We start from the raw sequence: 144,179 nt of genomic DNA, 5'->3' as shown, positions 1-144,179 counted from the left end.
TCCAGCCCCTGCGTGTTTTGTCCTACATCGCCTCCTTTGCACAAGCGAGGGAGAAAATGAATTGGTATCAAGTGGATAATCTACAAAAAAAAAAAAAAAAAGTACAGCGGGAGCTGTAACCCCGTCACCACGCGCACAATTCATTTGCCGATACCACGCAATCTCCGCCGATATGAGTTTTTGAAACAAGACGGCAATTGGAAGCAGGTTGGGGGAATAAATTAGAAGGATGACAAAATACGGTGATAAATCCAGCTTAAGAGACAAGGGAGATGCACGCCGGCTGTTTATTTGATTTCGGCTTTCCTCCCCGCCGGTCGCCCGCCCGCCCTCCGTTTCCTGCTCTTTTTTGAGCGGGGTGGAAAAATGGATTTTTGTTAGTATATTTGGCCCTGAAATAGCTTATTGTCTCAGGCAGCCGCTGTGCGGCAAACAACGTCGACGTCACATGTGTGCGGCAACGCTGTTTCCATGGGGAGTAATGGCCGTGGAAGTGTGTTTTGGCTCGGCTGGCACAATATGACACTGTGCTCATTGGTCCGACTGTTGTTTGGAGGGACTCGCGTCGTCTCTCATGCCGGTATTTATAGACGGAAGAATCGGGGGAAGGGCAGAGTGATGCGTAGGAAGAAAGCACGGGTGGGGGGGGGTTTGACCTCAGTTTTCTCCCCCGCCATCCCCACCCTCACTTTAATTTGGATACTCTCGCATCCCAATCAAATGCTTACATCACACGTCCAGCCTGTGCACAGAAGCGGTATAAAAAAAAACGGCAGCCAAGTCGAACTTTTTGGGACCGGCGAGGACAGCCAAATGACGGCAGTCGAAAAATCGAGGAAGTGACGCCGCCGTCTGAAGTGTGTCGTCGATTTCACAAGTATCAAACTGGACCGGAGCTATTCTCGTTTTTGAACCACTACGACATGAACCCTTTCATGCTCCCTGTAACCTAATAACATGATAAACTGTCCACTGTTGTGACCACTGTCCCTGAAAGGGTATTAAAAATAAATTCAAGACCAGACTCAGCCATCTCTCTCCTCTGAGGGCCTTGCTTGGTGCAAACGTAACAGAAAAGGGCACTTGGGTAAAGGAGAACAAATCCCATGAAATGACCCATAAATGGAACGCTTCATAACTCCGCAGCATTCAAGAGTCCAGTTTGATGAATGAATTGATCAACGATGCGCGTGTAAGGCATGACGACAATGCAAAAGCTTTTTTTTTGTGTGCTTTTTTTCGGTAGGGTTGAGGTCAGGGGTCAAAAATGTGAATAAACAAATAAATAAAGCAAACAGAACACATAAGTGGTGAAGATGATGTGTATAATGTCAAAGAGATTTCTCCGAAGTTCCGCTTCACTTCACGGAAAATAGGACATGAAAAGATCTGTGAAAAAAAAAATCACCCCCCCAAAAAAAGCCCAGTCTGGCCCCATATTGTACTTTCTAATTTGGGTTTTACAAAACCACCAGGCCCGAGGAAAAACAACCAATCGGAGTCAAGACGGTGTCTGTGACAACGTGTCAATCATTCTCGTGCACGCACGCGGAGGACACAGTCAAATTTCAAACACCCGGGCACTGTGTGGAAAGTCCCTGTCAAATTAAAGGGGGCGCACCCGATGGAGCGGCGTTTGGGTGCGCCTGTTTCATCGTGCGGGAGTTCCCCGCTTTGATCGTGGCTCGCCGGTGTGTCAGGTTTCCTCGAGCGCCGCTGCCGTTCAAAGCCCACTGAGACAACCGTGATGTCACATGACTTCATTCGATGACAGCGAGCTCGTTATCGTCTGGCACGCAACACAGCATGGGTCAAAACATTAGGTACCCCTGCGTCAAGTACAGCAGCTTTTGGGCGCTTATGTCGTTGACCCGTCTAGCTTTGCCGGTCGAAACACTCAGCTCTCCGCATTTCGAGACGGAAACGAGCGCGTTGTTAAAACGGGGAGTGTATATTTGACGGATGGCTGACAGGAGGCGATGAAAATGAGATTGCACAAAGGTTTTTTTTTTTTTTTTTTTTACACCAGGGAGCTGACAAATAAAGCAGTAAAAAATCAATTTACAAAGTGATGGCAACGCTCGGAATCTTAATTGTCGGCCGCCGGGACGGCGCGCGCGTTGGCGCTTATCAATCGCAGCCCATCAAAACGTTACGACGGCCATTACCTAAAGCCGGGGCCGCCATAAGGAACATACGCTCCTCTCCACCCCCCCCCCCACTCCCCCTCCCTCCCCTTCCCTGACAGACAGCCGGCTAAACTCTTATTTATCTATCGCAAAGGGAAATTTCCCGAAAATGAAATTTGCTTTTCGCCAGCGCCTCCAGAGAGCGACGGCGTTCCTAATGACATGGTGATTTTTTACACGTCTTTATGAGGAATGAGACAATTAATTCTTTCTGACAAGCAGTAATTATTGGTCTTGGTTGCGGCCCAACTGTTTGGGCTATGCTAGCCTGGCGCTGAGCTAAAAGAGGAAAGAATGGGATCGCGAGAGGCACTCAGCTGTAATAGGAGGGGAGAGGCAAATGCAATGAATGCAACTGAACCGTCTACACTCGGAAAAGGGGGATGGGGTGCGGGGGGGTTCGAACAACAGAATTAATGGGAAGTCAGTGGCGGGATGATAAAAATAGAGTTTAAGCGCTCTATTGATTTTACGTTGGCTTTAATACGTTTTTCCCCCCGTAGGTATTGCACGGATGTCCAGATATTTGGAATATTGTCGGACGAATTAGGTCACTGACTCGACACTTCACCGAAAGAATTAGCGCATGCTATTTTCGGCTCGAAATTCTTTTTCACCCAAATCCAGGTTGGACCAAAAACAGATCCAGTACTTGTCAAACTGGCGCTGAACTACAACCTGTATTATTCCTCGAGTGTGACTTGACAACGATAACGTGCCGATTCGTTGAACAACTCACTTCTTGTGTGGCCAGCGAGCGGCCATTTTGTTTTCCACCAAGTGGCCGAGCTCGATAAGGTTCTTCTTTTTATCATTATTTTGTTTGTGTGTGTGTGTGTGTGTGTGTGTGTCTTATTGACCTGAGAGTTAGTACATATCATATGCAAGCCTTTATTGGCATGTGCATCTTGCATCTTAAAGCGACAGCGCACGCTCGTGTGCCTCTGCAAATTTGTTCCCGCCGTGAAAGCCCTTTTTTTTTGTTTGTTTATTTGTTGAGCGTGTTCTTTTTTGTCTTGTGCTGTTAAATGTTTCATCGTTGCAGTGGCATGATGGGACCCCCCGGGGATGAGGCATCTGCCCACCCCGGCCACACGCTGAATTATACATGACAGCATAGGACAGTGTGTGTGTTTTTGTGTGTGTGTGTGTGTGCAAGCGCGCGTGCGTGTGTGTGAGGGTATTTGTAGGTGTCACTGAGCGAAGCGTCCACTTTGTTGCGTGACTCCATCGCAGAACGGCGTTCAGCTGTCTTTTGTGTCCTCGTTGTGTTTGCTTAGCTTCCGCGACACGCTTCCACCAAATATGTTTATTGGAATCGTTTGGCGTGTTTGGAGTCTTGATGAACAACAGACTGTTGCTTTTGGTAGAGGTTGGGGTCACCGTTAGTTTCAAGCAGCAAGCCGGTACGGAGAAAAATTTTTTTTTTGACATACATATACAATGTCTCGGTTATTCCTGCATGTTTGGGTGCGTTTGGCCACATTGCCACGGATGTCATTAAATTTTTTTTGCTGGTCACCTGTCGCATGCTTTTCGTTATGGTTTTAAGTTGTCGACTTCAGGCATGTGGAAATGCATGACTGAGTGGCATTGGACCCCCGAGTTTTATAACTTGACTAGGGTTGTTTTTGACGGCCATTTTGGATTTAGACTTCGTCTTTTGGGCAAAAATGCTGATTAGATTTAGCCACATTTTAGTCATTCCTATTTGTGATCGTTTTAGTCGACAAAAACTCAAAAAGGATTTGGTTTAGCTTTTGTCGACAAATACTTAAAAGGTTTTGGTCTAGTTTTTGTTAAAAAATAGACATACCATATTTTCCGCACTATAAGGCGCACCTAAAAGCATTACATTTTCTCAGTGCGCTTTATAATCCGATGCACCTTCTATATGGATCAATATTCCGATTTCTTGGACGTCGTATTTTAAATGTTCTGTGTGTTCAATGCTTTGTTAGTGCTGCAGCGGTTGTGAAAACTCAATACAAATAAAGCTGTATTGTATTGTATTCCCTTTAGCATAGCTCCATCTAGTGGATGCATAACACAACTACAGCCACTATTGTAGCTTCTCTTTGATGCACCTTATAATGCGCTGCGCCCTAACGATGAAAACAGCGTTAAAATAGGCCATTCGTTGAAGGTGCGCCTTATACTCCGAAGCGCCTTTTCGTGCGGGAAAATACGGTACTCGATATTGATTTGTAAATGGTTCCCATTCATAATTTTTTTTCGAGCGATCAATTAGATTGAACTTGCCGCACCCAAGCTCCACAAATCGAAATGTGTGAGAGAATGTGATGCTCGTTCCTACCATAACAGGATTGTTTAAAAAAACAAACAAAAAAACCCTCAAAAATAAATAACAAAAAATAGAAAAATAAAACACGAGCTCATTCTGTTTATATGTTTTCATAAAGGTTAAAGAATTTGCCCTCGGAGTGTGTGCGTGTACGCGTGTGTGTGAGTGTGTGCACCTGAGATCTTGCGACTCTAGCTAATGAAAGCCCCCCCCCCCCCATCTCCTCATGCAAATGAGGCCGCCGTTAACCCCAATCAGAAAGGTCGCCTCCGTGCACATCTATTCCACATTCCCGTGAGTGCTGCACACAATGGTCCAAAACCCACCGTAGGCCCACATGTAATTACTGGCAGTCAGAAAAGAATACTAGTCTAAGGTGGGGGGGGGGGGGGTCAGAGTCTCAGGTAGTTGTGCAGGTTCACCCCCCTCCATGTAATTGGTGTGAACCACAGGGTTTGTCGCATGCGAGGTCAAGCGCAAGCGTTGTCTTGGACCGCGGCGCGGGTGACGGTAATTACAAAACGGGAGCGCCATTGCTGTTACTACGAGCAGACGATGTGTTGTCAGCGGGGGAATCCCCTCCCCCTGACTGCCGCCATCATTAGCACCTGGAACCGTCGACGAGCAGCCTGGGGTCTCGCTTGATGGTCGGAAAGTAACCACCCGATATGACTCAGCGTACAGATCGCGGCCGATTATCGTTGGGCATCGAGGTATGAAACGAGGCGAGGCTCGACGACCGGACGCGATATTTTTCAGACTTCGGTTTGCAGTGTTACCTCTACTTACGAACGTCTCTTCATACGAAATTTTCAAATTACGAAAGGCGTCAACAGGAAATTATTGCCTCTTGTTCCGGAATAAATTTCAAGATACGAAAAATACAGTATGGGACGCTATTCGCAGCTCCGAGTTTCCTGAACGCAACATACGTATAGCTCCTCTGCCATTGGCTACTACCGAGCATCATCCTGGCATCCCATTGGCTAACAGAGACCTTTACCGTATGTGTCTATGCAGCGTCCTCGTCATTCGCCCCTTGTGAGGCGTTCCGACAGTTTTACGTAAATGTGAGTCACACAGAAAAAGTGTTGACCAGTCGGGCAATCGCTCACTTTGCTGATGTTTGCCTTAAACATTTTCGAAGGATTGTTAAAAGCTGAATTGAAATGAAGCCGTTCTTTACGAAATGCCAGGCAAAAAACACTTCTGAGAGAGAACATAAATGACCGCCATTTTTATTCTTTATTCTTAGTTTTTTACATTATGCATAACTCCTGCTTATTGTGCAATAATCTAATTGTAACATGTATTTGCTGCATTTTTATGCTTTAGAAAACATTTATGTCAGAATTTTGGGTGGGCTTGGAACGGATTAGGGCATTTACATGGAAAACGTGTCTCTACTTACAAACTTCAAAATTAAAAAAATTAATTTCGTAAGTAGAGCTACCACTGTATTTTGAAGCTTGGTGCCATCGGTCAACGCTTCGCATCGCGGGGGAACTCAGTACAAACGCATACTGCAGCACTTCCAAGACTCCAGAAAAATAACGGTGATGTTTACCCTTTGAGGGACAGCGGTCACTACAGTGGACAGCTTATCATGTGATCATTATTGATGCATGAAAGGGTTAATATTACTCCTTTCTGCTTACCAAGGGAGCTCATCTAAAATCCAGTCTGAAGACTAAAAATCAGTTTTATCTTTTCTGAACAATGTTTTGGGATTCAGGACATAGTTATGTTCGAAATTCTAAAGTCTCAGAGAGAGGAGGAGATTTTAAAATGAGAGATCCCCCTTGAAGAAGCGACTCGTATCAAAGCGATGTGAAATGTCGGACAAATGCACGTCAATAATATCCTGGAGGAGGGAATTCTCGGAACACTTCGATCGGGTATGATTGGTATGATCGCCCGCCATTTCCGCGTCCAATCCATTTTGTTGGACGGCCAAGAGTCGTATCTGCGTGCTGATCTTGACAAGCTCTTTTGTGGTTTGCACAAATGGAACTTTGTGCATCATTGTGTGCGATTGGAAGATGACTTATAAGCACTTGTCCATTGAAAGATCAGTACAATCTTTTCCCAGTGGGGGAGTAATTATTACCTTCGACTCATCATGCGCTCGAGCCTTTGGGCAAGTGAGGTCCCAATATGCTCCGTTGCAGTCCCAAGACAATTTTTCTGTTGTTTTATATAACAATGCCAATCCCTGTTCCCCCGTTGTCTGGTGATAAATCGGTTAAAGCCCACCACTTGGGTCGAGTCGATCAATTTTGAACGATTCGTTTTGCCAAGGCAAATTAGGGTTTGTAGATCGCCGGCCTTTGTGGCTCCGATGGCCCGAAGGTGCTTCTGCCCTCTTCACTTCGATTCCGTTTATGCGCTGAGGCATTCGCAGATATTTCTATGTCATACTGTGAATTCCACAAGTCTCCCCATTGTTCGCGGCCGTCACAAGCAGTCCCCATATGAGACTTGCTAAATGAGACATCTGTTGTGAAACACAGCCGAGCCTTTATCATAATCATGCTCTTTTTTTTTCCTCCACCGTAAAAGCTGAACATGTAAGATTTGTTAACCGAAAACGATTTGAATTACTGCAATATTCAATTGGGATCGGTTAAAAAATTTTCGCGTCGCTTTACTTTATTATTATTATTATTCTTTTTTTGACAGAATTAGCATTCCATAGTATTCTAAAATTTAGTCATGACAACTTAATAGATTTTTCTTTTTAAAATTATAATTACTTTTTTTTTTTTGGCACACTTTAGTATGAAAGCCAATTCATACTTCGCACACACTTCATTTCCTGGCTGGATGCAGCAGCCAATCATATTGCAGCGTGACGTGACCTGCCCATGTCAGGATGTCCATAAGGTTCCGGACTGAATTGGGCTCTTCAAACCAGACTTAGATTAAGGTTTTGCCCCCCGCCCACAAAAAAAAATAATTAATAATAATTTACAGAAAAAGACGCAATGCCGACAAAGTAAAAAAAAAAAAAAAAGACAAATTAAGAATATAACAAGAAGAACAAAAAAACGCTTGCAAAAGGCAAGGAAATATAAATGAAATTTTTTTTCATTTATATCTGGGTCTCAAGAGAACCCAAAACTCATATGATACAAACCGTGATTAAAAAAATAAGAACCAAAACATGACTTACATGAACAGAGACAAAAACGCGGCAAGAAAACGACAGAGCAAAATCGTACAACGTCTCGCAAATTACACTTGGAACAATGACTTGAGCGAGGCGAATTATCAGCCGAGTGGTCGGAATGACAGTCCTTAAGTAGTGGCATAAGCATGATGCAAGATAGGCGTGCCCCTGAAGGGAAACGTCCACAGCTCCTGCTGGAACTCAAAACAAAAACAAACCGAACAGGACAGCCCAGACCTCAAGTGGGATCCATACAAGTCGGTCTTCTCAGAAGTTAAAGAATACTATCAGATTGTCTTGTCTACATGTGTTGTGCAACCATTTGTGTTCCAATAGCCAATGCTTACAGGGTTTTTTCATGGTGTAAGGGGTGACCTGAGCTTTTCAAGGATGTGGAAATTGATGTAAGTTTAGAATAATGTGCAGATTCAAAGAGAAAAGGTACGTATCAAGATCCGCTCTGATCTTTAACTTGCGTGCGCAAATGGGACATTTTTCGACAGTCGTTATTTATAACTTATTATAGACTGAGTGGTTAAGTCTGAAGTTTGAACAAGCCATGTTTAAGAAAGAAAGAAAAAAAAAAAGAAAAGAAATAGGACGAAATTTAAAAATATGTCCTTGACACTGTTTACATCCTTAGGGACAAAACAAAAGCCACAGATGTTGCAAATCTCATGAAACCTTGCTACAATGGAGCCATTTTTCAGTTTTCAGCTGATAACTGTTGTTTCGTAAGTGCGTGAAACAGAGTTCAGGGAGTCTGCGATTGAGCTAAGCTAATAGCACAATTCAAGAAAATTCTCTTTTACTTTAGCATGTCGTAGATATGACTCGTCGTCGATTCGAAAGGCTCAAAACGTGGTGGGACTCTGCAACCCAAGGGGCATTTACAATGTCCTGTAATATTACAACTGTTATTTTGATCATTCAAATCAATCTCTGATGAACCCTTCCAACAGTTGTTACTACAGTGGACAGCTTATCAGGTTATCATTATTTGTGGGTTAAATATCAAAATTATTTGCTTAATATTATTTTAAAATTTAGCAATTGGTTAGGTAGTTATAATCAAATGAAATAATCAAAAAAAAAAATTCTGACCAAATCCCGATACGAGTAGTCAGTCTTTAAGTCGTCATAGATACAGAGCACCGATATCTCTCGTACTTCTGACATACACATTTGATTTAACACCATGACAAAAGCAAACACATGAAAAATCATGGAAAACAAACAAAAAACAAAAGCCAGAATTAGGCATAAGGCTGTTTTTCTTTTTAGTATCCGTGGCTGGTATCGGCAGCCTCGACGACTACTCGGCTAGTATTACAGAGCTCCAGACTGCCCCTAAATGGTAGCATTTTTCCAGTGCAACATTTTTTTTCCCAGCTACTGACGCATGTGTAGCCAAAAAATTTGCTGATTTAAATCAAATGTAATTCTTGAATATCACTTGTCGCTGACAAATTCCTACTCCACTCTTCTGCCCATTTATCAATAATATGGTGGAAATAAATGGAAGTGTGAATATCTACTTTGCAAGTCAATTTGTGATTCATAAGCGACCCAAACATTTCAAGTTAGGGTAAAAAAAATAAAAAATGTTAGTCAATAGCCCTGCGGTATCGATACCTGGTATCGGTATTCACCAATCCCTAATCAAAATAATGGTTACATGAGACAAAAAAGAATGACTTGGGCCAAAACTCCAAAGTGTCCACTAAGCACAAAATTTAAGCTATATCAAGGTGGGTCAAAAGAGGTCCACTCACGTTTCCTGTTTTTCAACAGCAGATTCATCCAAACTTTCATTTACTGGCTTTGTCCACCCACACAAATATATATACTGTATATATGTTTTTGCTCAATGCACACATTTTTGTCATACCCAAGGGATACGTACGTATAGGAAGCCCCCCGACACACACTAAATAGATAATAGCCGGGCTCCTCCTAAACTACTTCCTGTTGAGCAAAAACATCAGCACAAAACAACAACAGTAGTGGGAGGAGAAGGTGCGCATGAAGGTGGCCATGGAGAGACAGCCCCCCCCCCCCACCGAGTGGCCCGGGCCAGCCTGACGTTTCATGATCCCCTCCCGTCCCCTCTCCGATGGCGAGAAGAAAGGCGGACGTTAAGGGGGTGGGGGGGGAGTGGGGAAGAAAGAGAACGAACAGAGAGAGGGGAAAGAAGAAAAGAAAGAGGCGTTTGATAGAGCTGTGTGGAAAGACCGTGCGTGAATGAGCCAGTGAAGGGCAGCTATTGTCTCGCCACGACCTCAATTTGGTACTGTACGCTCCTCTTTTTACTGCACTGTCTCCAGCCACAATGCTTCCTTTCTCCTCCGCGCTACTCCCTCACTCTCTTAAAGAAATAGGGGGGGATTAGGGCCCCACCGAAGGGGGCTCTGCGTGCCCTGATTGCCAACTAACTCCGGACGATGGAAGCAAGCGCACCATTTTTCGTTTGAAAGTGCCTCCCGGGTCGCTTCTTCTCCCCCTGGAGGAGACTTTCGAACCGGTTTTTGGGATGTAAAAGGACTCACGGGGACAGAGTGCAGCTGGACTTCCTGTTTACCCAGGACATGTTTAAGGAACAGGGGCCTGCATTCATCTGGTGTCTACCTCCATTAGCCCACTTAACTCCTCCCATCCGATTCCAGCCTCCCTTTGCAGCTCACTTCGATAAACAGGCGTTGAGCCCTAATCAGAGCGGTCGGCATTAGACAGTGAGAAGCGATGGTGCCGTTTTTTCCACCGTGACCATGTTTGCACCTCGACATCAAGCCATCAAGCGTGCCAGAAAACGGAAAGGGTTAGCTGCGCTTTGATGGCAAGTTAACGACTAACGGCCATTGGGCTTTAACGCCGCTACAAGGGCATGAGAAAAGACCCCTCCCTCGCTGAACTTATTTTCTTTGTGCAGTGGGACACCAGGCCGAGATGTCGGCGGAAGATGCAGTCGATTAAAAGAACGGTTTTTTTTGGTTGTTGTTTTTTCCCTCGGCCATTGTACAGAGAGTAAAATGGCATCGTTGGCACGGGTGTTCATGCACGCACACCCACACACGGACACAATTAGGCTCACATGGACATACACAGATACGATGTCAAAATGTCGGCGTGACATGTTGTGCCTTGTAGAAACACTCGCTGTCGTCAGTCTTTCGGGACTAAAAAATACCATGGAACACCTCTATGCTAATTAGCATCTCTGATGCGGTGCTTTCACACTTATAGCAATGGATTGAAAACAAATAGCGGAGCGAGACAACAGCGAGAGACAACAGCGAGACAACAGCGCAGCACTCGCAGTCATACTGTATATACTTTATCAACTGCAAAAAATAACTCATATTAGTGCTGTACTGTTGAGCTGAGAGGAGTTGGGACTTCTCTAAGACCAGCAAATCCGTGTCTGTCTTGCGTCGAGTCCATCATCAGAGTGACAAGGAAATTATGTTTAACCTTTTGTTTCATGATGTCATTACTGTATGTGTTTATAAAGTACGATATGGATATTATTATGTACACACCACAATTGGATGAGATAATTAGTTTTCAAATCGGAAGTCAAGTAAAATAATTTATCTCACTCTTTTTGTTTGGTACCCCGCCTCTGCAAAAATAAATAAATAAATCGAAAAAGTGAAGTTTGATCTCAAGGTTAGCAAGAAATATGACTCATAGACGTTCATGATTTGCGCTAATATGACAATATAATATGATGTGCTTTCAACACATGGAGTAACCACTTCTAAATAGGCCGCGAAACAAACCAACAATGGACAATTTCCTCACACAGGCATAAAATGTTTTGTCGGCTTTGTCTTGGAGTCATTTAGCCAAGCGTAATGGCTAGCGGCTTGCTAACATTAGCACTGAAGCGTGATCAATTTCAGTTTCTTAATTAGCGGCTCCCACAATATTCACTACAGTTTTTTTTTTACTGTTGAAATATAAATTACGTTACGTCTCGCAATGACCTCATGGACCATCTTTTCAACGGACACATTCAAACTGCGGCGATATAGAAGACGGCAAAAATTCTCATTTGAGGGTCGTGCCATATTTCTCAACCACGCTGCCTTGGTCAGCTAACATCAGTTTTGTTTGATTTATAGTATTTATTTTTTACACGAGTGGTTCCCTTAGCGCTTATCGCACCGGCAGCAACTCCTCTTTGTTTAACCGCTCAAAGCGTTTTCTCAAGTACTCGGAGATGAAATTATAATATGCGCATGTTGTTAATAATGTGAGTCTTTGCGTTGCAACCGCAGCCTTTATTCAACTAAGAAGAATATTCAAAACATTTGCCCAATGATAAGTGTTTGGGTGACAATGAGGTGGGGCCTCGATTGCAAACGCCGTATGCTACACGCTGTCTTTTGTATGGATCGGCGTTGAATGTGCTGATTGTATTTCACAGTGAGGGCGGCAGGACCTTGGATTAATACAGAAAAAACATCTCGGCTGGGTTTGAAGAAGCTCTCGAACGCAACGCGGTCGTGTTCTCGCGCAACCCCGGCCTGTGACGCGACCATCGCCGACCTGAGCTGTTCCAACGAACGCATGTACATCCCATTAGCCAAAAGTGTCATTCAAAACGCTTCAACAATGTCTGTCATAATTCACTCCTGACCATGAAAAAGTGTTATTTCCTGCATTCCGGATGCCTCACGTTGAATTCCGGTTGATGGCGATTAAATATGTAAATACCGCATCCTTGATGCCGTCCTTTGTTCGAGCGGCCTTCCTTTGGCGACATTCTCTCGAGTCTTTGCGGCGTAATGAAGATGGAAGATTAAACAACGGCGACGAGCCGTTCTATTTGTCAGGGAATTAAAGCGGCATCCATCTCACTTAATCACCGTCTTAATATCTCCTCCGACGCTGACAGAAAGCTGCTTGGCGGCTCAAGGTTAACGTGTTTGTTTATTTTTTTGGAAGATGAAAAGAGCCGAGAGACGCAAACCAATCAAACGGATGTCCAAGCGGGCGAAATATGCTCGTGTGTTGAGAACGACCAATTAATTCGTGACGGAGAAAATAAACAGAATCATAAATATTGATCGGCCTATCATCGGAATTACCATATCTGATCATGAAATTGTATCATCTGACACAGGTTACGCATTAGGGAAGCCATCATCGTGTTTTATGGATTGTAAAATAGCTTGAAGACTCTAAATGTCTCCATAAGTGATTTGTTTTCGTGACGGCCGCAAATCTGGGCGTGGAGGGGTGTTAGAGATATTTTTATTTTATTTTATTTTTTAAACTGCAGTTTGCGCCGTGATGGGCGTGAACACAGCCGACTGCCAATCACATCTTCAATCATTCCCTTTCACCCTCTCATGCACAAATAATGATCACCGGCAACCTGATCAGCCCTCCGCTGTCGTAACCGGTGTCCCTGAAAGGGTTAAATCCGGCGCGATCGCATCTTGCGTGGAAAAAAGACAGAGTGGTGATTCGTCATTCAAACATTCAGGTGGGTACGGAACCCCGGCGAACTCGGCCTGTCAAGCGTCGCGAACCGGAACGGCGCGCCTGGAATGACCCCGGCCACTATTAATTGCGCAGCTCTTCGTGTTGAGCTAATCGTCAACATCTGACCACTAACACATGATTAGGACAATAATTGTCCCCGGTAAAGCTTTTTATGACACGGACAGACCGGCTATTCTTTGCTGCTGATTCAGTTTGGGCTTTTTTTAGGCTCAATCTACTGGGGTGAAAAGTTTGCCAGGGCAGGATGAGTAAAATTCTGTTACCGTCACACGGTTAGCTCACATCGTCGCAAACAATGTAACCAGGTAAATATTACTTGAGGACACCGTTGAAGGCTCCGCTTCCTTCTGTGGCATCTGAAATGTACGTGGCATTACGGTTTGTTCAGTAGTATCGTGTCACGTGTGTGCGGGGGCGGCACAACTTCACACTGCATTTAACAGAGACCAGCGATTGATTCTTCCAATTGCCGGCGTTGCTAGCATAGCGTACACCTTGAGTAGAGTACCATCGTAGCATTGCGGTTTTCATGGTCAGCGCTTGGCGCTCCGTCATTTCTTTAGGATTGCAATTTGACAAAAGTAGACCTGACTGAACGCCCAAATAATAAGGAAGTGGGCCAATAGCCATCTCTCTCTCTCTCTCTCTCTCTCTCTCTCTCTCTCTCTCTCTCTCTCTCTCTCTCTCTCTCTCTCTCTCTCTCTCTCTCTCTCTCTCTCTCTCTCTCTCTCTCTCTCTCTCTCTCTCTCTCTCTCTCTCTCTCTCTCTCTCTCTCTCTCTCTCTCTCTCTCTCTCTCTCTCTCTCTCTCTCTCTCTCTCTCTCTCTCTCTCTCTCTCTCTCTCTCTCTCTCTCTCTCTCTCTCTCTCTCTCTCTCTCTCTCTCTCTCTCTCTCTCTCTCTCTCTCTCTCTCTCTCTCTCTCTCTCTGGGAGTCCGGAGAGGCCTGGCCTAATTGAGCTGGCCTCAGGAAGCCCATCATTAGCCCTGCTGCTCTGGTCACACATGGTCACCAGATGTGAGTCCAGCCACAATGGAATGCAGAGAGTGCCACTCGGTCTTCTGTCTGCCTCTCGCTCCGTCTCTCTCCATCCGGCCTAATAAACCGCCTTTTGTTTCTGTTGCGGCCATTGTCCGTTTTAGCCCAACCGCTGTCTGACAGAAGAGAAGCCATCAGGCCTTGAATGCGAGGCTTTGTGCAGACAGAGACAACGCACTGAGAGAGGGATGGAAAAGTGCTTCTTGAGGATTTCAATGTACCCTTTGGCCATTTTAATGGCTTTTTTTGAGGGGGGGCGTGAGGGGAGTGTCATGTAACCCTCTTACCTGCATTATATGACAAGGAATCAACGGCTGATCATTCAAATGTTGAATCTACTGATACAGTGATAAACCATAGACGGTCTTACGGGAATTAGCATAAGTATGAATACACGTCAAAGCCCGCTAGTTGAATGCAATCATGTCATGAGAGGATGAGGATGAACTGTGATGTAACCGGGGAGGGTGGGGGGCGGGGTGCCACTTCATCACCGCAGTGTAACAGTTGAGTGCAAATTGTTTTTCAACAGCATCTCACCCTGTTAGCACGCCTTTCCAAGAGCCGGTTCATATTGTTTCATTTACTGCTTCGCCGCGTGCTGAAAATAATTTGTCGTCCAGGTTGACTCTAGAAATGTCTTTTTAACCACTTCGAGGGTGCGTTGGCGCATGCACATGCGGGGGGGGGGGGGGGTTGAAACGGCGGACGCCACTTGCGAACGCTGGATACATTTCGACGGCTGCCCTCATTTGAGACAAATGTAATTATCTCGGCTGGCTGGCTTTTTTTCTTATTATTGCAAAGTTAAATCGCTAATCTGTGAAGTTGTTTCTCAGCTGAATTAATTCAATTATCTGCCGGCGCGAGTGGCTATCACCGGGCCTGACGTCTCTGTCCACGCGTTTTACCCCGCGCCCGCACTTGTGTAATGTCATGCATATGCGAGTGCATATGCGAGTGCGCGCATGTGTGGCGATATTAGCGTGGATTAGCATGTTTGCGACGTTCGCCGCACGTACTTGCCTGCTATCCGCAGACGCCTGCCCGCGCGCGTGGGAAAATAAGTGGGCATGGGAGCCATGTTTTCCCAACTCCCACTGGATCAAGGCCTTTTTTTTTTTTTTTGATAATCCACTGAGCCGACATAATTCCACCTCACTTACAATGGATTTGTCTCCGCTTTGTCTCCTCATTATTGTTCTCATTCACATGATAAGCCGCTTCATGATTCCATTAGCGTTCTATCGGCTTCCATAAGCGCTCATATTTCAACTTGGCCGCGGTGGAATTGTAACTTTCTAACCTCTTAATCTGTTATTGTTGTACAGGCTGAAGGACGACGGAGGGAAAACAATGTCAATTATTCCCCAATATTGACAACAACAAACGTAATCCGATGCCAAGAGAGCCGTATATACGTTCTACGTGTTAAAATGTCCTCAAACTTTAAAGCTAAGTAAAAACGAAGTCTTGCAACTGATAATGACACACGGTGCAACCGTATTTTCCGTGTTATAAATCGCCCCGGAGTATAAATCGTGCCATGCATAAAATGCCTAATAAATACGAAAAAAACATAAATCGCACTGGAGTATAAGTCGCACCAGGAACAGACATGCCATCTTGAAAGGCAATTTAAAATAAAAATAAAAACAGGCCGAATAAGTGTACGATATGCTAATGTGACATGACCCATAAACAACGAACTGAGATGGTGCTCGGCATGTTCACGTCACATATTAAGAGTTATTCCGATAACTATAGCAGAACGAACATGCTAACAAGTTTACCAAACCATCTGTGTCAATTCACTTTCAAACAACTCCGCCAACTCCGGAGGGAGAAGATGCGGCGCTTCCTCTTCGATGTTGCTAACATCAGACTCGTCATCGATTTATGAACATAGGCCTGGAGCGCCCTCTTGTGGTTTCATGTGAAAATAACGTGAAATGATATCATGTGCGAATAATTTTACACAAAAGTCGCTCCAGAGTAGAAATCACAACCCCGGCCAAACTATGAAAAAAAAAATGCAATTTATAATCCGGAAAATACGAAAATGTATCGTGTGGACCGGAGTAACTCAGCCCCCCCAAAACGGATGAGCATCTTTGAAGAGATATATATTTTTTTGTCTTTGTGTCATGGTGATCAAATTTGTAGCTCCAGGAGACATTTTTCCTGCTCTTCAAACCCTGGCCATGCTAATGCTATCGATCGCAAACTGAAAACAGGACAGGACCATGGACCATCTGTAGGCAATGCTTCAAAGAATTCTCAGATGACTCGGACTGTGAAAAATGTTTTTTTTTTTTGCCTCTCTGTACCGTAGACGAACGCAACTTCGACCCAGCTTTGAAAGCGGCTCGACTCGGCGGTGTCGAATCCGAGGCGATCGGAGACGACGGACGGAGATGAGAACGAGACCAAGGAGCTGCGCCTGCGGCACTCGACCGCACGTACGTTGCCAAACACGAGACGCAGCGTGAGCCGACCGCTCTGCCGCGCAAGCGGTAGACGAGTTAAGTGGAACGCATCGAGCCCTGTCAGGTAATTACAGAACGTCTCCACGCTGATGTCTAATTAGACAGCTCCGATGGGAGTCATATGCGCCGTGTTAATTAAGGCACCCAGTCTGGGACTACGTTCGCACGTTTAAACGGTGACAAACACTGCACTTGTGAATTTGTGTGGGATGCATCCGCTTTATGGTCGGTGATCTGTCTCACGATTCGCAGGGAAGAGCAACTTCACTTTTCCCGACAAATCCTGATTCACTCGTATCGTAAAGTCAGTCATTGACCGGAGCGTGACGTTCCTCGTAAAATAATTTAAAAGGGACTTCTTTTCTTCCAAACCCCGCGCGACAAAGGCTGACCCGAGTCTGACCTCGCAGCCATTTAACAACTGTTAAGGTCACCCGGATTTTCACCCTCCATTGTGTTTGTTTGTCCAGACGAGGGGATTTTACAGTCATGAACGTGAGGTAAGTGCGACTAATTCGCCGTCCTACTGTGAACGTCGGCAGCAATTAAGGGCAACTTGTGAGATGACTCTTGCTTGCTCTATGCCTTTTTTCCTCAGCTGTCTCACACTTTCAGTCACATCGAATCACTGCGGAGGGGTGGTTTCTTCCTCGTGTAACGATAACTTTGGCTACCTCGGCTTGCACATAAAACGCTCAATTTGCCGCGCAGCAAGTTCCGCAAAAACTCAACGGGCCGCGATAATACACACGCCTATTGAATTGATTTGAAACCTTCATATCGAGCACGACCGTCTTTTGTAGTGACGCGCAGCACGAGGGAATCTCCTCGCCGCGCGGATCTCCGTCGCACTGCGGTGCACCAAAGATCGAGCTCTGCTAATTACAGCCATATAATATCGGCACTTGTAATTATGCTAATTAGCCCGCTAACTTCCTCTCCGAAGGCGACACAAACAAAAGGCGACAGTATCGGATGATGCGGCGCGTTAACGAGCTTGTCAACTTATCTGACGCGCGCTAATTACTCCGCGGGATTCCATTTTGGAGGGGGTCAGGGGGGGTGCATAGTTGGCTTTAAGGGCTGCGTCATCCATCGCCCGTGACCCAACACACCCTTTGTAGTGAGACCAACGAGGAGTTTTATGATGTAATCCGTTACATTTTACAACTCCTGAAGACAAACAATAACTCATAACAAAACAACCCTGGGAGAGACTGGCGCCAATTTTGTGCGCCAAAATGACCTGGACCCTAAAAAATGCGGAGTTGAATGAAATTCTGTCATAGGTGATATGGCATGACACCTTCTTGTGACCAACTTCATATAAGCTACCTCAGATCATTCAGCAGCCCCAAGAATAACTTTTGTGTCTGTTTTTAGGTTTCAAAAATGTTTTAAAAAGCGGAAAAAGGTCTTCCCCCGCGCTCTCTCATTTTTATCCGCGCTATGCTAGCAACGCTGAAATGCTGGTTTGCAGCCGTCTTTTGGGTGTGGTTTCAAAAGAGACAAAAATCATCCATCCCCAATTCGTCTCAGGTTTGCCGAATCAGATTATGAGCGCTATAGAAATCCATTTTCACAAACCGCAATGAAGTTTACACCCCTTTCTTTTCCCAAACAAAGCTTTATTCAGGTCTGTAGCGACGAACTACAGTATAAGTGGTCTCGCGGTTGGACACGGTTGGTTCTGTGATAGCCCTTAACTTGTTCTCTGAAGACGATCGCAAGTCTCGCAAGACAGACACTTTGTGATCGTAGGTAGCCGCTGCCATTCAAAATTGTCGATTTGATGCTTGGCCATGAAAACGAGCGATTTCACTTGAGATACGTGAAAGGAGCTTCATTATCCACACACAATGTCCTTGTATCCATCAAGGTCTTCATTCACGCGGATACAACCTTTATACCCTCGTCACTAGACTTGAATCTGGTCCCGGTGTCTTGCGCTGACTCGGCGATTCAGCCGTCAATTCTTTCAACGTGAAAACGTGGAGCTGTCCTTGCGTCGAATACGACGGAAATTGACCACAAATTAAACTTTGGATGGGCCGACGTTACACGTTAAGGCAGACTCCCGATCGCGGCGAGTGACAGTGACGTCAGACGGAACGTATCCCGATCCCGCCCCCGTGCGCCGTCACGTCACTCTTTCGTCTGTTGCCGCCAATCACGGATGCGAAAATGTTGCTCTGTGCATGACTACCACCTGCTGTTTACCTCCATCCTCTCCCTCCCCCTTCCCCTCATCTTCCTTCTTGCCGTTACTGTCTGCCGATTGGATTTTGCCTGAACTGAATTTCATCAAAGAAAAAAAAAAACTGTTGGAGTCCGTCTGATTTGTCCGGTGTCTATTTTGCGCGCTTTTTCACTGGCCTCCCCTTGTTCCTTTCTGTTCGGTATTCGCTGCTCTAGAGGGCATCATTACGGAGCCCGTATTTGAGTCATTTTGATTTAAGCAGCCAGACAATGGCCTGTTGATTGAAGCAACCAGAAGGCAGACAATAGGGTTCTATGGCACATAATGCGCCACCATTTTTTTTTTCTGAGCTCCCCGCTTTCAGAGAAAAGGGCCCTGGCTCTCCATTGTGCCTCTCACGGAGGGAGAGGAAAAAAAAATAAAAACCGGGTGCTTGGGGAGGAGGAATATTTTCCCGTGGTATGTCATTATTTTGCAAATTTCTATTATCTCATCATGTTGTCTTCATTGTAATTGCAGCTAATTAGGAGGCTAGTTAGGAGCCCGGGCTTTGAGGCTGGTTCTGCTGCTGAAAGGAGCCCACCGATTATGGCCTCGACAAGAGAGGAAGCGGGAGAAAAGGGGAGATTAATGCTGTTACCCAGGAGACACTGGCTTCCATCTGCGGGGAACAATGCAGTTTTGTTTTCTCCGGGATCCTGCGCAGATCAACAGAATGGGCTCGAGCTCGGCATGGCGACAATGCCCGATTCTGTCTTTCGGAGGTTTTGGGGCAAACGGCGCCTCCCCTTCACCGACCCCCTCCAACCCCACCCCTCTCGCATGGCCTTTAACTCATCCGTCCCCGTATTACCTACCCCGTCGCTCCTCTCCCATCCTTCTTGCCACCTTTTCCCTCTGTTCAGCGAGCCCTGACTAAAAAGCTTAGTGGCCCTCAAGCTGACATGAAAGCGACAAGATGCATGGCTGGAGTTCCCAGGTTGTGTGGGGGGGCGGTGATGGGTGGGGGGGTCATGCCCTTGTCACACAGAGCCGCAAGGTTTTAGGGTCCTTCAATCCCTTAGTGAGCCGCAAAGCACTTCATGAAATAATATACTCTGTCGCTTATGTTCTTTCTTCTTCCCGTCGTGCCGTAAACGCAACCCTTCGCCACATGGAGCAAGGCCCCTTTTCCCAAGTGCTGGGCCCCGGGGGCCCCGTAGACACCTTTTCTCTGCAATGAGGAGGCAATACAATGGAGAGCCGGAGCCCAGTTTGGTACAGTACAAACAGAGAGCTCAAGCAGGGCCCGGAGAAAATGAAAGGCCTTTGTCCGCCTTTGTCAGGACACGGAGAAAGCGGGAGAGCGAGCGGTTGTGGATCAAAAGAGACAAAAGAGAAACAGATCGAGAGAGGAAGGAGACAGCGAGCTTATGGATCACATGACTCGCCGAGCATTGTGATCCGGAGTGAGGAGCATCTCTCCCATCTGGCCAGAAACGAGAGAAACAGAAAAGGAAATGCGGAGAGAGAGAGCGACAGAGAGAGAAAGTATTGAGTAAGTGCCAGCGACATCTGCTCCCGTGTGGGCACAACAATATCACTCCGGCTAGATCAACCTCGTCCCTTTCAAAGGCAGAGATCCACGACGGCTTTGCTCCGCGATCTTCGGAACAGTTCTCGGTTCGCGTTGGGAGTGAAAACATTTGATTCATTAAGCTTCTGGAGTTTATCTCCAGGTACTTTGGTGGGAATTACTTGACGATGACGGTCATAGGGGATAGCTGTAAACTCATCCGGCTCATAATTAAGAGATCCGGTTTACCGACGACCCCAAGGACGAGTAGCACGAGGTACAATGGCAGTCAAAACGTTTTATTCGCGAAGCTTCTCATGCGAACACGATCGGAGCTGATCTCCAGGTACTTTGGTGGGTGTTACTTGGCCTGACAGTGACGGTCGTAGGGGTAGCGGTCAGCTCATCCGCCTCATAATCAAGAAATCCAGGTCCAGACCAGAGCTGGACCTGGATCGGTTCCGGTTTACCCACGACCCCAAGGAGGATTAGCACGAGGAACAATGGGGGTCAAAACGTTCTATTCACTAAGTTTCTCATGCCGACACGATCGGAGCTGATCTCCAGGTACTTTGGTGTTACTTGGCCTGAAGATGACGGTCGTAGGGTTTAGCGGTAAGCTCATCCGCCTCATAATCAAGAGATCCAGGTCCAGTCCAGGTCCGGACCTGGATCGGTTCCGGTTTACCCACGACCCCAAGGAGGAGTAGCATGAAGGACAATTGGATGGATGGATAATGGATTGAAGTGTGGAAATGGTTTTCTGTACAACATACAGTCCAGGGCAGGGGTAGGCAACTCCGGTTCCTCGAGAGCCATATCCTGATTCAAACAATCAGCTCATCAGCAAGCTCTGTGGAGGCTTGAACAATTGAATCAGGTGTGTTGGAGTAGGGAAGGACCTAAAACAGGCAGGATATGGCTCTCGAGGAACTGAAGTTCCCTATCCCTGGTCTCCGGGCCTTGATTCAGTTCTTTCTTTGACATTTTGATTCCAAGAAGTTGAAGGCATCTTCTTGCTAAAATTGCATTTTGCACTTTCTCACGCAAAGTCCTCGCGATTCTGAAATTGTCCCATGGATCCAGTTTTTTAGCAAAAATACATTTGCATTGATGTGAGTTGGGCTCCCCTCGCCACCCACCCCCGCCCTCAATTTGTTTCCTCGTCGTAAAATGTCATTCATGCCACACTCGGTTATTCACATGATCTTCTCTTGGAAAACACTGAGAAGTGTTGTACTGTATTGTTCGAAGCAGCTCACAAGCCCCACCTCTTGTTATGCAGTCCCTGTCGTCATCATGTTACATCCATATCAGAACAACTGGAAAAAAACAAAATGTGTGGCTCTGATATGGTGCCATATATATCATGAAAATTTTTACAAAAGCAAAAAATAAAGACACGACTGAATCACCGCTGTATCTAAATGGCAAAGGACCATTTTTTTTTAAAATTTGGCAAAGGGACGCTTGACTAGGACAAGGCCCTTTTCGATTCCAACTGGCGTTTGAAAAGTTGGAAGGGAACGCTTGTGAAGTACCTGCATGTAAAACTGGGAAAAAAAACAACCAAACTTTAATCAAACGGCTGGCGATCCGAACAGATTCTGAGCGAGGGCAGACAAGCTAATCTGTGTTGTTTAGGGAGTGCGCCGTGCCCTCCGGCGCCATTTATCTCTTCGAAGACCCCCCACCCCCAGCTCCACACCCAACCCTCCACATTGAATACTCAGTCAAAGTGGAGAGGGCGAAAATCTTCCCTCCTAATTTTGCATGTCATCTCCCTCCAAAATGCTTCAAAGCCGAGACCCCTTTGCCAAAAGATTTCCTCCCTCCCCCCGCACCCCTTCTTCCCCTTTGCCGCGTTTCCTCGCTCCAGGACTCGCCGTCGTCACAGCCGCCGCTCGGCGCCAGGAAAATCGCTTCTAAACAAGAGCGCACGCTCGCGACGTGGCGAAGAAGGCGGCTCGAGAGTTTTACTTTCAGATGTCATTCCAATAGTGGCGCATCTGCGACGCGCCGTGCATCTGCTCGCCTCGGTGCCGAGCACTGATTGAAACGAGGACAGAAAACATCCTCATTATCGCGGATGACGAGCGAGCTGCCCCCCCCCCCCCCCTCTGCCAAACAGCCCTTTTAATACAATCGCTCACTTAACTGCAGCCTGCTTTTGGCGCACCGCGCGGCTGCCAATCAGTCTGGTGTCACTGACAATAGTGGGGGCCATTGTTTCAACGTCCATTAAGAGCGTGCTTTCATACAACGCTTCATTTGTACTTTGGTACAAAACTGACGATTTATCGCCAGATTTGCTTGTACTGATTACAAGTTGAAATTTGTCATCAGGAAATTGCACAAAAGTGAACTCACACATAGAGCGGATTTTTTTTTTCATGACAAAATGTACCCGCCAGGCAAACGCTGGCAGGGACGCGCCGTTAAAAAAGGTGTATTCAAATGTCCCCCCCCCCCCCCCGCCTCCAAAAAAGTGTACAACTGAACTTCGTGATAATGAAGTCATCGTGGGTCAAACGCAGCAAACAGAAGAACTGCAGTTCTTGAGGTGGTCTGTAGGGGGAGATTCCACTTACCAGGCCTCCGAAAGTCAACTCAATAGTTCGGCACCAGTGTTGACGGTCATCGATCAGTCAGCTTGCTCTTATCTCAACTTGTCCACGACCTCGGAATGGAAGCCGCTAGCATTTAATGGGCCTCTATGATCTGCCGCGAATTGTCGTCGTTATTCCATAGGGATTTTTAATTGTATTTTTTTCCGAATGACTCACAAAAGTACAATACCGAGCAACGGGCACCGAGAGGAGTATGAATGGATTGGAATAAAAAAAAAAAAAGGGGGGGTGCGCCATCCCCCCGGCCAACTGACTTTCATTTAGTGTGTTTTTGCGCCATTAGCAGGCAGGGGTCAGCGGGGGTGAGGTCGTTCACCATGTTTAATAGCCACAGAATGGACTGTGGACGTAGTAATAGACTGATAACAAACAGAGGGTTGGGGAAGTGGGAGGTGGGGTGTGGGCGGGCGGGGTGGGGGGGAGGACAAGGTAGAACTTTGTTGGTGCAGTCAGATTTTCGATACGTTTGGAATACTTTTAACCTATTCCAAAAGTGGCGATTATTTCCCGATTTTCTCTCTCTCTCATTACTCGGTCGAAAAAACTTTACGCGGACCAGACAAACAGCGCCACAAGCAAATTAGGCATCACCTTATTGCCTTTAAAAAGAGAACCCACACATCAAGAAAGAGTTTTTTTTCTTTCTAATGATACACAATTCAAATGTTTTTATGTAAATATTGTTCTAATTACATGACAAGTGAGGGAAGTGAGTCCCCCCGGTAAGGCAAAAGATAACATTAGGTAAAAGACAAGAGGAGAATGTGAACTTCTTCTGGGGCTAAATGATGAGATAGTGTGTGTGCGCACGTGTGTGTGTGTGTGTGTGTTCGGTGGTCTAATGACGGCGCTGTCTGCAGAGAGCGGAACACAGGAGGGAATTAGTCGTCATTGCATATCAAAGGCTGAGCCATTAGGGATTCGTGGTAGGGTCTTCCTAATGAGAGAGGGGTGGGCTGGGGGGGTTACCGGTGTGTGTTTTGTTTGCTTAGGTCACGTCCTAATCACAATTGGACGCACCTTCACGACGACCCTCTTTCCACATCAGTGTGTTTTCCGCATTTAGGAGTCGGCGGACGCCCCCGTTTGCTCGCGTGAGGTTCCAGACCCCGCCCCCTGATATTTACGTACATTTGGATATCGTTCGGACACATTGAAAATCATGAAATGTCCTTACCTCCTGTTTCTCCTGAGCTGACGTGCTAGCTGGGGCCTCAGCAGCGTTTCTGGAACTCGTTTGGAATATCCAGCTCTGAAAAAGAAAAAAAAAGACACTTCGTCATTTGCTAACAGCTAGGCACAAGATTAGCAAACAGCACTAGGTGATTGGGAAGCAAATGAGCAAATATTTTTGCTCGGCAGGTATGTCGATCGCCGCTTTTTGATTTTTCTTGGCTCGTAAATGACAAAAAAACTTTCGTATGACCGTAACACTCCAAATAAGTCGTGCTACCAACGTAGCGGCGGCGCTTAGCAGATGTTAGCTTGTTGACGCCATCGACAGTCGGACGAAAATTAGCATCGCGCAAACGCAGCGTACGACAATCTCGACATCGACTCTGAACTTTGGAGCGAACAACTATGACTGGTGCCACCAAATCCGAACTTGCTTTCTCCAGTGAAATGAACCGCATTGTGCTTTTCCGTCCCTGAAAAGGTGAGCGCCGATTTGCCGCACGGATGCGTCAAGAAGAGCGCCCGCGTCGACAAAATTAGAGTCTCGCGCGCGCTGCCAGGACACTCTGGGCAGGCCTCGGCGTGGGCAGAGGCGCCGGCGAGAATCCCGCGGCTTTTGTGCGACGCACTAGATCAACGCCAGCGTGCCGCGCACCCACCTCCACATCTCCCATCACTCCCTCACCTCGCGCACCAATTATATCTCCCGATAACGCGCCTTTGTGTGCGGTCGCGGGGAGCCATTGGCGATGCCCTCTGTGCCATCTGCAGCGCCAACCCCCCCCTCAACCTCCCACCCGTCCCACTCATCACGAGGGTGGGCTTAACCATCTGTGTGCCAGTGTGTTCCCACAGAGAGGAAACAAAAAACGGAAAGGTGGGGGGGGGGCACTTTTGGAAGGGGCAACAATACAACAAATCCACTTTCGCAGCACTAAGTTGAGTTTCATCATATATTGAAAAGATTAGCTTGTAGCATCTAGCACGGGCAAACGCTACTCGGTGATGTTTTTATTATTTTTTAAAAACTTTTTGGGTCGGGAATCACCCCATAACAATTGACTCGATGTTATGTCACCACATACGAAACACGAGACACGTCAGGAAAAATAAAATAAAATCCACAAAGAGATTTTTATAAGGTAGGTCGGACCGCATTGCATTCCGGACTCTCCGTGCTCAAATGACTTCATTTAGTCATTAATAGACGACATTTTGGGGATGTTACGTTTGTTAATTTTTCTTTGAAAATTCTCCGAAATTCTCAAAAGAGGACTTCTTAGGAGCACACCGACGTCAAGATCTAGTTGACTGCCCCTTTTTGATTTTTTTATTATTTTTTCTTTCCCATCATGTGAATAATTAGACACGGATAAAATGTTCGACATCAAATGATAATGATTCAATCGGGGGGGAATTCTTCTACCCAGATTCATACACCCTGTAACCTGATAACACGGAAAGACGTCCACTGGAGTAACCGCCGTCCCCGAAGGGGGTTCCTTCAGATTCGATCGAAAATCAAACATTCTTCCTCGGGTTACGCCAGTTGATTGCATTTGTGTGACTTCACGCTGCGTCGCTTTTATTCAGACCCTAGAAATCATCAGCCATTTAAAAAAAGAAAAAAAAAAGACACAATTATATGTAATTATTTAACATCGAAAGGGCGAGACATTGGTGTGGTTCGCTGCTAAAAAAAATAAAAGGCCAAAAAGGCTGCCGGCGTCGGGTTGACATGCTGCACGGTGTACCTGCGGTGACGGCTAATGGTCTGAAGTCAAAGTCCAAGGCCTCAAAGCGATGCGCGCCGACCGCGTCGGGACTGCGAGTCTGATGTAAATATCCATGTAAATCTTGTCCGCACCATAAGCAACGCGGTGACTTGCGGCCGGGTAATGATGGCGAGTGGGTGTAAGCTGCACACTGCTTGACGTGGGCAACCGCTTTTGTGTGATGTTGGGATGTTTAGGGAAGGTAAGTTTTTTTTTTTTTAAACTGTCCTTTAAACTGATGTCTCAATTTTTTATATTCTTTGTGCGGGCGAACCAGCACGCATATTGTTTGTTATCGGGCCTGGGTGACGGTGGAGGAAGGTACTCTTGCGATGGATTGCCACTTGGATGCGATGAGATTTAGATTTCCTTCCATCTGTGACATAGAGAAAATGGATGTGGATTATTTAGTTTAAAAAAAAAAAGATGGCAGAATTAAATTAAAACTAGTGGGCGTTATTGTTAAGCGTGGAACAGTGGGGGGCTTAAATACATAGGCTGAGCGTAGCCCCCAGGCAGTGGATAGCAGTGGATCTCTTTTCTCTTCTTCTTCACAAATAGTCTTTAAAAAAAAAAAAAACATAAACAGGCTTCCAGGACCACAAAGCCTGTGTCGAAAATCAGCAAAAAGATTTCACTCCTCGTTTCGAGAGATTTTTTTTTTTTTTTTTTTGCGTTTGTTCCCCTCGCGCGTTTGGCCGAGCAAGCAAGTGCGCACGGGAGGGTGGGGGTTGGGGGGTGCGAATGTGGCACTGCCAGGGCGCATCAATCCAGGGTTGAGCTTGTGCCTTGACGTGGTGAAACACAAAGTGCGGAGAGATTTGGTGCATAAACATGTGTGCTCTTGGGGGAGGGAGAAAAAATGTTCAAAAAAAGAAAACGACTGCTGCAATAGCGAGTGGAGATGGGGGAGAAACGTTGCCAAATCCCCCCATTCAGACCGATACTGAAAGAGGCAACATCTTGACAGCTTTGAGATGTGTGTGTGTGTTTGTGTGTGTGTGTGTGTGTGTGTGTGTGCAGGGGAGATGGCGAAACAAAGCTGCGCTCCTCGCTAAGTATGACCCGATTGGGTTGATGAATGACATCGACATAACATCCGTCGAGGCCGGTGACGATCGGGAGCCCTGTCGTTGAGGGTCGCGCTGAAAAAAGGGGGTTGGGCTACACCTAGGATTGGTCGCCAGTCAATCACAGACATGTAGACAAAGAAACGTTTGTATTCATATTGAATTGGTCCTCACGGGTCGCTACGCTGCATGTTTTAGATTTCTCCCTCATCTAACGCACCTGAGTCAAATGGTGGCCCTGCAGGAGCCTGATAACGATCAGGCGGGACAAGGTCAAAAAACATGCTGGGTTGAGGCCCTCAAGGGTTTGGACATCTCTGATTTGGGGTGTTGTTGGGGATTTTGCAAGGTTAGGAGACAAATGCAAGGGAGCAGGGAGGCAAGGGAAGAGGAAGAATCAAAAGGCCAAAAAACGAGATTCAAAGTAACAAACCAAAAAGAACCGGGTTGAGAAGCACAGGCGGAAGCCAAAAACCGAACCGGCGGGAACAAGATGGAAAACCTCGAGAAACCAAGACAAAACCAAAATGTAAATCGAAACAATAAAACTGCAGCATGCAGAATAACTGTCAGTCCCAAGTCAGAAGATGAGTTCTACGGACCGGGTTACAGTTGCGTTGCCGAACAATTGTTGCTGTATTCATTCCGCTTTTTCATTGTCTTTCTGTTTGCAGTTCTCGTGTCGGGCCCTCAGTAAATCATTCAATTTTCGATACATCTTCCCAGTTGCCGTCTTTCCATTAAATCCGCGGCGACACCGACTCCCTCTCAGCCACTTCTTGCATTGTCTGCTCCAGCCGCACGTTACCAACAAATGACACCCAGAAGCGGTCTAATTAACCGACTTGATGTTTTGAAGGAGAGGAGACAGCGAGAGGAAAAAAAACAAACAACAAAATCTAATCCGGCTAATTAGTAATGAGTTAAGATTTGCACAAAGCGTGCAGATTGTTAATTAATTTCCCATGCAAGTCATCGTCTGACGATGTTTCCGACAGAATGTTTGTTCGAAGCACTTTGCTTTGTGGGAAAAGCTCCGCGGTCCACAACGATTGTGGAAAGCCCTTTTCACACTGCACTGAGTGTAAAAGGGTCGCGCCGCGGCCCAGAAAGACAACAGTGCCACGGTAGCCGGCATACCAACGTTTCGAAAAGCTTGCTCCATTGTCCAAAAGCTGTTACCTGAAAAAAAATCCGCCAGAGTCCTGTAGCTCCGCCCAGCCCACAACTCACTAAATCAGCATCTTCATCTTGTGCCATGTCTGCCCATCCATTCACCCCCGTGGAGGATTAGCATTCCCAGGATACGACGAACACGCACCGTCTCCACTTTTGTCGGCGAAATTGCGCAAGGGATCCGATGAGAGTGTCCAGAGACCCCCGTGCCAGTGTGAACCGGGCACTGGCGTCAAGCGATAGCGCCTGTATCTTAATAGCGTCGCTTGCCCACCACTCATGCTTTCGCACGCGTCTCTCGGCCTGCACGTGTCTTCCCACGATAAAGCCACTTCACACAGGCCGTGTTTGCATCCCCCCTCCTCGGAGAGAGGCGCACTGAGGTATTTATATTGGAGCTCACGCTGGGATCGAGATAAACACTCGTACCACAAGCCCGCACCTTTGCAATTGTTACGTATTTGTGAAATAGTGTTGATTTAAGCCAGTTTATCATCCGGCGTACTTTTTGGTGTGTCTCGTTCAGATACAGGGCAGGACGGACCTTATTTAGCATCCTCTCATTCAAGTAGCGTATGGTCTTAAAGATGAGAAAGATGTCCAATTTTCAAGGTCCACAAGCCGCAAACAGGCTGTAGAGTTGGAGACTTTCAATAGGAATCGATGGGATTTGATGAAAATTGATTGGCGTAAACCTGGAATTCATTAAAGGTGTTTTTTGAACTCATTCACTGCCGTGGACGAAGATAAGCGTGGAAGAGTGTCTCGCCCTTGTTGGTGAAATTCAGGTTTGTAAACCACTGTATTGACGAACAGGTCCCTGTACATGGCGGGCTTTGAATCAGCACAGCTTTGAGTAGAAGATGACCGTATTTTCACGACCATAAGACCTCCATGAAAATCTTAAATTTTCCTCAAAATGGATCCAGCACAACCAGATAACCAACTGTTGTACTTGGTTGCCATGGTAATGGCCAGAGTGAAGTTGCGACAACAGCTTTCCTCTGACTAGGAGGCAGCGTCGGGCGAGTTACGCCACAATTTGCGAACGGATCGTGGATGCTTGGTTTTAAGTGTCTTGCTGTTCGAGCTTACGCAAAAGTCGGGCATCGTTTCTGAGGAGTCGCACGGCAACAAGACTGACTCTGACATGAGGGAACTTAACGTGTTTGGTTTTGAACTTGCCCGGCTGTTCATTTTGGATGCAGAAATGAGGACGTTGAAGGATTTGATAATGAGGATTTGATCAAAAAAAATAATGAGTCTATTGTTAAATACTTCAATAAAGTACTCCCGTTTCGCTCCCGCTGCATTCTTAAAACCGAAATCACACAAGGTCTGAAGAAAGAAGTGACACGTATAATTTATTTTCCCCATTCGGACCGAGCCGCAACATAAGAATGAATGCGACGCATGCGGGAGGAGGTAGAAATGTTTTGGGGTCATGAGATGACCCTTGACGTCGTCATGGGATGTCTGTTAAAATGATGTCACGTGCCACAAATGTGAAAATTATTCATGCCCACTAATGTCCACGTTATGCTTGAATTTAATCCCCACCCGAAACATGGAACAGAAAACGATGACGCAGTTCAGAGTGAATGGCAAATGTAAATTAAATTTTTAAAAAAAAGGGCCATTAAAAGCTGTTTCCCAGGCTTGTTTTAGTTATTTTGAGGTGTCACAAAAGCAAAATAAATAAATAAATAATTTGCATCAAAGTCACCGTCCCGCTTGACTTATAATAAATATAAAATAAAATAAGAAGCAAATTTTTTTCCCGCGTTTTGGTCATGAACCAAACCGGTGTTTTTTTTTAAATTTGGTGAAAGTGCAATTGCCACGAATTCCCCACACAAAGGTTTAAATTTTGAAATAAGATTCTCCAGCTTCCCGCTCGCTTTTGCGAAAACCTAACTTGCGACGATAATTGCGAGTTGTTTGCGGGATGGTGTGCGAGGGATATGTGACTGTGCTAATGTTAGTGGGTCTTTAAGGTTTGTTTACAGTCCGTCTCCCCGTGCTCCTGCTCGCAGTCGGCCCCTAATGCAGTACAGCTGTTCGGGTCCCCGTCACAGGGGCGTCCTATCAACGGTTTCATTGTAATGGACTGTGTGCGTGTGTGTTTTGTGCCCCCCCCCCCCCCCCTCTTCCTTTTTGTGTCCTCATGGGTGTTTTTTTTCCCCTGCACATTTATGGAGTAGCAAAGCATCCCTCGGCTTTCAACACAAGCGGCTTTGTGGCGCCTTTTGTCTCCCTCATGTCACCTTCCTTCCTTCGGCGCTGGGTGAGGCAACTTATCAATCTTTTGAATCACCTAACAAGCGCCTTTTTGTTTCTGTGCAGGTGAAGCGGTCGTTTTTTTTTTGTTTGTTTTTTGGCCCGTGATTTGCCTCGTCCTCATTACCGAGCAACACCTTAGGCCAAGACTGGTTAGGACACAACCGCAAGAGAAGTGGACAATACAATTTCTGGTACGCTCATAGATAACGGGCAGCCTGGGGAACCCTTCTGTCAAGTAAGCATCACCCTGTCAGGTAACACGGATTTAGACTTAGATTTCTTTGGGTTTGGCAAAGTAAAATAAATCAAATAAATAAATAAATAAAAAGCGAATATATACTGTATACGGCAAAGTAAAAATAAATAAATAAATAAATAAATAAAAAATAAAAAGTAAATCAATATATATATATTAATCATTGAATGTACTTAGAAAGCCTGATATTAGACTGTGAAATTTAAAAACAAAACGAAGCGTTATAATAATACCTAAAAAAAAAAAGAATCTTCACATTCTTGCCCAATGTTTCCAACCGCCTCTTCTAAGGTCAACTATGCTTGTCTCGTGCATGAGTGAGGTTATCGTTTGTTTCGCAGGTTTGATTTATTTATTAATTCATTTATTTATTTTGCTGGGTCAAGGAGAGCTGCCGTTCCCAATCAATGCTCCGTTTGGTCATGGAATGTGATTCAATTATTCGGGCCGGCAGTGTATTCTTCCCATTTGACCATGAATTAGATTAGGTAAATCGAAAAAGGAACGCCAGTGATTGTTGTTGACTTTGGCATTTTTCGCCTTGTGTGCGGAGTGGAGAGCGCCAGGGCGGGTCAAGTGCGGACGCGGGCTTTGTGGCATCGACGTATACCGTGTTTTTTATTTTTTTTATTTTTATGAACTACATCCTTGCGTATGGCGCTCGGTAATTAATTTCCGTTCGGGGCTGTTTTTTTTTTTTTTCTTCTCGATGACTCGAGTGATGGAGCTTGATTCGACCGCGACGTTGTCTTGTAGCTAACATCGACGTGGGTCAATGACGTAATCGCCGTAAAAGTGGATCTTCTCAAGGCTCGAAGGATATCCGCTCACACAGCTCGGAGTTGTAACAGCTGCCGAATGGTATCATCAAGAGGGGCTCCGGCTTGCTTAACCTCATTTTTGGGGGGGGGGGGCATGAATTGCCTCCCCCCCAAAAATAATGGCAATTTTTCTTTTTTAATCACACCTGCTGGAGCTTCATTATGCAATCCAAATTTCCGAGCTCTAAAAGGGGTTATTCACTCTAAGTGTACAGTGAATAAGTACAGTGACAGGACTGCCCCCCCCCCACCCCCGCCAATCCACCCATTTCTGTGTGTGTGTTTAAGTATTACAGAAGTGGCAGTCTGTCAACTCCGCTTTCCTCTGCGCTCGCTGGAACAATGGCTGGATTGGCCGTGTGTGTGACACGCAGACCACACACTGCTAATAGTGAGTGACAGCACAAAGGGCTAAAAGCGGCGCGCACCCCCTGACGCACAACGTGTACAGTATGCACACCTGAGGACACAATGGGTGTGTATTTGACTGGCGGAGGTTGCGTACTTGGTGTGTGCGTGCGTGTGTGTGTGTGTTCATGCATGAGAGCGCCGGCATATGTTCCGTTGAAAGTGTTCAGCTGTCTGCTCGTAAGCAAATCAAATACAGGCAGCAGAATCAATTGGCTCGTTCGGGAGGCATCAAAACAACAAAAAAAAAAAAAAAAAGGTAGAAGGACGGACGGACGGACGGACGGACCGACCGCCACGATAGCTTTTTATTTCAAAGTTGTGCTCTTGTTTGGGTGGGAAAAGTACGGGCTATTCATACCTTTCATAAACATGGCCTTCAAAAACGGAGGGAGGATGCTCAAAGCCCATGTCGGAATGAAGACCCCCCCACACCCCCACCCCCACGTTCCTGCCAAAAAGAAAAATCATGCTAATGCCACAAGTACGACAATAACTACATTCAGACGAGCGGTTATGATGCTCGAAACCAATTTTTTATTTTTTTTTAAATTTTTTTTATAACCGATGCGAAAAATGAATTAGTCTTTGAATCGTCTCCCTATTAAGGAATTCATGCTAGCATACTGTTGCCGATGAAAACCGGGTCACACCAGAATTAAAAGACGCCATTTCGGGAAAATGGAATAGCCCGTTGCTAGCTCGAAAATGTACCCGCATTTTTAGAACGATGCTTAGTGCCTCATCGTTGCTCACCGTTGAACCCCATCAGGTCTTTCACACCTGTCGTTGGCATTTTCTGTGGTCCAAATCAGTTGATTGTCTGGTGGTCTTCGGTTTGGAACCGATTGCCTGTCCTTCCCCCGCTGCTTGGTCACGAGACAGTTAAAAAAAATAATAATAAAAATTCCAAGTGTCCCCAAATGCGTCACAACAAACCATGTGACACTTTTATGACTCCCAAGAATGTAAACAGGAAGAGGATTTTTTTTTTGGGGTGCTGTACGGACTAGCCAGTGATAAGCGAATAAAGCAGGACAAATAAACACATCTTTGAAAGCTTTTATAACAATCTCGCCGATGTGAACTTTCGTCCCCTTCGCTGCTATCCGGTGTCTAAACAAAACAAGACACCAAATATCCAGACCATTTTTTAAAAGGCTTGCCCGTTCACGAAACGATCTAATCTCCGTTGACGCAACCTGAAGTTATGTCACAGCATTTATTCTTCGAGAACGGTGCGAGCTTATCGCGACACCTCTCTTCATCCTGTTAGCCGCCGATGCTATCGCCGCTAGGTTCTCGCACGGGTTGCGCACGTGTCTGTCGGAAAAAAAATTAAAAATAATGGCAGTGGATGGTAACACACGTAAGGGTCCATTGTTGTGGTTGATGCGCAACTGTGACATAAAGATGAATTAATATAACAGAAAACAACATGTCTGTCCCTCTAAAAGTCGTCACAAGGTTAGGGTTAGCAATTTAAGCTAGGCCGTCACATGTAGAGTGGAACCATACTTTCAGTATTATCAATCATTCTTGAGTAGGAGATTTAGTGTTGTCGGGACTCCGAAAAGTCCTGTGCCAACATACCAGTACCTGGTCAAGATCCGTATCCACCAATTAGCAAAAGACAACACCACTCAAACATGTAACCTATTATTTGAAGACTTGTTCCTGTCGACGAGTCGTTGGTACCCCGTCATTAGAAAACAGGAAACGGGAATTCGAAAAGTGTTGCTACGGGTACTTTGCGATTCAAATAACAGCCCGGTTTAAGTCCTCTGACGACATACCCGGTCATTAGTGGATCTGGACCGTCAATTTGGAACCTGACATTCAAAGACTACTTCCACGAGACAAGAAGTTGCTACTTCTCCCTCAACGACTTGCTATCTTTGCGCAAAAGTCTCTCGCTCTTCAGAGCTCCACCGGTGTCATCTGCGGTCTGATCGTTTCCTCTCAATTTGCATCCTTTAATAGTCGCTTACGTGGCAGATTGAAATCTCGCAGAGAAAGCGACAGGAAGTGAACACGTTCTATTTATTTATTTATTTATTTTGACCTCGCTTTGAATCCCGCACTAGCTGATGACGCGAAGGTGATTTAAAAAAATAATGTTCCCCCCCCTTTCCCTTTCTGTGACCCATCCAGTTCGAGTGTCATCGCCGCTCGATTTGAAATGGGGCGCAAGGAATTGTCATCCGAGTCGTCGTGAAACTCAAGGCTGAAGAGTTGAACGTGAGGAACTGATGAGCCCTCCGGTCAAAACTGACCCCCTTTCCCCCCCCCCCCCCCCCACACACACACACACACTTCCAGTGGACGAGCGCAAGCTGCTGGCCCTTTAAGTGCTGGATCTCACAGCCTACAGCCAGGGGAGGAGAAGAGGAGGGACAGAGGCACAGAAACAGGGAGAGAGCGAGAGAGAGAGAGAGAGAAAGAGTGAGAGAGAGAGAGAGAGAGAGAGAGAGAGAGAGAGAGCGACTCAGCAGTGTGTGTGAAGGATCACTCCTATCCCGTCTTGTTGTGAGGGGAGACCTACCGAAACCCGTGTCCAGTTGAGCATTTTGTGGGACTTGTTTTATGTTGTTGTTGTCGAGAGAGACGGACCCTTACTCCAGCATGCTCACTGAGCCTGAGCTACCTCAGGAGTGTAACAGGTACGTGCCCGACTCCCTCAACGCACACACGGACACACACACACGCTTCCGCGCGGATAAGTGAGATGCGGGGACGTAGTGTCAACTGAAGCTGAAAGGGCTTTCCGGATTGACAATGTGTCAAAAATGCAGAAATAGAGGCGGTATAGTGAGTTCTTCGGAGACAAAGTGACAAATGAACAAAAAGGAAAAAAAACGGTTTGTGTGTGTGAGATAAACACCGAGATGTGTGTGTGCGTGCGTGTGTGTGTGTGTGAGTGTGTGGCCGCCCTCATCATCTCGCCTCCACTTTCATCACTTTATTTACATCTCACTTCCCCTTGTTAGGCCGGCGTGCGCGCCGGCGCACGCGCTTCTTGTAAAAGCTAGCCGCACTTATTGCAACTATTACTTTCCTGCGCTTTGACTTTTGAACAAGCAACTTGAAACACTCCGATATTTTTTTTTCTCGTTGATTTTCCACCTGATGCCACTTTTGTCATCCCGTCGTCCTGCGCCGTTCGTCCCCCCCCCCCCCCCCCCTCCTCCGAGCGTGTTCGTCTCACCACCTTTTGCCGCCCTGTCAACACGAGCGCAAGAAGGCTGTCGCGAAGGCCGGATTATATTCGGGTATTATAATACCCGCCGTTTTGACACACACACACACACCTCGCCCTCTGTCCCCTCCGCTTGACTTTTATAGCATTACTAAGTCTCCGTCTGTTTTGGCCTCATGAGACTAATCTTTTGTTCGCAGATAAACAGTAGTCGAGAGGAGGCGGCGGCGGCGGAGGCCCCTCGAATTAAAAACACATTTAGATGACGGTTCAGCGTTTCCCCCCCCCCAAAAAAAAGTGTGTTTTTTTAAAAAATAATAATCATCAAATCCGGGCAAAGTGATTGAGAGGCGGGCGAGGAAAATATAACAACGGCGACGGGAAGGAATTAAAAATTTAAAGGATTAAAGCGGGGGAAAGCAGAATGTATGGAGATAACGGGCGGGGATTACAATGATTTAAGTGGGGAGCACTTTAAAACTCTTTGCTTTCCAGTAATGCACTCCATCACTGCACGGCCATGTGTGTGTGTGTGTGTGTGTGTCTCGGGTTGGGACTCTTCAATGTGTGTGTGTGTGTGTGCACTGCAGCCCGGCAATGCTCTCTGGAAGTGACTTCCATCTTTTTTCCTCACGCTTCCTCCTCTTTTCACTTTTACGCTCGCCACTTCTGCGCTGTTTTACATTTTATTTTTTTCGTTGGAAATCGAGATGGCAAAGCCGGAGGTCAGCGGGAATGTAGTTTTTTTTTTTTTTTCCCAGGGAGGGAAGGGGTAAAAGTTTTTGAAGGCTGCTTAAAAAGTTACCCCCCCCCCAAAAAAAGGAGAAATAAAATAAAAAGTGGCCAAATTGACACATTCCTCTGTGATGGAGAGAAGAAAAGGTGGAAAATGGGTGGAAGGGGCAGGGGGGGAGTGACAGAAAAGTGAGAATGGTTCAAATAGTTTGGGGGGGGGGTTACGAAAAGAAGAGGGAGGGATTTTTCGATGTGGCGTTAAAGGCGGCGTTGTGGGCTTTTCACACCCCTCCATTTGGGCCCTCTGTTTATTAGGGTGCGTGTGAGTTTCCCAAAAAGGGGGGCTGGGGGGGGGGGGGGTGCGCCTGTGACACATCCACACTCCGCTCGATGAAAATTTCCCATGATATCTTGAGGTCCTTGAACATCACTTGCAATCCGCCAGGCTTCCGTAACAATATTTAAAAACACTGAAAGAGGATTTTAACGCCGACCAAAGTGTCCTGGTATTTATTTATTTTTTTTTAAATTTGCATTTCTTTTCTATTTCTTTTATTTTACACAATCCGAGCCTCTCGCGACTCTTTCAAAACTTGCTCCGTGCTTGCTTCATTTAAACGGGCAAGATTAAAGTGGTCAGTTTGTGTATGTGTGTGTGTGTGTGTGTGTGTGTGTGTGTGTGTGTGTGTGTGTGCGCGCAAAGAGAAGTAATTGAGTCTAGTGTCCGTGCTCTGCAAACTAATGCACAATTCTGCCCCTCTTCTCCTGTGGCCCTGTCCCGGCCTCCCTCACACACACACGCACACACACACACACACACACACACACACACACACACGCCAACTTGCACTGGAGGCCATTGTCTGGGCCATATTGTCCCTCCCCGGAGAGTCTTGATAACCGTGTCTCCATCCGTGGAGGAGGAGGGGGCACCCCAAAAAAATATAAATAAAATACCAGTGGAGAATGCTAACCCCGCTAACCACCCTCACCCCCCCTTTGGAACGCGCCACCGGGGTGAAGTCAGCTGACCGTAGGGGGGGGGGGGACGGAGCCCATTCGGGGCTGCGTTTGGATGGATGCGTGTGGTCACATGACGCTTGAGGAGGGGGGGAGGGGTCACATGGTAGGAGTTGAAGTTCAGCTAAGATGAGGGGACTCCTAAAAGTCACTTGGCGATGTATTCATACGCCATCTATTGCCCCCCCCCAATACACACGGTCCATCCAGTCTACAATAGGAGGCAGTGTTCAAGGTTCCGAGGTCCCTCCCAGAGCGCTACAATGAAGCCTCTGTCTTTCCAGGTAGTGTGTGAGCGAGCGAGAGAGGGAGGAGGTCAAAAAAAGTGAGGGACAAATGAAACAGAGCAGCTGTGGGTGGGTGTCATTTGGAGAATGAGCTCACATGTGTGTGTACGTGTAGTTTACGGGAGGGGGGGTGAAAGGGGGGGGGCGGCTGCTGACAGTGAGACAAATGTCGCGACTCCTTCATGGATTGCTTAACAAATAGCAGAGCCCGGCGCAACAATGGAAAAAGTCGCTCCCTCGCTCAATAAACACCACGACCCCCCCCCCCCCCCCCCACCCGCCACCCTCTAACCCCCCCCCCCCCCCTCGCAAACATCATGACAAGAAGGGGAGTGCATGCCTTCCACCGGATGCACTTTTCCCTCTGTCTGCCTCCTTTCAAACAACCTCCCCCTTCCCCACGCCCCCCCCCCCCCCCACACACACAGTCTTCCAGCCCCGCTTCGTCCCTCGATATTTTCCCACGCGCTCTCTTTCCTTGTCTGGACTTTGAACATGATGTGCCAATGTCGATTTTTCTCTCAATGTTCCCCTCGAGATTGCTCCCTTACTTCTTTCGCTTCATGAATGGACAAACACACCGAGTTGAGCGCACACATGACCGTCCCACCTGCGTGTGTGTGTGTGTGTGTGTGTGTGTGTGTGTGTGTGTGAGAAATTCGGTTGGTGCGTGCCCGCCTTTTGTGGCCTAACAGTGGGCCAGTTCCGTACCTCTCACACAGTGGACGCTTTGTGTGTGTGTGTGTGTGTGTGTGTGTGTGTGTGAGAGCAGTGACTTTGCTTCAAGTGTTCACCGAGGGGGGAAATCCAGCGTGCATTGCTAAGAGCGCAAAAATGTTACAGTGCAGTTATAAATAGTCAAACTCGGGACGCAGCGCCGCTTATTTGGAACGTCGGGATGTTGCGATTGTTTTGGTGGTTCGTTCCTCCTTTACGTTCATCATTGCCACTCGTTATAAATAGAGAGACAATTTCCTTGTGGTGGGGGGGGCGGGGGGGAGTGACCTTCTTACAAACAGCTGATTGTGTAAGGAGGGGGACAGTAAGTAAGACAACACCGGGGACGCGAGGAGAGGAAATGGGCATAAGGGTGGGGGTGGGGGGGGCGCTTGACAGGGAGATAGAGATGTCGAGGTGGGATACAGGGGGAAACATTTGTTCAAATTCCCGCCTGAGGTGTCGCACGGCTGTAAACGTTGCAAAATGCCCCCAGGCTCAAATATGCCCCTCGGAGAATCAACTGGCAGCCAGGTTCCACAATCAGAACAAAAAATTTTTTTTTTAATCTTTTGGGATTCCTCCTGCTCCCCCGCCCACCCCGCACGCGTCCAGAATGGATTGGACGGCCTTTGCTCGCGTCCCGGCAGAAATACGGCTTTGTAATCTAAAGCGAGGCTGTACATGCACATTCACTTTACGGCGCGCGGAATTCTCCAGAGGGGGCTCCCACGCTCCCCTGAAAAAGGGGGTTAACAAGAGCAGTTAGCGCCGCGATGACGTTAGCGGCCGGCGCTCGACGTGTGCGAGCGTGACTTTTTGATTCCTTTGCCTTCACGCGTGCACGATCCGCTCCACTTTTTACGTCGTCGTTTTTGCACAGCGTGTGTTCATAAGCCGGCCGTATGTATTTAAGCCTCGCGGCGGCGTGACGTGCCAACGCCGAGCGGCGCGATTACGGCCCGGAGACGGTTAACCCCGGCGCGCGCGGCGATTACGCGTCCGGTTAATGGACGCGCGTCCCCCTCCGTCCCGATTAGTGACTTAGCAGCGGCGGACATATGCGATATGAGAGCGATTTAACGGAGGAGCCGCTAATCATCAAAAAGCCAAAGTGGGGGGAAAGCGGGCGCTGTAATCTGAGTTTAGCGTTGTTGCCGTGCGTGCCGTCGCGTGCGTGCGGTCGGGGCGTCGGTGATTTGTAACAGAGGAGACAAACAACAGATTAGACGCTTCCTTTTTTGATTTGATTTGGGGTTGTCGGGGAGGCCATGAGTTGTTTGGACAGCACCATTCCAAAGTTTGGGCCCACTTACAAATATCTTAACCCTGGAGAACCCAAGAACCCTTTTCTTCTTTGGAAAATGATGAATTATACAATAAATATGTTCACTGAACACCAAAATATATGTTTTTTTTTTCAAATATTCAATGCTTTAATCCGAATTTAGGTTTAGGGCCAAATTTGACCCTTTGGGATTTAAGGGTAGCAATTGAGTAGCAGCATTTATAGGGGCCAAATTTGACTCTGTGGGGTTCTCCAGGGTTAACATTGTTTATTTTTTAATTTTTTTAGCCGTTGAATATCACTGCAGCTTTATGTAGATAAGGTATGAGGTGGTCCTTTCATACCACCATGAGCCTGATGTGTCGTGTGTTTGACATGTTGAGTGCAGACATTATGCTAATATTCTCAAAATTATGACCTGGGCCCATGCTGCCAATTTGTAAAACCAAAGAAGGGGAGTGCGGGAGGGGGTCGGGGTGTGTGTGAAGAAAGCGTCATCTGTGTTAATCCTCACGTCACTCCCCGTTTTCAAGCGCTTTCCCTTCAGGTCTCCGGCGAGTTTTAATGAAGTCGCCGGCGTAACCTGCGAGCACAGCGTGCCCAATTGTGGAGTAATTCCACTTCAAAGGCGCAAAGTGGGGCGAAGTTATGGGGAAGGGGGTGGAGGTGGTGGTGGGGGGGATTTTTATAGACGGAGAGGAGTTGCAAACGGGCTCCCCTCTGAGGAAGAAGTTTCCAAAGGAGGGAGGGGGTGGCTTCCTGGAGAAAGTCCTCACAAAAAGTGCGCTCTTGTCAAAAAATGTGATCAATGTCGCTACTGTGCTCTGAAGACTCCCGGAAAAAAAAAATCCTACCATTTTTTTTTTCTGTGTGTCCCTATGGCGGAAAGTGTGTAAGGCGATTCAAAGGTGACCCGGGCCGTGCGCCTGTGTGTGTACATAGGGTTATGATTAGGCAGAGGTGCGCGCGGGACACAAGGGGACGTGTGTGCTTGGTGGGTGCGCGCCAGACAAAAGGCCTCAGTGTAAGCGAGTGAAAGGAGGTAAAGTAAACAGGCAGTGATGAAGACAAACCTGCAGTGTGGGGACCTCTGTTGTATGCAAGCATGTCAGCATGTGAGCATGCGTGTCTGCGCTGCGGTTTGCACAACTGGGCCCAACCACTCGGCGTTGGCTCTCGGCAACGCAAAGATCCACGCACCCTTATCTGGAAATGATTCCGCTTTTTAATGTGCGCGGATTTATCGCCGGAGTCTTTTGTCATCGACTTGTTACGGATCATTTATGGCGTCTTGGTTATGCTGAGTAAGAACCACAAAGGTGGAACGTGCGCAGATAAAGAAATTGACGGCGGTTGCACATTCCGCCGCTTTTCATGGATCTGTGCCTCGTTGTTGCACGCCGGACTTTGTTGACGTAACATTTGCCGCACTCCGGGATCCCAAAAAATGTCATTTGATGACATTTAAGAAAAGCTCCGTTAGATGTGAAGTCGCGTTTTGCGGGCCGAAGCAACAGGTGGTGTTACAACCCCGAAATGGAAGGCTGCCTGAGCCAATCAGGAACCCCCGGAGAAAGTCACCGCCGGAAATGGCGCAATGACTCCGTACGTTGGAGAAAAGACCAATTGTTTTGAACCATCCAGTTCACTTGGGTCCAATTTGACCAAGCGCCTTAATCTTGTTTCGGTAATGGTTTGATTCAATTCCAAATAAAGAATCGCATCGGGTCACGCGTTAGGACTGAAAACAAAGTGAAACACTGACTGAATTTGTCAACACACTTGAGGTCCTGGAAGATGACATGATCGGAAAGCGCGGATGTTGTCTCTGCGGCGACGCAAATTAGAGTCCCTTCCCCGCATTGCGTTTCGCTCCCCCCCCCCCCCCCCCTGTTTTGCTAGGCGCTAGCGCCACATTTTTTTCTTTGCTAGCTGCGGGCGGGCGGCACACTACAGATTGTTTGACTTTGGCTGTCATAAGGTAAATAAGCCATGAATTAGTAGCGGAGGCTGCTCGTCGGAGCAATGCCAGAGACGCCGTCCAAAAGAAATCCAATAGAGGCTAATCAGTTTAGCGCAGACAAACGGAGAGGACGACCGGTGAGGAAATTGTCGGAAGAAAACAGCAGAAGTGAACGATATGAAAAGTCGGATACCTGTTGCTTATTTCGGCGAGTTCCTCACACACACGTGCACCCACACACAAGCCGCCCTCAATCCCCGACCGTGCGTTGCCTCTGGGAGGGAGACAGCCCGTTAGCTGCCTATTACCCAGGGTCATAGTCGCAGTGGCTTCAAGGCTGACAAGTGCATCTGAAAGCACTCAGCCGACGCTGAGAACCGCATTAAATTCTATTATTGCTGCATAGTCACTGCATCTCTATTCAACTGGAGTACGGCGGAGGCAAATTTACCTTGCGAGGAGAGTTCACCTAATAGATGTGGCTTTATATCCTTTTGCTTCTTTTTCAAGGGAACAAAGCCGCGGTAACAAATTGACACAGCGGGGCTCTTGTGTTGCTCGCCCATTTTCCTCCAGTCCCTCTATTGTCCAGAGGTTTTCATAAACGCATATTATTGTCAGTGTTCATACTGTTCCCCCCCTCTCTCTCTCTCTCTTTGGCTCTGTCTCTCACTCGCCGTGTCCATTATTTTCTTCCCGTTCCCACTCGGTGTCTGTCACTGAAAGCCCATTGTCAAGACGCGGTGATTTCCCGCACAATGCCAGTGCAAGCGGGCTTCATTTGCAGTAATGACCCCCCCCCCCCCCGTCTTTTGGAAAAAACGTGAACGTAAACACACTGGAAAGAGCCGAGAGTGTGTTTGAAGGGCTGAAGGGCTTTTGCACCTGAATGCAAGTCGTCGAGAAAGACGGCGATTTCGTTGTCTTCATATTTGAACCTAAATGTATGTTTTTTTCGAATGATTGTCGCCGTTGGGGCTGCATATGAAATCATCCCGTTGGTCATTCATTTTTTTTCCTGCCTTTATGTGCAGAGTGTAAGGAACTGATGGTTGAAGTGAACCTGTACATTTTTGGCAGTATCGGAGTCGGATCACGGGGGCAGGCGCAAGCAGAGGTTGAGGTTGAAAACAAGTTTCTGGTGTTGAATTCTTGTCAGAGTGGAAATCGTTCGGGGTTGCTAAGAGACGCACGTAAAATGGATTTCCAGGTGGACAGTGACTTGTTTTGTCCCCGCAGGACACACATCATATTTTGAAAAGTACTTGTGGGGACCGGAAGACACTCGACCGCCCTCAATTTCTTTTTGATTGTCATGTTACTGTCAAAATCCCAAGTAACCCGTTTCTTCTCTGTCATTCTACCTTCCTTGTCGTCCTTATTTTTTTTTTGTGGCTCCCAGGATGTCTTCCAAGCGACCAGCCTCTCCATATGGGGGGACAGATGGAGAGGTAACCATAGCAACCAGCAGACAGCGAGTGGAGGATGAGGAGAGCGAGGGACTGGGTGGTGTGATCCACCTCCCCCTGGCGTCCTACTGCAACAAGGTGTCCCCGCGCTCGCCCCCTTTTCGGACCTTGGACAGCCCCCCCAACAACACGGTAAGAACTTGGGAGCGGCGGACAGCGTCCACCGGAGGCTGTCATCACCCCTGTCCTCATCTTCCAGGGTACATACGTAGATCAGATTTTGTACATCCAAACGTAAGAAGGAAAAATGGATGCTGAGGGCCCTAAGCGGCAAGCATCAACATAATCGTTCAACTTGGATGCAATTTCCTTCTGGGGCTCTCCCCTGACTATTGGAAAAGAAGGTTGAGGGCTACTGTTGGACACCACACACTTTTGTTTTTCGCTGTCATGTGCGTGCCACCAGCCGTGAGCCCGGAGCCCTTCTGACGCGCATTTGCGTGACTGCGAAACGTGAGCCATAGCGGTGATTCACGGCGCGCGGGATGAAGTGTGACATTGGCCGGCGCGTCCCCGATGTATGGTGGATGTTTGCATGATGGGTTTGGTTACAGTGTCATGGCTCGGGCTCGGCGAGTCATCAAAAATCGGCGCAGACCAGCCAAACCGCGCAATGATGCCCTCCCTCCCCCCCGTTAGCGCACACACCCTCTATTGAAAAAGATCCACCGTGTTGAAACAAACGTTTATCAATGGATGCCTTTGAGAGAGTCGGTTCTTCACAGAGATGTTTGGTCTTTGCACTCTTGGATGACTAATAGGATCATGCTTGATGGAGTTGTCACATTTTTTGGTTGTATTTTATGTTGCCTGTCTTTAGAGTATATTTGATTTGAGATTTGATACAAATTGGACAGAATGTTGAAGAAAAAATACAAATAAAACCAAAGTGGCTTCCTTACTGTTTCTTTTCAGACACAGTAATTTTTTTTTTTTTTTGTGGGTCTACTCTTGATAGACACGTCAACCAAGTTTTGCATTATGTGAAACTGATTTCGTGGGCTGACTTGTCTTTCTTTCATGGACATAAAAAAATGATCCGAAAATGGCTCAAACCAAATGGCAGACTTCAACCGTTGGTTCTAGAGACATTTTTTTTTTTGGCGGGCTCCTCATGATCGCAACCGTTTGTCGACCAAGTTTCACGTTTTGACACCGAGCTCCAGAGGCTACATTTGGAAAAGGAAAAAGGGAAAGCGACCATAATAGGGTGAATTCAAACAAAAATAACAGACTTCATGTAGTCATGGGTTCTCAATAATTTTTTTTTGTGGGTCTACTCTTGATCGGCACGCTCACCAAATTTCATGCTGCTCATTGGAACTGCCTTCAGGGGGGGCTTCATTTCTAAACTTCCTAGGCGCACAAACGGGTCTTTCTTTTGACTCCTGTAAGATTTGATATTTTATGTGTGGGGAAAAGTTCTCCGCACGATAACATCGTCATAACTTTGTCAGGAACGTCAGGAACCGGACAATAAACATGAACCGCGGTGTGTTTTCCCATCTACGCTGAGCTGCGGGCAACTTTAGTGTGTCATGTGTCCTCGCCTATAAAACAAATCAACCTTTCCCCCCCACATCATGCTGCTCATACCAACCGTAAAACAATGAACAGGCGCTTAGCGTCTATAATAGAGAGCTAATTTTGTAATTAACCAGCTGATTAGGCAGCGGGCCCCTCCCGATTGTGGACTCTGCATGCGCTTGACAATAAACCGAAGTCCTGGGGGCCGTGAGCGCAGGGATCACAAATGGAGATAAACGCGAGGGTTCAAGTGATTTGGGATGTCATCCTCCTAGGAAATGGATTCTTTCTCTTAATTTCTCAGCAAATGATCGGCGAAATTCAACATTCTATCAAAGCCGCTGATCCCAATAACGACTGCCGCTCTCAAAGTGCCACGGTCGCACGTTAGCTTGTCGGAGTGACACCGCCGAACCGCCTTCAGTAGTTTAATCTCAAAGCTGAAAAGCGACAAGTATTGGCGTGTGAGCTTTTTCCTCTCAAAATTTTTTTTTTCCTCTTCGTCTCCAAGAGGGTTTAGAGTGGCATTCCCTTCCGCCGCTGACTGTCAGCGAAACGTGGAGGGATACCGCGGGGAGTGGAGAGTTTGGTGGGGTTGAGTGGGGGAAGTGAATGTCTCTTCGGTGGCGAGCTGACTTGGAAGTGAGGCAGCAGCGGGGGGGGGTCCGTACGAGGGGAGAGAGGGGGAGGGGCAAATTACAGTTTTATCTTGTCATCGTAAATTAACACGGGGACGTGCAAGCGCTCGACTGACCTCTTCATCCCTTTCCCCCTGCAGCATTGCCTACCTGCTACACACACACCCACACACACACACACACACCCACACCCACCCACACACACACACACACACACACACACACACACACACACACACACACACACACACACACACACACACACATGCGCGCTGTAGATATATTTCACTTACCAGCATTCAGCTCATTTTGGAACCTCTCGATTATGAAGGTTGCTGTTTATGATAGTTTCCGAACGATTGTAATCTGGCTAAAAGGCCTTTTTATTGCTAGGAAGCGTGTGATTGGATCTGTTTAAAAAAAAAAAAGATTCAATCATGGAGGTGCTGCAACACCAAATCAAATGTGGCTCGGGGATCATTTTATGTTCGCATATCTTTGCGGAAAAAAAAAACTGCGATTGAGGCAGAGACGAGCATCCCGGCGCTAATTGCTTCGCAAAGACAAATCTATCAGCATTTGTTTATTTTTCAAGGGTGCCATTGTGGATTGGTGTTGCGTATCGCCGGGCAGATTTAACACCAAGGGGTCTTGCCACGCAGCGGTTTATTTCACATGCCAGCGACAGGCTAATAAATCATCGCCGTCGTGTTGAAATATGCGGGGGTAATATTCGGGAATATGGAGAAAACAGCCACCTTTCAGGCCCCCCCCCCCCCCAAAAAAAAGGCTCCTTTAAATATCAATAACACAGCCAATGCTGTTCCCAAAACCCAGGTTTAAAAATTAAAAAAAAAAAAGAAAGAAAAAACCATTGATTGGACAATCCAAAAGTACAAACGCATCCTTCTGAACATGGAATTAGATGTGGTGTGTTTACATTGTATTCTAATCTCGATCAGATCAGGATTCAATTTGGTTTACCGCAGTTGTAGACGAGATTCGACACAGCTAATTAATTTTGATCAAGTTTTGTCGATTTAATAACGAATTATCGTTTCTTTTGTGGATTTTTTTAACCCTTTCAGGGACCGCAGTCACTAAAGTGGAAAGTTTACCAGGTTATCATTATTGGTGTATGAAAGGGTGAATCAGCAGTTAACATGATCCTTCATCAAATGAGACGATGAGATTGGAGTGCCTGAACCCGATGACGTGCCTTGCAGCTCAAACTCGATCGGCTCCAGATGAAATCCGGTTCAGCCCGCCCCGCTTTCGGGTGTTCTCGCCCGCACATTACGAACCGAACGAGAGTCGATCGGCTCATCCCGGTTTGAGTTTGAGGACTTCCGAGTCCAAACCGACAGGGTCAGCATTGAGCCGTGGCATGTTTTAAAAAAAATTATAATAAAAGGATTGACTGCGGGTGCGCGGGTGAGCACGTGCGCGCGGGTGTGCGTTTGGCTGCCGAGTGTGCCGTTGGAAGATTGGCAGCCCTGGCGTGGAGCTAAGTCTTTAACTCCCCGCAGGAGCGATCGGTGACAATCTCGTCCCGCGTGTGTGAGTGTATTTTAGTCAAGCGGTTGTTTCGTGTCTTGATCCAAGACGACGCGCCAAGCATCAAATATTGTTTCTCCACGCATGCACCTTGCACAGCCCCAGACATGTCAGGCAAGAGCGTCGAAAAAGAGAGAGAGAGAGAGAGAGAGAATGTGTGTGTGGATGTGTGTAAGCTAGGGGGGGGGGTCTGTGTTGGCTCTGGGTGGGGGGACGAAAGAGTTTTGGATTCTGGCAAGAGCGAAGTGTTTTTAAAGCAGATGAGCTTCAGACAAAAGTTGCCTAATTCGGTTCCATTGCAGAGGCAGTAAAGGGATAAAGCCGAGCGAGGCGCGATTTCCAATTTTTTTTTTTTACTTTGTTCCAGTCATTTGGAAGAGAATTGACATCTGCAAACTAAAGGCAGAACCGCCCACGCTGCCAGGCTGCCGCAGCCGGCGTGAAACGCGGGTGTGCGCGCACACACCACATGCACACCTGCAGGCTATCTGGGTGTCAAACCAAATGGCACAACTTGCTCACTGGCGAAGAGGAGAGGGCAGGAAAAAAAAGGGGGGGGGGGAGCGCTGGCGCACTTGAATAAATGCATGCTGATGAGGAAAAAGTTGCAAAAATCACGTTAGCCGAGGAAGAGCGCGGCGGCGGCGGCGCACCTGACTGACACCCGCATTGGAACGTCTCCCTCTGGTTTCTCTTGTCTTGCATGCAAATGGCAAGGCGACAAAATGTCACTGGCGTGGATTATGTCCTGCATTTGCGGAGCCTTTGGGATGAGGCTGTCGATCTGACTTCACGCACGCGTAACGCAATGGACCCTAATAGAGAGTTGTTTTTTTTTTTGAAGGGTGCCAAGGTTCCGGCGGGGAATGACCTTGGTCGTCGAACGACATGACATCTCCGCGGCAGATTCTCGATCTCCCACGTCCCCCCCCCCCCCCCCCTCCCTGCCACACACTTCTCTCATTCTTGTTTGTTTTGTTTGCGCAACATATTTCTCAAAAGAAAAGTGCGCGCGTCTGTTTTAAGTAGGCGCCGGATTAGATAAATGGGATGTGACAGGTGTGACCGCTGCCTTCAAGATGCCTCCTTCCCTCCCTCCCCGCTCCCTCGTTCTGTCAACTCGCTCATTTCCTCTAATAACATCACCTCGCTCATTCTCTTTACCCCCCACTTCCCACATCGCCCCCCCTCCCCGCTTTCTTACCAGTCTACCTCCGCCTCGTTTCATTTGCATGGCGTGCGCTCGCCATGATGCAACCCGTAATCACACAGACGCTCGTTTTGAAGTGCGAATTACCCTAATCTGGAGAACAGGAGAGGGTGGAAGGAGGACGCGAGGAAGGAAGGATGCGACTAAGGAGAAAGAAAAAAAAAGTTACTTCGACCCCTCCCAGTGCAAAAAAGAAAAATTGGTTTGGAAAGGCGACTTGACCTCCAAAGCTTCGAGCAAAGTCTTAATTACGGTTTAAATAATCACGGTTTTATTTTGATCTTGACGTGCTCATTAGGAATCAGTCCCTTCGTCGCTAAAATCTGCAGCACATAGCGATTTAAATGGTTTTTGTTTTTTTAGGGGTTATGCCAGGGGTGGGCAATTATTTTTTGCATAGGGCCACATGAGAACCAGAAAATATTATGGAGGACCGGATCAAAAGGGTGAACTAAATTCGACATAATATTAATTGGATTTCTTTATTTAAAAAGTAGTATTTTGCATTTTTTGGCACGTTTTTCAGACTTTAAGAGTACATTATTCCGTCGTATCGAACGGGATTTGCTTGACTTGGTGCTACTGCGGGCTTCCGTATCGTCTCCCCCTCCCTCCCTATGCTCTGCAACTTCAAGTAACGGTGCCACCTGGCGTTGAAATGCCTGTCATTACAAGTCCAAATGAAATGAATGCAGTCATTGACATCGAACCTTAATTGTGTACCAACCTTCGGCGGGCCGGATTAAGATGACCAGCGGGCCGGATTTGGCCCGCGGGCCGTAGTTTGCCCACCTCTGGGTTATGCCCTGCTATGTGGGAAAGGAGAGCCACAGTCACCGATGCAGTTTGCAACCGTTTCGAGATCGCTGGGAAAATAATAAAATGCCAATACGATGCCAGCCGCTGCTCACGCCCGGACACTCACAGGCCGACACACCTGGCCCCGCCTCTTAAAGGCACAGTGCTGAGACAATGTAAAATTTTCGCTCAGTGTTCATTTTTTTTGGGTGGGTTCATATATGTCAAATGATGATCGGAGAGTCTTCCAAAAAGTTGGGTGAAATTAAATTTGGGTGAGGGCAAATTGGTCAAAACTTTTCTAAAAATTTGACCGTGTGGACATGGCCTTGGTTTGGCAATTTTTTATTTAAATTTTTTTTTTAAAGTTACACAGTAACCACATCATGCTCGGCGCACAATGCATGTGCAGGAATGCCGTCGGAATAAATGAATTATTGAGCGCGCTGACTTATTCAGAGTGTGTGTGAAAACACGGGATCGCAGTGCGAGAAAGCGGGAGAGTCGGTCAAGTGTCGGGGAGGGGTGGGGGGGCGACTGGGAGTCCCAAGTGATAATGGCGGGGCCTGCACCCATCTCGCCAATCTCCAAATCTGACGTCAGAGGAGTTATTCCAGCATTTCCTATTTTGCGGGGCATTCTTTGTTGAACGAGTCATCGGCTTCTCACCGATGACTTTGTCGTGGACTGTGATCCGAGTGTCAGGTTCCCCCTTCCAGGCAGGCGAGTTAATCATCTGCAAACGATCCGCGCCTAAATCCGCATTCATGACATCAACGGAGCCGCGCCTCCGTCACGTGCGCCCGCCCGCCCGCCCGTCGGCCCCGCACGCGTCTAATCAGATGTAACGCAAGTACAGTCCTGGATGTGCGCTGCGGATTTGGAGGTGGCGTTTGCCGCCCTTGCGCTGAGATTAGCCAAAGATTAACTGGGTGGACCATTGACCCTTCGTCTGTATGCAAAGAGCTGAGCTGACAGACTGACGGGCGGATTGACTGAGTGACTCACTTGGTTTTGGAGTCTTGACCTCCCGCTCTGTGATGATCCCGTCAAACGTTGCTTTCATTTCTCATTATTTGAGGAAAGTCGAACGTGACGCTCCGCCGAAGCCGCTTTGTTGCAGCGCGGAATCGGCGGCGCGTCGCCTCTCAGTGTCACTGTTAATTGGGCTGAGAAGGTATTAGCTGAATCTTCCAAACAAATGCCACCTCGATTGGATTGAGGGCTGCAACCGGACTCGCTCTTCAAGCTGTTCTCGTGACGCTTCGCGACCCCGCGACCCCTTCATCCCAAAGCAAAAACTTTCAAAATGAATCCAGTCGGCTTGCGAGGTTCAGTAAAGACAGCGGGATCGTTATTCGACAATTTGGCGGGAAGACCGTAGCGTTAGCTTGCTATGTGATACTTTGTCGTGCCAGTTGTTCTCTCTTTTGTGATTTCATTCCTGACATAAATTCACAGCTTGACAAAGTTCCAAAATCTTCGCACCATTAACAGTCGCGCGAGACAAAAGTAGCCGGCGTCGAAGCTCGGATTCACGAGCTGCGCAAGCTAACATTGGACGCCGCTCAAAGCCGAGCGGCGGAAGGCTTTGTAACGAAGCGCTAGCGTTTGTTTTGTTTCATGTCCCGGTTCTGTCAAGTACCTCCAAGTCCGTCAAAAGCGGATTCCAGCGGAGAATAAGAAAAGAAGCGTGCCCTAACTTACGAAAAACTGGCAAGGGATGAAAGTCGAAAATTCCATGCCCGTTGTTGGGCTCCGAGAAAAAGGCGAGAAGAAAGGGAGCGAGATAAGCAGATAAGAATGGCGATCCTCCCGACCGTCCTTATTTGGAGGCAATTCATGAATTATTTTTTTCCCCCCTTCCAGGATCTGGACGGCTCCAAGGGGAACTCCCTGAGCCCTTACCCCCTGCACAATGCTACCTCACCGGGCAAAGACGAAGGCGGCGCCGGGGGTCGGCCGTGCGGCGACGGCGGCGCGGCGGCGGGCGCGCTGGGAACCCCGGAGAGACGCAAAGGGAGCCTGGCGGACGTGGTGGACACACTGAAACAACGTAAGATGGAGGAACTGATCAAGAATGAACCGGAAGGTCAGTCTGGCTTTCGCTTTCTCTCCCTTCGGGGCCTTCGTCTGTTCCCGCTTGTCCTTTTCTTTCCTTCTCGTTTGAAAAAGCTTCACGAAGCTTCGCGAAGCACCCCCGGTGTGTTTTATTTTTCGGTTCCCGCGCGCCATCTCGCTACAATTGGAACCGCGGCTAACGGAAGCGACTCCAGACAAGTCAATCACAGACGCTGCTTTAGCCTCGGAAATTAAATCTCGGCTTTTGACAGTCGGACTGAACCAGTCGGGAGTTAAAATTAGCCTTTGGCCAACTCTAATTACCCCACCTTGGCAGATAACCCCCGGCGCTTTAGTCACTCCACGCGGCGCTGATAATGGTGATAAGGAGATGGCCAACAGGTGTCTCATCTCCTGATAGAAATCCCTTTTATTGGCCTTGCCCTGTTTGGTGGAAAAACAACTTGCGGCGAACGTTTCTCTGGCCTCTCGTGACATTCTGCCCGTCCAAAAAAGAAAAAAAAAGGTTACGGCGCAGTGAAAGAAACACTCGCAAGAGTGTTTGCCGGCCTTTGTCGGAACTTGTTTATGTGTGTGCGCGTGTGTGTGTGTTCCGCCTATAGTTTCCGCTGGGGCATCAACCGGCTTTTCATTTCAAGCTGTGATGTGCTAACCTTATTTTTTCGAGCTTTTCTCTCCGCTTTTCAAAGCGGTCAAGACCGCCGCTGGTCCGCTCCCTCGCTGTCTGCTTGTTTTTTTTTTTTTTTTTTTAAATTCCGGTCGATAGAGAGGTCTGTTGCGGCGCGTGCGTGCACCCACATAGATACAAAAAAAGAAAAGGAAAAAGGGAAACTGCTGTTTGTCGAACTGAGCTGTAATTGAGGTGTGTTTCGGGTTTTTCGCTGTTTCGGCTGCGAACTGGCAAGGGAGGGGTAAAAAAAAACAAAAACAATAATGGATCTTTATGAGTCAGCGAGGGCAAAAAGAGAGAAATGAAAAGAGGAAAGAAGGAGAGTTAAGAAGTGATCGAGAACGTCTGGCGTCTTCACAGAAGGTAGTGGCGAGGAGTCGGCTCCGGGTTCAAATGAAACGGGCCGGCGAAACCGCTTTCGGGACCGGGCGAGACGGAAAGGGACTAAGGGGGTGGTGGGGGGGACACTGGAAAGGGAAGGGGGCGGTATTGAGGGCGAGATCAAAATCCTTCTCCTATGTGTCCCGGCTGGCTATTGTTTGGCTGCGCGGCTCACAATGGCCATTAGCAGCAAACAGCAGGTTGGGATGAAAATTTAATGAAGGCTCTAATCATTATGAAAGGCCCCGAATATTACCGCTACACACATACACACAAACACACACATACACACGCGCACACACTCACGCTGGAATATCGCTTCCAGCTGGATCAATGGCACGCGACCCTTTTTCGAGGAGCAATAACGGGGAGGGGCGCGGGTAAGATGCGAGCCAAAGACACAAAAAACAATAAAGATCTCGAAACTCAAAAAGGAGGCCGGATTTTGCCGAGGGTGGCCTTGAGCTACACTTCACACCCGCCCGCATGCACAAAAGACGTCAGAAGCAAAGTAAGTTTGTGGCCGGCGTTGCTCTACTTTAATGGGAGATGAATGGACTTTCTGTGCTTACTGGGGCAGAGTGTGGACACCCGCAAAAATGTGCGCGCCTCTCCCGACAATGCCAACATTCACCCGCGTTGATGTGTAACGTTTCAGGATGTCGTGTGTGTTTGCGTCCAAAGCAGCTCATAAATGACTCGCCGCGTTATCCCCCCCCCCCCCCCCCCACGCTCTGCCGCTCCCCCCCCCCCCCTCATTCATCTTACTCTGCTGCTCACCCACTACCCCTTGAGACACACCGCAGACACGCACGACACGACGTGACGGCCCAGGTGCGCGGGAGCACCCACCCACGCATTCCTCAAGAGCAACGAAGCGGACGAAGCTAAGAAGGCTTTGCCGCCTTGCCCGTTTGCGGGGCCACGATGCGTTTGTCGAGGCGAAGGGATGCGGGATAATGAGAGCGAGAATCAATTCCCTAGAAAGATGACCGAAACGAACACCCGCACAAAAAGATGCATATGCACATGTGGCTTGGGCAGCGCCTTGGGGCCATGACTTTAAGCTAATACAACCCCGCTTGGGTGGGAGGGTGAGCGAGAATCAATTCCCTAGAGAGATGACCGAAACGAACACCCGCACAAAAAGATGCATATGCACATTGTGGGTGCCTGGTTCTCGAGTAGTTCAGTCTGTGGTTGCTAACTGGATGACTCGTCACCGCGGGATCCTGGTTTCAAAATTCAAGGCACCCGAACCCTAAAACAGCTCCCTCAGTGTTGCGGGTTGCCCCGCCCCCCTCCCCTCCCGGAGGGGATCACAGTAGGCTTCGTACAATGTATTGACAGATGCAAGGGTGCAGAAATGGGTCGGCAGAATCAAACGGGGACTGATGGATCTGTCGAACTAGATCAAAGGGGTCGGACCCATACCGCGGCACTTTTGACAGCGAGCACACAGACGCACACCGGAAAGCACTGGAACAGGCACACCGGCAACCCTGGAGGTCAAGTGCAATGGCGCAGAATTCTTTTTTTTTTTTTTTTTTTAGAGCTCGGCATGGTCGCCGCTTCGCAGTGCTCTAAGACACCAGTCTCCATCCTGCGAATGCCAACTCAATGACAGATGTCGCACAACACACACACACACACACACATGCGCACACGCAGCACTTCATCTACTTCCAAGGCAGTGAGGGATCCAAGGGCCTTGCTTTTAGAGAGCACTGAGGCATTTTATAGGACAGCACTTAGGCGAGGCCATTGTGCCAGACGAGCACACACTGGCCGCGGCTCCCCTCACGCCTCCGTTCACTCCAGTGGGTGACAATGGGAAGGGCGGATACACTCTGCCAAGGAGCAGGAGCGGGAGAAAGAAAAAAGGAGGGTGGAAGAAAAAAAGCTTGATAAGTGGAAGGATCGGGGCCAGTCTTTCGTTGGTCGGTCCACCTCCCCCACGTCTTTATTTTTCGTCATCCTTTCACCGCCGTGGCTAGCACACATGCTAAACGTCAACAATGGCATATACAAAGTCCTCACACAGAGCCTTCACTTTTAAGCACAGTGCACCTGCGGCCATTTGTGACCGTCAATGCGCTAAAAGACCCAAAAACTGGTACAGTAGTTTCTGAGCTTTCATCAACTCGAGTCAAAGTCAAATCGGCATGCGATTCAAATGGAGACTTTTTTTTTTGCCCTTTTGTTTGGTTTTTCGCCCACTCCCCCACCTCCTCTTTTTGCGCCATGAGAAACCGGGCGGCCGCGTCGTGCGCGGCCGAACCTGAGGCCTATTGTGCGGCCGTCCATTGTTGCCCCGATGAAAGACGCATTCAAGTCACTTCTCTGACTCAATTGTTCCGCCTCGGCTTTCTCTTTCGCCTTTCCCTGCTCCGACAATCGCGGGATGAAACTCCCATTCTGCCTTTCTCTCCCCCCCCCGTCCAGAAGAACGATATCGAGGACATGAATAGTATGCGTGTCCGCGCATGTGTGTGTGTTGGGTTTTAAAAAATACTTTTGTCCAATACAGAAGCATAAAGGGGCTTAGAGAGAGGAGAGAGGGTCCTGCAGTTTTCCTGATGGTCTCTGCATGCGTGTGTGTGTGTGTGTGTGTGTGTGTGTGTGTGTGTGTGTGTGTGTGTGTGTGTGCCATCGGCCTCCCGGCATGGCATTAAGTTAAGGACAAAGGCTCGAGGTTCATGAATCAGCCGAGGCTTCCAAGCTTGGCTATTGTGGCCGAGTCACAGTGTGAGTGTCCTGCAGCATGCTGAGCATATGCGTGTGTGTGTGTGTGTGTGTGTGTGTGTGTGTGTGTGTGTGGTCATATCTGGTGACCAGGCAGGTGCGGTCGATATGTCTACAGTATGTGCAATGTGTGTATCAAGCTGAGTCGATATGCGTTTCCGGGCAAGTCTTACGTCCCAAATAATTGACAGCCCCCCACCCCCCCACCCCCAGTACTCCCTCCCTAGTTCACTTCCATTCACCAAATGTGTCTGCCAATCAAATCATTGGCAATTGATCTCGTCTTCTCATTGACTCTCTTCATTTAGCACGGCCTGTTGTATACTCCTTACCCCCCCCCCCCCCGTCAGAAGTCCCACCATTACCATGGAGAGACAGAAGAATGTTTTTTTGGGGGGGGGGGGGTGCTGCATAAGAGCTCGAAGGTTAATTCGTTTTCTGAACCAAACTTTTATCAGTCGGCTTACTTCCTAGGGGAGGTAGTGAGAAGCCTGATGGACAGCAAATTCATCTTGGTTCCTCTATCTATGCCAGAGGTGTCAAACATAGGGCCCGCGGGCCAGAACCGGCCCCCGGGGAGCTTCGATCCGGCCCTCAGGATCATTTAAAAGTGAAAAAAATGCATTAAAGACACAGAATGAATATTTTAAATGAAATGCAATTGGTGGATTATATGCTAGGGGGCGCACTGCTTTGATCACAGTCGAAGACAACATTGTTTTGATCGGGGAAGAAAACAGCAGTCTCAGTCTGTCACCGAGATAGACCCAACGCAGCAAATGATATGAAAGCGCCAATCAATGCTTCTTGAGACCAAAACAAAGGAAAGAGACGATTATTTTGGTGATTCATAGCACAGTATGGTATAATGTTAATGGTTCGGCCCACTTGACATCTACCGAGTCCGTATGTGGCCCACAATGTAAAATGAGTTTGACACCCCTGATCTAGGCCAACGACGTACAGGGACAAGCAGAACAATTGAATGCTATTTTGTCCCCGTCTCATGTCCCTCAAATGCGGATAGCCATCAAATAAGGCCTTCTAATCCTTTAAAGGAAATCTTGCGATGCTGTCGTGCCTGTCAGCAGAGCATGATTTATAAATCCGTCATGGACGTGACGGACTTGAACGGGGTTGATTCACAGCGTGTGATTGGTTGACGGGAGTTTTGTCCATCCGTGCAGAGTGTTTGCTGATGGGGAGATTTGGTGGCCTTCAAGAAGCTTCCGGTGTTTGGGTTTGACCGCTTTGCTGTCACTCGGACGGATTAAGACCACGTTTCGACAAGGTGGGACTTCTTAGTGAGACCTCGGCTCACGAACAAAAAAATGTTTTGGACTGATAGAGCTGGGGTGTCGTATCCAGACGGAATGTGGCCTTATAGCACCGCGAACGACACGGTTTGATCGGTTGCCGAACATGCCAAAAAGCTTCGCGCTGGGCCGTCTTGCGCGTGTAAGTCGCTTTGGCAAAGTCTGAAATAGTTTCGAAGTATAGCAGTGGAGCAACAAATCCTCCACGTGGTTTGAACCCAAATGAAGCCCTGGCGTTATTTGAGTCAGATGTTAGGGACAAGAACCCTATAAGCCCGTCCGTGCCCGGCTTCCTTTTCTGTCCCATCTTGGCGCCCACGCCAATGCTCCTCTGGAGTGATTGTTGTCCTTCCATCCCCTTCTTTCGGATCCCCACCATCCCTCCTCTTCGCTGGCAGCTCGCCCTTCTCTTCACCCCTCTCCGGCTTGTCCCCCTTCCAACGCCCCCCCCCCCCCCCACCTTCCCAATTCCGTCTTTTTCCACGCGCGCCCTCCATTCATGCTTCCTCCTGTCCTCATCCTCTTCCCTGGCTGGGCTCGGAAGCAGTGAACAGGTGTTGTCTCCTTTTGATTTGGGTGCGTTCGGATTAATGTTGTCAGCTCAGCTGTTAAAACAACTGCCACCGCCAGATGCCAGTCAGTTCGGGGCTGGAGCTGTCACCTACACACACGCGCTCATGTTCGCAGATGCAATCGCTCTCTGTCACACGCGCAGACGTGCAGGTCCTCTTGGCTCATTGTTACAGCGACGGCGCAAATCAGCTGCTGCGCGCCAGTCGCGCTTTTGTAACCCAGGTGGGTTTTTGTGTCGCCTGTTGTGACGTGATACCGCGCCGATCATGAAAGCGCAGTCAAGATCCCCTCGTTTCAACCGTCGGGCTGAATCAACATCGGAAATTAGTTGGAGGCAATTTTCAAATCGCAAAGTAAAAATAATTGTTTGCGTTATCGTTGGAATGTGATTTACGGCTTGTTTCTGCAACTTGTTGGAGAGAATTTTGTCGGCGGACAAAATGCCGACAAAACCGCAAATGCTTTAAAGTTAACAAGCCTAACTTCTAAAACCAAAACATTAATACAGACCATATTTTCCGGATTATAAATCGTACTGGAGTATAAATTGCATTTTTGGGGGAAATGTATTTGATAAAAATCCAACACCAAGAAGCGGCGCCATCTTGAAAGGCGATTTAAAATCAAAATCAAATTACGAACAACAGGCTGAATAAGTGTACAACTATGCTAACGTTACACGACGCATCAACAGCGAACGGAGAACATGCCTGGTATGCTCACGAAACATATTAAGAGTTATTCCGATAACGATAGCATAAAGAACATGCTAACAAGATTAGCAAACAGTTTCACTCCAAATCACAAAATCCAACGAAATCTTCATTTTCGGTGTCACTTTCCAACAAATCTGCCAACTCAGAGGTAGAAGATGCAGCACTTCCTCTTCTATGTCGCTTACATCAGACTCCTCGTTGACTAATCAACACAGACCTAGAATGCCCTCTAGTGGTTAAATGTGAAAATAACGTGAAATGACGGAATAATTTGTTCATAATTTCACACATAAATAGGCCAAACTATGAAAAAAACCCTGTGATTTATAATCCGGAAAATACGGTATCATAACCTGATATTGTTTAGTGTAATACAGATTGATTTATTACTTATGTTTGTCAAAAGAAAATGCACAAGAAGGGGTCCTGCTGGCAAAGATCGGAATATTAACCTGAGAATTAAAAAAAAAAAAAAAAAGACAAATCGACGATTGTTCCAAAGCGTTCAGCCCCGTTCAGTCGTGAGTGAAAAACATGATTTGAAGGGACACGTTTTGCTCTTGTGATCCTCATGAGAACGATTACTTGGCCCAACGAGCGTGTTTACATCCACCTCTCGCCTCCTTCCGTCTCTGATTCACGCTCGTGCTTTTTTTTTTTTTTTCTGCGTGTCCGCGTTTGTCACCGTTATCTTTGGATGCGGGACCTTGTTCCACACACGCACACACAACAACCCTTCTTTTATTTGGGGTTTTTTTTCCTTCCCCGCCACAACTTTGAATGAGCGTTAACTTTAGAAACGGCATCCAGCCTGCAAAATGCGACTAGAAATGTGATTAAGCATAAATCATCAGCATCCGCTGACGCGTTGTGAGATCATAAGCGTCTGTTGGGTGTCATACCAGGACAACGAGTCGAGTGGTAGTTTTTGCGTTCAATTTTTACAATGCCGAAATAAATATTGTGTCATTAATCAACATGTTTTTGTTTTTTTTTAAATTTAAAAAAATAGCAAGGCCTCAAAAATGATTTGTTTAACCCTTTCAGGTACAGCAGTCACTCCAGTGGAACACTTATCAGGTTTGCCTTATTTGAGCATGAAAGGGTTAAAAATATGATCACAAAATGAACCTATAGTTTGGGAATTCAAAGTACAAAATTAAAAAATACATGAACACAAAATAAAATCATAACTGAAACTAATTAAACACACATTTGAAATAAAATGTGAAAAATGAACTACAATAAAACCACAGTTAGAAAAAGAACACACTTTGTAAACTGCTTTGAATATGTGACACATTTCAAAATAAAAGCTAAAAAAATCAATGCAAAATAAAGCTCAGGCCCCAACGACTTTGAAAAAGTCAGAAAGTAAAGTTGAAAGAAAACTTTTTGGCCGCAGACTAACAAAACCACCACAGAGTATCATTTGAAATGCCGTGCTCAACTTTTTCGCGCCGGTTCCCCGCGTAACATTTTGGCCATTTGCAGATGAAATTCTGATGAGAACGCTTCGCACGAATCACTGGAAGTCCCCCTTGCCCGGAAAGCGTCTTCATACTTGAGTGCAAGCCTCACACTGGCCAGTCTCGTGATACGGTTTCAAGGAGCCGCGCTCACTCACACACTGGACGCTTGTTTGTTGATCTGACACACTTTTACACGCCCGCAACGCTCACGCAGCCAACAGTGAGCCCTCTTTTTAATCTTATTTATTTATTATAATTATTATTATTTTAAAGTTTCCTTGCTCTTTTTTTATCAGTTTACTTCAAGGAAAATAGAAATTGCTGAATGCTTAAAAAAAAATCAATTTGCAATATTTCAATTTGGAAACATGAATTTGATTACTTGTTGTGCCCGATAGCAACCGCACTTTTTATGATTTTTTTTTTTTTTAAATGATGAAGCAAAGCACAGACTACCCGCCCTTCCTCCTACTTTAGCAACAATGGCGCCCTCCCTTATGTGTTTTGTTGGCTCGCTTCACTCATTCACTCCCAAAGACGTTTTTAAACGTCTTTTCAGTCTTGGTCCAGAATTGGCTGGTACTGAATGAGTTAATCACGCAAACAAGTTTATGGGCCAAGGTTATCATACACCAACCAAGTCCTTTGGTATCTGCGCTACATTGTAGCTAAACATTGTGAAGACAATTAGCCCGCTCGGAGAGTCCAGTCACGGGTTACTCAGGAAGGAAAGGCGGCCGGCCACCGAGGAGTGGGGATCGGAAAACCGGCCGATATGTTCCAGAAGCAACGCAGCCCAAGTGGAAACAAGCGGTAGCTTTAAAAGAGCGTTCGCCTTACGTAGTTCACACATCAAATACACATGAAGACTCGAACCCTTTCTTGCACCCTGTAACCTGATAAGCTGTCCACTGTTGTGACCGCTGTCCCTCAAAGGGTTAAAATATGGCAGCTTCAAGTGGCGGAATCAATTCTGTCTTTACATTGGCCACAGATAGGCCAAAGTCAGCTCGAAGGTGCTTCGCCATCATACTCACTTATTCACTCACCCCCGCTGGCTGAAAAAAAAAAGTCATCTTCCCATGGAAATGACAGGCAAAAAGCTCAGAGCACACACATGCTAGTCAGCCCAGCATTCCTGGACTAGTTGGGTGCTTACTGCGGTCGGGTCTAATGGTTCTCACATGCCCATCGCCCTTATCTTTGAGAGGGACAATACGGGCCTTTTTTTTTTTTTTTTTTTAACTCACTTGAAGACTTTACAAGGCACTTTTGTTTGATGGGACAAACACTCGCAAAGTTTAGAGGGAGCGACCGCAACAACAACAACAACAAAAAGATGCAGATATCAAAACAAAACTTATCACAGAATAATCGCAAATCAAGGAGAACTAAGTTGTTGTTATTTTTTTTTTAACTCCCTTGAAGACTTTACAGGGCATTCTTGTTTGTAGGGACAAAAACTCGCAAAGTTTAGAGGGAGCGACAGCAAAAAAAAAAAAAACTGATATCAAAACAAAAGTTATCGCAGGATAATCGCAAATCAAGGAGAACTAAATTGGGATTTTTTTAAACTCCCTTGAACACTTTAGAAAGCATTCTTGTTTGATGGGACAAAAACTCGCAAAGTTTAGAGGGAGCGACAGCAACAACAAAAAAAAAAGATACAGAGATCAAAACAAAAGTTATCGCAGGATTATCGCAAATCAAGGAGAACTAAATTGGGATTATTATTATTATTATTATTATTTTTATGTTTTTTTTACAAAAAGACCCCGATGCAAAGCCGGCATGCTCATGTCAAGAGCTTCTTGCCGTGCTGTCCGTCTCCGCGCCATTGCTTTGACAGGCAGACGAAAAATGTCACGACTCAGTGGAGAAAACCGCATGTGTGCGCGTGTGTCTTGTCTTGTCTTGCTAATGCGTGGGTCCGTCCTCCGCCCCCCACCCCATACACAGCAGGGCCCGACACACAATGTCTTCTTTTGTTGTCACGTTAAAGTGATGCAATAAAGCCGCGCGGCGACAAGGACGGCCCGCGGGCCACTGCAGTGTGACAGGGATGTGGAGCGCGCGCTTGCGTCAAAAAGTGGAGACGCGAGCGCTGACGAGGAGTTATTGCCACAAGACAGATTGCAAGTGTCATTTTACATTACGGCCGCTCCAGCCAGAGAACGCGTGCAAAGCGCGCGCGCGCGCGAACAGGCGCGTGCGCGCACGCCTCAGCCTACTTTAACAAGATGCGTTTGACAGCAAGAGATGTGCGTGCCTTAATAGAATGCCCAGACTATTCCATTGTCACCTCAGGAGGAGATATCGGGAATTTTCGTCCTGGATTTTGACAAGAATTGGACTTGAAATGGAACAAAAATTCAGGAAAAGGTGGATTTAAAGCAACAGGAGGGAACAATTTGACCACTAAATACCAAGTTAAGAATGATTTGGATGCTACAAAGGGACTTCAAATGATGAGGAAAATATCTCTGTGGGCACCAGGGCAACCCAGTCTAACTTATTTTTGCAATCCGAAACGTATTTGGACCAGCGAAAATTTATTTTCTAAGAACTAAGAACACCACGGCTAGTATTTAGACCAAAATAATTTTAATTTGAAACAACGTGCACACTGGCTTCAATCAATTATGGACATATCTCTGTGGTCACCATGACAACAAGCCGACAACAACAGGGAGTCATTTATGGACCGGCCGGGACTTACGTCTACTTAGATACTTGGTACTGATTTTTTACAGTTTTACAATTGTGGTGTGGTGGAGGAGGGAGACACTTGATAGATCGATTTTTTTTTAAACAGTTTCTCTGTGACCCCAAAACTTCAGCAATTACAATAACGCGAGGAATTTGTTGACGAATGCAAATATCATATGTTCGGGATCCAAGGTGACTTAAGTCAAGCACCGATTCAAACACCTCGATGATCCCGTCCGGGCGTTTCGTGATCATCGAGGTCGCCGCGGTAATTGGAGGGCAAAAAAGGGGCGTGTGCGCCTGCGAGTGTGTGAACGGAACATACTCCCTCCCTTTGCAAAAAACACAAGACAGCATCGTTAATTTCCACCGGCTCCAGAAAAATAAATAGATCAATAAAAAAATAAAGAAAGAAAGAAATGAGAGGATGGGAAAAAAATGTTTGTCGCCGCAAAGTTAGCCGGCGACTTTCTCGAATGTCGCTCCAGATTTGTGGTTTTCATTTTTTTTTTTTTTTTTTTGCCCTTCATCATTCTTTTGCAATGTCGCGCCCTCGCCGCTGCTATTTCCGACTGCCAGTGTGTGCGTGTGTGTGTGTGTGTGCGTGTGTATCAGGCTCTCCGAGATTTCATGCCAGTATCAGAATTGGCTGTGGGTTTGGTTCAAATCAAATTGGACATAAGCACCCACAACACCATCTGTTAGGCAAAGGCAAGCGGAGTGAAGGGCACAACTCTCTGAGTGCGGATAAATGGATTTTCAATTTATTAAATTGTTGACTGACACCCTCCGAAATTTTCACTTCCCGCGCCGCCCGCCAACTATTCTTAGAATGTCGCGTTTCGAGCTATACGGCGATCGGGCCGAGAGGCGCTAATATTAGCAGCGGGAGAAAGAAGCGCTACATCTGTTGTTTGGATTCACATGCGATGTTCAAAATATAGAAAACTGGACTTTTTAACTGCCTGTTGACAAATAGTCGGGCCCCGAAAGTGGCAGCTGAACGACCAAGTCGTCTTCGATGTCGAGCCAAGAGTTAAGCAGAGCTGCTGGATTTTAATTGCCACTACAGATTAGCGTTAGCACTCGGCAGTTGACAAATAGTCGGGCCCGGAAAGTGGCAACTGAACGACCAAGTCGTCTTCGATGTCGAGCCAAGAGTTAAGCAGAGCTGCTGGATTTTAATTGCCGCTACAGATTAGCATTAGCATCTCATACTTGCTTGTCGAAGTCGTCGACGCAGTTCGGTGGATTTGTTTGGCGATGTGTCAGCGATACTAAGACAACCGTGTGTCGAAGCGTTGTGCCTTTCAAGGGGCGTGGCTTAGTGAGTGACGTCAGTGACATGGCTGGTTAGTCTCAGTGCAAGGTGGGGGTTTTTTTTGGGGGGGGGGGGTGACAGAGGCAGTCAGGTTGGTCAATTGCTATTGGCGCTCGGAAATCACTCTGCCGGCCCCTCTCCTATCGGATGGGCCCTTAGTGGGAGTCGGAAAGTAAATAAGAGGGATTTTTGCTGTTTACACAAGGTGGGGGGGGGGGCTTCACCATCGCGGCGACTGTTGCCAAGAGCCGCTAAAGCAACGAGGAAGTAATTGGTGCTGCGAGTTGCTCACCTCACAAAAAAGGTGGACAAAAAGCGTTGTGCGATACGTCTGTTCTCCCTCGATATTACAGCACCCCTTTCTCTTTCTTACCACCCGCCTCCCCCTCCTTATCCCTTTGCCTTTGGCAAAGCGATTTGGACCCCCATTAGAGGGAATCAATGGAAATGTGTCCAGACACATGGACCAGCACAACCAGACATGAATTGATCATCAAAATAACAACATCATCATTGCTTAAAAAGGAGCATGTTGGAAGGCGAGATAGCCAGACTGTCAAGCAAATGCTTTGGGAGGAAATACGATACGATGAAAGACGGGTAGGCAAATCCAAAAATGCGCAAGAGGCCCGTCTGGAAGTTTCACAACGCAAGACGATCCAAAAAGAAGAGATTGCAGGTGATGTGGAGCATCGCGGCACACCTGGCTTATATGTTCACCGTCACGAGTCAAGTTCGTTCGTCCCAATGAGCCTTCAAGAGACTTTCCACCATGTTTAGAGGTCTTAACTCGGTTAAGATAACGCACTTGACCAGTTCGCAAGATGACACTGGCAACGATTTAGGTCTCGCCCGAACTGAGTTCTTAATCTAATCGCGCCATCGTATGTAAACATACTCTGTCTGCCTCTTGTCACGTTTGCGCCGCTGTCTCAATACTTCAGTGTTCGGGGGGGGGGGGGGGGGGCAGGAGGGGCAGCGGGGGCCTAGACAAACGCCGCCACCGCTTGTATAATTGCGTATTCAACGCTGACCCCTGCTCCGCTCGGAAAAGCGGTGAGGGAAGGATGAAGGAGGGAAGTGGCGGGAGGAGGGGAGAGGCGGAGGTGGGGTAGTCAGAGCCACATCTTGCCTGCCAAGGCAAGTCAATGTGGAGCCTGTTTTTTTTGGGGGGGGGGGGGGGGTCCAAAGCCAGGGCCTTTTTCCTGTGGACCCTCCTTCTTCTCCTTCATCCTACGTCTTCCTCAGAGCCCGGCTGGGTCTGGCGCTGGCACAGAGGCCCCTTTGTTGTGCACCCGAGAGCTCGGACTCTCTTTTTTCACTCTCTTTCCACATCACCCCCCACTGCCCCCCCCCCGCCCCCCCTTCGCTTCGTCATTCCACCTCCACCTCGCCAGTCCCTCCCTCCCTCCCTTTCACAAATATGAGATAATAGGAAAAACCGAGCTGGCCACTTGTGGTGACTCAGAGCAAAAAAAAAAAAAAAAAAAAGAAACCCCAAAAAACATGTGAGCGAACAATAGAAAGTGTGAAAGAGAAACGAGAGATGGCACTGTTCCTGAGCTGGACCGCCACCCGATTTTGGGAGATCTGTGAGATCTAAAAGGGAGAGCTCCAACACACACACACACACACACACACACACACACACACACACACACGCACACAAAATTATACATCTCTCTCTCTCTCTCTCTCTCTCTATATATATATATATATATATATATATATATATATATATATATATACAGTATATATAATATATATAATTGTTTTAAAAATTAAAAATTTGAAAAAAAATTAAAAAATAATTTGAAAATGTTATATATATATATATATCATCTTAAAATTATTTTTTTAAACTAAGTCGGGTATCCTCCCAAAGCCCCACCCTTTTAATATGCAGGCCCAAATGGGCACAAATGCTCTCGGCGCTTACCTCATGCTCAGACTCAACGTCACAAAAGAAAAAAAAAAAAACACATGGGAGTTTTTTGGGGTTTTTTTTTTTTGGGTGGAAAGTGTTGTGCTGTCCTTTTGCATGATGTGGTTCCTGGCAAGCATCGGGAGTCGGGAGCGGTTGCTATGTTTTCGTGCAACTGTCGTGTTCGATTAGAGCCCAAAATGAAGTAGAACGTGAAATAAAGTGGAAAATGTGTCAAGCAAACTGCAATTAACAAAAGTGGTGGGGGGGGGGGGGGTGGTGGAAGGTATAACATTAAATTCATTCACAACGTGCCGTGTCTGCAGCTCAGGTTTTAATATTTTATGCACTGTATTTAATAATGTTCAAAAATTCTAAAATTAATCCACCAAACAATGCAATGAAGTTAAGATGTCCGATATATATTTTTTTAAATGTAACCGTGTAAAATATAAAAATGACATTAAATCAAGTGGAATGAATGAACTACAATGAAATCAAATTAATTAAGAAAAAAAAATTGACGTATTATATGGTTCCCGGAAACTCTCAAGGTCATTAATATATTAAAATAAAATAGAATTAAATGAAATAATGTTCTATACTGTCATAATAATGAACAATACAGCATGAAATAAACATTACAGGTACTTTGCTGCTTTTTATGCAACTCCCAATGAATAAATAAATGACAAAAATTTTTTAATATATATATATATATATATATATATATATTTTTTTTTTTAATTACTTCATGATTTTACAAATTTTTGGTTGACCTTGTCGGACGGGAAAGCAGGAAAAGGACTTTTCTGGCGAAAGTCATTCAGCTATGAGGAGCTCAACAAGCAAGCGCTTGAGGGGACAAGGCGGTCACAGTTGACAGAACCCCACACACACACACATAGAGTACGTGTGTCCATTTCTGGATTGTGTTTATCGAGGTGCGGGGTCAATGCGGGTTCATTCCGTGCCGGGTATACATCATCAATTAACATCTCCTGCCTTCTTTCTGTATGTTTTTTTAATTATTTTTTTTTGCACAATAAAAGAGCCTCTTGGCTTTTTATTAATAGTTAAAAGATCCACCCTCCCCAACTCCGGCCTGTCACTTGGGACAATGGCTGCAGCCCTGTTAATAAATAAAAATACTAACTAGAGAGATGGAGACAAGAGAGGCAGAGAGAGAGAGAGAGAGAGACAAACGGGCCCTCGCTGCCATTTGTTGTTCCCTCTCACTTGTCAAAGCTCTTTGGCTTAAAAGCCTCTGTCATTGTGGAGCAAGGGGGTTGGAGGGGGGCGGGGGTGGCTGAACATGGAGCATTGGCGGGGAGGGAGGTGGGGGGGGGCTAATAGCACCTGTTGGGGTGATGGTGAGACAGCTGTCAGAGAGCGAGGGAAACACGGCAGCAGCGCACTTCTTCTCGCTCTCTGGGCGTCCACCGTATAAGAGTGAGGCAGAGGCATGAAGTTCCGGATCGATCCTTCCCCTCTAACGCTTGACTAAGTCGTCGGCGGGAGGTTTCAGGACTCAGGAGGGGTTGCCGCAGAATGTCGGGGGCTTGGGTTGTGAAATATTTGGGTAAGACGCGTGCGAACGGCTACGGCGACATATGCTAACGTTTAAAACCAGGATTGACGTCGGATGCGGCTAATATGTTTCACATATTTGCCGTTTGGATGACGTTGACTGCAACATTGAGTTGTCATTCGGAAACATCCGCCAAACGCTTTCGCGTGCTAAATAAGTGTAAAAAAATAATAATAATAATTTTGTGCCATTAAGTGGATTTTACCAAAGGTTGCTAATCTCATTTATTCAAATCATCGATTGAAGTTTTGATGTTTATCGATGTCGCCCGCGACGACAAAACTTGACAATATTGGACAATTTCAAGTTCAACAACATCACCCGGCCCATTAAAATAGATGACTGACTTGCTACTCGATGAGTTGTCGATTAATCGATTAACTGTCGCACCACTTGAGTTATGTCGCGCAAATCAGGAATTCGTTGTCATGTCTCATGACCGTATATTAGTTTGCGTATGATTAGTTTGAGGCATTTTTCCAAGTCAAGTAAAACTCAACTTATTGGAAGAAAAAAAAAATCAAAATCAATCTGTCGCAGCAACAGCACAACCTTACATCTGTCTTTTCATTCCAGTTTATGAGGTGGTAGCGCGGGAATAATCCAAGGACAAACAAACTTTTGCCTCATCTGCGCGCATGGCGCAGTCGCATCTACTCGTAAGAGAGTGCGTGTTTGTTTTGTGGCTCTCTGTGCATTAGTGCGAGCGTGAGCGTGTGTGTGTGTGTGTGTGTGTGTGTGAGTGTGTTTGCATTGGCTGACGGGGTTAATCTCGCTCCCCACACCCCGCAGTGTGAAAAACCTCCCTCGGTGCTTCTTATCCTAAAGTGCAGATGGCTTCCCCAGTAAATAATATTTGCATCCTTACTCTTGTCTCAGCACTCAGGCATCGGGCAGATCATTTCAAGATTTGAAAACAAATGATAGGATCTTAAAAAGAACTCCAAAATGGAGGGAGTAGGTACCAATCAAGAGGCGAGCAGCAGTATTGTGGACCAACTGGAGACGCTTAATGGAGGATTGGCTGACTCCAAAGTAAAGTGCATTGCAGTAATCCAGCCGGAAAGAAGTTGGATTGAACAATGGCACAAATTTGCCAGTCCAATTTAATATCACTGTCCAGTCGAAGACCCAAGTTCGAGATCGTTGACTTAAGATAAGGAGCCACGGGGCCCCCAGTCTACAGGATGGGATGTACGAGGGCCACCGGGACCAAACACCATCACTTCTTCTCTTTTCATTGAAATTCAAGAAATTTGTGCCATCCGGGTCTTGATTTCCTCCAGACCGGAAAAAAAATAGCCTCAATGAGAAATTTCAGAGACAGTGGTCCCCTCAGTTACGATGGGAGCACGTTCTCAGACTGGAAACATCCCCGAAGGAGTGGCATCAGTTTTTGTTTTGTTTTTGTTCGTTTTTTCATGTGAGCGTGGAAGCGCTCACATAAGCGAGGGCACTGCGGAGTGTGTGCGTGCGTGCATGTGTGTGTATGTGTAGAGAAACAAAGCGTCGGCTGATAATGTGTCCATTGTGGCGGGTGCATTAAGGCCCCTCTTTGTCTCAGGGCCCACAGGGCTAATGATTCTCTAGCAGCAGGTGAGAGGCAAAAAGCCTCTCGCACTTCCTCTCCCCGCGCGGTCCACTTGTCTCTCGCTTTGTCTTGCGCCGGCTCGCTCCGCTTTTTCCTTTTTTTTTTTTGTGGCCCCGCTCTCGCGCATTTGTTTTTGTTCCTCCGATTTCCTCTCGCTCGATGATACGCCGATCCTGTCCTTTCTCTGCCCCACTCTCTCTCTCTGTGCCTGCGCCTGCTGATGCGGCCATTAGGCCGAGCCGCTGTTGCCTTTATTACAGTAAATGGACTTGAAAGGTGTTTGATTGTCATATTGGCCAGCCGACTAAATCCCACCCCCCTATCCCCCCCCCCCCCCCCAACCCTCTGTGTCCTTCATCCTCCTGAACAGAAGCTCCCAGCATCGAGAGGCTGCTCTCAAAGGAGTGGAAGGACAAACTTTTGGCCATGGGCTCAGGGCACATCGGCGAAATTAAAGGTAGGTTACGTTGCACAACTCGCGCAACACTGGGAACCTCAAAGTCCTCGAGCATTATAAAAGATGGACTCGTTGCTCTCGGATGCGATAAGGACATCGAAAAGCCCCCCCCCCCCCACCTCCACCCCCTCCCCAGTTTAATTGAGTCCAACAATATTTATTTATTTTTCATGATTTTGTCCTCAAATTTCCCAGAAACATTTAAATGCAGGATTGTTTTTCGAAACAATTCGAGAGAACACCCTGAAAGATACAACCCCCCCCCCCCCCTCCCGTGCGCATATTGGAGAAAATGCAAATCTTCTCGTGACCTTATTAGGACAACCTTCCTGTTGCCCCGCGTGAGACTTGAATCGTCCCTACGTGCTTCGCTTTGCGCCCATATGAGGGTAACGAAATCTTTCCCGGATTAATAAAATGCCATGGAGAACAAAAATATAAGGCACCTATATAAGGGGTTGCCTACTTTTCCTATGACCATATAAGGACAAAAAACAACCACCACTTCAGTTCGAGACAAGAAATCATGAACAATCACTTGAAGAGTGATCAATAGATATGATATGAAACACCGTCCGCTGCCCAAATTGATCAAATATGATAACGATCACCCTCCCATGTGTATAAGGGGCTGTTGCCCATATAAGGGCATGACACATCCTCTCATACCCATATAAGGACATGCCGTTGCCCATGTTCCAAAAACAAGACAACTTGTTGGGCGTTAAGAATGAATTTCATTTGTGAATCAGGCCTGTTATTTAAAAATAAGAATAATAAAAAAATATATATATATACCGTATCGCTTATACAACCACAAGCACTCCAAGCTGTGTAGACGAAAGGCTAGGAAGGGGACGAGAATATACGAGAGCCAACCAAAAATAGAAAAAGGGAAAAGCATTTGCCAGCGTGGGCGCTTCGTTAGGCGGTGAGATGTGCAATCAAAGAGCTGTCGCGAGGGTGCGCTTCATTGATCATACCTCCGTGTATATGGTTTTTTTTATTTTTATTTTTTTAACCCGGCTCCCTGCTGAGCTGACATTTCCGTGTTGGGTCCTGCACAGCGTCCGCACACCACAGCAGGGGGCAAAATCAGGAGTCCATATGAGTGGGATTTGTCTTGCAGTAGTGAAACGTAGCTTTTATGCAAGACCCTCACTGGACATTTCATTCGGTACACAAGACGCAACCAAAATTGTCCTTCATCGACGTGTCGTAAACACGCCAATCAACCGAAATCAACAACTGGGATTCCTTCCTTCATACTTGCTAAGACTTTTGTGGGCCTTTTTTTGCTTTCTTCTTGGCCTCTCTCCTTCCTCGTGGGTGGGACGGGGTGGGCGCTCATTAATTAGCCCCCCCCTTACACTCGAAACAAAGTGACAAGCTTCGCATTGTTACAAATTGGTTAATTATGTTGAGAGTTTTGAGGCAAACTCGGGTTGTAATGATCACGACGCCGACCGAGGGCAGAATCGGGCTGATGGATTCTCACAGCAGCTGAAGAAACAAGCTGATGTGAGGAGGTGGGTGGGGGGGGGGGGGGGGGCGGCGCTTTGTCTCTCCGTCTGCTCTGGTTTACTGATTAAAGCTTCGCATCTGATGAGGGGAAGAAAGAAAAGCGGCTTCATCTTCACACACTTTTTTTTTTTTGAAACGCCGAAAGGGATGCTCTTACACCTCGACACGCACACATCTGCAATGTTTGTGCTCAAGAGCGTCCCCGGTTGAGCGGGTTTGTGTGGAAGTGCGTGTGTGTGTGTGTTTGTGTGTGTGTTTGACCCCCCTGCCCCTTCTAAGACAAGAAAACCCCCTTTGATCCAACAGTTCACCTTTACACCCCCCCCCCCCCCCATTTGCCCCACACTACCCTTTAAGTTAGCCCCTCTTCACTTCACCCGCCCCTTCTACTTGAACAGGCCAAGGTTTTTTAACACTGGACCCTTTCTTGTCTTGGTCAGCTTGGGCGACACACTCACACTCTGACACACACACACACACACACACGCACACACACACTTCTCTCTTTCTGGCTTTACAAAGGTGGGTCTGTGTGTAAGGACAGCGGCCTGTTTATTTTTCCAGCAGCCAGCGCCGCCGACAGTTGCCTTTATTGTTCATTGTCGGCGGATGGATGGAGTGAGCGAAGGAAGAGGTGGCCCGTCCGAGGGGGGGGGTGAAGGCGGGGCGACAAATGGGTGACTCTCACCTTCCCGTCGCGGTCAAAGGCCAGGTCAGGCGCCGGTGTGGCACATTGTCTTCACCTCCATTTTTTTCCTCCCGTGCTTCTTTTCACCCCTCCCCCCTTCTGATGAGGTCCCCTCCCTCACTTGGCCCCCCCACCCCCATTTTTCTCCGGCCGTCATCTGGTTTGACTGGTGCAGGAATGTGGCCCTCTTCAAGGTAGCTGCTGAGGAACAATGGGCAATTGTAGTCGTCGCACGCGCGACGTATATGGTAAATCTGAAACTGGCGGGTCCGAGTTCCAGACGAGGACCCCGCGCTGATTGTGCGTCTCCTTAACTACATCCTGTTGAATGATTTCGGCCTTGTGCAGCCGCGTATTTGGGAGCGTAGTTGTGTGTGTGTGTGTGTGTGTGTGTGCGTGTGTGCGTGTGTGTGTGTGTGTAATGGAGCTGGTATGTCAGGATCTGAGGGGTCAGAGGTCAGGCCATGCTAAATGTGAGCAGAAGGCGGGTTGACTGCAGGGAAAACACAGACCAGACACACTTTCCTTCTCTGTCACACACACACACACACACACACACACACACACACACACACACACACACACACACACACACACACACTCTGGCTACCGTTCTTAGTCAGAAATTTTAAAAGCAGCATTTTTTTTGTTGTTGTTGTGAAGCTGGATCTGATTTCGAGTTTGCTTAACCTGTTGACAAATGTTTCCACTTCTGGGCCTTTTTTTATGTAAATGAAGCAATAAAGACAGTGATGGATGTGCATGTGGGAAAAAAAAGAAAAAAAAGGTCAACATCTGGTTTTATAACACACCTTCCGTCGAAGGGACCCCAAACCCCCAAACCGGTCGTATATTAGACGGCCCAACAAGCCGCGGGTTGCTTTATACTACTTTGTTGTTCCTTGCCCTTTCTGACCCGACTCCCACAATCCTCCGGCTAGAAGACATCCGCGCGCCCAATTTGTATTCTCGAGTAACTTTTCATGCCGAGCTTGAAAGAAGCTCTTTTTTTTTTTTTCCGGAACATAAAATCATGCGTCCTTCCTTCAAGTCTATGCCTTCAGTTTGCTTCCAAGGATTACAATCAAGCCTCCTCCCTTCCCTACCCTTTTTTTCAGGTACACCGGACAGCCTAGCGGAGAAAGAGCGCCAACTCATGGGCATGATCGGCCAGCTGAGCAGCCTGAGGGAGCAGCTCCTGGCGGCCCACGAGGAGCAGAAGAAGCTGGCCGCCTCGCAGATGGAGAAACAGAGGCAGCAGATGGAGCTGGCCAAGCAACAGCAGGACCAGGTACACAATCGTTCCACAACAATACCTTGGGAAACACCTTTTATCGACCCATTTCCGAGCAGCGCCGTCTCATGTCTTCACTACAAAGTACTGACGTGAAAAAAACAACACACTGTCACTTATTCACAGGCTGCTCTCATGAAAGCTCAGCGAGCCACCTCTGAAATGATTTCGCCAGCAATAACCGGCTACAAAGTTTTTTTTTTTTTTTTTGTTCTTAGATTGCCCGGCAACAACAGCAGCTCCTGCAGCAGCAGCACAAAATCAACCTCCTGCAGCAGCAAATCCAGGTGAGGGCCGTCCGTGTGCGTTCCTCCTACGAATGGTCAATTGGACCTTCTGCCATCTAGTGGACGACCATGGAAATGCCTGTCAGTATATGTCACTGCCATCGATAGACAAGTCACAGCCGCAGACGTGGCGATTGACCCTCGCTACAGTGGCAAAACTGTCACTCTTGATGTTGTTAATAGGGAGCGCCAATGTACTTTCTATTTTAGGCGAGTCGCTAACGTTTGGCTACTCATGAACCCCCCTTCGCTACAGTGGCAAAACTGTCACCCTTGATGTTGTTAATAGGGAGCGCCAATGTACTTTTTATTTTAGGCGAGTCGCTAACGTTTGGCTACTCATGAACCCCCCTTCGCGACAGTGGCAAAACTGTCACCCATGATGTTGTTAATTGCGAACACCAATGTACTATTTTTTTAAGCTAGTTGCTAATGTTTGGCTTCTCATGAACCCCCCCTCACTACAGTGCCAAAACTGTCACCCATGATGTTCTTAATCGGGAACGCCAATGTACTTTTTATTTTAAGCTAGTCGCTAACGTTTGAACCCCCCATTTCGCGACAGTTTCACACGGTTTCCGCGCCGCGGCGCTCGGGCCAGACGCAGCAGCGCCGCACAAACCCCGGCTGGGTTGAGCTCAAGCGACTTGAAAAAAATGGAAGTATTGTCCTTTTTCGGGTGCGACAGTGGAGCCTCTATGTTGGTCCAGGTGGCTCGGAACTAATAGCCCGGGCCTTTCTAAAGGCAGATGACACTGAATTTTGAGCTGAGAAAGACCCGCTTTGTATCAGCGAGACGCCTCGTCCAAAACCGGAGTACGCACACATGCATCCACATCCCCTCGTAACCCCCCTCCCCCCATGAGTCGGCCATACACGTTGATAAGGGGCCTTGTGATCACATTTGCATGCGCGTTTTTTTTTATTTTGGGGGGGGGGGTGTAAAGCAGCTGTGTTTATTTGCTTTGTGTGAGTTCAATTATTAATTGTTCCCTTTCTTCTTTTTGGGGGGGGTGCCTCGTTGTCCGCGAAGACTCGCCCGTGTGCGCGTCTTGGACTGCGACGCGTGCGCGCAAGCGCGCGTCCCCTGTGTTGCGTTCGCCGCAGCTGTGTGTGCGGAGCTATAAACACGTCCGCTCATGATTCACTCCCTCACGACCCCGCCGAGACAAAGCGCTCTTTTCCCATGACTTTGCAACCTTTTCCCAAACAAGCGTCTCTCCGTCAACCCCCTCCTCCACCCCCACCCCCAACAATAGCCTCTCACATGGCGCGCGGGGGGGACGAAGGGGGCAGATGTAGGCATCCGCTGCGTTAAAGTGTACGCATCTCGGGAAATAAAAAAAAAACGACGCACAGCGATCAAACGGGACGCTCGGCATCAAAGCGTCGGTGGAGAAAACGCACTGCTTAATCATTCATGAAGAGATTGTCCTCGCAATCCCACAATACAATGGCCTGCCAGAGCGAGGGCACCAGGTTCACTACGTTGGGGGGTGCGCGGGGGGGGGGGGGGGTGCGTGTTTTGTGTCTGTATGATAAGCCCCTTGTGATTGCGTTTCCCCCTAACAAGGCCGAGTTCAGCTGTCCCTTCTTGTGTCTCTCTCCGTTTGTAGTGCGCATGTGTGTGTGTGTGTGTGTGTGTGTGTGTGTTGGCTTTGTTCGGCCCGAAACCCCCTCAAAGGCCCGCGAAGAATGCTTTCAAGCGTCCACTTGGACGAGGTGATGAAATGAAACCGAATGATCAAGCTCATGAAAAAGAGAGGAGAGTGGCACACATTCGTACGGAGAAGGAGGACAAATTATTTATTGTCCTCGCATCCGCTTTACTTTTTTTTCGTAAATTTTATTTCTTTTTTTTTCATTGCCCCAGAAGCGAGCACGCTATATGCGTGACAACTATTCAGGCCGCTGAACGGGATCCAATTGCGGCGCTTGCTTTGCACTCGACGCACGTGCTCGGCGGTATAAGCGCTCATTAGCGTCCGGAAGTTAGCGACGGACTCGTATGTGATTTGGAGTAATTGATTTTTTTTTTTTTACCTGGAATTAGCATCGCTAATGAGCCATTAGACAAACGCTGTCAGAAATAAGAGGACAGCGGAGGTCAATTGCAGTCCCTCTAGGTACAATCTCCGCTAATATAGCTAATTATCGGACTCCAAAGCAGCGGTGCGTAGCGTTTTCGAGGGCTGAAGAGGTACGGGTGTGACTTCAAGTTCAGTGAGTCCCAACCGTGATTGAGCCAAGGCACATATTTTACTCACGCTAGCTCTTCGCAGCACACCAACAAATCGTAACTTCGAAATCAAGGCGCTGTATCCTTAATTCCGCCAAGTCTTGCATGTTAGCCTTGAGGCGAACTAAAACCGTAGCGTTTCACGCAAACCCAACTGGACACGCGTGGAACCAGAAACGTACCCCTGGCCCCTCATGACGGCAATCTTAAACAAAATCTCGATCTATCCCCGAAGCTTAAGTAAGCAGGGGAAACTGATCCTGACTTGTTGCATTCGAAGACGATACGACGCACTATTCTGCGGCCAAAAACGTAACCGTGTGCGCGCACGGAGACACGCGTGCTTCTTTCTACACCCCCTGCCGAGGAGTGGGGGTGGGGGGGGGGACACTACTTGTTAAGTTCGAACGAGTGCGCATGGTTCCTCTCGTCTTCTCTTGTTCTAATTAGGCGACTCGTCTCCGACGCACTCCCCCACCCCCCCTGGGTGGCCGCCACGCTGGGAAGCGAGGCGGGGATGAAAGGGGCTCACCTGCCGAGCGTCTGGGGGTTGATGTAGAGAGTGTCAAGAATACAAGCCAACGGGTGGATTGAAAACGCGGGGATGAGGCGACGCTGGAACGTCTCGGCGGCTAACGAACCGGACGATTTAGCGCGTCTCGACTTCTACCTCGCTCCTTCATCTCATAAAGCGCGCCCGCTCGCCGCTTTCGAGAGCAAGGCGAGAACAGCGTAATGGGGGGCGGAGGGGAGCAGAACGAGTGAAGCCACCTGATGCTTTGACTGGTTTAAGAGAGGCCAGACGCGCTGGCGACAGCGGCTAACAAGCTGCCCATTACGGTTAACCCGCGTTTGGCTAACTCAATCACTCGACCGACCTGGCGCGGTCAGAAGCTCAGGTTTTCATTCATTTTCGCACAGAGCGGAACACGCCGACTTGAAACAGCGAACCCAATCACTGGGGTAATTGTTTCATCTCCTCCATTAAGCAGCGACTTTGTCCCCCCCCCACCCCTCCTCGACAGACTGTTTCTTCCCTTTAGGGGTACGATGAATAGTTAGCGCATTTGCTTTCGGTTCAGAGGTTGGGGTTTCGAAATCCAGGCTTGCTTCGGGGTTCTTCAGGTACTCCGGCTTCCTCCCACGTGTCAAACACATGCGAGTTAGCTCAATTAACCCTTTCGTGCAACCTGTACTCTGATAACATGATAAGCTGTCCACTGTCGTCGCCGCTGTCCCCGAAAAGGGTCCAAGACTCTGAATTGTCTGAAATGTGAGCGTGACTGGTGGTTTCTCTCCAGTTGGGTGTCCCCTTGCTACTGGCTTCAGGTTCTTCGCTAATGAAGGATAAGGCATCTCAAAAAAATAAATAAAATGGATGAATGACTCGAAGGGGTACATTGACTTGTTGCTACTCCAATAGGTTGAATCTTAACTTGATTGACGTGGTGTTGGATTTTCCCAAAAAATGATTCCAGAACGAAATATGACCATATCTTGGTTTTATACAGTTTCCGTGTAACTACCGTATTTTCCGGACTATAAATCGCAGTTTTTTTCATAGCTTGGCCGGGGGGGGGGGGGGGTGCAACCTGTACTCTGGAGCGACTTTTGTGTGAAATGATGAACACATTATTATATCATTTCACATGTTAATTTCACATTAAACCGCAAGAGGGCACTCTAGGCTTGTGTTGATAAATCGACGCAAACGACGTAGAAGAAGCAGCGCCACATGTTCTACCTCTGGAGTTGGCGGAGTTGTTTGAAAGTGACACAGAAAATGAAGATTTCGTTGGATTTTGTGATTTGGAGTGACACTGACAGTTTGCTAAACTTGTTAGCAATGTTTTTTATGCTATCGTTGTCGGAATAACTCTTAATATGTTTCGTGAACATACCAGGCACGTTCTCGGTTCGTTGTTAATGTGTCATGTAATGTTAGCATATCGTACACTTATTCAAGGTCAAGGTCATCTTTATTGTCAAATATGCTTACATATGACATGCAGCATAGATTAAATTTCTTTCTCTCAATCCTCAGTGCAAATATGCATGCAAACATGCTGTGCATTAAACGCTGCTTTATTCTGCGCATTATTCAAAGCCTGTTGTTTTTGATTTTATTTTCATTTTAAATTGCCTTTCAAGATGACATGGCTGTTCTTGGTGTTGGATTTTATCCAATTAATCCCCCCCCCCCCAAAAATGCGATTTATACTCCAGCTTGACTTATATACAGTCAAACCTCGGTTTTCGAACATCTCTATTCTCGACCAAATTGGTTTTCGACCAAGAATTTCAAGTTTTTTATGCCTCGGATTACGACTGAAAATCGGTTCTCGAAAAATGAGCGCACTTGAATGCGACACTTGACTCCTCCCGCTTTCCTTACACGAGGAAGTGATGCTTCCTCGGGTAGACGAGGAAATGACGCTTCCTCGTGTAGCGTTCTATTGTGAGCAGACATCTTCAATAAAGACTTTTTTTTTTAAAGAGCGTGGTTTCGGTTTTCGAACAAATCGGTTTTCCAACAGCCTTCTGGAAGGGATTATGGTCGTAAACCGAGGTGTGACTGTATGTTGTTTTCTTTCTTTATTATGCATTTAATGGCTGGCGCGACTCATAGTCCGGAGCGATTTATAATCCGGAAAATACGGTGTATGGCCCTGGAAAAAGAGTCCTGCAAGTCAGCTACCGTACCCGTTTCTGAAAGCGTATGTATAGTATAGATATTTTGGGGGGAATTGAGATATGGGAACTAACAAGCACTGGTAAATTCAATCCCGCAATCGACGCCCGTGTCACGGCAGACTGGCCCGTCGTATAACGTGAGCGGAGCGGTATTCCAAGCTCTCCCTTGCTTCAAATTAATTATTGGTTCTCTCCCCTGTTCAACAAAAGGTCATCCAGGTCTTGCATTAATTGCCGGAGCATATGGCCGCCCAACAGATTTGAGCTGAGGGACTGGCACTTTATCAGGGGGGGGGGCTATTTAATATTTTTTCGCAAGCTCAGATACGGGCCATATTGTGGGGCGCTGGCAGCTATTGTTCAGCGCATTAACTTCATAGAGCTAATTACTCCCTAATAATAACTTTACCTTGGAGTTTTTTTTTTTTTTGGGCGAAGCGCACCGCGTGCCAACCAACCTGTTTCGCACCCCATATGTTAATTAGCGGCCACATCTTCATTATGCCGCGACGGCGCTTTAAGTTCAAGCTGTGCCGCCTGGCGCGTGGCGAACGCCGTTCTCCGCTCGCCGCCAATTATTCTCAACTCTTGCCCCCCCCCCTCCCACCACCCCCCCCCCCCCTGCGCCGCACCGCCTTCTCCCTCTCCCTTGTTCATTCTGCTCACTCTGTCTGCCGCCGAGAACTTTCTCTCGCCAGGACCGTTCCTCCTGTCCTCCGTGGCCCCTGTGAAACTTCGCACTTTCCTTTCCAGATCCTCGTCAAACATTTCGCCGCTGATTAGAGAACGCTGACGGGCGCTCGTTTGCCCGTTCCTATTTTTTTAATTTGAGATGAGTTCTGTTTGTTTGATGGCTTTGTGATGTGGAGGAGGGGTTGGCAAGATTAAAAGCGCCTCGTTGTCAATGCCGCCCGGAGTCGACAGAAAGCGGCGGTGTGATGTTTTGTCTGCGCCCGTTGTAAGGTTTTCATGTTCACTTTGGGACTGATGTGAAAGAGAAGCCGAGGGGAGCGCTATTCCCCAAAGTGCCGGCTGTTTTCACATGCGCCTCTTTCCTTTATCCGCCGAGACGTGGGGATCGTCTGATCGATGCGGGCCCTTCGCTTTCTCGCACGAGGCGTCTCTTTACCTTTCTGCCAAAATGCCTTCGCGGGAGAATCTTTATCCGTTCTTGTTCCAGAACTCCGAAACGACTTCTGTGTTTGCGTTGAGCAATGGCAAGCTGTGTATTAGGTACACTTGGCCTCACTCTCACAGGAAAAATACCATCCCTTGTCGACAAAATATGACACGTCTGTCTGCTGGAGAAGTTCTGAATCAACAATTGACAAAAACAACGGGGATGAATGATCTAGTCAAGGGGGCGTGGCTAATAGCTAGCACTGTGTTTGAAAACCGCGAGATTGTGTGAGTTAGGGCCGGGAGCGGCGTCCACAATCCACAATCGGGAACAAGTCCCAATACTTAAGCCCATCCCCGGCATCCGGTGGTTTGCTGACCCACGTGACTTTTTGCCTTGTGCGCGCTTGCAGCTGTTACGTCGGCTATTATTACAGCGACATATGGGTTGGCAATGATTCTCTTTCCCTCTGTGATGCTCGATTTATTTATTTATTATTTCTTTTGACATTGTGGAGAATCCCATGCATTGGGCAAAGCGGCGTCTGCCTATTGTACTTTTTTTCCCCCCCGATTAAAGAGGACAGAGAGAAAGAGAGAGGCGAGAAGCCGAGAGTGCCATTAAGGATCGTGTGTGATATTTTCCATTCGCGATGAAAAGAAGAAAAGTGTGTGTGTGTCTCCTCGTCTCCTTGTCTCCTATCTCCTCCTCCCTACGGCGCATGACGGGATCCATAGCCAGCTCCACTCCAGCATATGTCCAATTAGGCCTGAAAGGCAAAGCGGAACTGTTCTGCCTGTGATTCGTCCCCGCGGGGGGCCTTGTCCGAGCGCCGCGCTGGAACGCCTGCCGCTTTCTGATCGCGCAAAAAAAGCACACGGTTTATGGTGAACCAAAAAAAAAAATGGTGCTGTAATTATTGTTTTTGGGGGGCGGGGGGTAGGGAGTGTAAACAGGAGCCGCTTGAAGAGAGCACTATTCCCCTGAGCTGGGATAGTTTGATTACAGTGATGTTGGCATGCCAACACATGGGAGGAAGAAGTGGGAGGTGGGGGACACACACACAGACGAGTGTTTTACGACTCAACAATCACTTCAGGTGCCCATATCACTCAAACGTGACTGGATGATACCCCGGCACATCTTTATGATTGCGCCGCCATTTCCCATCCATTTTCCCCACATCAGACGGCTTTTACCTGCCGATTATCCTATTCGGCAATGTCACCGGCGTCAAAACACTCAGTGCGGAGGAAGAGGAGGGGGAAGTGAGGGGGGTGGGGGTGGGTGGGGGAGTCAAAGGTCTAATCACCTCAAAGCGAAACGGGCTTGCGCTTCCCGCACCGACGGCCTTTTGGAGAAATCGTTTGGAGGACGGAAACGATTCGCAAGGGCATTTCTGTTCCACTTTCAGGCGGGGCTGTTTGACGGGAGAATCCGTTTCTGGTATTTGTCCTCTTCTCGCCATCGTCGGCAGCTTGCGTCTTTTTTTTTTGTTTTCGTCGTCCCTCTGTCACCTTGCTCCCGTCTCAAAACTGTACGTCCGTCCATCACACACACACACACACACACACACACACTCGGGCCTTTGTGCGTTGTTTTTGGCAGCGCTCTGCTTTGTGCAACCATCTGTCTCCTACTTCTCTCTTTTTCTGACTCCCCCGTCTCTTCTCCTTCGCTCTCCCTTGGCTCCTCTGCCAAAGACGCCCGATCGCAGGAGTTTTTCTTCTTCTTCTTCTTCTTCTTCCGCGCTCCTCCTTTTGAAAATCCGTCGACGCCTTGTGAAGTCGCGTGGCTGTCTGCCGAAGGGTGCGCCGATACGGGTACTGTCTGTGCGCGCGAGCGCGCGGGCACGCGGCGGGGTTCAATGGAAGAACGTAATCTTTCAAACGCAAGGAAAAGGCCAGCTGCTTGGAACTGTCCACACTCCAGAAAGTGTGTGTGTGTGTGTTCCATATGTGAAATGATCAATATGAGCCTGAACGCATTCTGATCTATGATGCCACTATACGTTCATTTTGGGACCACTTAAATACTTTCTCCCACTCTTTCCACCTGCCCCCCCCCCCCCCCCACCCCTGCATCCTCAGCAGGTCCAGGGCCAACTCCCGCCGCTGATGATTCCCGTCTTTCCCCCGGACCAGAGGACCCTGGCGGCAGCGGCGGCCCAGCAGGGCTTCCTCATGCCGCCGGGCTTCAACTACAAACCGGGCTGCAGTGAGTGCCGTCAATCGACGTGGAAAATAAATATCGGGCTACGTACGGAAAAAATGAAAGTTAAGAAGATGGGTTGGGGGGGGTACTCCACTTCGAACTAAAAAGTCTAAAGGTTTCTGTTTATACGCTGCAGACCTTCAGGAAAGACTTTGTACAGCGCTTGTCATTTGCTTATCTCTCTCGTTCCTTCTTCTGGCTCCAACCGTTTGTCTTCTATTTTTCAATTTCTAAAAGCAACATGACTTTTTTTTTTTTGGGCGATCACGCTCCGGCTGTGTGGCAATGTGTTGTTTACCACGATAACGGGAGAGAGAGAGACAAGTGGGCACATGCCAGGAGATGCTGGGAATAAAATGCTCCACGGGGGGTTAGGCAAAACTAAGAGGGGGGGCTTGGGGGAGGGGTGGTAATGTGACCTGCCCCAGGTTCTCTTCACATTAACACGGGCCGCAGCCAGAATGGGTTTCCAACACAGCCCACACATGCACAAGCATGGAAGCCAGGGATGCATTTAATACCGACACAAATAGGACGCAAGTGTGCCCACCCCGCCCCGACAAAAAAAAAAAAAGAAAAAAAATGGAGAATTTCACAGCTTCCCCAACAAGTTTGCTTCATTTTAATTAGAGCCACCCACAGCTTTGAAGCCCACCTAAAGCTGCGGTCAAATGGTGGGCTTGTATTTTCGCAGCTCTTGCCAAGTCTTACTGGACGCAGAACATTCTCTGGCACACTTTGCATCACGTTGAACTTGCATATTGTCACGCTTATGGAGCGCCCTGCGCAGTGAAACCTGCATTTGTATAAGTTTTACCCCTCCCACATGCTTACAAAACATATTTTTCCCCCCCAAGTCTTTTTCACTCACGAGACAAGCTCAAAGTGTGCTCGCTTCAAGCTGACCACCAGAGAATCAAACATTTCAACGCGGCCGTCGACCAAAGCCTGCTAGCTTAATGCTAACATAACGCGAGACGCCCTGGACTTGCTCACGCAAATTAGCATAGGCAACTGTAAATGTTGACACTTCAAACAACTGCGACTTGAACACGCACAGAGCAGACAACAATGACTAGTCGAGTTGGTCAGGGACCTTCTCTGCCTCTTTGCCGTGCTCTTAACTCATTCACTCCCAAAGACGTTTTTAAACGTCTTTTCAGACTTGGTACAGAATTGGCTGGTACTGAATGAGTTAATTACGCCTCAAGTCTTACATTAAACTTTTAATACAGTCAATGCTAACGTGTTGGTACAAATTAAAAAATAAATAAATAAATAAATAATCGGTAGAACACATCCACCCACAACAATGGTGACGTTTGGTCACCTTACATGAAACCTCCGTATGGGGAAACTTTTGAGACCCATCTCACGAGTGAATGCACGTGTGCCTAATGGAGCGTCCAGTGAGTGCTGATGATGACGACGGAGCGGGAGAGGCGAAAGAGGGAGGCGAGTGGTGCAATCGGTGGCGGCAGCTCTTAATTACAACACCGCGGTCCGCTTTATCCCGAATCCCCTCACCTCAGCGCTCTTTGTCGGAGGGTATTAGCGGAAGGAAGACACACAATCAGGCGTTTCATTAAGAGCCGCGCGGCACAAAGGGCAGCTTTAACAGCTGCGCAGAAAAAAAGGGGGGTGGGGCGGTTAGAGGAGTGAGGGCAAGGAGGGAAAATAGAGATTTAACAGCTACCAGTGAACCCTGCTTTATGTTCTTGCTTTAGGGGAAAAAAAGTTCAAGAAAAAGCTAGCGCTGCAAAATTGCGGGGATTTTCGAAATGGGACGATTTCCATGGGGCATGAACAGGAATTGACAAAATCAAAAGATTGGCTTTTGATAGCTGGGCAACGAATGCCAATCATGTTTTCATGTGCAGCCCTACCTTAAAGTGGAGCTTCGGATGTGCCACTGATCCTGTAAAGAGACAAAAATAAAGAAATAAAATGTAAGCAATTAGTGTTTGCAACAATTTTCACATTTGTTACAGTCCTTATCACTTGACAGTACATTTTTAAACAACAAAACAAAACAAAACATCGCTGGCCACATTTCATGTCCAAGAAACCACCGCACACCAAGAAAAACAACCAATCAGAGAAAGGAGACGCGCCCTAATAATAAGTTACCTTAAGTATAAACATTTCTCATTGTCATTACACACTATTTCTAAAAGGTGGGGTTTTTTTGGGGGGGGGGGTAGCAACATTACAGGTACATTTTCTTCCCAATATGAATCCCAACAGGGCAACAAATACTTGCGAACGAAGCAAAGTTTGGGTATGCATATCTACCTATCTCTATAAACGCAGTAGAGAATCGGACTAGTTTTTTTTCGATTGTTATTGTCGATTGTAATATAAGTTAAAGACAATGAGACAAAGACATGACCCCTCCCCCAAAACTGTTTTGCCTGTAATTCATATCTTAATCAGATTTAAAGGAAGTTATTTTAACCCTTTTGTGCACCCTGTAAACTGATAACATGATCCACTGTAGTGACCGCTGTCCCCCCCCAAAAAATTATACATACATATATATATATATATATATATATAATTGTCCGATTAATCGGTAAATTGAATTTTTATGCTGCCAAATATCAGAACCCGCCTCCCCAAAAAAAAAAACAAAAAAAAAAAACGTTATTGTGGCTTCTTAATTCACAGTGCGATCATGTGATCAACTGCTTGCTGACTCAAATTATCCATTTTTTTTTTGGGACAGGTGACCCGTACCCACTCCAGCTCATTCCCACCACAATGGCCGCGGCTGCCGCCGCCACACCCGGTCTCGGACCCCTTCAGCTCCAGGTAAAAAAAAAAAAGTGATTCCGTATCAAGGTGATATATTATGATGGACAGCTGCCCCGACACGTGTCCTGCTCACACATTCGGGGTAAATAAGGTCAAGCGGCGGTGCCGTCTACGCACGCCGCCGGCGGGGCCCATATGCGAGGCACGACGGGGAGAAATAGCAAAGCTGTGTGAAATTCTATCAGCGTAAAAGGTTCTCAGCGCCACCGCCGATTTCGTTCTCACTCGTTCCGTGTGTGTGTGTGTGTGAAGTGTGTCTGTAGCCCGGGAATAATGTCCTCAGATCACTGCTGCAATCTAGCTGCCCATATGTTCCGCCGTGTTCCGACTCACTTAAAATCTCGACTTTGTCCACTCCCCCCCCCCCCCCCCCCCCCCAAAAAAAATCTGCCATCCATCTCCATTCACACACTCACATCGAGATTAAGGCTTTGTCAGAGATTTGCCCGGGATTGCCAAATCTAAACATGGCAGGATTTCTCTGATTTTGTGAAAGGAGGTCTTGGTCTCTTGGTTGCCATAGCAACGCTAAACATTTTATTGAGATGTAATTATAAATATCAACACTCTTGCGTTTGCAAACGCAATCATGGTCAATTTTTGATGGATGCCGTTTGTGCAATTTTTACACGCCGATAATGTAGTGGTTGTTACGTAAATGCATCTCAAATACTTAAGGGGGGGCCATAATCACAACTTTATCGCAATTTGTCATAATGTGATTTCCTCCGATGATAACGATTACCCACAAGCCATCATCATCAGTTGCGGTATATTGCTCACGCTGTTGAACGGAATCGTATCGTCCGCGAGGCATAAAATTAACTTGCGCAAATTACACTAGTGGGGATCCGGAAATTGATAACGGAAAAACCTCACCATCATTGGATTGGATCACATTTAAATCGGGGGGGGGGGGGGGGGGGGAACCGGTGCAGAATACCGACCCCACCCCCTTGAAGGCTACAATCGTATCCTTTGAGTGCTTTCCTTTTCGGAGAGAGGAAAATAAAAATTGGTATTAATCTGCTAACGATTTAAAGCTCTTTCGGCGTTAGTAGAATTGAGAGCCCGCTCTCACACTCAACGGCAGCTTAACGTTGGTTTTTCAAGGCAACCGAGTGGACAAGGTTGACATTTAGCATCTTAATCTGAAAGGGTGGGGGGGGGGGGGGGGGGAGTGAGTGTGACATTGTGCATTAGACTGGATTAATCCGCCTCCCTTATTGACCCTTGATATTATTGATATTATCCACGCAAATGGGTTGAGAAGGACAAGCGAGACCCGCAGATACAAACGCATTTAGGCGGATGGGGGGGGGGGGGTACTCGTGGGTGCACGGAAAAGGTGGAGTCATTTAGCGAGGACCACGAGGAGAGTTTTCTCTTCCGTGTGTGTGCGCGTGTGTGTGTGTGAGTGTGTGTGGCTTAAAGAGGGTCAATGGCGTGGGTCAGGCATCATATGGAGAGGCAGATGTTGCAACATATTGTCCTGGATTACCGCGCTGTACACCGGAGAAATGGACGACAGGCGGGCAACAGGCAGGCGGTTGAAGAGGGAATGGGGGAGGGGGGGCGGGAAGAGGAAGCGTGAGAGACAAAAAGACACATGAGAGGCAGCAATCGAGAAGTCAGCCAGCGATACGTTCGTGAATCGATACTCGGCACCCGCTGGATCTTGAAAAATAAATGCACGTTACATCGGTGGTGAGGGGACAAAAAATATATATATATCAATATGTATGATTCGAGTTTCCAGCGTTTCTAATCATTTGCCCCTCTGTCATGGCTAACAATAGCGTTCAATTCCACAGTTTCAAGTGTCTTTGTGCGATCGCGACGTCTCAGGATCCACGCATTGGTCTTCTCTATTGTGGTCCTTTACGCACGACCGGCCCACATGAAAGCGATCAGACGGACGGGAAGCGGCACAGACGGAAAGACAGACAGCGAGGAATCTATTCGAAGTTTTTTGGGCACAATAGTCCTCAGTGTGCGCGCAAACAATAGCGGCCTCATTGAGGCGCCCGCTGAACTCCTGATGACAAAGAGCGAGCGGGGAGAGCTGGTAATCTGACTAAAACCGCAGATTATTGACCGAGGAGCTTCACACACACGCATGATCGCCACCCACTAAGACACACCCACTAAGACACACACACACACAAAATGCACACAATAGCAATAGCGTTCCCCCAATTGATTGTGGTTCATCGAAATGTGTGCCTTACAGTTCCGACTAATTCCCTATAGATGCCAGAAAATGGCAGCAAAGCACATTTTTCCTATTAGACATGGCTATGGCCGAACTGAACGAAGTGGCGCCGCTCAGTTCAACACAGTTGCTTGGCACCAAAATGCCATCAGACAGTACCAAGCCAATATAAAATACAATATAGGATATAGAATTTGTTGAACGACCAACTGTAGGGATTCACGCTAACGCCCTCGCATGCGGGAAAGGAGAGCCACAGGCGCCAATGCACTTTTGAGTCGTGTATTGAGTGTCGGGAGAACAGTTGCCGTCAACCGCAGCGCATGGCCAGCCACTCCCGCGCAGATTTCTCCGATGTCACATGACATCCGATCAGGCCCCGCCTCTTAAAGGCACAAACTACACATTTTATGCTTGCAATTTTTCTAGCGTGTTGAAATAAGTTATGTTTGGCAAATTTGTTCAGTTCAAGTGTTGGGAGGGGTAAAACTAATTTAAAAAATGTTTCATATCGTGCCTATATTGTGGATTTTCCGAAATGGTGAATGGGTCAAAAACTAGAAGACTTCACAGTCCATTTTTGCTTTTAGCACACACACTCACACATGCAGATGTGGCATTGCATGAAGGGATTAGAAGAAAAAAAAAAAAGAAAAGTGGAAGATGGTTGTCACAGTTCAAACGCACCACGCGCGCACACACACACACACACACACACACATCTGAGGAGTGACATTTCAAATTCCTTATTCTTCATCCAACAACTATGATTGCATTCCCCCCCTCTCATTTGTTGATTCACTGTGTGTGTGTGTGTGTGTGTCACCACGCCTGTGCTCCTCCAGTCACCCCAGGGGGCTTTGCGCTGTCACTTTCCGTTTGTTGACATGCACGCCGCTGTGGCGACGCTCTGGGCGTACTCGGCGGTGCCCTCTGTAAGCGCATGTGTGTGTGTTTGTGTGTGCGCGCATGTGTGCGTGATTGCGCGCCGGCCCATTGAGCAAAGCTTTGAGTGACGGGAGCTGGCCTTGTAATGGAACTCAATTCGGGCCGCAAATAAAGCGGCCTTTGAAGCACTGGTCCGAATATGGCAGGACATGCACACACACACACACACACATTCACCCGTGGTGCGCTCGCTGCGGGGGGTGGTGGGAGGGGGAGGGGGGGCCGCATCGGTGAGTGCCGTGCCACACAGAGCGCTTAATTGAAGCTGAGGCTGATCTGATCTCAGCGAGCTGTGGCCCTCTCATCGACGGACCGCTCCGGCCACCCTCCCCCTCGGCCGGTGCGCGCGCCAGCAGCGGCGGCGCTTCCTGTCCGCCGCGTGGTCCACAATTACACTTCCTCCCTTCCGAGTTGGGAAGAGGCAGCAGCTGCTTGCGACTCCGAGCGGAGATTTATCGGCGCCGTGCGTGAGCTGTCTATTGACTGTAAAAGGCACCGAAGTGGGCAAGAACACTTTTTCTCCATCTTGTGGGTTAACAGCCTCGTCGCTAATTAGCTTGACTGGCGTCTTGTTTCTATTGGTGAAGGTTTTGCCTGTTAGCACGTTTCCGCGCAATTTCAGAATGATTTGGGGGGGTGGGGGGTCTTGTGGAAGCTGCCGATACCAGCCACCGATACTTAGCCACCCGGGGCAAAAAAATTAAAAAATAAAAATGGCCGTGCCATCCTGTATATTTTGTGACACGTCACCAGCTGCCACTGCAGCCACTCACTCCTACCTTGAATGCCTGACTGCCGTGCTCTTATTTTTAACGCCTTGACAAGCTCCCAGTGAATATTGTCGGTGACAGACAGCAGATTAGTCCACATTCAAATATCCCCCCCCCCCCCCCCCACCTCGCTCTTGACGCCAGCTCGATTGACTCACTCCTCTTATTTGTCTAAAGAGAGACAAATGTCTGCATCAAGACAGCAGAGGGGATCGCGAGTTGCGGCGGCTGTCGGGAAGGAGGGGAGAGGGGGGGCTGACGGAGAGAGTTGCAAACAGACAGAAAAGATGGAGAAAGAGAGAAGCAACGTCTCTTCCTTTTGCATAAACCAGCCTTTGTTTGACGCCGGTGGCCGGCCGCCAAGCCCCAACAGAAGGACGGAAGTTAAACTATAGACAAAAAAAAAAAAAAAAGAAGAAATAAGCTGGATGGTTGCCTTCCAGAAAATTAAAATCAGAAATAAATAATAACAATCCTAACTATTAAAAAAAAAAAAAAAAAACATCTGCTCGTTCCCGGCAACAAGCGCTCTCTTTTTGCTCTTCAGAAGCGCAAAGCGACAATTCACTGAAAAAGCGAAGCCCCATCTCGGAGGATTTTGTATTAAGCCACTTGAAAGAGACTCGAGCAATTCTGAAGACCCTTTCCAAGTTGTTGGAAAAAGACCGGCCAGATACTGTTTGGTGTTTTGCGTTGCGATTGCATAAATAGTGCAACAACATCATGCTGTTTAATTAAATGCGTAGATAATGGTGGCAAGCTGTGTTTTGTTCCACTCATAAAGCTGATTTAATTAACAACAACAACAACAACAAAAAAAAACAGAGGGTGAAAAGTGTGGCTTGGCGCGTTCCAAGTTTTTGGGGGGTTTTCACCTTGAGCAACACACACGGCATGACCTCTTTTTCCCTTTCTCCCCCGCCGATGCACCTGGAGGGGACATCGCCAAGCCTGTCAGAGAGGCTGTTAGCGCCGCTCCCGTGGGGGGTGGGGGGGGGCGAAGGAAAGAAGAGCGGTGATGTCCCTTTCTGTGTCGCGCAAACAAGCTCGGCCACTAATGGCCTCTTTCTTCTTGGGCTTTTTAGCCGACCTCTTCTTCTTTTTTGTTTGTGAGCCCGCTCCGGTATTCATTTATTCATGTTGCCCCTTCCTCCTCCTCTTGGTCTTCTTCCCCCCCGCCCTCTTTTTATTTTTTTTCTCCTGACACTGCAGCAGTTGTACGCGGCTCAGCTGGCGGCCATGCAGGTCTCCCCCGGGGCCAAGCAGCACGGCCTGGCGTCCCAAGCCAACCTGGGCACGCACTCCTCGCCCACCAACACACACGCGCAGAGCGACAAGGGCCACAGCTCCCCGCAGCCAAACAAGACCAAGGTAAACGGAAGAAGAAAATGTGCTTGTGTGGTAACGCTACAAAAGCCGGTGGATGTGCGGGGGATCAAAACGTTAGGATTCAAATTTTTTTTCAAGGTGGCCCAAAGTGCGTCTCCTTTGCTGAATCGCTCGACTTCTGCCGTCCTCCTGTGTCCTCTAGGGGGCGGTAATGGTCACTGGCAGACAAAATGAGACTTAAAAAAGAATCTAATCAATTCCTCCAACAGCTATTCAGATCCAATCATCAAAAGCAGTTGTACAAAAGCACGTTTTGTACGCTCAAAAATTAAACAGCAGAAAATGCTAAATGGTGGCCATGAAACAATAATAACATGAGCTTTATTTTGTAGCGCACTTTTCGAAACAATATCCCAAACAAGCGGCTTCGCAATACAAACAGTCACTTTCAACCGATTTCAAAGCAGAAAATACAAAAGAAAATAAGCGGTGAGTCAACAAAATTAGAATCAAATCGACACTGCCACAAAAAGGCAAATCGACAATGGGAATTTTTTTTAAAAATATAACACATTGTCACCCATTTCAAAAATCCGAAATTTGGAGGGATCACCAAAACGTCCATTAGGTTTATAATAAGCATTTCATTCCACATTTTACCATCCAGTGACTGTGAATCATTCAATTTAAAAATAGTTTTTGTTTGATATTCCAATTTGCAGCCCCCCTTTAGCTGTCGTACGCTGAGTTAAAATAAACAAACGTGAAGGGCACTTTGTCGAGTGCATTCCTCCACCAAATTAAACAAAGATAAATCGAAAATTTTTATTTTGGCGAATGGAACAGCACAAAATTTCAATTAGGTCTATTTTTTGGGGGGCGGGGGGTGGTGCTGCACCCCCTCCACCCACTCTGGTTCGGTGAAAGCCGGCCAAGTTGCATCCTTGGCTGTGCTCAACCTCGACAAGAGGATCCTGATTACTTGACAACCACTTGCCGTAAAGCATATCAAGAATTACAGGCACAATTACCGGCGGTGTTTGCATTAATTGACGAGGTGTGGGTGGGGGGAAATGGTGGGGGGGTCGTCATAAACGTGCACGTTGGCGTTTTCTAGCGTTACAACACAAACAAGTGACAATGTTTGTCTCGTGTGTGCCGTGCGCATGGTTCCCTGGCTGTTGTTTGGAGTTTGCCCACCCCTTGGCCCCCCCGTTTTTTCCCCCCTCTTATCAAACAATCACCTTTCCTGATTAAAACCTCAGCAAGTCAGCCAAGCAGGACGCGGCGCGGACCTTTTGCTGTTTGTGCCATTTTCTCAGCTGGCTGGCCAATAGAGGCGGCGGGAATCCGAGTGGAATTCAATGAATATGTGGTCAGCCTTTGGGACCTTGACCAGCCATCCATGCATGCATGCACGCACGCACGCGCGTGCACACACACACACGCACACACACACACACACGCACATCTACCCTTATGTGGGTTGAGTCAGAAAACCTCAGCGCTATATAATAGGAGACATTCCGCATTGAAATAATAACCATAACCATAAAAAAATGAAAGGCCTTGCTTTCATAACACGCATACTTTTTGGGGTCTTTGTTGTGTCGCGGTTTGCTTTGTCATTAATCGGAAAAATTCCGACGGATCCGTCATCAGACAAATCAAATTTGATCACGGCGTTTCGAAAAGGCTAATTGTGTTATTTAACGTTATTTAATGACAACAGTTGTTTTCCGACGAACAGGACGATAACACTCGTGCAGCGCTGATTTCACTCACGTATGCTGCAATTGAATCCGTCCCTCATTGACATGGGCCCGCTCCTTCTGGTGTGCACGCCATGGCCACAGGGGGCAGTATAACACATAATAAATACGGGGAGAAGACGATCCCCTTTTGGCTCAGTCGGTTAGAGTGAAATGTCATTTTCTGTAGAGGATAAAGAATATATTCCTGTGAGTGTTTGAAATTATTTTGCTTAAAGGATTCTAATCACGCACAGTTATGGCATTTTGCGTTAGCATTAAGCTAGCTACTTTTGTATGAGTAATTATTTTTGCTGTTTGTTTGCTGCCAACCATCATGTTTCCTTTCCAAGATTAAAAAAAAACACAATGAGTTAAAAAATCCGCACCTACAGGCTATTTCAAAACTTTTTGGGTGGCTGTCAATGGTTATCGTATTTTTTTTAATCGTATTTGTGACCCTCCCAGATGCAATCTTGTGATGCCGCATGACAATGTCGGCAACCGAGGAAAATCCCTACCCGAAAAGATTATAAAAGTCAAGATAAACACTATTTTTGTGCATTTACTGCTTTTTCAAGAAATGGCAATTTGACGCCAACTTTTCCACATCAGGAACGCGCGTTTTACATCACAGGACTTCTCAACACAGGGCCTTCAAATAACGACTTACAATGCTTGTCAGCCGTTGCGATTCATTTATTTTTGTTCATGTGCTTTGAGGTCAGGCCCCCTGTCAGCTCCAACTGGGATATTCCCAATTTCCCTTCAGTATTGAATGCACCAAAAAAGAAACACACACACACACACACACACACACACACACACACACACACACACACACACACACACACACACACACACACACAGACACACACACACACACACACATACACACTTGAAAATTCTCACGAGAACAAGTCGCATGATTCTGTTGACAAGCAGGGTCACATCCTGACTGCGCGCGCGACGACATCATCACCGGCACAAACATACTTCCCCTGTCTTATTAGCATATATATGGACTTGGGCTGACCCCTAAAGTGCTGCGGCCTGTGGCGGAGGGAGCCGCAATAACCCCCCCCCCCCCCCCCTGCCCAGTGAGAGCGTCTGACATGTGCCTGAACCCCGGCAGGCCCCGCAGAGCCCAAATGGGCAAGTGACCGCTGTGCCCCCCCACCTCTACTACCCTCTCTCTCCGCTCATCCCTTCGATCATCCGCTCTTTTACCGTCTCTCTCTCTCTTTCGCTCGCTCTTGGCTCTCCGGGTGAGTGACATGTATATTTCAGAGGTGCCTTTCCCCCTGTGGGCTCCGTCTCAGGTCTCGAGTCATTTAGAGACCCGCTGCCTGCCTTTGCTCACAGCTGTTTGGACTCAGGCACACATCGCTAAAGTGCTTTTACCCTCGGGTGAGACACTGGCGCGTGCGCACGCGGGCACGCGCGCGCAGGTGTTGAAGAAGGCTAAGCGTGGCACACGAACAGACACAAGCACAAATCACTGCGGCATACATGCGGAATTCTGCGACGCAAGAGTGCCTCTTTGGATGTGTGGCGCCCGTGCCGCGTGGAGCGGACGAAACCGGCTGCTGTGCTGTCACGACGCTGGTGACCTAATTAAAGGTTACACTGGTTGACGGCAAATTTGAATCGGAGACGTGTGTCCCGAAATCTATTTTTTGAAAAATTTACTTGCATGTCTGATTAAAAAAAATTAAGTATCAAATTATTAATGATCAAATCCCACCATTCTTTGCTGTATAAATGCATGTGACAAAATGTAAATACAAAATCTTGATACAGGGTCTGTGTCATGGGGGGGGGGCATTCGAGGGCCCCCCCAATTGATTTACTGTGCCGCCCCCTACAGTCCAATCCTTTTCGTGCCAAACTTGATGTCATTCTCAATCTCTTCACGTCTTATTCAAGCCACCGACAATTAATAGACGCAAGAATCCAAACTCATTCCAAATAAGAATAACCGTTTTGATTATTTATGATGCAGAGAAAGCTGAAAACTAGTATACACAATTTTTCCACACAATTTAAACTTTTTTTTTGCGCAGTCGTAACGCAAACTGATATAAACTCTCAAATGCATCAGAAGGCATTCAAATACAATTACAGTGAAACTCCTCTACAACGAAACCTACATGGGCGAAAATAACCCCGAGTGTGAAAAAATGTTCATGCAGAAAGCCATTCCCACTTTTCTGCTCCCTCTACGACGAAAAGTCCCACTATTCCAGTATACGAAATCTTTTTCTCTGTTATCAAATTTGCTACAGTGAAAAGTCCCCTGTTGGGAAAAAGTTCTTGCTGCAAACATGATTTCGTCGTAGAGGAGTTTCACTGTAGATAAGACGCTTCAATTCATGTCCAGTCTAGTGAAGGCGGAGTGGGCGGGAGGGCTGGTGCAATAATTCTGCATATGGCTGCCACACATAAAAACACAGACATGTTTTGGGTCTCGAAGCTTGAAACCGTTTCATCAGCCAAGGGAGACACAAAAGCAATTGTATTAATTCGACATTCCAAGCTTTCCAGAGGCTTCGTAGGCCTCACACATACACACACGCGCGCACGCGTAAGACTTAGAGCTTGTTGAACAATGTCTCACGCACACTCGTACGCACAACAAGTCGGTCCAAGCCTCTCAGCTTGACTGTCTCAACTAATTCCTCCACAGTGGCATAATGCAGGTTGGCCACATTCCCACCATCGGATTTGGCTTGGCTCAGGGAGATCCCCCCCCCCCCCCGCCATCCACTGCACAAGAGGCAGAGGCATTATCTTATTTGTAATAAATATTCAAATGCACTCCCCAAGCCAAAGCCCACTGTAATATGGGTCAGGATTGAGAAGATCCTCGCTCACTTGTTATGCCCCCCCCCCCGCATCCCCTACTCTTCTCTGTTCTCTCCTCGGCCCTTTGTCTCACTAAAGGAATCTTTGTTGGGGGGGGGTCGATTTACAGAGGACCCTCCCTAATGAAGGACAATCCGGTTAGGCCTCAGCGCATCCTCTTCCAAAATGGTGTTCACATGCAGCCATGTACTCATGCGGGGGAGGAGGGGTCTTAATTGGAAGGACTTAATTGAGTTGTGAGGGGCTCATAAGGCTTAAGGAATGGCAATCGCTGAAAGTCGGTCTGAACGAGTGGATATATACCCCCGGCTCGCTCCCCTTTTCACTCAATACAGATTTGAATCCACTGTATTGTATTGTGGCTCGGCCTAACCAGCAATTCAACTAATTACTGTACAAGAAAAAAAAAAGTCACGTTTGAACTCAAGTCTACTTTCTAACGGTGGCATTTTTAATCACGCGGGGTGATTTGCATCCTTCCCGTCCCTATCGGATTATGTCAACAGCAGGGGTGACGTTGTCGTGACGACAAACGTGATGACACCCAGCCCGTGGGTGTCGTGTCTTGTTGGTGGTGGACACGTTGATTCATTTCATGCTTGTTTGAGGTTATCATTGTGCCGCGGATGCACTTAAAATATAGAAACACCGAGCTGGCTGCCGTTGAAACGTCGCGATTCAAACGCACGGGTAAAATTGTGACGGACCGGTTGGGAGGATGACGCTGTAATTCTAAGAACAAGCTTAGTGCTGCGGCGCGGACGTGTCAAGCTGCTGATATTTGCCCATGAGACGTCATTCAGTGTGGGGGGGGGGGGGGGGGGGGTTCAAGGAACGGAACATCTTTGTGCATGTTGACCAAAGGCCTGCCTGCCTGCATGCGGCATGTGCACAATCATCCCTTCCCATTGGAAGGGCGGCTTGCCCGCTGCTGAACTTTGCATGAGAACGTCAGCGGTTTGAAGCAGAATGTCCCATTTATCCGACCTTGTGATGAAGCTGTTTGGGCAGTGGCATGCACCGAATCATCTGTCCAGCCAGACTTGCCTTACGTTGCTGTGCATGGGCAAGAAGGTCCGCCTCCCGCTCCCAAATTTCTAGTCACAGCGGGCGACACTGTGCTGTTTTGGTTTTTGCAGGACAGTGAGGGTGCACAGCCACTGAACCTGTCGGCCAAGCCTAAGGCATCAGAGAGCAAGTCACCCAACTCCCCCCCAACTTCCCCACAGGTCCATGCTGCCGCTGCCGCCGCCGCCAAGCTGGGCCCCGCCGGCTCCATGAAGCATAGTGTCGCCCCCTCCAGCATCGGAGGACCTCCGGCCAGAGTCAGCTCAATAGGTTGGTGAACACTATTTAGATACACTTGCCACACAGAAACAAAAGCGAGGCCCAAGTTTCACCTCCGCATCCTTCATCACCCAATTCCAAATCTAATATCGTTTGTGAATGACGGAGTAGCCTAACAGAAGTCCGACATTCATTTCATTGTCGTTGAAATCTTTATTGAAATGCGGCGTCTCTTTAATTCAGAAAGCAAACGGGTAATGTCGGCGTAATCATGTCAAAATAGCCGTGGGTGCATGCTGTCGCCAGGCGGAAGTGCCGCTGACGTACAATACGTTCACCCAATCGCAGATGGCCAAAAACAGCCACGTTCTCTGAATGAATGCAGAAGTAGGTCCCGTGTTGACATGGCGAACGTTTGCCAAGCAAGTCAAGAAAGCACGAAACTATCAGAACGGACCCCGAAGAAAAGTGGAAATTATAAAAACAATGGTCAAAACAAATTTGGAGAGAATGATTCATGGTGAAGGTCCATGCAAAAAAAAAAACCTCGCTGTGTTAAAGAGCAATAATATTTAATAATATATTATTATTAAATAATATTTAAGAATAATATATGAATATTAAATATTATTAAATCATATTTTATCATGTGTTTGGTTTTATTTTCTCATAATAGGGTGTTTTCACTTATTTATATGTTGCATTGTATTTCTTTTTAACACGGTTCAAAAAAAGTATAACTTCGTTTTGGAGCTGGAACAGATTAATCGCATTTCCATTTGCTTCAATGTGAAATATTACCTTGGTTTATGAACATTTGAAGTTAGGAAGGGGCAAGCATTGAAAATATTGCAGCATCTTGGTTTCAAATAACTGTTGAAATGAGTTGAAAAGCTTCTTTTAGACAAAAATTTAGCTTTGCCGCCATCTTGTGATCTCTATAAGGCAATTACACACCATTTTGAGAGGGTGGGTTAATTCCTCATGAATTTTTCGCTCATCATGACAAGGAGTTGACAATGGTCATGAATGAATCTGTACACACTTATATTCGTGGCTGACCCGCTCCCTTCTTCGCCAAATCATAACAGTGATCCGTTTTTAACCAAACAAGCTTACACAAATAGCAAAGAAGCAAATCAAATTTTCGCTGAGCGAAAAAAATAGCCACACTTTCAAGTGCATTGAGGAAGAAGCTTGGAGTGGTTAATAATTAGTAAAATTGATGAAACAATTGTAAAAAAGATTACATTCACCATATTTGGACATAGAGTGTCAGGTTTCCACCCACGAATGCTAATTCCAAAATTTTAAATGCGAATGCCTCAACAGTCGAGTCACACTCACAGAAAAAATATTTTGTTGTTGTTGTTTGTGTACATAAATGGTGCACAGTTGAAACTACGCATTTAATTGCCGTCTATTAAAAAAATGGGAGGGGTTTAGGGGGAACAATAATTGAAAATTATAATTAAAAAATTATAAATTTTATAATAATATATACAGTATTTCTATATATTTTAATTTAAAAAGTGAAAATTACAATCCAACAAATTCTAAAAACAAGAAAAAAAATCCCTGAAAATTGAAAAAACAAACAAACAAAATAAGTTGAAAATAGAGAACAAAAATAAAATTGTGACTCTACGGGGGTTCACTGTATTGCGTTGATCCGACGCATTTGTTTTTGTGATGCTGCCATGACGCGCATCACGAATTGTCTGGCTTGAGCCACGCAGAGATGAATCCATATATATATATTTTTTTCCTTTTTTTTTTTTATCCGACATTCCTGGATGTGCTGCTGGCACCCCAACGGACCGAAATAGCACCCCCTTTGCTTGCGAGCGTCGCCATTGTCGCTGGCGTAATCATCCCCGACCATATGCGCCCTCACACGCGCACGTGAAATATGACATCAATGAATCACCGTTTTGTGCGCTTAATCCATTTGTCACGCCGTGCTGAGAGTTCAAATACTTCACATATGTAACAGGCTATAATTAGTGTGTTTGTGTGTGCGTGTTTTTTTTTCCTCCCCTTCCTCCGTGTCACTATTTGCCTTCGGGGCCTGCTGCATTGTTATGTGTTTATTAGTGACTGAAAGAGACAGAGAGACATGAAGTGGAGATGGGGGAGGGTCGAAAGATGGAAGGGGGATTAACACCCTTCAATTTTTTTTTTTTTTGCAGCGGGGGAATAATAAAGCGAGGCATGTATGACAGACAGGAGGTATCACCAATGAGATTAGACAAGCCTCTTACATGAGCCAGGACAGCGCAAACACTCAGCGCTAATGACACAATGACAGCACACATGCACACGCACAACTCAAACGCTCAAACACAATCACTCCTCCCATGTGCAATAGGCCGTCAATCCCCCCTCCCCCCGCTATGCCCCCCCCCCCCTTCATCTGACTTCTTGGCTAATCTCACTGTTTTTCAACAAATCTGAGGATTTAATATCAGATTAGTGGATTTGCAGTCCCAGATGTTTTTTGTTCGGTGGGGGAAAAATGGATTACAGTGTTTAAAGTTTGCGCGTGATCCCCCGTGGAATATTCGGATGCTTTTGTGATGAGCCGCCGCCGCCGCGGGCCCCATCTGTTGCCGGCGAGTTTAGCCGGTCACCAGCGCATTTGTTACTCCGGTTTGAAGGCGTATTAGGGTTCTTGTTGCAGGTTCAGAGGGGATTGGAGTGCCGGACAAATTGGAAAAGAGTCTAGATGTGCTCGTTTTGATGCAGCCGTGGGTTTGTTGACGTGTGTGTGTGGGGGGGGGGGGGGGGGTGAAACAAGGAAAAAAGTGAACCGGAGGTCATTGTGATTTTTGTTACAGTAGAATTTCTGAGGTTAACCATAGCGTTTTATGGGCAGCATTTTGGTCATATTTGTGGAAGACGAGGCCATTTTTTCCCCCTCCTCATTTAAAATCTTCTATTGATCTATAAAATCACTGAATGGCTTCAGCCCTGAGTACAAAACAGAAATGCTCATGGAATAGAAACCCTGCAAGGGTTCTGAGGTCAGTAGACTTTGATCAGTTAGTGGAGCCCAGAGTTCAAAGCAAACATGGTGTATCAGCATTTGGCGGTTGTGCTGCAGGCCAGCAGAACTGAAGTTCACTGCAAGCGTAAATGCTTTGAAATTCAGGTTGAAACTGCTTTTTGGTTCCTTCATACCCAGGATTGAGATCTTTTCGAGCATTTGCATCATCAATTTTTCCAAAATCACAGGCTTGCGCTGTAGGTTCTTTTCGTCATTTTAGTAAACGACTGTTTATTTCTGGATGTTGCTGTAAATGTCTTTAATTCTTTTTTTTTAAGTCTTCAATTAATTTGCCTTCATATATTGTTTGTAACTATGTGAAGCACATTGTTTTGAAGCACATTACCTTGTGCATGAAATGCACTATAAAAATGAAGCTGCCTTGCCTAGTTCAACCCTCATAGTATTACTGCTTATGCAAGATAAGATAAGAAAACCTTTATAAGTCTCACAATGGAGACATTCCCAATTCACAGCAGCAAAGTTATGAAAGGAATAAGTAGAAGAACAAAATATAGGAGCTGCTGTAATACGTCAGGAACGGATGCCCGTTTTCCATGCATTTCAACGACAATACCGTATTTTCCGCACTATAAGGTGCACCTCAAAGCATTTTCTTGAAAACCAAGAGTGCGTCCAAGTGAACATCTCTGAAAGCCTTATAATCGGATGGGCCTTATACATGGATCAATATTCTGATTTCTGGGACGTCGTATTTTAGATGTTACGTAAGCGCTTCGTGACAGCTGCAGCGGTGTGAAAGCTCTAAATAATGAAATCTGTATTGGATGTGGTTTTAGTGTTTTTGCTCTTGATTGTAAAGTGCCCTTGAGTGTTGTGAAAGGCGCTTATAAATAAAATGTAATATTATTATTATTACTGTATTCCCTTTAGCGTAGCTCCATCTAGTGGATGCATAACGCAACCGCAGCCACTATTGTGGCTTTTACTCGATGCGCTTTATAATGCGGTGCGCCTGAGACATGAAAACAGTTTTCAAATAGGCCATTCATTGAAGGTGCGCCTCCGAGACGCCTTATAGTGCGGAACATACGGTAACCAAATAAATCGTCCTAATATACAATACAATACAATACAATACATGCTGATTTATATAGCGCTTTCACAACAGCGGCAGCTGTAACAAAGCGCTTAACAAAACAGTTAACATAAAGTAAAATAATAAACACAACACATAACATAAAACTCGGACAGTCGTGCAGTCCTAACCACTTTTCCGTCACACGCTTTGTTGTTTGAAGCAGTTTGAGATGAAAGAGGACAGAATCAAAGTGTCCTTTAACAGTGGATCAGAGAAGTCATGCTCAAAATGTGCACACGTCGGCTACAAGCTAAGTTTCAAAGTCATGTATGACTATGAATATGGTCAGGTATAACGGGATTGAGGTCCACGAAGATGTCAACTTCTTTCCAGCCATCATTTTCTGGCCTAACAGACCCGTAGGCACGTCTCTCTCTTTCTCTCTCCACGTATCAATCTTCCCATCTCAAGTTAAATTGAAGGCCTGTCACTGCCTTCAATTTCAAACACTTTTTTTTTTTTTTTTTTTTTTGCTGAGTATTTGTCACCCTCACTAAAGCCCCCCAACCCGCGACTGTCCTGTCGGGAGCGCTTTTGTGGTCCAAAATGCTATTCGCCTGTCGGGAGAGATTTAGAAGGGGAAAATGTGTGTGAGTGAAATAGAACCCTCCCACTCTATCTGGGTCACATGCACTTGTCTGGATGCTTGGCATCAATGTCATTGGAACACACCCACCCACTGAAGTGTAGAAGAATACCTCCCTCCTCTCTCTTTTTTTTTTTTAATTGAGATTAAAATTGACTGCCACTCGATTCCATCACCTTCCTTCTTTCGGCCCCTTTCACGTCCAGATTTCCCCGACTTCTAAAAGAGTTCACGGCGCTGTCATTACCAATCTGAAGCCAGTAATCTGGCCTGAGATGGCATTAGCACGGGGGGGGGGGGGGGGGGCTTAGTGCAGATAAAGACCCTATAAACCAGCAGCGGCGCTTTGTTAGTGGCGAATTGTATGTGATAGGGAACTTTGTGGGGTTACCTGGCTGTCCCTCCGGACATCGACCCACTCAGATTGCGTGGGGAAGTGTAATTAAAGATTTTAAATTTTTATAATTCTTTTTAGCTGAATGCACATTTGGACATGCTTGAGTCTGAAGGCAGGTATGGATGGAGGCAGCTTGAAGCCATGCCAGTTTGGGGCGCATTCTGACTCACACTCAGTTCCCCTCCCTTTCGAGTGTATGCTAATGTCTTTACCTCGTGGCAAAAAGGAAGATTTATTCTGGCTGAAAAAACCCCTGCCTCCTCCCTTGAACGTAAACATACAGCGCCAAATGTGAATTACGTTCACGTCATTAAAAGCGCAAGTCCAAACATTCCCTGCGAAAAAAACAAACAAAAAAAGATGACGCAAACATATAATAATCGTCGTCCTGGCCGCTTTGTTGCCGTCCCAGCAGACTTGCTGTCGTCGCTGTCTTCGGGAGCCTACCTGAATGACCACGAGGCCGTGACCAAGGCCTTTGCCGAGGCCCGCCAGATGAAGGAGCAGCTCAAGAGGGAGCAGCAGGTGCTCGACGCCAAGGTGGCGGCCGTCAGCAGCCTCGGACTCAACAACGGACGCTCCGATAAGGTAAAAAAATGTTTTAAAAGACAACGGCGACGCAGAAATGCATGGAGGACCATTATTTCACCTCAGGAGGACTTGATACAAGTGCCCAGTACCTTAAAATAAGGCCCAATATCGATAACTGATACGAGTCATTATTTTAAAAGAAAATCTCCCAATTATTCATTCATTCATTTCTCAAATCGACATTCCCTACTGAAATGAATGGCAATGCCATTAATCTGTTTCAGCCTCCGTGTAATGACAAAATTCCCACTGTATGATGTAGTATTGTATAATATAAAAACATGCGGTACTAATATATGTTCATATCTAAACTTGACTTTCACCAACCTTCATAAAATCAAAAAAAAAGATTTTGCCTTTTTTCACCAACGCTTTCCGCACTTTAAGCATATTAGATTTTGGATTGGATGAACTTCGTCCGCCAAGGTATAGAACAATAGAATACGCACACCGTGCGCATGTTTTTTTGATGATTTCAAGTAACACGACGACATGTGAGAAAATAACGCTATAGTGACCCTGCACTTTTCAGAGATTTCCTGAACACGGGGCGGGAGAGATCAGCAAAATGCATAAATCCAATGCGCACACTTGCACAGGAGCTGCTGTTGGCCGCAGCTCACATCCAGACACTCACACGCCGGCTCAGCACAATCACCCCAATAGGCCCACTCTTAAAGGCACCTAACACACAAACACTACAGTATTTTCGATACATTTATGCAAGTAATTTTGCTGACATTTTTGAAATACATTTGCAATAAAATTAAAAAGCGTGTTCTTTTGAATACAACTTTTTTTAAATTGTTTATTTGTTTCAAGTGCTGAGGCTAAATAGTGCCGGGTAAGGTACACTTCTGAGTATGTAATTGAGGCGTGTGTGTGTGTGTGTGTGTGTGTGTGTGTGTCAACACAGAGCATCCGCGGGACATTAATGCAAAGTGAGGGTGCCGGCTCCTCGGCAGCGTGGCTAAATTGTGGTCATTTGTTAAACATATCGGGTTGTCGCATGGCTGGTGCATGGAGAAAACGTTATGTGTACACTCACACAGGCGTGCAGGCGGAGCAAAGCATGCTAAAAGCGACATTTACTTATTTACCCTCCTTAATTTGTCACTAGATCAGTGTCCGCCCCCCCAAAAAAATTCACCAAAAAGACATAACCGTGTCTCGGGATGAGGTGAATTATGTAGCTTCTGCCATCTAGTGGAAAAACAATGATTTGCGCTGGCTGTCACGATATGTCGCTGGCATCGGTCGCTTTATTCTTATATTTTTTTTTGGTGCCTGAATTCAAAGCGACGCCTGCGATGATTTCCTTCTGCTCCGTCCGCCGCCCCCTTTGCTGGCTCTGTGCCGCCGGCCCCCGGCGTCAAGCCTCGCCGCCCGAGCGCCCGGCCCGGCGACAACAGAGTCATCTCTGACACTCCGGGAGGGATTAGTTTTGTCGCTACTTTGTGTCTCGGCGCCCGTGTCAGCCGCTCAATCCACTTTTCTCGTGTACGGCGCTGGGGCTTAATGTCAGACTAGGCTGCCATCCACTCTGTCTCCCTCTTCATCCCCCTTCCCGTACAAAAGCTGTGCGCGGGCGTGTGTGTGTGTGTGTGTCATCGCATTTAATCTTAATATCTGAGCGTGTGCAAGACATTATGTCCTTTTTTTTTCCCTCCCTCGGCAATGAGGTCCGATCACTCGTTTGGCATGCAGATAATTCTTCCAAATCTCTCCGTAGATGACTCGAGAGCGATAAATGGCTCTCGTCTCCATTCAAGTGGAAATGTGGTGCAAAGTTATCGCCAACAATGAAAATGTTTTTGCGCTAAACACACAGCATGTGATTAGCACTCTGCCTGCGCTCCATCTCGGCAGCCAGCTTTGTTCAGGTCATGTCTAAATGGAGACTTTTGGGAAGGTTGTTCGACAAGACAACACCGGGTTGCTTCCCACTCGTCATCATATAATTAAACTGTAAAAAAAAAAAAACTAAAATGGGTGTGCGTCGTCAAGTTCCAGCGCACATTAAGCATGTAAATGTGCAGTAAATCAGGCTTTTATTGGCTGCAATAAATACCCAGGGGCGCCGCGCGGCGCAACCTCGCTGTCGCCTCTAATGCGTCGACCCCGCGCGAGCTGCAAATCCAAAATTGCCGTCAACATTCAAACATGGAGCGTTGAAAACATGCCCGCACGCGCTTTTTGGACAATTAGCTTGATTGCAGAGCCACTCTCTGACTCACTCAATCACTCACTCTCCTGATCCATCCATCCATTATCTGAGCTGTCTTTCCTCACGCGTGGGTGTGCGGGAACCCATCCCAGCTGTCTGCGGGACGCAGGCGGGGTACGCTCGGAACATGTTGCCGGCCAGTCGCAGGGCACACACATCAACAAACAACCATGAACACTCGCACCGAGGGACAATTTACAGTGTTCCAATGAACCTACCATGCAGGGTTTTTTTGGAATGTGGGAGGGAAACCGGAGAGTACCCAGAGAAAACCCACTCCACACGCTGACTCCCGGGCCTTGTGTGTGCAGGACAAGGCGGCCTTGGAGAGTCTGAGCCAACAGCTGAAGCAGCAGGCCGAGGACAAGTTCAGCCACGCCATGCTGGACTTCACCATGAGCGGCGACTCTGACGGTAAACGCGCCACCGCGTAAACGGGGCGAGCGTGTGGCGTGCATGTTGGCGGATAGAAGTGCGAGCGGAACATTTCATAATGGGAGGGAGTATCACGAATATGCAATATGTCATTTTACGAGCCAACCCAATCGTCTACTATAGCTAAAATAGTGACTGTGGCGCCACCTGGAGTTTTTGACACACCTGGGCGTCCCTGTGTTTAAATTAGCGTTGTCTTCTACCATTGCGAAAAGGTCAAAATCTACTGTCTGCTTGCTCTCAAACTCTCCCTTCTCTTTTTTTGATTTTTTTTCTAGGCTCCCCGAGCGTGTCCGACTCTCGGATATTCCGCGAGGCCCGGGGTCGCGGCAGCAGCGAGCCTCACATCAAGCGGCCCATGAATGCGTTCATGGTGTGGGCAAAGGACGAGCGGAGGAAGATTCTGCAAGCCTTTCCCGACATGCACAACTCCAACATCAGCAAAATCCTCGGTAAACGCACGCACGCACTCCTTTTAATAGAGTCTTCGTACCACAACGATCACGTCACAATTTTAGAAAACAAAAAGCATAAAAATGGAAACAAAATACAGCACCCATACCACAGAAAGTGATTTTATAACTATTACAGACGGATCACTTCAGACTTGTTTTGTTAATTTAAGTGCACCGTAACAGGTTTTGCGTTGACAAATCAGAGTAGGGAGAAAAAAAATAGGGTCCAATTGCTTTTCTACAGAAAGAGCAGTGGAATAGTATAAATCCGCAAGGAGTTAACGCTCATTTGGGAAGGTTTGTGATTGCCTATATGGCGTCAAAGCACCTTCTTTCACTCTTAGAAAACTCAAATCAACTGTGTTTATAGAGCACTTTAAAACAACCACCGCTGTATACAAAGTGTTGTACGTGGAGCAAATAACATATATGCAACAATAAACAGTAAAACAATAAATTAATGACAAAGACAGTAGAAAGCACAAGACGGTAAACCTAAGATCAAGTCTGAGTCATGCTGAGTCAAAAGCCAAAGAATAGTTTTCAAGATGGGCAGCGAGGGGGCTTGCCAAATGTTCAGTGGGAGGTGATTCCAAAGAGAGGGACCGGCAACGGAAAAGGCTCGATCCCCTATGAGCCTCAGTTTAGTTCTTGGTACTTCTAATAGTGTCTGGTCCGCAGACCTGCGGCACCAGGCAGATGTGTAGGGGCCGAGGAGCTCAGAGAGGAAAGGTGGCGCGAGGCCATTGAAATGTTTGAAAACAAATCAGATCTTAAAAAGAACTCTAAAATGTACAGGGAGCCAGTGAAGGGATGCCAGAGTAGGCGTTATGTGCTCCCCTCTTACGAGTACCAGTATAGAGGCAAGCAGCAGCATTCTGGACCAACTGGAGACGCTTCATGGAGGATTGGGTGACTCCAAAGTAAAGTGCATTACAGTCATCCAGCCGGGATGTGACAAAGGCATTAATATACTATTTCAAAGTGCTCATGAAAAAGGAGAAGTTTTACTTGAGCCAGCTGCCAAAGATGAAAGAAGTTGGAGTGAACAACGGCACCAATTTTCCGGTCCAATTTAAAATCACTGTCCATTTTAAGACCCAAGTTTGAGACTGTTTACTTAAGATTAGGAGCCAGGGGGCCCCAAGTCTACAGGATGTGATGCATAGGGGCCACTGGGACCAAACACTATCCCTTCTGTATTCTTTTCATTGAAATTCAAAAAATTGAGTGCCATCCAAGTTTTGATTTCCTCCAGGCAGGATAAGAGTGGCTTTAATGAGAAAGCGACTTTTTTGCTCAGTGGGACATAGATCTGACAGTCACCCGCATAACAGTGGAAGGAAATACCATGTTTCCTGAAGATGGAACCCAATGGGAGCAGATACAGTGAGAATAGCAGAGGCCCCAGAATTGAGCCCTGTGGCATGACTAAATGAAACTCCACCCCTCAGTTCAACATAGTTGCTTAGCGCCAAGCGGTGAAAGCACAAAAATTGCGAATAGGGGAGTGGAGGATCCGAGTGGGCCAATTCGGGCAAAACTGATTCTGAAGGCCTTGGGCAGAATCAACTGACATGGAAACACATCTCCATACACAACTGGAGGTCGTGCAGCAAAGAGAAACTCTACAAAAATTAAAATAAACAGGCAACTATTCGAGTGCCGGTATCTTTGCTTGTCCTGACCTCTCACCATTGACAAAAAAATAAAAATAAAATGACTGGCTTCTTCCCGTCTCTTCATCCACCAAAAGACACACTAGCAGTGATTTCCTTCCAAGCGGCGGTGTCGTGTAAACGTCCGGGGAGAACACGCCTCAGACAAATGATGATATAATTCATTATGCATTAAACAAGCAACGCGCCGCCGCCTGACATTTCCCCGGGACCGCCGGGATCGGCCCTGACATTTTAAAGAGCTCCTAAGCGTTTTATAACGCAGGGAAATCTGGTTTTAATAAACCTCCTCTCTCTCTCTCTCGTCACTCTGCATCTCTCTCGACCTCAATTGCTAACAGATCGCAGAACAGATGAGAACGGCCAAGCGCTGACAGCTTTTAGCCATTAAACATACAGTAGTCGAGCGCAAATTCAGACCAGATATGAGGCTGCGCTAGGGGGGGAAACAGGCGCAAGATTGCACCCACGCGCACACACGCTTGGTTCCGATCCACGAGAAGAAAACTGCGCTGACGGGAAAGACCCTCATTAGTGGCGGATGAGTACCTGCCGTCCCCTCATTAACCCCCACTTTCCCCGAGTGGATCCGATTCGCACTGGTGACTGACACGCAGGCTCAATTTAAGCCTGTTCGTCACATCTCGATCGTCTCGTCATCCCTCCCTCATTTTGGTATGTTAATCACGATTCATCATTAGCCGGGAAGGATTGGCCATTTGTCCTGCTCCGTTAATTGGTCTCTGTAATTCGGTATCAAGGATAGGCAGGAATTTAGTGGGAAATTGCACACTCGACAGACTGGAGTGTTTTGCCACGGGCATAGAAGTAGAAACAAATAGAAGTATTTGTGAAAAAAATGTGACGAAAATACAAATCACCATGATGCTAATGATGGGAGGGATTACTGGGAGAACTGTGCTTGTGTCTCCACAATCTTGGGGTAATGTCAGACGAGGACATCATTGCTGGTGATGTTAATATAATCCTGTAATACTGTCTTGAGAGGTGGCCCGGTGGGTCCAGTGGTTAGCGAGTCGACCTCAGAGTGCAGAGGTCAGTCCCTGTGTGGAGTTCGCATGTTCTCCCCGGGCCTACGTGGGTTTTCTCCGGGTACTGCGGTTTCCTCCCACATTCCAAAAACATGATTCCAAAACAAAATTCCATTCATTTACCACGTTCAAGTGAGTTGAGGAGCTCGCTGTTGCACTTTTGACATTTACCACAACCGTCCTCTTTCCAAGGCTCGCGCTGGAAAGCCATGACCAACCTGGAGAAGCAGCCGTACTACGAGGAGCAGGCGCGCCTCAGCAAGCAGCATCTGGAGAAGTACCCGGACTACAAGTACAAGCCGCGGCCCAAGCGCACGTGCCTGGTGGACGGCAAGAAGCTGCGCATTGGCGAGTACAAGGCCATCATGCGCTCCCGGCGACAGGAAATGAGGCAGTACTTCAGTGTGGGGTCAGTTGAGAAACTCAAAATTGCATACACACTGAAAAGCACATATACTCAATATATGCACATGTAAAAATCCAAAAATATATATTTTTTGATTGTGTTCCATGCGTGCCTTGCAGGCAGCAGAGTCAACTGCCCCTGTCGTCGGCGGGCGTGGTCTACCCAGGCGCCCTCTCCATGGCAGGCATGCCGTCGCCCCAGATGCCCTCGGAGCACTCGAGCATGTCGAGCAGCCCCGAGCCCAACGCCAACCACCACCAGCACCACCTCCACTCCTCGTCGCACCTGGGCGGCCTGAAGGGCGACGAGCCTCGCGTCAAGGAGGAGGAGCTGCGGCTGGACGGCAGCAACGGCGACGTCTACGACGACTTTGACTACGAGGACGAGGAGGCCGACTACGCCAGCGACAGTGAGAATCACATCGCCCAATAGGAGGAGCCCTGTCAAAAAAATAAATAAAAATCGCCCTTTTGACGTCCTTACGTCCTCCCCCCGCGGACTCTTCGCAGAGCATAAAGCCCCTCCCATTTAAAAGTCCCGATACCAGCATCTGACCAATCAGCTGAAGCGAAGGACTGTCACCCACACTGACTGTTACACAATCTGGGAGGAAGACAAAGCCAGCCAGCCCGACACTTTGAAGAACGTCACTCCGGCGGGGGGCAGGAGAGAAGAAAAAAAAAAAAGCGACCTTTTAAACAGTTTGTACACGAGAAAAGTCGCAAAACAGTGGACCTGTCACGGGCCAAAACAGATGACACTTTAAAGACGGCGGACCTTTTTAAAGCGAGAGAAAAAAAAAAGAAGAAAAACAGCTTCTTTTTTTTCCTGTTCTCGGTTCTATAATATTCTCACTCAGGTACACGGTGCCAATAAGTGGCTTGTGAATGTGATTTGTTGTTTTTTTTTTTTTGTGCTAAGTTTGAAGAATAATAGGAAAAAGAGACATTTCCTTCCCTCACCCCCCCCCCCCCCTCCAGTTTGTTGTTGAAGCACCTGAAACACACCGCGTTCATTTCCCGAGAAGAAAGAGATCTATTCCTGGAGATTTGCAGTTTTCCCCACAACTCCCCATTATGCGAGCAAGGACGGCGAGGGGGTTGATTTTGGGCTTTATTTATAATTGGGTGGGCGGGGTGGGGGTGGTGGGGGGGGGGTCGACGACAAGGAAGCACTGTGTTTGCCAGACAATCCACCCGTTGTCATTTTGCGCCGTCCCTCCGCGAGCTGAACAGCAGTGCGACATCGCTTTAACCATGCAACCGTGTGTGTGCGTGTGTGAAATGGGGGTGGGGGGGGGCTTTTTTGTGCAAAAAAAAAAAGACAAGAAACTAACTGCTGTTTATCAACTGCATCTCTCTCTCTCACACACACACACACACACACACACACACACACACACACACACACACACACACACACACACACACACACACACACACACACACACACGTTATGTGTTTCTTCCCCCGCCCCCTGCTGACCTCAGCGGGCCGCCAGTCAGTGTTTCCATTTTGTATTTGAATACTGTATTTTTTATTATTTCTCTAAACTGCCTCTATTCTAATATTATTAACAATAATTATAAGGACGGTCAGCTATGTTTAGTAAGTTATGTACAGTATAATTTATTTTTCTTCTCTATATCGGGTTTCTATGATGTTATTTTAGTCTGTAGGTATTAGATAAAAATACCCCCCCCCCCACCCACACAATTTTTTTTTTTGGTTGTTTTTTTTGGGGGGGGCGGGGTTGTTCCCTTTTGAGTTTTTCCGACGTTTCGTATTAATCCTCCGCTCGGACAAGCTGAAGACAAGCCGTCGGAAATTTCGAAAAGCACTCAGACTGTCTCGTCGGAGAAAAGAAAGAAAGAAAAAAAAGAAGAACATGATATTTTGTATTGTTATAATTATGATTGCATTTATTTGTCATCCTTATTCTCAATGTATAATGTGAAGATTTTCGCCCCAATGTTTACCAGCTCAGCCCCGGGGTACGCAGTGGAACATCATTGGCTGGAATCCACACACACACACACACTTAAGAGATTATTCATGACAACCAAACAAGTCCTATGCTGTCTTTATTTTATTTTTTTTTTACATTTCGATTAAATCCTGTACATATATTTTGTGAAAGTATTTTGTTTCAATCATAGGAAAGCAGTGTTTACCCCACCAATGGTGTTCTGCTGTGTGCGTACGGCAACTCCAACAGGAGCCTCGATTCTTTTTCCTTTTGTTTTTTGGTTGTTTTTTTTTTTATTTTTTATTTTTTGGAGCTCCACAGAGCCATGACTTCTCATGACTTGACTTTGCTGTACAGCTATTATCACGCCACGATGCTGGAGAGAGGAGAGGAAGGCGAGAGGGGAGGGGCATTAGGACGTCAATCATCCCTGCTGGCAAGGTCGGGCCCCCCCCCCTCCGTTTTGAGACAATGAAGAAGGTGATCGTATTATTTAAGACAATCAAAGTGGAGTGGAGCTCAAAACAAAGTTTGAATTCTCAAGACGACACACACAAAAAAATATCTGACCATCTCAACTTGAAAAATCAAGAAAGATAATTATGTAAATATAACATAGAGTTATAGATTTATATTTTGTTCATAACACAGTGTAATATAAATTGTACATTTGGGTTTTTTCCCCTCTCCTCTCTCTTCCTCTGTCTCTTTTATTGATGTTTATCCATGCCACAGGAGTCGCAGTACTCTTACACACAAGACGAAAAATTGAGGGGGGAAAAAAAAAAGAGAAAAAAAAGCCGTGGGCTACCACCACCATCTGTTCTAAGTTCACTTTTTTTCAGTATTACTGCCAGACAAGGCTCAAATAAAGACAGCAATGTGTTCGGTAAAACTTGTTGTGTTGGTCCTCATCACTTCTCCTTGAATTTTGACAGTAGGTTGATTCGATTGGCTGGCCAGCCAGGACACGAATCAAGTTCGCTTTAGCATGGGTGACAATTTTGCTAGCTTGTATGACGTACATGACCTCTCCTTCACACATTATAAAGGAGTTTTCATTCCTGGCCTTTAACTCATTCACTCCCAAAGACGTTTTTAAACGTCTTTTCAGACTTGGTCTAGAAGTAATGACATTTCAAGCATCGGTGCTAATGTTACTGTTGTTCAATCCAGACATTAGCAACAACAACAACAAAAAGACTTGTAGAATTTTAATGAAACTTAGAGCCGAGTATGTAACAAGTTGACCATAAACTAGCTTTAAATTCTTAACAAAAGCATGACAAATGTTGACTTACAAGATAACCAGACTAGCCAAGACACGTTGTGTTAGCCTTAGCATGGGTGCTAATTTTACAGTTATTGTTAGTGATTTGGATTAGCATTTAGCACTAATAGAACTGGTTTGGCTACTTTTGTGCTACCAAAGAGTGACGACAGTAATCTCTCATTTATCGTGGTTAATGGGGACCGAAACCACCCGCAATAAACGAAGATTTGCGAAGTAGCAACCCCCCCGTATATGTAAATGTGTATGAGTATAAAAAATATTTATAAGGCCAAATTTAATGGTATACATGCACGTAGAAATACATTTTGTAGTAATTAACATTACATAATGCTATATATATAGGAACAGATTTAAACATGTATAAGTTATGTTAGTGTATTTATAAAAAAAATACAGTAAACATATACATGTAGTACTGGATATGTTGCTCGATGTGACTCGCTGTTGTTTTGCTGACTTTCGCTGCCTCTCGCGACCCGGTTGCGGACTTTTTGCAGACTTAAAAAAACCAAAAACATTTATGAATGTTTGAAAATAATCCGCAATGCACCAAGGCCGCGATAAACAAACCGCAAAAAAAACTAGGGATCACTGGATCAACTTTAATTCAACTTAAGCTAAAAAAATATGTAATAATATGACCTTTAAGAGGGCGGGTGGGTGAAGCTTCATATGAATGGCACCGTTTTTCACAAAAAGAATAAATATGTCAAGCAGGAACTGGAATGCCCAAATATGTTTTTTTTTGTTTCGTTTTTTAATTCAGTCGTTTCCTTCCGCTTTCCTACTTAGTCAACTCAACATTTGACTTACTGCCTCTAAGACCTTTGAAAAAGAGTTTTGGGGGAGGCGATGTCACCAAAATTGCTTTTGTAAAATATTAAACATCAGTGTCAGTGCTTTTTGAGTAGGACGTCACAAGCTTGGCACAACTCTCTTTGGGTGGTCATTGTCCGATGTCCAGAAAGGACTTCCATATAGAACCTAATTTGAACGGCTTCACTTCATTCTACCTTTTTTTAAGTCACCAGTGCTAATTCCACAGTTTAACCCCAGCGAGTCCCAGGGACTCGCTGATCAGAAAAGTATGAGTCCCATGATGCATTTAGAGAGTCCCAAATTTCGAATTCTGAAATGGTCTACTTATTCAATTGCATATGATAATAACACAAATAAGAACAATATACACTTATTTCATCCCATGGTTGAGTCTTTGAGTTCATAAATTCTCCTCTCTTTACTCTGCTTCCAATGATGCAAGGCTTTCTCAAAGTCAACTTATCGCAAAAAACGATCCAATTTTAGCTGCTTCCTCTGTGATATCTCCGCAATAAACTTTCGCAACACCTGTTCGCAACACTCGTTTTAACGTTACACAACTTGTCATTCGTCTGCTTGCCACGAGGTGAAGGCCGATCTCGCCAATCTCGTCTCGGGAGAACGGAAATCTCATCACGCGAGATTACTTAACACGAGATCAAAACAACAATGGCGGCGATTGTCAAACTGTGATCGTTGCTGGAAAAAAAGATGTACCGTCGTTTTTTTTTTGTTTTGACTGAGAAATTTCCTTGCGTCCCAAAAACGCACATTTTTGGAACTGTGCGTCGTGCGGGAAAATGATGCGTCGAGGACGCGGAACGCAGAGGTAACAAGACGGCTGAGTCACGTTTTTTCACCTTCTCCTACACTCGACGGCAACATTTCAATCACCTCTTTAAAAACTCGCGAAGCGGCGCAAGCCCCATCAAGACCAGTTCGCAACCCGACAACCCTCATTAAACCCGAGGCAGACGAGAGGTTGAGTCGCACACTTACGCACACGCTCAGCAAGAGAGTGTCCTATAGGTTAAAAAAAAAAAAAAAAAGTAAAGTAAAATCTTTAATTGATGGTCCCACTTTGCACGGGTTGAAAAACACACAACCTCACTCAGCACGCTCGTGAAAATCATGTCCTCCTCATTTGTGTCCATATGCTCGCCAATCAACCCCCTGTCCTCCCCTAAAATAAATAATACTTTTTGCAGAATGCACAGTTGAAAACACTCGGAGGGAGATGATTTTTGCTCATTAGCATATCTTCACAACCCCCCCCCCCTCCCACACACACACACATATACGTGTTTTGGTGCATTTTCAGGACGTCCGTTTGTTCACCCGACATATGGGTACATGCCTTTCCCGTGGTCCTACAGGCTCCAAAAAAATATGGTAACCATGAAAAAAAATCAGGAAGACACCCATCTATTCAGATTTTGGCTAGGACGTAATTTTTTTTTGATTTATGACAAAACTACTACATATGAGGACATTGACTGGTTTTTGTGTATTATGGAGACAGTCACCTCAAACACACTGCCATTTCATGTTTTTGTGAATTTTGAGCCCCCTAGATACACATCATTTTCAAGTATATATGACTTATGAAGACCAGCTAAGAGTAAAGTGTGTAATTTTTAGATTGACTCCTGTTACATACCAACAGTATATGTTAGGCACATGTGTCCAATTGTCATGCTCGGGCACGGGGAGAACTCTACAAAGGAAGGAAGCCCAGATTCAAACTATCAATTGCTGAACTATGAGGCGAATGTGCCAAACAGTCGTTGATATTCATGGTAATAATACAAGACAGTAAAACTAAGCTGTGAAGAAGAAGAGACAGTTAAATATGTGGTCAGTCCACTTTCTTATTTTTTAATTGCTGACAAATATGAAATTATGAACACAGAAAACATGCCACCTCCTCTCCATGACACAAGGCAGTGCAATAGATGAGGGTTGTTTGAACTGAAGAAGATTATGTCAAAATGTGAATACTGTGATGAAGAATTTTTAATAAATGTGGCCATATATTGTGCCATGTGTGTAGCAACTTCTTCTTTAGCTACCTGTTAGACAAAAGCAACTTTTCAAAAAGTATTGAAATTCTTGAAATAGGATGAATTCAAATGTTTGAGGGTTTTTCTGAAATATCACCTCAAACCTAATAAGCCTATCTTTTGTGAGAAGTTTGTATATTGCACGTACGTTTATATACAGCAGGGGTGTCCAAAGTCGGTCCTCGAGGGCCGCTGTCTTTTTGTTTTCCAGCTCTCCCAGGATGTTCTAATGCTGCATCAGAGCTGACTGTTGAACTGATCATCTGAATCAGGTGTGATGCAGCCGCGAGAGCTGGAAAACAGGCACGACAGTTGCCCTCCCGGCCCAGATCGGGACATGCCTGATATACAGTATACTTTACATGTTCGTACATCTCCAAGGATTTTCCAATTTGCTCTTGAAGCTCATGAAACAATAAATGTGAAATACAGTATTCAACAACAAATATGAAATCCGTAATTGACCATCCCACCCTAAATGCACCATTGCTATTGCTATAGTTAACTTGAACTGAAATGTACCCAGGCGTGCTCGCATTTCAATGGACTATCTATTCATTTCCCTTTTTAATGCAGTTATCCTGTTGTGGATGTAGTTTTTGATGGACACCCAGTCTCTGTCTTTCAGAGCTACTAGCTCTGCGTGGAGACAGGACTCACAGCTCGTTTTACCTGGAACGTTATGGCTTGTTATGAAATCAAACATATGTCTCTCAACAGCCTTCACTTCATCATCTGTCCACGTACGTCTCTTATTCCCACCTGTAAAAGAAGGCATTATTTATTAAAAATGGCATTGCAAATGTTAAAAATGCAAAATAAGATATTCCAGGAAATAATGAGAATTTTGAAAAAAATGCTCTTTAACCTTGCTTGTCATTGGAGCACTTTGACTTTTTGTTCATCAAAAGTACTTCAACTTCAATTAAGATATGTTAATTTTTGCCATTTTTGTTTAACTTTAACTGGTGTTTTTGTTGTCCCGTGTGATTGAGAAGGAAGTGTCGTCCACGTTCTCTAACTGGGTTGGAGCAGAAATGTTTTCCAGGGTTGCGACAAAACTGTCGTCAGTGTTGTCAAAGGTGGTTGAAGCAGAAGTGCCTTCCATGTTGTCCGATGTAGATGGCGCATATGCATGGCTTGGGTTCCCAGAAGTGTCAGAGCTTGAGCCTTTGAAAAATTATACAAAAATAGTTGAATGTGGCTTTTCACCATTGCTTTCTTATATGTGCCAAATCGTCTCCTAATTTCTCAATTTTCTTTCGGCTGTCGAGGCCTAATGTGTTTTCAACCTGCACATTTTGCATCTTTCAACACCATTTTCAAATACTGTAGTAAATTGTTTCTAATTCATACATAGTTGTGCATAAAGACTGAGATTATCAGGCACCAATTTACTCTGTTTTATGTCATAACTTGAGGACATTACCATTTTCTGTGTAAGTGAGAATCGCTTTTTCTTGATTACGGTCAGCATTGGTTTCTTTGCTCAAATCGTCATCGCTCGTGGTTACTTCATCTGGTTGGGTTAAAAAAAAACAGACAGGACAAAATGCTTTTGTTTCAGGGTAAACACAGAATGTTAGATGTTTTAAAAATGATATTTAAACAACATCAAAATATTCAGCATTCTTCGTTCTGACCAGTTAATAAATGAATAAACATTATTTCTCATTGAACATCGCTCAGAGGAGGTTTTGGGATTAATATACCACACTGTAGAAAGTTAACACCGTTCAGTTCTGTGGAACAGCAATATGGGGACATTCGAACACAGGCTCTCCAGAGTTAGGTTAAGACAAAAGTCATGTCACCTGAAACACACTCAGGTTTTTCAGGTCTAAAGAAATATGAGGATATGACGACTGAAATCATGGAGAGGCCATGTTTCTGATTTATAACTTCTCCTGCGTTTGTCAAAGAAAGCTGTAAACTCAAAACTCGTATATAATGATAAAACGTAGTAACCTGTTGTAAGGATGAAGTGGATCTCTCACTCCCTTCTTGGTGTCCAGAAGGTTCAGTCAGGATCCCGTCACTTGGTATCTGCAACATAACAACATTACGGTGTCAAAATATTCAGCATTCTTCATTCTGACCAGTTAAGAAATGAATAAACATTATTTCTCATTGAACATTGCTCACAGGAGAGTTTGGGATTAATGTACCACACTATAGAAAGTTAACACTGTTCAGCTCTGTGGAACAGCAATACGGGGACATTCAGACACAACCTCTCCAGAGTTAGGTTAAGACAAAAGTCATGTCACCTGAAACACACTCAGGTTTTTCAGGTCTAAAGAAATATGAGGACATGACGACTGAAATCATGGAGAGGCCACGTTTCTGATTTATAACTTCTCCTGCGTTTGTCAAAGAAAGCTGTAAACTCAAAACTGGTATATAATGATAAGACGTAGTAACCTGTTGTAAGGATGAAGCGGATCTCTCACTCCCTTCTTGGTCTCCAGAAGGTTCAGTCAGGATCCCGTCACTTGGTATCTGCAACATAACAACATTACGGTGTCAAAATATTCAGCATTCTTCATTCTGACCAATTAAGAAATGAATAAACATTATTTCTCATTGAACATAGCTCACAGGAGAGTTTGGGATTAATATACCACACTGTAGAAAGTTAACACTGTTCAGCTCTGTGGAACAGCAATATGGGGACATTCAGACACAACCTCTCCAGAGTTAGGTTAAGACAAAAGTCATGTCACCTGAAACACACTCAGGTTTTTCAGGTCTAAAGAAATATGAGGACATGACGACTGAAATCATGGAGAGTCCATGTTTCTGATTTATAACTTCTGCTGTGTTTGTCAAAGAAAGCTGAAAACTCAAACCTAGTATATCATGATAAGAAGTAGTAACCTGTTGTAAGGATGAAGTGGATCTCTCATTCCATTCTTGGTCTCCAGAGGGTTCAGTCAGGTACCTGTCACTTGGTGTCTGCAACATAACAACATTACGGTGTCAAAATATTCAGCATTCTTCATTCTGACCAGTTAAGAAATGAATAAACATTATCTCTCATTGAACATAGCTCACAGGAGAGTTTGGGATTAATATACCACACTGTAGAAAGTTAACACTGTTCAGTTCTGTGGAACAGCAATATGGGGACATTCAAACACAGGCTCTTCAGAGTTAGGTTAAGACAAAAGTCATGTCACCTGAAACACACTCAGGTTTTTCAGGTCTAAAGAAATATGAGGACATGACGACTGAAATCATGGCGAGTCCATGTTTCTGATTTATAACTTCTCCTGTGTTTGTCAAAGAAAGCTGAAAACTCAAACCTAGTATATCATGATAAGAAGTAGTAACCTGTTGTAAGGAAGAAGTGGATCTCTCATTCCATTCTTGGTCTCCAGAGGGTTCAGTCAGGTACCTGTCACTTGGCGTCTGCAACATAACATTACGGTGTCAAAATATTCAGCATTCTTCATTCTGACCAGTTAAGAAATGAATAAACATTATTTCTCATTGAACATTGCTCACAGGAGAGTTTGGGATTAATATACCACACTATAGAAAGTTAACACTGTTCAGTTCCGCGGAACAGCAATATGGGGACATTCTAAAACAGGCTCTCCAGAGTTAGGTTAAGACAAAAGTCATGTCACCTGAAACACACTCAGGTTTTTCAGGTCTAAAGAAATATGAGGACATGACGACTGAAATCATGGCGAGTCCATGTTTCTGATTTATAACTTCTCCTGTGTTTGTCAAAGAAAGCTGAAAACTCAAACCTAGTATATCATGATAAGAAGTAGTAACCTGTTGTAAGGAAGAAGTGGATCTCTCATTCCATTCTTGGTCTCCAGAGGGTTCAGTCAGGTACCTGTCACTTGGCGTCTGCAACATAACATTACGGTGTCAAAATATTCAGCATTCTTCATTCTGACCAGTTAAGAAATGAATAAACATTATTTCTCATTGAACATTGCTCACAGGAGAGTTTGGGATTAATATACCACACTGTAGAAAGTTAACACTGATCAGTTCTGTGGAACAGCAATATGGGGACATTCAAACACAGGCTCTCCAGAGTTAGGTTAAGACAAAAGTCATGTCACCTGAAACACACTCAGGTTTTTCAGGTCTAAAGAAATATGAGGACATGACGACTGAAATCATGGAGAGTCCATGTTTCTGATTTATAACTTCTGCTGTGTTTGTCAAAGAAAGCTGAAAACTCAAACCTAGTATATCATGATAAGAAGTAGTAACCTGTTGTAAGGATGAAGTGGATCTCTCATTCCATTCTTGGTCTCCAGAGGGTTCAGTCAGGTACCTGTCACTTGGTGTCTGCAACATAACAACATTACGGTGTCAAAATATTCAGCATTCTTCATTCTGACCAGTTAAGAAATGAATAAACATTATCTCTCATTGAACATAGCTCACAGGAGAGTTTGGGATTAATATACCACACTGTAGAAAGTTAACACTGTTCAGTTCTGTGGAACAGCAATATGGGGACATTCAAACACAGGCTCTTCAGAGTTAGGTTAAGACAAAAGTCATGTCACCTGAAACACACTCAGGTTTTTCAGGTCTAAAGAAATATGAGGACATGACGACTGAAATCATGGCGAGTCCATGTTTCTGATTTATAACTTCTCCTGTGTTTGTCAAAGAAAGCTGAAAACTCAAACCTAGTATATCATGATAAGAAGTAGTAACCTGTTGTAAGGAAGAAGTGGATCTCTCATTCCATTCTTGGTCTCCAGAGGGTTCAGTCAGGTACCTGTCACTTGGCGTCTGCAACATAACATTACGGTGTCAAAATATTCAGCATTCTTCATTCTGACCAGTTAAGAAATGAATAAACATTATTTCTCATTGAACATTGCTCACAGGAGAGTTTGGGATTAATATACCACACTATAGAAAGTTAACACTGTTCAGTTCCGCGGAACAGCAATATGGGGACATTCTAAAACAGGCTCTCCAGAGTTAGGTTAAGACAAAAGTCATGTCACCTGAAACACACTCAGGTTTTTCAGGTCTAAAGAAATATGAGGACATGACGACTGAAATCATGGCGAGTCCATGTTTCTGATTTATAACTTCTCCTGTGTTTGTCAAAGAAAGCTGAAAACTCAAACCTAGTATATCATGATAAGAAGTAGTAACCTGTTGTAAGGAAGAAGTGGATCTCTCATTCCATTCTTGGTCTCCAGAGGGTTCAGTCAGGTACCTGTCACTTGGCGTCTGCAACATAACATTACGGTGTCAAAATATTCAGCATTCTTCATTCTGACCAGTTAAGAAATGAATAAACATTATTTCTCATTGAACATTGCTCACAGGAGAGTTTGGGATTAATATACCACACTGTAGAAAGTTAACACTGTTCAGTTCTGTGGAACAGCAATATGGGGACATTCAAACACAGGCTCTCCAGAGTTAGGTTAAGACAAAAGTCATGTCACCTGAAACACACTCAGGTTTTTCAGGTCTAAAGAAATATGAGGACATGACGACTGAAATCATGGAGAGTCCATGTTTCTGATTTATAACTTCTGCTGTGTTTGTCAAAGAAAGCTGAAAACTCAAACCTAGTATATCATGATAAGAAGTAGTAACCTGTTGTAAGGATGAAGTGGATCTCTCATTCCATTCTTGGTCTCCAGAGGGTTCAGTCAGGTACCTGTCACTTGGTGTCTGCAACATAACAACATTACGGTGTCAAAATATTCAGCATTCTTCATTCTGACCAGTTAAGAAATGAATAAACATTATTTCTCATTGAACATTGCTCACAGGAGAGTTTGGGATTAATATACCACACTATAGAAAGTTAACACTGTTCAGTTCCGCGGAACAGCAATATGGGGACATTCTAAAACAGGCTCTCCAGAGTTAGGTTAAGACAAAAGTCATGTCACCTGAAACACACTCAGGTTTTTCAGGTCTAAAGAAATATGAGGACATGACGACTGAAATCATGGCGAGTCCATGTTTCTGATTTATAACTTCTCCTGTGTTTGTCAAAGAAAGCTGAAAACTCAAACCTAGTATATCATGATAAGAAGTAGTAACCTGTTGTAAGGAAGAAGTGGATCTCTCATTCCATTCTTGGTCTCCAGAGGGTTCAGTCAGGTACCTGTCACTTGGCGTCTGCAACATAACATTACGGTGTCAAAATATTCAGCATTCTTCATTCTGACCAGTTAAGAAATGAATAAACATTATTTCTCATTGAACATTGCTCACAGGAGAGTTTGGGATTAATATACCACACTATAGAAAGTTAACACTGTTCAGTTCCGTGGAACAGCAATATGGGGACATTCTAAAACAGGCTCTCCAGAGTTAGGTTAAGACAAAAGTCATGTCACCTGAAACACACTCAGGTTTTTCAGGTCTAAAGAAATATGAGGACATGACGACTGAAATCATGGAGAGTCCATGTTTCTGATTTATAACTTCTCCTGTGTTTGTCAAAGAAAGCTGTAAACTCAAAACTGGTATACACTGATAAAATGCAATGACCTGTTGTAAGGATGAAGTGAATCTTCCACTCTTTTCTTGATCTTCAGAAGGTTTCATCAGGATCCGAACACCTGGTGTCTGCAACAAAGCAACATTGCAGTGTCAGAAATATTCAAATTTATTCATCCTAATTAGTTAATAAATTAATAAACATTGTTTTTCATTGAACATCGCTCACAGGAGGGTTTGGGATTAATATACCACACTATAGAAAACTAACACTGTTCAGCTCTGTGGAACAGCAATATGGGGACATTTGAACACAGGTTCTCCAGAGTTAGGTCCAGACAAAAGTCATGTCACCCGAAACACACTGAGGTTTTTCAGGTCTAAAGAAATGTGAGGACATGACGACTGAAATCATGGAGAGTCCATGTTTCTGATTTATAACTTCTCCTTTGTTTGTCAAAGAAAGCTGTAAACTCAAAACTGGTATATAATGATAAAATGCAATGACCTGTTGTAAGGATGAAGTGGATCTCCCAATCCTTTCTTGATCTTCAGAAGGTTTCATCGGGATCCGAACACCTGGTGTCTGCAACATAGCAACAGTGCAGTGTCAGAAATATTCTAATTTATTCATCCTGATTAGTTAATAAATGAATAAACATTGTTTTTCATTGAACATCGCTCACAGGAGGGTTTGGGATTAATATACCACACTATAGAAAGTTAACACTGTTCAGTTCTGTGGAACAGCAATATGGGGACATTCGAACACAGGCTCTCCAGAGTTAGATTAAGACAAAAGTCATGTCACCTGAAACACACTCAGGTTTTTCAGGTCTAAAGAAATATGAGGACATGACGACTGAAATCATGGAGAGTCCACGTTTCTGATTTATAACTTCTCCTGCGTTTATCAAAAAAAAGCTGTAAACTCAAAACTGGTATATAATGATAAAACGTAGTAACCTGTTGTAAGGATGAAGTGGATCTCTCACTTCCTTCTTGGTCTCCAGAAGGTTCAGTCAGGATCCCGTCACTTGGTATCTGCAACATAACAACATTACGGTGTCAAAATATTCAGCATTCTTCATTCTGACCAGTTAAGAAATGAATAAACATTATTTCTCATTGAACATTGCTCACAGGAGAGTTTGGGATCAATGTACCACACTATAGAAAGTTAACACTGTTCAGCTCTGTGGAACAGCAATATGGGGACATTCAGACACAACCTCTCCAGAGTTAGGTTAAGACAAGTCATGTCACCTGAAACACACTCAGGTTTTTCAGGTCTAAAGAAATATGAGGACATGACGACTGAAATCATGGAGAGTCCACGTTTCTGATTTATAACTTCTCCTGCGTTTGTCAAAGAAAGCTGTAAACTCAAAACTGGTATATAATGATAAGACGTAGTAACCTGTTGTAAGGATGAAGCGGATCTCTCACTCCCTTCTTGGTCTCCAGAAGGTTCAGTCAGGATCCCGTCACTTGGTATCTGCAACATAACAACATTACGGTGTCAAAATATTCAGCATTCTTCATTCTGACCAATTAAGAAATGAATAAACATTATTTCTCATTGAACATAGCTCACAGGAGAGTTTGGGATTAATATACCACACTGTAGAAAGTTAACACTGTTCAGTTCTGTGGAACAGCAATATGGGGACATTCGAACACAGGCTCTCCAGAGTTAGGTTAAGACAAAAGTCATGTCACCTGAAACACACTCAGGTTTTTCAGGTCTAAAGAAATATGAGGACATGACGACTGAAATCATGGCGAGTCCATGTTTCTGATTTATAACTTCTCCTGTGTTTGTCAAAGAAAGCTGAAAACTCAAACCTAGTATATCATGATAAGAAGTAGTAACCTGTTGTAAGGAAGAAGTGGATCTCTCATTCCATTCTTGGTCTCCAGAGGGTTCAGTCAGGTACCTGTCACTTGGTGTCTGCAACATAACAACATTACGGTGTCAAAATATTCAGCATTCTTCATTCTGACCAGTTAAGAAATGAATAAACATTATCTCTCATTGAACATAGCTCACAGGAGAGTTTGGGATTAATATACCACACTGTAGAAAGTTAACACTGTTCAGTTCTGTGGAACAGCAATATGGGGACATTCGAACACAGGCTCTCCAGAGTTAGGTTAAGACAAAAGTCATGTCACCTGAAACACACTCAGGTTTTTCAGGTCTAAAGAAATATGAGGACATGACGACTGAAATCATGGAGAGGCCACGTTTCTGATTTATAACTTCTCCTGTGTTTGTCAAAGAAAGCTGTAAACTCAAAACTGGTATATAATGATAAGACGTAGTCACCTGTTGTAAGGATGAAGTGGATCTCTCACTCCCTTCTTGGTCTCCAGAAGGTTCAGTCAGGATACCAACATCTGGTGTCTGCAACATAGCAATATTACAGTATCAGAAATATTCTAAAAAGTATTCTTCAGTAACTGAAGAAGTATGAGGGCATGACTGAAATCATGAAAAGCAACATTATACCAACCATAGAGTGTCAGAAATATGTCGTAGTTATATGACTTTTGAATAAATTGAACTACTTTTTTCAGTGACCACATTCACAGCACAAGTACTGTGTAGTACAGTACTCTTTATGGTACTTACCACTGTACAGCTCTGATAGCTAACAATTTCAGGACATCAGACACGACTGAGTTCAAATAATAAAGACAACACCCGAAACATACTCTTTCAGACTAAATCAATGTAATGACTGAAAAATGTGGAGTCCATGTTCCTGTCTTTGAATTTCTGTTGACGTCAAATAATCCTCTAAAACAGACACTTGTGTTAACTTTTAAAAGGTAATAAACTGTTGATGAAAATGATATTTCACTCACCTATGAAATATAATGATTTACTTATTAGATCTGGTTGTCTACAGGTGTATATTCAGGCATTACTTACCAGTGCTCTCCATGCCCACTGAGAATCTCCATAGTCATAGGTTATTTCATTCCCTGCTTCGATATTTTCAATTGCAAACAAGCAAAGATGAGGTTTATCCTGGATTGTCAGCTTTTTCATTCTACAGTTTGGGCCTTTGTGAGCATCATTGACAAGTCGACCTAATGAACCATCTTCATGGGAGGAATCAATGCTGAAATTGAACAATGAAACATGAAATGTTTTTCCAGTAAAACTACAATGTTGTACAGAACCACATGATGTTTTTCTAGATCTTGACTTACCACCATGTGCTTCCTTTCCATTCAAAATCAAACAGGAAACAATTTTGCTTCTCTGTGTACTTTTTCTGTCTCTTGTCTCGTTCATAACTTGAGATTAACTCTCCACGGTACTCAACCACAAATAACCCCTTTTCGATTGGTTCACTTGTAAATACACCACGTCCTAGGACACGAAAAGTTGACACTTAAATGTTGATTAATACAATCCAAATCAGGCTTACACAATGCAGTTAATCAGATATTCACAAATACATGCAGACCAAAAAATAAAAATTTAAAGAGGGGAAAAAACATGTTTAGTGGTACGATAACAAAATAATTCCATGTAAAACTAAAAACAATTATCAGAATCGCTGATAATTTTCTTTAGCAATTTGTATCAGCACAAAATAATGTGGCTCCTTACATCAGAGTTGTTTACATTGCTTGCCTTCAATTGAACAGAATGTATGGAATAGCAAAGAAAAATACCAGCGGTTTGACCGACAGTTTGACTAAAGTGATCATCATAAGTCAAGTGAAGTACCATTTTTCCTCAATGGATAACATTCGAAACCTAATTTCAGTTCCTATACTATTCCACTCCAAACTGCATTATATGGTTGAGGGAGAGAAAGAGAAGAGCAATAAGGTCAAAAAAAGTATGGGCAGCAATGTTGGTAATGCATTACCACCATAGTTTTTATTTTGGTCACAGGCAACCTAATGCGGCTGCACAGTGTGCGACTGGTTGGCACGTCCGCCTCACAGTGCCTTCTTGTGTGGAGTTCTCCCCATGGCTGCATGGCTTTTCTCCGACTACTTTGGTTTCCTCCCACATTCCAAAAACATGCAACGTAGTAGGTTCACTGAACTCACTAAATTGTCCCTCGGTGTGATTGTGAGGGTGAATGGTGGTTTGTCTGTGTGTCCTGTGATTGGCTGGCACCCAGTTCAAGTTGTACCCTGCCTACTGTCCGAAGACAGCTGGGATCGGCTGCAGCACAGCCAGGCCCGTATTAGTATAAATGGGTTTGAAAATGGTTGGATGGGATGTTTTTTTTAATCTGATTAACTGTGCGTTTCTATTTTTGTTATTTTCTCTTTGTAAATACAAATGCAACTCTAACAATTGTGGGAGGGAAAGGATTCATCTAATTTCTCTGTAAGCTGTCCTGGCGTTTCACACCTCCGATCTCCAATCAGAAATCCCACTGAGCAATATACACCACTGCACATAGAAAAGATACATTATGACTAAAATAAAAATTAAGCAATCAACAATAATAGTCATAATGATAATGACATACATAATTCCTGTGACCATTCTTTCAGTTTTAAACTAAGTAGAGACCTTTGATGGGCAGTACAAATTGCTGATAAAAATGTGGATTTGTCAAACAGCTACCACAGCCTTCTTCAATCAGGTGAAATAGGCATTGTGAAGGAAGTTTGAAGGCATCTAATTTTCCTCGACTATTACAGATAGTATGCGTTTTTTATGAATTGTGATATTTGTTGAAGCACAATATTTTAACAGAAGCCGAATAATTTCTATTTCTATTTTTTCATTTCAAGATATTCCTAGTTCTACATGGCAATACAATATTCTCAAGAATTGAATGATAATGGCTGCTAAACATTCTCTTAAAAAGTACTTCAATTATTTTTGCTCCAATATGATCAATGGCATAAAAAAAACATGCTGTTGTTTATTGTGATATTTTTGGGGTAAATACAATGTGCGAATAACATCTGTCACTGTGACAGGCTTTGGTTGCAGCTCTTGTCATGTGCGTGTGGTAGCCATAAGAATTAGATAGCAGGTAGATTGATAGCATACCTTTATAATCATTGATCCACTGGGCTTTCAAACAAGGCTTGTCGACTCCAGATAAAATAAAATGAGCAGCCTCAGATTCAGGGCTCAGTCTGGCTCTTCTTTGTGACATTATCACCACCAGTAAACATCTACAATGGAAAGTGAGAAGAAGTCAGCCAGACAAGCAAGCACAATACAATGGCAGCACTTATTTTGGCTCAGAAAGTACTGAGCCAAAGGAATATTATTTTCTTCCTCAAATATACAAAAATTGATTTCATCAAACATTTGCTGGTCAGATTAATAGATTCGGGCAAATCATTTGTCAGGCAGATAACAATGTAAAATTAAAATAGAGTAACACAATATTGTCTTGACCAAATGTACCAACAAAGCTGAATTCTGCTATAATTTCATTGCAAACGTTTGTTTGTTTTTTCATTGAAACGGTGTACAATTGAATCAACACAAGAATAAACAGTGTAAATACACCAGACTTAGCATAAAGGCTAGAAGTGCATGGCCCACTTTCATTAGGCTACCTGTACTAACTAATTTCAATTAACTGCAATCAAATAAAACAAATACTGCACTGAAATAAACATTTGGCACCAAAATCAAGTTCCACAGACTGTGTTGTCAAAGATTTAGAAAGGTTTTCTAGAACCTTGCCTGCAGGACATGTCCACATTACTTTTACTGGAAGCTTATTAGCATGCTAACGATCTAGCTAGCTAGCTAGCTAGCTGTCTAATTGAATGACATTACCTTTGGTGGGCACTGTTAAACACGGTTATATTGAACAAAGTCTATGTTACAGTAAGATAAACGAAAAGGAATTGCTTACCAGGTGGTCATCCACGCGTGGTCGTGTTTGTTTCAGAGAGTTTAATAGATATCTGGCTGTAGGATTGTCTGGCTGCTTCACATGTTGGGTTTTGTGTGACTGCTAATTGAAGTGACTTACCAGGACGAGGGCGGGGAAAATGTGTGAGTCAGTCCGAAAAAGATGACATATGAGGTCCTGCACAATGACGTCACTGAAAGTGTGTTAAAAGTGTGTTAAGGTACCGAAGTTGGCCACTAGTTTTCCAAATGAAAAGTGAGTCGAAAGTTAAACACACTTAAACACACAATTTCTGAAAATTGTGCTCTTTCAGGACATCACTTATTTTTGGTGTGGGAGTATCCTCGTGAGCTCTAGAGTAGTGTAGACTGCGTGGAAATATGAGGACGCGAAAAATGTCCTCATTTTTCCACAGGTCCTCATTGTGAAGGTGTGTTATCATAAAATTGTCCTGAGATGTCATGAATACAAACACACACACACACACACACACACACACACACACACACACACACACACACACATATATATACAGTATACAAATGCCCTTTCTGTGCAAGGAGGGCTACAGATCGGCAACTCTTCCAGTAAGTGAAGGACTTAGTTGTTCTCTGGGCGTGATGAATTTTTCAGAGGCAGCCTTGAGGTAAAAAACCTGAGAACAAGGTTTATGTGTGAATAGCTGAGAAGCAAGAGAGGGGATTCACCCCCCCCCCTCCTCCCCCGCGCCCTTTCCCACTTTATTGTCAGATGTACACAAAGTACTCTCAGATTAAATCTCAAACACACACACACACACAGCCCAAGGTGCACTGGAGGAGTTAGCTCGCCTTAAAGCGCAATTATCCAATCGGCTATTTCCATCACAAAAGTGGAAACAAAGCGGCAAAACTACAGTGGGCATAAATTAGCATTTGCATTGAGTTTAACTTTTTCTCCTGCTTGGATTAAAAAATATATATATACAGTATATATATATATATATATATATATATTTTTTTTTTTTAATCCAAGGATGCTTTTGGGTCGTTTCTGCGACAAAACTGTGGGTGTTGATGGAGGGGAGGGGGGTTGGTGGGGAATGGAGTGAAAACGATGTCACATTAATGATTTAAAGTCGGTAATAGGATGTGCTGTGACGCTGAGCCGCCAGCTAAGCGGAGTTTAAGGCTGGGGCGTTAATGTATTCATGAGGAGGAGGGATTTACGGCGAATGACGAGAGAAGAGCGAGCCGAAAGCGGCAGAGCAGCGCTCGGCCAAAAAAAAAAAAAAAAAGGTCGAGTCCACGGCGTAGGTCACGCTACGCCAAAACAACACACACGCACAAACAGCACTTTGTGCTCTGTTAAAGCCGAATTCCAAATGCAAATTTAGTTTTCGGGATGCAGTCGTTCCAGAAAGTCTGACGACAACCGAATCGTCCAAAATCAAAAAAGCAAAAACAATCTCATGAACAAAGTAATTTATTTTTTGGTCTCTTGATGCCTACAACAGTAACGATGCAAATTACATTTGACGGTTACAAAATTTTGTCCTTGACAATTTGGTTCACTTTACAACAGAGCAAAAAAAAAAAAAAAAAAAAAAGGTCAAAAGCGGCCATTTTTTCCTCTTTTTTTTTTGCAGGGCCAATTTTTGAACTTGAATATTTTAGTTTTATGTTATGTGTTTCAAAAAATTGCAATTCAAAAAGAGGTCATCTCAACCGGTTGATCTGCAGCGCTACCGTAACCCGATAATCTGCCATTGTTGTTGTCAGTAACGCATTTACCGTTTGATGAGAAAGTAATTTATCTGCAGCCCATTAAGAATTTTAGTGTCGTCCAGAAGAAAAAAAAAATTATAAAATCATAAGTCACATTTTAATCAGCCATCCTACAACATTACGCGCCGCGTCGTTAAAGGCGCGACACATTCATGAACAGCTCATAAAAATAAAAAATAAAAAATAAAAAATTAATGTAAGATTCCGGCGAAGTAAATAAGCTGCAAAAACATCCGGCGGGGCTCATCCGAAGAAGACGGCCGTCCATATTGGGTGAATGATGCATTAAGAGTCCATAAAATGGTCTGGTATCAGAAAACACAAACGCTCAAGCCATAAAATTGAAGTAAAGCAACGCCGCAGCACGGAATGAAATAAAAATATGTACGCATGTGGAATATATTGTTTAACCCTTACATTTCACAGCAATAAAAATAAATCCTCTAAATGTCATCCTGCCACCCTGAAAAGGTGAAGAGCTTTCCAAAAGTGACCTAAACGACACCAAAAAAAAAACAAAAAACAACAGCAACTGAAAAGTCGTATGTAAAAGCATTCGCGATTCAAATTTTGGCATCTGGCCGACGAGTTACTTTGCATGTTTGCGTGTCACGATATCACACGCCGAGAAGCACGAAGCTCCGGAATGGTAGAACGTGAGCGAGCAGATATTAGGTGTCACCGAGTGGCGTCGGCGTTTGGAGCGACAGCCTAATGTGACGAGAGTGGCGGCGTGTGAGGGACAGGCGTGGCGCGCGATCGAGCAGCGAGGCCCCGCGGGGGGCTGATCCCAGATCGGGAGCCAAGAAGCTGGCTCGGTATCGCACGCCTAAAAAAAAAATAATACAATTTTTCTGTGGCGTCACTCTCGCTGCCGAAGGCTGGCCTACTTTTGCCCTGGTCTCCCTGGCCATCAAATGACTTTTTTTTTTCGGGGGGGGGGGGGGGGGGTTGTTGTGCTTACGTGAGCCTTCCTCCCCAGTTATACAATATTTACACCCAATGGACTTTTAAAAAAATAAAAGAATTCAGCCCCTTATCATGATTAAACCCACACAAAAAAGTCTCAAGATCCTGTCTCTAAAAAGACACACAAAGTCAGCAATTTTGGTTTGAATCATCCATTTCAGGGTTCTAATTGCTATTTTGAGAGGTCCTTCAAGGAAAACTAAACTCTTGAAGCCAGTTTCATTGAACATGATGAAATTTGGTAGGCACGTTTATCACGAGTAGACCCACAAAAAAAAAAGCCTCTCGAACCAATGTCTCAAGAGACACAGGAAATTTGGGGTTTGGAAAATTAAACCCCAAAACTAATTTTTCTTGTCAACATAAATGTTACTAAGCTCGTCTAGCATGTGCAGACACACAAAAAAAGGTCCATCCATCTATTTTCCGATCCGCTTATCCTCACAAGGGTCGTGGGGGGTGCTGGAGCCTATCCCAGCTGTCTTTGGGCAGTAGATGGGGGACACCCTGAACCGGTTACCAGACAATCGCAGGGCACACAGAGACAAACATCCACGCTCACACTCACACCTAGGGATAATTTAGTGTGTTCAATCAGCCTGCCATGCATGTTTTTGGAATGTGAGAGGAAACCGGAGTACCCGGAGAAAACCCACGCAGGCCTGGGGAGAACATGCAAACTCCACACAGGGAGGCCGGAGCTGGAATTCAACCTGGTACCTCTGCACTGAGAGTTCGACATGCTAACCACTGGCCCACCGGGTCGCCCACAACAAAAAAGTCTCACAACCAATATTTAAAAAGATGCACAAAGTCAGGTTTTTTGGTGTCATTTTACCTATTTGAGGTCCTTCAAAGAAGATTTAGCTCCCAAAGCCAGTTTCACTCTTAAAGTTGGTAAGTCAATCATCAGTAGACCCACAAAAAAAGAAAATAAAAATTCTCATAAACAGAGTGCCTGAGAAGTGGCACAACTGTTTCATGCTCATTTTACAGGAATCCTTCAAAGATGAACTTGACAAAGATCTTGTCCAATTGCTAGCAAATTTGCACCACCTGTACTGGGCAGATGGGCGCTGCGGAATTGAGGAAACGTTCCGTTTTTCTCGCCGCGTGTGGGCGTGGAGCATCGTGGCAAAGTTTGACGACTCGCTGTGAAACCCCCCCCCCCCCCCCTAATAATTCCTTTTCAAAGCATGTGACGAAGGTCTTTCTCTCGGGAGTATTATAAACATCGACAGGTCTTTTCATGGACGCGACAACATCGGCGTGACTTCGCAAGTCACTCAGGAAGCATCAAGACGGAAACGGCGATATACGATACGACGAGGCGCTCTATTGGCTCGTCAGCTGTTCGCGGACGGAACTTTTCACAGCAAACTTGAAAACATGTTGTTCGCCCGTGGGCGCTCTAACGTCATATTCCACAAAATGTATATCACTTTGTTGGCGACATACACGCAAGATGGAGGGGGAGGAGGCTGGGAGGGGGACTGTTTTTCTCTCTCCTCATCAACACCCAATGCACACATGCAAATATTATGCTAATGCTATGTTAATTGGCGGCGTAGCTGCAAAGCAGCCCTGCTGTTCAAATGACTGGCGAGAAAATAGGTGGGGTCAGTCGCAAGCTGTAAAAGCAGCTCGAAACACAAATAAACAAAACCCTCGGGGATTAGCGCAACAAGGGCCAGTGATAAACGGATGAGCGCCGAGACAGGGAATACAAGGGGCTGCCGGCGAGGCGGGGTTGGGGGTGGTGGGGACAAGGGAATCGGCTCAGGGATACGGAAACATGAAGAGGCAGAGGGACAAGGAGTACGTGCAGGGAAACGGGCGAGGATGCTCTAAGAGGGATTAAAAGGGGACATGGGACAACTCGGGAAAACGGGCCGGAGGTAAAACAAACAGCTGCGCGTGCAAAGAGGGGTTACAACAGGAAGTAAATAAAACAAGGATGGCGACATATTAAATGCAAATGGCGGCGGGATTAGCCGGCGGGGAAAAAAGAAGAGTAAAGATGGAATGACATCGGAAACTGGTGAGCAGAGGCAGGAGAAGGTCAATCTATGGCTCCCATAGATTGCTCGGTCGGAGCACAAGTAGCAGGAAAATTATAATTTCACACTGTTTGTTATGAGTTCAGTAACTCGCGTGTTGACGGAGAACATTTTCAGGACGAATAATGTTTATTTAGGACATCGATAACTAACTTCGGCTTTTGTAGATTCTACTAAATGCGCGTTTCTGCCATCACTACTTTGAGGTTTAGTGCAAAAACAAACAAAACAAGGCCGATAATTTCGTGGGATAATAGACACAACTTTTCTGGATTTCAATTTGGCCGAAACCAATTTCCACGGAATCGAGAATTGAAGCCCAACTAGTAATAGTTTTATCCAACTCCAATTGCAGTTGTTGTTTTGTAGGAAATCCGAAATTTTCAAACGAACAATGCCAATTTGGGTCTGCGGGGTTTTTTTCCGAACGCTCCACTTCCTGATTGAGTCTAGAACTGTCATCGGACAACCGTATGATGACATCATCGCTTCCTGGTTGAGTACAAACACAATTTATGTTGGCCGGCATTTCATTGCTTCGCAATTTACAGCACATGCCAATGATTGTTCGCAAAGTACAGTCGCTCAAGTACCGAGCACAAATGAATGAGTTGTTTCACCAAAGTTTGCGAGACTCAACTTGGTCATCGAGGACTCCAACAAAGTACTCGGGAGATTCTCGATTCTCCCGGGACGGGCTCTCCCGACAGCCCGTGTTGCAAGACATAATTGTTTGGAGTATTGAGAGTTGTGAAACATTACAGTCGGCGAAATAAATAAGGCACCCAGTGGGGTTTTCTGATGAATCTGTCAAGAGGGGGGAGAGGGGGAGTGGAGAGGGGGGGTTGGTGGTGGTGGTGTGGGGGGGGGGGGGGGGGGGGATTCGCATGCTGCGGGCCTGGAGCGCTTCTTCTCGTGTGGTGTAATGTGTGAGAGCTCGGTGGGCCCTGGCAGGAGCGTCGCTATTTGGAAGCCATCGGTGTCCGTCGCATGCCAAGCGGCCACAAGACTCCCCCCATCCCCCCACCCCCACTTCTCAAAAACAACCCCCGCTGGAGCCCCGGTGACTGCCAGCTTCTCAGACAGCCCACCGCTGACCCCTCCAGGCCGGGAAACTGTCGTCCGACCAAGGAAACCGACAAGTCCGCCGGGCCTCCCCCCCAACGCCGCTAAATCTCAGAGATTGTCTCCTCGTTGGCCCCTGCAAAGACTGACCGAAGGGGGGGCTTGTAATTTTTGATTCCAATCGCCTCGGCTGCTTCATTTCGCTCCAAGATTTAAAAGCCCCGTTTATTTGTCTCTTAGCTTTGGATGCGTCGTCGCCGCCGCCGCAAAGAATTCCGCCGCGCGCGTGCGACACGGGTGCCAGCAGACACAGCTGACAGCCATGTGCCTTGACAGTTGACTTTGAATCCCACTTGAGACCAACTTGCTTTGTTTTGCGCATTATTTTGGGTTTCTGGAGACGAGGGTGGACAGAAAAAATTGTCAGCACGCATTTGTAAGCACATTTTGCACCAGCTGGCTCTGTCTTCACCCCCCCGGGGCTGGAATTGTTAGCACTTTTGGCAGTTGGGACAAATCCAGGACAATCCAGCTGGGAATGGGTCAATCTAGAATTGGAGAACATTTTCCCAACCCGCCCCATGAAATTTCAAATAATGAGCAAAATGCTGAAACAATGACAACATTTAACTGTGGCTGTCCAAAATAGCTTTGAAATCGCCAAATAAATAAAGTACCCCGATGAAATTGCTTTTGTTTATTTTTGGCTCGTCCCCCCTCTCTTGGTGATCTATTTTATCATAAGCTTTACAATGTTGTTGATGTCTTCCTTGTGATTGCTGAAATCAATTGTTTGGTCACAGACATATTTCAAATAGTTGTAATGACGCGCCAAAGTTGTCTCTCTCAGCATACACGCTACACTAAATCCTTCCGGCCATCAATATTTTTCAATACATTTGACTTGACACGCAAGATTTAAAAAAAAAAAAAAGTTTTATTTGCCTGTTAGCATAGCAACTAACTAAGCTAGCATGTACTCCTGAGCTAAAACATTAGCATTGATTCGCAAGCCTGTTTCAGCACTTAGTTAGACTAAATCATTAAAATAGTATTCAAATAACAGTGTACTCTATTTATAAAGGATGTTTTCAACAAAACTTCATTTTTTTATTTTTTTTAAATCAGGTACCTGAGTCCAAGTGTAGCGTTGATTGGTTGAACTCGATGAATAAAACTACATGACAGTTTTCGAGCCTGTTTTTCTTGAGACCATGAAAAAGAATTCTGAAATGATACAGTCAATTTTTCCAATTGTGGAATGACCCATACGCGACTGCGAGGCTACAAAAAAAGGCAGGAAGTATCATGATGGCGAGGGATTGCGGCTTTAAGGCTGAACTTGGAACAGCTGCCGCGCTGTATCGTGAGGGTAAGAAGGATTTCCCGAATGGAAGTGTCCTTAATGGCGTTAATGTCGGTTCGCAGACGACCCATTAGCGCCCCTTCGCCGGCCCCGCCAAGGCCGCGCCGTAATGGACTTGGCTGGCTCCGGCCACTAGTCTGCATGTAGCGGATCTAACATGGATTTGTTCTGATGTTCTCAGGGATTACACCCTCGGTGAGCTGTGTATTAGGAGTAGATTTAGCTCCATAACTCCTGAAGATAAAGCAGTCGGGGGTGATTGTTTAAAAACGGCACGGTAGCCATATGAGTGCAATGGGGGACATTCAAATCTTCAATATCGTTCAACGGCAGGCAATTATCGGCACCCCCCCCAAAAAAAGCATTGATTGCAGAATGTTAGACGATGAGGGTGAATCAGGCATGGGGGGGAAAATGTGAGAAATCTCTAACAAGCTCTCACACAAAAAAATTCGAGAATCTGTTTAAAAGAATACGGAAAGTCAGCCATTTTGATTCAAACAGACAATTTAGGGTCATTTTTGAGCATTTCCACGGGTTTCTCAAACAAAATTCAACACCTAAATTCAATTTCACCCATCAGCATAAGAAGTTGGAACTCATGTCAATCATTAGTGGACTCACAAAAAAAAAACATCTCAAAAACCCGTATTTTAAAAAGTTTGCAGCAGCTGCTGTTGTCATGGATTTAGGTCTCCGAGGTGTTCATGTGGAGGCAAATTTGCTCAAAGGACTCATGCACAGGGAAGCAGAGAGGTAAAGCAAAAGTGCATGAGTGACAAAAGGCAAAACAACCATGAGCAGACCCACAAAAAAACAACTCAGTAGCCCTTGTCTAAAATGGCACAGGAAGTCGTCCATTTTAGTTTGAAGTAGTCATTTTAGGTTTACTCTGGCAATTTCCAGGGCTCCTAAATTTCCAGGGGAAATTTTGCCCCCAAAAACAATTTCACTCGACGTGAAAGTTAGCCCATATTGATCAGGGTAGACCCTCAAAAGCAAACAAAGCAAAACAAAAAAAAAACAAGAAGCTATGTTGAATAGAACACGCAAAGTCCATCATCCATCCATCCATCTTCTACTGCTTATCCGGGGCCAGGTCGCGGGGGCAGCAGCTTTAGCAGGGAAGCCCAGACTTCCCTCTCCCTAGCTACTTCTTCCAGCTCTCCCCGGTGGATCCCGAGGCGTTCCCAGGCCAGCTGGGTGACATAGTCTCTCCAGCGTGTCCTGGGTCGTCCTCGGGGTCTCTTCCCGGTGGGATATGCCCGGAACACGTCGCCAGGGAGGCGTTCAGAAGGCATCCGAATCAGATGCCCAAGCCACCTCATCTGGCTCCTCTCGATGTGGAGGAGAAGCGGCTCCACTCTGAGCCCCTCCCGGATGACCGAGCTTCTCACCTTATCTCTAAGGGAAAGCCCGGACACCCTGCGGTGAAAACTCATTTCGGCCGCTTGTATCCGTGATCTCGTTCTTTCGGTCACGACCCATAGCTCGTGACCATAAATGAGGGTTGGAACGTAGATCGACCGGTAAATTGAGAGCTTTGCCCTTTGGCTCAGCTCCTTCTTCACCACGACAGACCGATACAACGTCCGCATCACAGCAGACGCTTCACCGATCCGCCTGTCGATCTCTCGCTCCCTCCTGCCCTCACTCGTGAACAAGACCCCAAGATACTTAAACTGCTCCACTTGGGGCAAGATCTCCTCCCCAACCCGGAGGGGGCACTCCACCCTTTTCCGACTGAGGAACATGGTTTCAGATTTGGAGGTGCGGATCTTCATCCCAACCGCTTCGCACTCAGCTGCGAAACGCTCCAGTGAGAGTTGCAGAGCCCTGCTTGCCAACATGCAAGACTGAGGCCACCAAAACGGACCCCCTCAACGCTTCGGCTGCACCTAGAAATTCTGTCCATAAAGGTGATGAACAGAATCGGTGACAAAGGGCAGCCTTGGCGGAGTCCTACCCTCACTGGAAACGATTCCGACTTACTGCCGGCAATGCGAACCAAACTCTGACATCGGTGGTATAGTGACGAACAGCCCGTATCAGGGGGTTCGGTACCCCATACTCACGAAGCACCCCCCACAGAATTCCCCGAGGGACACGGTCAAACGCCTTCTCCAGGTCCACAAAACACATGTAGACTGGTTGGGCGAATTCCCACATACCCTCGAGGACCCTGCTAAGGGTGTAGAGCTGGTCCACTGTTCCACAGCCGGGACGAAAACCACACTGCTCCTCCTCAATCTGAGGCTCGACTTCCTGACGGACCCTCCTCTCCAGCACCCCTGAATAGACCTTACCAGGGAGGCTGAGGAGTGTGATCCCAATACGCAAAGTCAGACATTTGAATTGAAACAGACATTTTTGGGTCATTTTGAGCACGGGTTCTTCAAAGAAAATTCAACACCCAAAGTCAATTTCACTCGTTAGCATGGGAAGTTGGAACTCATATCAATCATTAGTGGACTCACTCAAAAAAGAAAAATATATCACAAAAACCCGTATCTTAAAAGGTTGGAAGCAGCTATTGTCACGGATTTCAGTCTCTGGGGTGTTCATGTAGCAAAGGTGCTCAAAGGACTGACGCACAGGGAAGAAGAGAGGCAAGGCAGAAGTGCGTGCATGACAAAAGGCAAAACAACCATGAGCAAACCCACAAAAAAAGTCTCAGTAGCCCATGTCTAAAAATACACACGCGGTTGGCCATTTTAGTTTGAAATAGTCATTATTATGGCAATTTTCAGGGGTCCTTCAAAGAAAATTCAGCCCCCAACGGCAATATGTTCCATCCATTCATCGATTTTCTAGTCTGCTTATCCTCACAAGGGTCGCAGGGCGTGCTGGAGCCTAACCCAGGGGTAGTAGGGGTGGGACACCCTGAACCAGTTGCCAGCCAATCACAGGGCGCACATACACGAACAACCATCTGCGCTCACAATCACACCAGGGGACAATTTCGAGTGTTCCATGAACCTGCCATGCATGTTTTTAGAATGTGGGAGGAAATCGAAGTACCCGGAGAAAACCCACGCAGGGACAGGGAGAACATGCAAACTCCACACAGGAAGACTTTTCATACAAAGTACAACTTTACAGACGGAAAGGACAGACAACTATTACAAGGTCTTATTATAATCTCCAAAATATTCCTCATCGTAATATTTTGTGGGGAATGCAAACATCTCTTATGAGTCGGAACCTCGCGTTATGGAGCGAAACATCAACTCTCCCCTCTTGTCCCCGTTGGTTCACGGCCATAAATGCGCAGCCCGAGCAGGGCCGAGCCACCGCGCGCCGAGCTTCTTTAAACAAGGCCCGGGAGAGCCCAGACGTGACCGCAAACGTACGACGGGGCCCATAAACGCAGACGGAGCTTGACACACGAGCCGGCCAGAACACTGCGGGATAGCTTGACCTAAAAAAAATTACGTCGACATTCAACCCCGATGCTACAAACCCAGAAACTGTTAATGTTTCATGTCGTGGACGTCCATCTCAACTCAAATGTATTGAAAAGGGCATGAAATGTCTCCAGAACACGGGGGACGGTCGCGATCGGCAGCTAACATCGTGTTTCTTTGCCAAATCGGTCAGTCTTGAAAACGGCGCCGTGGGCCACTTTTCCGCCACGCCAACTGTCGCTCGACAGACACCAAAGTACGCCGTCTTCAAACTGTTCGATAAATAAACGCGGCAGTGCGAGGAAGACTGCTGTTTTTTTCCTCTCCCTGCCGCGCAAGCTCGCTAAAAAGTGTCAAATCCACGCAGACAGACAGACGCGGTGTACCTGTGTCACGCGTCACACACCCGCACATGGAGGGCACTTGTTATTCAGGTTGATGGATTCTGTTATTTTTCTTTTGAGTGTTGAAAACTTTCAAACTATCATGGTTCTCCTTCTTTTCATCGCCACGCAGTCGGAGCGAATCTTTTCAAAGTTGGACGTTACGACCTCGACTGGCGCGGTCATCTTTTTGTCAGGTAACGTTCAAAAAAAAAAAAGGATCGGTTTCTTTGTCGGAGGCACAAAAGGAATAGAAAGAAAGAAAATAAAAGATGGACCTTGTGATAAATCTGACGTTTGAATTCAACCGCCTCAAATAACTTTTGCTTGACGCAAAAAAAACAGTCCTTCAACTTTGACGATCTTGGTGCTTTGATAAAACGTACAGCGCCCGTGCTTTTTATTCGAAGGATGACATTGTTTAAATACTTCATTATCATTGTGTGTATTGTGTTTCTATCGGACCGGAATGCAAATATATTTGAAAATTACATCCCGGGGACCACACAGGAGTAAACAAACCTCAGGAGGGAGGGAAAAGGAGGAAGGAACGACGGATGCGGGTTGACACTCGCTACGTCTGCAAATCTTTCGGGGTTTAGAGGAAAGCGATCGCCCTTCTGCCCAGTCGCCCCTCGGTCGGGATTCCGGGGAGGTTGGAACGGCACCAGAACTCATCCGCCCTGGTCAAGTTGTCAAGTGGGACCCCCGAGGTGGGAAAATGAGCCTGGAGATTCACTTAAATGCACACTCTTGCTCCAAAGTGACAGGAAGCGACTCTCACTCGGAGCAAACAGCTTAGGAAAAGGCAATCTGGGGTGGGGGGTTTGGGGGAGGGGCTCGGGGGGATCAAGTAAGTGTTTGGATAACAGCAGTACAATATATTTGGAAGCGAAGCCTGAAAACGAGCTGATTTTGAAGTCAGGATGAGAAAGTCCTGATATCTGCTTTCACTCATATGAAGTTCAAAGTCACGTGAAAACAAAAAAGGCAAAAGTGTAGATACCCGAATTCAATAACGAAGTATTTGGACTTGATTTCCTACTGGGACATAATAAAGTGTGTGTCTGCATGTGGGAGTGCCGCATTGCATGAGCCTCCAGATTTTTTTTTTGGATTTTGTTGGTGTGTCTAACGAAGCAGGGAGCACATTAAAAGGCATGCAAGTGTGTGTGTGCGTGTGTGTGTGTGTGTGTGTGTGTATAAAATGGAGAATGTTGGATGTATGCCCATTTTTTTTTTTTTTTTTTTTTTTTTTTTTGCACGGCGCCTTTTTCCTCCCCTCCGCAAATCTTGCAGTGACATTTGGGAGCAATTTTGAAGTGCGCCCGTAAAGGTTGTCAAGGGATTAATCTCATCTCACGCTGGGGCGAAAGAAGTAGCGCAAAAAAAAAAAAAAAAAAAAGGCTTCCTCCAAGAATTAAACACAATTTACCCATCAAGACAAGTCTTTCAGGACAGCAGACAAGCATAAATAATATCTCCTCGGTCCAGATTCACTCATTTACAAGCTTGGCATATCCAAATGTTATTAACGGCAATGACGAGGTTAGCAGAAGGCGCTGTAGGGAATGATTTGTTATCCGGGCGAGCAGCAGCCGGGGAAAGAAAAAAAAGCACATGTTGGAGCGCTTCGATAGAAACAGAGACATACCTGACACCCCCCCCCCCCACACCCCGGCCCCTCCTTTCCCCTCGTTGCAGTTCTCTTCCCACTCCCACAATGCAACGGCGCTCACCTCGGGCTGGCAGATCCCGAACTTGGCATGGCCCTCATCAATGTTCTCCCCCCCTCCGCCAGCCCCCCCCTTTTTTGTTGCTTCCACCCCTTCCGCTTCTTGCCGTATTTCTTCCCACTCGAGGGTTCAAACATCAAATGGAGCATTTGGGAACCCTTGGCACTGCGCTCAGACGTTCAGTTCAAGTGAACAGAGATGACTGTGTGCCCCCCACCCCCCACTCCAAAATGTGTTTTTGTCGCTTCTGATCTTCTGTATCGGACGTCTTTGCTCGGGTCTAACTGGAGAATTTATATATATTTTTTTAAATGTCAAGTGCAGTGATTCCCACAGCGCTGGAAATGATCCGATGATCGGTTACTCTGTCAATTATTTTGTCGATTAGCCGATAATTTGGATTTGAAAACGTAGTGGTCAAATAAATTGGAACTTTGAATTGACAGTGCGGAACGTGCAAAAAAACTAAATACAGTCAAACCTCGGTTTTCGAACATCTCTGTTCTCGACCAAATCGGTTTTCAAGCAAAAATTTCGAGTTTTTTATGCCTCGGATGACAACCGAATTTCGGTTCTCGAACAAACTGAGCACACTTGAATATGTCACTTGACTCCTCTCGCCTTCCTTACACGAGCAAGTGACGCTTCCTCGGGTAGCGTTCCATTGTGAACAGACGTGTTCAATAAAGATTTTCTTTTTTAAAAGAGCGTGGTTTCGGTTTTCGAACAAATCGGTTTTCAAACAGCCTTCTGGAACGGATTATGGTCGCAAACCGAGATATGACTGTATGATATTTACGATGAAGTAGGAGTTAACTGGTTTTGTCAATCATTTTGACTTTTTTTTCAGATTTTCATCTTTACAATAATAATAAAATAATCGGTGATATTTTGTATATTTTGAATTATTATATATTAATATATTATTAGGTTCAGCAACAGGTGGATTTTTTTTAATGAAACATCATAGCTCTACATTACAATGCATGGTAAAAAATTGTCTTGCGCAAGCTTTTATAGGTCAAACTTAAAAACCAAAATATATCCAAAAAAAATTTTTTTTTAAAAGATGAAGTACAGAAAAAGTAAAGCCACTTTTTAAACCAGCGTCAAAAATATATTTGGGTACACTTAAAGCCATCTCTCATTAAAAATTGCTCTTGAACATCTATGGGACAAATAAGTTCAAAACATCGTGCGTAGAAACAAACCTAATGCAACCAAACTGATATCGGCGCACACTGGAAGTACTTTTGTTGCGAGGATCCTTTTAGACCGACACAAAACGCATTCAGTTGTGATCATTTTTAAAACGCGAACATCAGGAAATGGCAAATAATTTGAACGGGCACGCATCTTAAAAGTCTTCTGCCACTTTTTGCGCATACAACCAGATGGTAGCAATTCAACACATAACAAGTCACAAACTAGCAAATGTCCCTCGTTGCAATATTCGCTCAAAGTCTCTGAGGCTCTTCCAAAAAAACGTGTTTGTCACTTCGCTTTCGGGTTCTGCCGCCAAATGTTTTGGGCCGATTCAAACTTTTTGAATAACAAGGTGCCTCCTGAATTTGGAATGCTGCACCTTTTTCTTTTCTATTTTTTTTTTCCGAAGCTGACAAGGCGCTAACACCCTCGCATCTCGACGCCGTTTGTGCGCGCGTGTGGGCGTGTGTGCGCGTGTGTGTGTGTCTTCTCAGGGAGAATATTTTTGATCTGCGCTGGCTGTTTATCTTGCCGAAACAGGAGTCTCCCGTCACTCCAGCCCCTTTCTGATCCTGACAGATGAGTTCAACCTGCAGCCCGCAGCCACCCAGGGGAAGAGTGGAGGAGGAGAGGAGGGGGGGGGGGATGCATGGCGTGGGTTTGTGTGCGAGAGAATGAATGGATGGTTACGGGGAAATAGAAACAGGGGTGAAAGTCAAGGAAAGAAAGGCAGAGAAGCGTGGAGGAGAACAGAGAGGCTGCTTAGCCTCACCTGCCAGTCTGTGTTAGCGCGGATGAGCCAGAGTTGCTGCTTCTGGAAGCTTAGTGTCAAAGGTGGGACTGCAGGGCTCTGTCTGACACGTGCGTGTGTCTGAGTGTGTGTGAGAGAGAGAGAGTGTGTGTGTGTGTGTGTGTGTGTGTGTGTGTATGAGGGGGCGTGTGTCTTTGTGCCCAGCAGGGGTTCCCCCTGCACTGTTCCCACTTCGCACCTCCTCGCAAGATCATTTTCCGTCTGTTGCCGTCACTCCGAGGAGGCGACTTGCAGCTCCTCAAGGAACCGGCCCAGGCGACGTTAATCTCCAGCCGACTCATCTGATGATACATTTGTTTAACTTTTTATTTTTTATTTTTAAATGATAAACTAGTTTGTTTGTCCCCTGTGCGAGAGAGTGAGGAGAATTTTAAAAGTGGTTTGACAAACACTCTTTGGCGTCCATCCAGCAATTTCATTGATTTAAAAGTTTGATTTTTTTTCCAGGATCGTGCTCGTATCTCAACCCCCCCCCCCAAAAAAAAAACATGTCTGAAAAAAGACAAAGAACATGACTTGGCGAGGAATGCATACGAGAGGAGAAATGGGAAGGGATGAAAACCAGCGATGAAGTAAAGGGAAAGCAAGAGGACCCGAAATCTAAACCGTTCCTTCCGCATATGTGCACACTTGCCAAAGGACGAACTAACGGCTGTTCGAGATCCAAAGTTGTTTGTTCATATTGAAACACTTTTTTTTTTTCTATCCATGTCAGCGGGCATAACATCAAATCATCCCGGAGGTATTTCTGAATGATCAATTTAAGAAATAAAACACTCCCTTATGAGCTGAATTAATTTTTTTTTTTAAATTTGAGACCCATTATTTTGTAGATCTCAAAACTCAGCGTTCTGTGGTGCAAAATAACTAAAAAATAATAAGAAGAATATTGCTGATATTATAAACATGTACTACTTTTTACCTTATAAAGTCATAGTCATGGTTTAAGTCAGCTGTAACAGATTCATTATCCTTTTTCGAATGTGTGCTTACGATATAGCTTTAGTCTTATTTTATTTTCTGTGGGTACGTATTACGTAGAACACACAATGGCTGTTCATAGCTGGTTATACTGTACAGCTAAGCACCTTTTCTGGTGTCCTGTGACTGTGCATTTAATGATTAGCATGAGCTTCATCTTCTCATGTTCTCTCTCTCTCTCCTGACACGGTGTCGTTGCATGCTGAAGTACTCCACGTCCACCTTTCGTGATAATCCCAGGTGATGGAAGCCGAATTTATTTGACGGCACGGAGAGGTGGATACTTCGAGGAGAGGATCCGCGCCGCGTAGCTCGGAGCTGCCCGTGCAGAGCCAGTTAGCTTCGCAGCTAGCATTCACGAGCAGAAAGCGGGGATGGGGAGGCTGGGGGACTGAGTAACATGAACTCATGTCAATCATTGGTGGGCTCACAAAAAAAAAAAACGTTTCAAAAGCCTGTGTCTTAACTTTTTAAGATGACTGGTTCATGTGTCCTGTCGGAGCACTTTGAAGATCTCGGAATCGTGTTGCTAGATATCACGACATTGACCGCAGAACGATAGATTTGAATATTGTGGGGAAAAAGCTCGTCCAACTCCTCCCCAAAAAAAGCAAATATTTGCCGATTTGTCTCTCTGTTTTGAAATTAATCCAATACTACAGGAAAAACTACTAAAACAGTCAACTATTCTGTCTGAAACTCGAAATTATTGAAAGCATTGAGGGACCAAAAATTGAATTACTGAATTCATACAGACAGACTTGCTAGTTGGCTACATAGATAGACATCGAGCCAGCGAGCTAGTTAGCTCGATAGATGGTGAAGTGTGTCTTCTGCCCATATTTAGTCATGCCTGTATAACTTTCTCATGTGAAACTCTGTTTTCTAGCCAGATGTGTGCTTGAAGCACGCCAACTCATCAGTTAACCTTGCTAAATTGTTGCCCAGGGCATCGGAATGCGCGAGTTGAAACAAGCTAGAATCGGTTTCGACAAAAACAAAAGTCCCGATGTCGCACAACAGTTTCAGTACCGCCCTTCTGATGATATAAATATGTTGTGAGTCTTTGCACCTGTGATCTGCTACAGCCATTGTCTGTAACTCAACATGTGCAAGGAATGTTCTGCAAATTAAACCTTCAAAGGAACTGTTCATCGTCTCCAGCCTGTACTGTATTCGGATAACTAACATCCTCACTACCCGAAATTAAATGAACCCGCGGAGGGAAAAAAAGGCCACCTTCCTCCAACAATAGACATCGAGCCAGCTAGCTAGTTGCCTATCAAGCTAGCTAGCTATCAAGCTAGCTTGCTATCGAGCCGGCTAGCTATCGAGCTGCCTATCAAGCTAGCTAGCTATCGAGCTGCCTATCAAGCTAGCTAGCTAGTTAGCTATCGATCAAGCTCGCTAGATAGCTAGATAGATAGACACACATTTATCTGAGATTATGGATTTGGGACTCATTTAAGCCACATGGTGACAAATGCATGGACGGTATCCTTGAAGGCTTTTATGAGCGTAGGAAGCTCAGGGGATGTTAACATGTACGGTACCAGGGAAGCACAAACACAGGGCTTGGGGTCTCTGAACCAGTCTATTGAACTGAAGTAATTGGGAGCACGACCAACATGTCACGCTGTCTGTCAAGACCGATTGCTATTGCCGTTTAGGACCGCCATCCATTCACCTAAACATCCAGGCCCAGTTTCTTTAAATAAGCCGTCCTCACCTCCTGAACTGTCCATTCACTGCTTGCCTCGAATGGGAAGGAAGCGCATTCCATTCACCGCCGGATATCTTCGCCGAGAGGTCTTGAAGAGAATGTAGCCTAAGTGCGAAGGGGGTCACACCCATCGCCCCACCTCGCCCCGGAATGGTTAAAAAAAAGCAGGTTTTTATCCCAACGGAGAATGCCAAAGGAAAACCTTGAATCTGTTACCTTGTCGTTCTATGCGGCAGCTGTACTGTAAATGTGGAATAATTTCATTTTCAAACAGCCCAAATTGTCTAAAAAGCACCCAGCGCAGATGTTTGTTGGCTGATATTTGATGAGAGCGCTTGCATCTTGTTCAGTGGAGAAAAACGCTTTGGAGGCCCGCGACCTCTCAGATGCTACCTAGCCGCTTCTGTTCAGGATATATCAGCCCGGAGCCTTTTTATCTCCATCCTGATATTTACTTGAAAATCATGTTTTTCATTTGTTGTCGCCAGTGGCAATCTACAGTGCTCAGTCTCACAATGCAGATTGCAGGGGCAAGGTTGACTAATCAGAAAAAAAAAAAAACATATACAGTATATACTCAACATTGAAATACAGTACAGCACACTGTATTTAAGTACAGTATTTATTATACTGTATTTTATAAACAGTATTTGGAGCATGTTTTTGCATTTTGTTCATATACCTGTAGTGTGAACTGCAGTTTTTGTTTAGTATACAGTTCAGTTTTTGGACAATATATTTTTGCATTTGATTGCTTGTGTTGTTACACACATATACAGGACACATTCATACAGGACATGCACCGTCGTCGTTTCCCCATATAAGGAAATTCAGTTATCAGGATAGATTGGACAACACAAATATATTTCCTTACTAGAGAATACTGTGTGTGTTTTTTTTCACAGATTAATTGAGACAGAGCGAGCAGCGCCTCTGCTGGCCGCAATGGGTACTGTACTTCATTTTCCCCCAATAGCTAATTAACAGCCAAACTCGAAATACAAATTCATGAAACCTCCGTCGCTTACAAAACAAATGCAGTATCGGGCTGTCCCTTTTAATTAGAGTCATTAAAAAAAGCAAAACTTAGAACAGAACAAAAACCATAATGGGGAGGAGGAGGGTGGGTGCAAAAGTAAAAGTGGGAGATGAGATGGAAGCGATGCGGCTCGCTACCAAGCTGACAGTGAGCAGGCTTGACATTTTGGCCTCTCATAATTAGGCAAGTGCCAGATTCCGTCCCGCTAAATCTGCGCTCGGGATCATTATTCTCGACGGTGCTGACTCCGCCCGCTTAAGCCCTTCTCAGGGAGCGACTCCCCCTTCCGCTTAACACCCCACGACCACCCCTCACTTCTTCCCTTGTCCGTAAATATTGCAGCCAAAATTATATTACAGTTTTGAGTTTGCCTCCCCCTTAATTGCTTGCCCTCCAAACACAATCTGCTTTGGCAATACATAAGATGCTACGGGAGTTAACAGCGACAGTGAGTTGGCAGCGAGGGAGCCGAGCGGCGGTCTGGGGATCTGGGGGGGGGGGGGGGGGGGGGGGTGCGCTGAGACGAAGAGATAAAGTGCGGAGGAGAGTCGGAGAGGAAGTGATCACACGCGGACAAGATGGGGAGCAGCAAACAGATGCCACCAGAGCAAGCTTGTCATCCGTGGAGGGACATACACAAAAAAATCTATATAAGCGTAGCTTTTGTTGACGTTTTGTGCGCGCATCATGAGAAAGTTATCAAAACTGCCATTTCAAAGCAAGTGGATGAAAATATTTCAGTCTCTGAGGTGCACTGTGTCACACCAGTTTTACCGTACTTTTACCCCCCCCCCCCCAAAAAAAACCCTGCCAAAATTATATGATACAAAACATTTTTTATAGCCACTGTCGATGCCCATATCCAACATAAAAATACGTCTGAAATATAAACCCCGATGCAAACCACATTTAAACTTTAATTTCACTTGCCTTTTAGCTGCGTTGAAGACCGACCGAAGGTAGCTTGCTCGTAGCTTGTCTCCTGCCTGAAAGAGAAAAAGTAAACAGACTTCTTCAAAGTTAAGCTCACGTGATCGCATTCCAAAATGGCGTCCTATATAATCAGTTCAGACTAAAATTGACATTCATTTATTCATTCATTGTGACGGGAACGGAATAATACGTGCTCGACTGAGTTCAATGAATCGCAA

The 144,179-nt window shown here is 45.9% G+C and overlaps 1 protein-coding gene and 4 long non-coding RNA genes across 14 annotated transcripts; 1 reads left to right on the top strand and 4 right to left on the bottom strand.

Moving 5' to 3' along the window:
• The first annotated feature begins 34,536 nt into the window (after positions 1 to 34,536).
• On the top strand, positions 34,537 to 108,900 carry sox5 (SRY-box transcription factor 5). Of its 6 annotated transcripts, none has more exons than XM_086102975.1 (15): positions 34,537 to 34,720; positions 42,669 to 42,867; positions 50,335 to 50,521; positions 67,927 to 68,013; positions 71,344 to 71,516; positions 71,738 to 71,806; positions 79,950 to 80,076; positions 82,802 to 82,887; positions 88,036 to 88,194; positions 93,911 to 94,109; positions 99,605 to 99,780; positions 102,322 to 102,424; positions 102,724 to 102,897; positions 105,824 to 106,040; positions 106,157 to 108,900. In XM_086102975.1, exons 1-15 carry the CDS (start codon positions 34,644 to 34,646, stop codon positions 106,467 to 106,469), a joined length of 2,346 nt encoding a protein of 781 aa, XP_085959101.1. In that variant the 5' UTR covers positions 34,537 to 34,643; the 3' UTR covers positions 106,470 to 108,900. The 6 variants fall into 6 exon arrangements, with proteins under 6 accessions (XP_085959101.1, XP_085959100.1, XP_085959104.1 ...); XM_086102974.1 differs by having other exon boundaries at positions 50,335 to 50,557; positions 79,953 to 80,076; XM_086102978.1 differs by having other exon boundaries at positions 50,335 to 50,557; positions 94,001 to 94,109; positions 99,608 to 99,780.
• Positions 108,901 to 112,310: 3,410 nt separating this feature from the next.
• On the bottom strand, positions 112,311 to 114,215 carry LOC147185943 (uncharacterized). 2 transcript variants are annotated; one of them, XR_015099414.1, is made up of 4 exons: positions 114,150 to 114,215; positions 113,611 to 113,700; positions 112,544 to 113,351; positions 112,311 to 112,473 (listed from the first exon to the last, which is right to left on the bottom strand). It is a non-coding gene; the product is annotated as an uncharacterized LOC147185943 (long non-coding RNA). The 2 variants fall into 2 exon arrangements; XR_015099413.1 differs by lacking the exon at positions 114,150 to 114,215 and having other exon boundaries at positions 113,611 to 113,720.
• Positions 114,216 to 116,477: 2,262 nt separating this feature from the next.
• Positions 116,478 to 117,413, bottom strand: LOC147185942 (uncharacterized). Its single transcript, XR_015099218.1, has 3 exons — positions 117,333 to 117,413; positions 116,880 to 116,957; positions 116,478 to 116,501 (listed from the first exon to the last, which is right to left on the bottom strand). It is a non-coding gene; the product is annotated as an uncharacterized LOC147185942 (long non-coding RNA).
• A 372-nt stretch (positions 117,414 to 117,785) lies between these two features.
• On the bottom strand, positions 117,786 to 119,335 carry LOC147185941 (uncharacterized). The gene is made up of 4 exons (XR_015099154.1): positions 119,152 to 119,335; positions 118,695 to 118,772; positions 118,242 to 118,319; positions 117,786 to 117,863 (listed from the first exon to the last, which is right to left on the bottom strand). It is a non-coding gene; the product is annotated as an uncharacterized LOC147185941 (long non-coding RNA).
• A 787-nt stretch (positions 119,336 to 120,122) lies between these two features.
• On the bottom strand, positions 120,123 to 123,934 carry LOC147185940 (uncharacterized). 4 transcript variants are annotated; one of them, XR_015099412.1, is made up of 5 exons: positions 123,691 to 123,934; positions 121,869 to 123,078; positions 121,585 to 121,777; positions 120,976 to 121,053; positions 120,554 to 120,597 (listed from the first exon to the last, which is right to left on the bottom strand). It is a non-coding gene; the product is annotated as an uncharacterized LOC147185940 (long non-coding RNA). The 4 variants fall into 4 exon arrangements; XR_015099411.1 differs by having other exon boundaries at positions 120,579 to 120,597; positions 121,869 to 122,031; XR_015099410.1 differs by lacking the exon at positions 120,554 to 120,597 and adding an exon at positions 120,123 to 120,141 and having other exon boundaries at positions 121,869 to 123,934.
• Between the last annotated feature and the right edge of the window lie 20,245 nt (positions 123,935 to 144,179).

Source organism: Hippocampus guttulatus, chromosome 22 (assembly GCF_054856545.1).
Source record: "Hippocampus guttulatus isolate MCC_2025c chromosome 22, RoL_Hgut_1.0, whole genome shotgun sequence".
NCBI lineage: Eukaryota > Metazoa > Chordata > Actinopteri > Syngnathiformes > Syngnathidae > Hippocampus > Hippocampus guttulatus.
The sequence above is the reverse complement of the archived record's forward strand: the minus strand, read 5'-3'. Positions and strand labels throughout refer to the sequence as shown.

Bases quoted from the DNA above. Each gene is read 5' to 3' on its own strand.
- sox5 (XM_086102972.1), top strand. From the start codon at position 34,644: ATGTTGTTGTTGTCGAGAGAGACGGACCCTTACTCCAGCATGCTCACT. The intron at 99,781-102,321 runs GTAAAAAAATGT...TTGTGTGTGCAG, and splicing joins ACAACGGACGCTCCGATAAG to GACAAGGCGGCCTTGGAGAG. The intron at 102,898-105,823 runs GTAAACGCACGC...CCTCTTTCCAAG, and splicing joins CAACATCAGCAAAATCCTCG to GCTCGCGCTGGAAAGCCATG.